Source organism: Schistocerca piceifrons, chromosome 6 (assembly GCF_021461385.2).
Source record: "Schistocerca piceifrons isolate TAMUIC-IGC-003096 chromosome 6, iqSchPice1.1, whole genome shotgun sequence".
Classification (NCBI taxonomy): domain Eukaryota; kingdom Metazoa; phylum Arthropoda; class Insecta; order Orthoptera; family Acrididae; genus Schistocerca; species Schistocerca piceifrons.
This window is the reverse complement of record NC_060143.1, coordinates 541,175,164-541,319,342: the sequence shown is the minus strand read 5'-3', so window position 1 is coordinate 541,319,342 and position 144,179 is coordinate 541,175,164. Positions and strand designations below refer to the sequence as shown.

Here is a 144,179-nt window from a genome sequence, read left to right as displayed (position 1 = left end):
ATGTCCACACCTGGGGGCAATTTGTCCAATTCAAAAGCTGAGTTCATAGGTTTGCCAAAAACTATCTCGTAAGGACTATAGCCTGTTGACTCATGGACACGGCTATTATAGGCTGAAGCGACTATATTGATATAATGATCCCAATCTGAATGCGTTCTGTTTACATAGTAACTTAACATTTTCTTAATTGTCCTGTGAACACGTTCCAGGCGGCCATTTGCCTTTGGATGAAAGGGGGTAGTTCTCCACTTTTTGATTCCTAGAAGCTTGCACACTTGAACAAATAAAGCCGACATAAAGTTCGTCCCTTGGTCTGTTAGAACAGTGTCAGGGCTGCCGAAAGGCAAAACGAAGTGATTGACAAAATCTCTAGCAACTGTCTCTGCTGTCATATCAGCGAGAGGTACGAAAACAAGGTACTGAGAAAAGTGGTCCATAATGGACAGGATATATTTATTGTTTTGATTGATTTGTGGAAAAGGACCGACGATATCCTGGGCAATATTCTGAAATGTTCTCGTCGCCTCTGGAAGGCTTTGTAAAGGTATTTTGGTCCTAGGAGGGGGTGCTCTTTGAGCGCAAGGTAAACAATTTTGAATATACTTTTGAACATCTTTCTTTCTGTTTTTCCACCAATACCGTGCAGCTATCCTTGCATTTGTTGCTCTTCGCCCATTATGGCATGCTTGCAAACTATCATGACATTGAGCTATTCTTCTGAACTGCAATTCCTTAGAAGTTACAACTCTATTACCACCCGGAGTCTTTCGGTATAAAATACCATCTTCAGTAATGGAATCTACACTGGTAACATACCTATGACATTCAACATCCCGGCTTTGCGCCTCTTTCAGTTCCTCAATCAAAACATCATTTGTTTGAACTACCCTTACTTTATGACCCAGGGAGTCAGCATTAGAATGCAGTCTACCAGGTTTATTATGCTTAACCTCGTAGTCATATTCGGCAAGTTTTAAAGCCCGTCTAGTTAAACGACTGCTAGGATCTTTCAGTTTGAACATCCAAGTTAATGCCGTGTGATCTGTTATTACGGTGAACATTCTACCACATAAATAACATTTAAAATAGTTTACCCCGAACATAAGTGCAAGCAATTCCTTTTCAGTAGTACTATAATTTATTTCAGCCTGATTCATCTGGCGGGAGGCATACCCAACAGGTCTTTCCTCTCCGTTATATTCTTGGCTAAGGACTGCACCCAGAGCAAAATCTGAGGCATGGCTTGCAAGAATAAAAGGTTTTTCAAAATCTGGATAGACTAACAGAGGTGAGCTTGTTAGTACTTCTTTAATCTTCTTTACAGCTACTTCACACTCTTCTGACCACTCGAAAACTGCACCTTTTGTCAACAACTTGGTTAACGGCTTAGCTATGGTGGCATAATCTTTCACAAACCAGCGAGAGTAATTATATAGGCCAAGCAGTGACCGTAACTGTTTTACATTGGTTGGGGTGGGAAAATCTCTCACAGCCTCAGTCAACCGAGGATCTGGTTTGACACTTTCAGCACTAATGACATGTCCCAAGTACTGGACTTGTGACTGTGCAAATGAACATTTTTCTATCTTCAAACTTAAATGGGCACTCTGCAAACGTGACAAAACACACCTCAACCTTTCTGCATGTTCTTCAATAGTTCTAGAAAATACAATAATATTGTCTAAATAAACTAAACATGTGGTGGGCTTTAAACCATGTAACAATAAATCAGCAAATCTTTGAAAGGTTGCAGGAGCATTCCTGAGACCAAATGGCATGCGTAAAAACTCATACAAACCCGAAGGCACAATAAAGGCGGTTTTAGGTCTGTCCTTGGGAGTTATAGGAATCTGATGATACCCTGATCGCATATCTAAAGTGGTGAAATACTTGCAGTTTCCTAATTGATCTAGGGTTTCGTCAATACGAGGCAAAGGATAAGTATCAGGTGTTGTTACTTCATTCATTGCTCTCATATCAACACAGAGCCTATAACTCTTCTCGCCACTGATTGATTTCTTACGAACCAGAACGGCGATGACCAGGGGCTGGCAGACGGTTGAATAATCCCTGCTGCTAGCTGCTGTTGAACTGTGTCTTCCACTATTGGTTGTAAATGATAAGGGATCCTATATGCCTTTTGAGATATAGGTCTAGCATCCCCGGTGGGAATCTCGTGCTGTGTGAGGTCAGTAGAAGGCAAATATTGCCTTTCCTCAAACAACCACGCAAATTCTATAATACAGGCCATATTAACCTCTGCTCTGCTTTACTCAAATGCTCTAACTTTTCATTAAATTGCTTTTGCAAAGAGGGTATCAGGGTACACACACTTCTAATAGGGAACTGCTTCCTATTTTGACTCTTATCTTCATTTATCACTGAAAAATCATCACCTCCTATTTCCTGACCACTTGCTAAAACTGTTCCACGTGGAATTTCTATCTTTCTCAAACCAAAACTATCGACATATACAGGTACACAAAACTTCTTCCCTTTTCTCTCTACAGCACATAAACTTCTCTTCATATGAACTTGTAACCTGTCCAACACATCATTTTGACGGAGCGGATCCACAAAAACGATTGAACTAGTAGGCAATGGAGCTTTGCTATCAATCCATAGGACCTTGCCTGTCCCACTCTCCATGGTAACTGGGCGTAACGATTTAATCGGCCATGTATGCGGTTCTGTTGGATCCTGTGAGAGCGGCCGTCCCTCGCAGTTGCCTCGCACGCTTTCAGTCTCAACGCCACCGAAAAAGTGAGTTTCCTCTCCAAATCGGACGGTGTGCGTCCTATAATCGATTACCTCATGGTACCCCATGGTACTCTTTCAAATTCTAAAGGTGGCAGGGGTAAAATACAGGGAGCGAAAGGCTATTTACAATTTGTACAGAAACCAGATGGCAGTTATAAGAGTCGAGGGACATGAAAGGGAAGCAGTGGTCGGGAAGGGAGTAAGACAAGGTTGTAGCCTCTCCCCGATGCTATTCAATCTGTATATTGAGCAAGCAGTAAAGGAAACAAAAGAAAAATTAGGAGTAGGTATTAAAATTCATGGAGAAGAAATAAAAACTTTGAGGTTCGCCGATGACATTGTAATTCTGTCAGAGACAGCAAAGGACTTGGAAGAGCAGTCGAATGGAATGGACAGTGTCTTGAAAGGAGGATATAAGATGAACATCAACAAAAGCAAAACAAGGATAATGGAATGTAGTCTAATTAAGTCGGGTGATGCTGAGGGAATTAGATTAGGAAATGAGGCACTTAATGTAGTAAAGGAGTTTTGCTATTTGGGGAGCAAAATAACTGATGATGGTCGAAGTAGAGAGGATATAAAATGTAGGCTGGCAATGGCAAGGAAAGCGTTTCTGAAGAAGAGAAATTTGTTAACATCCAGTATTGATTTAAGTGTCAGGAAGTCGTTTCTGAAAGTATTTGTATGGAGTGTAGCCATGTATGGAAGTGAAACATGGACGATAAATAGTTTGGACAAGAAGAGAATAGAAGCTTTCGAAATGTGGTGCTACAGAAGAATGCTGAAGATTAGATGGGTAGATCACATAACTAATGAGGAAGTATTGAATAGGATTGGGGAGAAGAGAAGTTTGTGGCACAACTTGACCAGAAGAAGGGATCGGTTGGTAGGACGTGTTCTGAGGCATCAAGGGATCACCAATTTAGTACTGGAGGGCAGCGTGGAGGGTAAAAATCGTAGAGGGAGACCAAGAGATGAATACACTAAGCAGATTCAGAAGGATGTAGGTTGCAGTAGGTACTGGGAGATGAAAAAGCTTGCACAGGATAGAGTAGCATGGAGAGCTGCATCAAACCAGTCTCAGGACTGAAGACCACAACAACAACAACAACATGGTACTCATTGAGGAAATCATTGCCTATAACGATATCAAAGTCCCTCCTACGTTTCTGTACAACCTCCATATTAAAACCATATGTTTTTTAACTTAACTGAAAACTAACGAAAGATGACCCAGCAGGAATGATCAGTCCCTCACCCAATCCAGCAATGTGATAGCAGGGCGGTTTCAACCTCCGCTTATCGTGATAGGGGACAAACAGCACGCTAATTTGTGCTCCCATATCTACTAACACTCTAATTGTTCTACTCCTCAGTTTACTCTCTAGCAAAACTTTTGCCACCTCATCTTTCTGCTGTTTTTTATACACCAGTTTCATTACTTTTATCGGGGCGAGGGTAGATGGCTGAGCCTGCCCCCCAACCATTTCCCTCTTGTTAACTACCCTGTTGCCTGTTTATCTATGGAACATTTTGCTGCCTTTGTCTGGTTACATTGTTTTGGGGGCATGTGGCATTAGTATGCCCGATCTTGTGGCATCTGCCACAACACGGTGCGTGGCAGTATGATTAAACTTCCCGCAGCGCTGACATTTTGCATCATTAAGAAACACGCGCCGCGACTCGTTACTTCACGATGGGTTAGAAACAAATCTCTCTGCTTCCTCACGTAGCAGTGCAATTCGCACAGCTTCGCGCAATGTAGTAGGGGAAGCCATTTCCACTTCTGTCCTGGTTTGCGGGTTAATCCCTTGAATGAACACATCTACAGCCCTTGCTTCTGCTTCTTCTATTAAAACTTCGTTATGGGCCTGGCAGTTGCTAAGCACATAAGTGTGACACGATACCATGCGGATTCGATTAGCAAATACTTCTGAATCTTCACTGGTTTTCTGTCGTAAGGTAGACAGGAAATCCCGATATAACTGACACTTCTCTTATCGGAATAGCGCTGTGCTAACCCTTTAGCCAAGGCTTCAAAAGTGATAGCATCTCGCAGAGCGTCGACTGTCTCGACATATGTTCGAGCGTCTCCCTCTGGTTTCAGCTTCAGCACACTCAAAAGGAAACTATCAGGCCAGCCACAAGTACTACCTACATCTTTGACACACTGGAAAAATGTCGTTACATTTTCGTTAGTTTTACCCACAAAATTCGGCATGAAATTTACGGCAGGGAAACTGCCAACAAGAGTGGACATAGGCGGAACTGTGCTAACTGCAGAGGTGTGACTAGTGCTTGTTCAACTGTAACTTTTTTGTTGCTTTGCATTGCACTGCTCTTCCAATTCCATCTTTTGCACAGTTAACTGTCTTATCTCTTCTTCAAACATAGTGACAGGGTCTGCGCCAGGAATTTCAGCAGCAGCTCTTGCTTGCTTATTTGAACAGGTGTCAGGCATGTTTACAAAATGACTTCACAAACAACTCAAGGAATTACTACAGAGATAGCGAGGCCAGGCTACTGCAACTGCTCGTGACATACACTACTTCATTATGCTGGAGGCAGCAACGATGGCAGCGGCGGCGAAGGCAGCCAGGCGTTGACTGCAGGCTGAACAGCCATGCTACAGCGGCGGTGAGAAGTGCTGCCCCGGCAGCATCTGACACAGTGGCATCTGGCTGACTGCGGCTCGGCTGACGGCATGATGGTCACTGCGCGGCGATGTCGCTGTATCGCGTGCATTAATGCTGAAATAAAACGGGCCACCCGGGGCGATGCGACGGCAACAGGGACAGCTGCATGTAATAATGCAGTATCGTATCGGTACTTCCAGCACCACAAGAAATTAATTTACTGCATGGCCCCCAGGTCAAACACAATGTCCCGGCATCTAGACGTAATTTCAATACTTGTTAGACCGCACGGTGGGTCAGATCCCACTACTGACACCAGTTGTGCATGTCAGGATGTGGCTGAGGTGGAAGTGGGGTCTAAAAAAGATCAAGTGTTAATTTTTCAACTCCAGTCGGCATACTGCCTCCCATTTATTGAGAAAACATTTACTGATTGACGTAGCCAGTGTACATTATGTGAGTTTAGCGGCCCTAAGGCGCGAACAGATTGAGCCGGGGCTCGAAAAGTGCACGGAGGCAACCGGCCAATGCGTCTGATCTCATCCAGGGCCTGTCAGCAAAGAGAGAGCTATCCACACGCCTCGTTCGCGCAGCTCGGAGCGGTGGGCGCTCACACGTGATCTCCTGGACCTTCTGACTGGCTGCTGTAGGAGCTCTGCCTAGGCAAGCGACGCTTCCCTAAGCGTCACCCCGTCAGCAGAAAGGTTGTTTGTTCGTCGAGCACGTGAACAAGATGTGGGATAGCGACACATACTGGAAAAATCTGACGTGTCGCCAACCCAGGGCCCGTGCACGGCTTTGTGAAGATCCATTGCCATCCATAGCTCACGCAGTTAAAAAAAAAAAATTCCCTTTTCCTTTATTGAAAGTAGAGGACTCCCATACTCAGTCTGTACATCTCCTTCCCCTTCGGCAGGAGCGAGGTTTTATGGTGAAAATTAGTTGTTGCTCATTGATAAAAAAACAATTTGCTCCCTTGGTCGGGTGTGCTAATATCTGCAAAAATGGGAGTGGGGTGAATCTAAGTTTTACAAAAACATCGATGTATATTGGAGTGGTTTTACAACAACATAAAAAGAAAGTCCCCTAAAAAAAAAAAAAAAAAAAAAAAAAAAAAAAAAAATTATACAGGAAGATTGTTGTGAGTTTGGTGATCAAAATCATAAAACATTTAGAGACATTGGTCTTATCACACATAATTTAATACGATAATTTCCCATCATCATTACTGTATCAGAATACAAATCTTAGCACAAAAAGTTAAAAGTATGTCAAAAGTTTCATAACATTGGAATGAAGTATTACAGATTCTGTTATTCATATATATTTGCAACGCTAAAATCGGTGTAGCAGAAGCGTAGATGCTGGCCGAACTGAATCAGCACTGATCTTTTGAAGGTTACAGGCGCCTCTAGAAATGTGTAATTGTTTGTGTTGTTTGGCAAACGTTAAACTCATTGCTACATAGTGGAATCAGTTTCAGAATATAAACTAAAATAGGAAGGTAGTAATTGTAACAAATTAGTTAATTCCACAAAATAAAAGTAATCAATCGACAAACATAGTTAACATAAACAGAATATGAAGATAGTAAATAATTAGATAAAACATTGAAATTCTCAAACTGAGAGGTAGTTTCTATGGTCAATAGCTCCAAAATAATGATTAAAGACTTATTGAAACACTAACAACCTAAAAAATTTCTTCATATACAGATAATAGAAAGTTAAAACATGTTCATTATGTAACATAAAAGGCATTTGCTTCTGTGTAGGGACACTGACTGCAGTTGGTTAAAAACAATAGAGTTAAAGTTCTAACTGTTGATGGTATATCTTCCACATATAATATAGACAATCATTGAAAAATAAACAGAGTGAGAATCTTTGGGTCAGATGGGGCACTGTAATGGGGTGGCCCATGTGCCACTGATGGAGAACAAGGCAGCACAGGGCGCCGTGCAGCGTTAGATGCACTGTCGTTCCCTCAGGTGGGGACGGCGGGAAGGAGGGACATGGTGGCAGCTGCTTATTGTGTAGGCAGGTACTGAAACACTCCCCCAGGGATTGTATCAGTAAAGTTTGCAGGGGTGGGCTTCAGTGGCAAATTAACTAAGGTTTCCTACATTCAGTGGTCATCTCTAGTATCTTTACCCAAAATATCAGACACCAAAAGATAATTACACTACTCCCTGATAACAGTGCTAGAACAGTAGCTATCTTTCCCAGTAGTTTACATGATTAGATACACTGATACACTGATACATGATAACAATAATAGTAAATGAACATTAGACAATACAAACTTTATTCCAGTTAAAGAGTGTACCTCCTGGATGTCTTGTTGCAAGTTGGAGATTGCACACCAGATAGACGGAGTGTTGTAGCAGTAGCTATCTTTCCCAATAGTTTACATGATTAGATACACTGATACACTGATACATGATAACAATAATAGTAAATGAACATTAGACAATACAAACTTTATTCCAGTTAAAGAGTGTACCTCCTGGATGTCTTGTTGCAGGTTGAAGATTGCACACCAGATAGACGGAGTGTTGTAGTAGGTCGTCTTCTGTGTGTGACACCAGTTGAGCCGAAGATAGTCGCCGACTACCTGTGCATCTATCACACGCGCGATGCCGTCTTTTACCGCCACCACGTCAGGCTTGTGTAGTCCCTCAGGTGTTCAGAGGTGGGGTTCCACGGAGACGTTGAAGCCACTGCACAAGCCCACGAGTGACATACCGCACGATTGTGTCATGTCGCTTGACTCGGGACCCGTGCATCCTGTGGCAAGCCTGTAGGATGTGGTTGGTGGTCTCAACAGCATGGCAGCCCGCACGACATCTGGTGTCCGCCTCACGCCCCCGACTATGCCGTGCCCTCGTTGGGAAGGTGTTGATGTGGGTGCGGAGGGCGTCGATGTAATTACGCCCAGATAGTAGTCAACTGGTGTCAGCGACCCATTGGTGCTACCCTCGGACTGCAGTAGATGACAACAGCACTGTACCATCGATGGCGATGTGCAGGCGCGCAGCCCACATCTCTCCAACCTGCGTTGACGATTTGAGGAGGTGACCCTCCCACGTCAGGTGCCGCTACAGCACCTCGATCTCACGCAGCACCTATCTTCTTCAGCGCCAGGAGACGGGAACGACGGAGGACTGGCCCCTTCCAGCGGCACGATGGAATGCCGAGGCCCCCCTAGGCAACAGGAGCATGGAAGAAGCCCAGGGGAGTACCCGCCGGGAGGCGGAACCATCTCTTGACGGCGGCCCTGATAGTGATGTCCGCTGACTTCAGGGCACCCAGCCGGGTGCGGCTGAGGGCCAGCCCAGGGTACAGCACAGGGAGAAGCACATTGACGAGAGTGTAGGGTCGCTGTTGCGGCTTCAGCGGAGCTCGGGAGATGACATCCAGCTGTTCCCCCAGGTGGCGTCGGGGTTGAAGATGCAGCGACCCGAAGTGGAGAACTGCAGCCCCAGGTACCGGAAGGTCTCACCCACGCGCAGGGCAGGCACGGTGGTGTTGCATGCCTTGAAGGTGACGTAGCCGTCCACCTTCACCTTCTTTTCGTGCCCTGACGTGACCAAGGTGAGGGTGAAACATTTCTGGGCGTTGATCTGCAGCCCCAGGTGTGCGAGGGCTTGCGACAGCTGCATCTATGAGGGACTGCAGGCCCCTCGGAGTCGACGCAAACATCAGGATGTCATCTGCAAAGGCCGCAGCATTGACTCTGCGACCAAGAATCTGAGCTCCGATGTGGGAGGGGAGTTGACCTAAAACATAGTCCACCATAAAGCTGAACAGGAGGGGGGAGAGGGGATCTCCCTAACGGGTACCCCATGACGGCTAGACAGACACGCCCACACCAGTGTAGCCTGCTATCACCGTCGCACTGCCTTTGTAGCACCACTCGATGTATTCAATAAAGCAGTCCAACAGGCCATGCGCCTTCAGCTCGGGGCGGAGGGTGGCATGAGCCACTGAGTCGAATGCCTTAAAAACATCGATCGACACCACAAAGACAGAGCAACAGGAGCGGACTGCGTTGGTGAGAGCTGTGTTCAGGATGAAGGTGTTCTCCAACATCCCATCCCAAGGAATGAATGCCCACTGATGTTCGTCCACAGCACACACATGCATCAGGCACAATGCGAGAACCTTGTTGAAGGTCTGCGCCATCACTGAGCAGACCATAATGGGGCGAAAGTCAGTGGGGGATGTTGGTGCAGCCGTTTTGGAGAGAAGTTGTGTGCGCGCGCAAAGCAGACCCTCGGGAAGGGCTTTGGCCAGAAGGAAGAGGTTCATAAGCTTCTGCTGTCCAGTGGGTCACATCTATAACACTTTCCAGCATCTTACCACTACGTTTCACCTCTGAATCCACCCATCCCTCCTCACACATTCCTCCCATAAGAGATTGACATCTTTCCTACTTCTTTCCCATGTGTGACTGTAACTTACACGTGATTAAATATTCTTATGCCAAAACACATCCTATTGCTCCCAGCAGAATTTGTTCCATCCTTTTCATTCTGCAAACTCATATTATATTATACAGTTCTCCTTATAACCACCTAAAGCTTTCACTCACCCATTTATTTCCTGCACCTTTCCATCTTTCCCCATTTACTATCATCATCCCTCCCCTCCCCCCCCCCCCCCCTTGCAATAGCACAAACATGAAAATATCCTTCTCTCGATCCCACCTCTCCTTTTACAATGACCTTCACCTTGTCAGATACTTCCAGTCCCTATCCCTCAGAAGCCTGGCACTGAAAAAAAATGTACTGTTTATGTACCATCTTCATTACATACACATCATCTCCGAAATAGTAGAAACCTTTGCACTCCCACATCTGGAGGAGCATTCCAGACCAGACACCACCTCCATAAACTGCCCAACCTATTGATATCCTATTCGAGCCTTTGGGGCAAAACTGTCCATCAACATCCATCTTACTCACAGTGAACCCTTTGTCAACCCTTCATACCACCCTTTCCCAGTCAAGCTGACCTCTTCAATTTACCACACCCTCCAAACCACCACCCCCCCCCCCCCTCTTTCCCCAACACCCCACAAAATCCAGAACCCAGCAAACATAAAACACTGTTGTTAATCTCTCCAACCAAAAACCTCAGTTCCACATGAGTTTCAGTCCTAACCAAATGCCCAACCTTCAGCCAACACCCAGTTTTTACCATGTGGACTTGTTGAAGACCTACTCTACTCCCGATCTCTGAAATGATGGAAACACTTCTTTTCCACCAATTCCTCCAAGCAAAGCCAACCTAATCCCAACATCGAACCCTACCTATCCCAGTTCATGCTACCATCCAACTGCAATTCCCTCCTCCGAAACTCCTAGTCACCTTCCAGGAATTGCTTAACTCCAACTTGGCCTCACCATCCTCCCCTCAAGTCCCTTCCAAAGAAAACCAGCATTTCAGCAGAAGGACGGACAGCCATACATAGCCTCAAAATGGATCCTGTCTTAATCACCCTACCTGCTGACAAAGGTTCCATCACTGTCATTATGAATTACAGTGACTAGCGGAGAGCTTCTGCCAAGTGCCTGACTCCTCCATCTACAAAGTCTGTAACAGTCATCCCATCCCAAAAACGCAACATAACCTCCAATTTGTGCTTAAAACTTTGGGCCCTTTCCAGAACCATTCCCCTGAATCCATTTCTCTCCTCACCCCCATAAGACCCCTCACACCCACCTTCTACATGCTCGCCAAAACCCACACACCCAACAATCCCAGACACCTCACTGTAGTTGGTTATTGTGCCACCACTGATAGAATTTCAGCCCTCATTGACCAAAAGCTCCAACCAATTACCTGTAATCTAGCCTTGCTCGTCAAAGGTACCAACCAATTCCTTCACTGACTGTCCACCATCCCCATCTCTTTACCTCCTGGATCCTTACTTGTCATTGTTGACACCACTTCCCCATAGATTAACATTCCTCACGCCCATGGGATTGCTGCTCTGAACACTGCCTCTCTCAATGTTCTTCAGGGTCCAAACACACTGCCTCATTCCCAAACCTACAACTTCATTCCTCAAACACCTTACTAACCTTGTCCTAACACACAATAAACAGATTCTTTCAGGAGAAGGTATACAAATGAATCAACAACACAGTCATGGACACCACCATGGCACCCTCCAATGCCAAACTGTTTATGGGACATCTAGAGGAAACCCTCCTATCCTCCCAAAACCCAAACCCCCTGCCTGGTTCAGATTCACAGATGATGTCTTCATGATCTGCACTCAGGACCAATGCACCCTACCCAAGTTCCTTAAACCTCAACACCTTTCTCCCACCTGCTTCACCTCATTCTCCTCCACCCAATGTGCCAGCTTCCTGCATGTTGTCCTCCACCTGTCCACATGTCTGTCCTCATTAAACCCACTAACCATTGACATTACCTGCATTTCAGCAGCTGCCATCTCTTCCACACCAAAAAATCCCTCTCATACAGACTAGCCATCTATGGACAGTGTATCTGCAGTGACAAAAACTCCCTTGCCCATTATGTTGAAGACAAAGACCTTCATAAACGAGCAACGTCGAATTTTTGTCATGAACAAAGTTGACTTCCCTCCAAGCCACTAGCCACAAGCTTCCCGTCCCTCTGCCTGCCTCCCTCTCCGTCTTTCCTCTCCACCCAAGACTACCCTCACTACCGGCAGTCCACCTGCTGATAAACAACATTGGCACTATTAGTTCAGCTGGCACTGTGTGTGTGTGTGTGTGTGTGTGTGTGTTACTCCGAATCATGAAAGCGTAACTCCAAAAGCTAGCAAGTTTTACTACTTTTGTGTGTACCTATCAATAACTCAACAATTCTGCCTTTCAGGGAGTGGTGTCCTATAATCCGAAAGTATTTACAGTGTGTGTTATTGAAAGCAGAAGAACAATGTGTGCAGAAATATCATCAGTTTTACCTGAACTTATATGAATGGTTGCGAGTTTATGAATTAGCTACTGATGTGAGCAAGTAGTAAGGCACCAGTATTAAGTGAAGTGGGTCATGCCAACATCTGAAGTAGGAAAGATCAAACAATGGAAACTCCAGGCAGGAATATCAAGTAGGACTAGATAGATTGCTACTTACCATAAAGAAGACACATTAAGTTGCATCAGCAAAATTTAAAAACGCTTGCTGTACATAAAGCTTGTGGTCATAGCCTTCATCCACAAAAGAGAAACACACACCTTTCATACACAAACACTAGCACATTTAATGAATAAATAACCGCTAATGCCAGCATCTTGGATTCCAGCCGGAGATTCTGGAGTTGGCAGTCGTGTGGTTGTATGTGTGTATGAATGGCATTTCTCTTTTGCGGATTAAGGCTGTGGCCAAAAGATTTATGTAAGGGTCTTATAATAGTGCCTGTCTGTAGCTTAACGGGTCTTCTTTACGGTAAGCAGCAGTATATCTTTTGCTACATTGGTGAATTAAGAAAGATATGTTTGTAAATATACAATGCTGAAACAAGTAGCAATAACATCCAGTGAGTGGCAGAAAGTGACTTTAGTACTATTTAAATGAATTTGTCCTGGTGCTTTAGAAATTGTATGTAAGGGTTAGTGGTTTTATTATGTAAACCTTTATTTTAATGAAGTTTATTGAAAAGAACTTGTGATTGATGTTTATTTTTTGTGCTTTTTCTGACAGATGCAATAAAAGCATCCCAAATGGTCTTATTCTTATTTTACAATAGTGTTACACCACTGCCTAGGTCAAAGTAGGATTGTTGATAAAATATCGATGTTATTTTCTCTGATATATCGATATCAATATGGCAATATTGAGTGCTTATGTTTTTTTATTTCATATTATATTTTTTTCGCAATTTTTGGTAAATACTGAAAACTGTTCTTTCAAAATTTTAGTAGAACATAATTTTACTTTCACTGTGTGAAGAAGTCTTACTGCTTTTTCAGCTCTCATCACGTTCAGTCTTTCTCTTTGATTGTGTGTAAACCAAGTATAGATGGCACAAAGCAGAAGTCCGGTAGCATGGGGCGGCAGCGGTGTGAATGGAATAATGATACATCCAATGTGAAGAAATAGCACACCAGTTGTGTTAAAGAACAATTTGTTCACATCAGCATTCTTCAAAAACAGTTGGTGAAACTGATGAACAAAAATGTAAATGACAAGATTGGTCTTTGAGGTGGGCGAGGGGAAATGCTGACTTAATCGGTGCTCAGCACTACCAACAGAAACTGCAACGTTTAACTTCACCACACAATTTTGACACTAGAACTGTTAGTTCGCTGGCGTTTGCAGAAATGAAAACAACAGGGAAACCAGCACCAAGTGTTCCAGACATATCTGATGTGTGACGAAACCGACCGACTGATCCATCGGACACCTTTTATGGTGCCACTTACATGCAGTTACCATTGTCCCCAAAGTTATTATTGCCAAGCGTAGATGTACATCATTTTCCTTTCAGTTCTCGGTCTAAGGGGGAGAAGCAGGCTACTAGCATATTGACAAAAAAAAAAATCAGTACCTACATACGCAGCTCTAAAACTGGCAGTATATTTACAATGTGCAGCTGACATTTATTTTGGCCAGTACCTCAATATTTTTCCCGTCAATAGAATGATAATTCTTTTCACTATATCAAGGCACCATAATGATACTTTTTTTTTGTTTTTTTTTTAAAAAAAAATATCAGTATATCAGATTCCCGATATTTTTAAAAATATCAACAGTCCTAATTTAAAGACCTGCAGCCTGTGCATCAGATGAAGGGATAGAATTTATGGAAAATACAAGTTAAATGGTCCTTCACTGACACCGTTTTTAAATTGCTGGAGAGTTGGTCGGAGAGCACTTGTGACTCACAGCAACACATCCTGTAACCCATGACAAGGCTTACCACCCAGCATACATTACTGTAGTGCCAGGTGTACTCATGGGTGAAGAGGTAACCATATAAACTGTCCACTTAGAAGGTTGAATCTATCAAAAGAAAAATCCACTTGAGAAAAATATCAGACAGAATTGCTGGTCACTACTTACGGTACTTCCAGTAGGCAAGACTTGAGTTATTTATTAACTTGTTTATTTAGTGTACAGTGAAACAAGTTATATTATTATACAAGTATAAAACAAAAGGTACTGATGAAAAGTAGATAAAAAGAGTGCAAGTATCTCACTACTATGCTGCAATAGTTTATTATATCACATTTCATTTCTCAATCCACTCAACAGCGTCTAGGTTCTGTGTCAGGAAGTCATTTGCACTGTCTGTCTGTGATGTTTCAGTACGCTTTGGATTAATGTGTAGGATGGTCTATGGTAACGAAATAAATCTCGGGTGAACAGCGTGGTACGAGTGGCATAGGACACAATATTTTGGTAGTCGACAACGTTGCCATCATCAGGTGCGCTGATGTACTGACCGGAGGTGGGACGGCACCATGTATATATAGGGCAATACCCCTCCTGCTCCTCCCTCAGGCACTTCCTATGAGCCGGTGTGGTCTGCGCCCCGCGTGCAGTCCAGGTACAGCGTCGCTGCTCCCGCCGTCTGGGCGCTGCGTCCTAGGTCTTCTCGTTCAGGTGGGTCTGCCGACACTGCTCTCGTTATTCTTCCCTCCTCCCCCGAAATCGGTACACTCTGGGAAATATCCTTTTTCTTTTTAATCCGAGTGATCGCAGGTTCCCACACCTTGTTAAGGATGTAACCGCTGTCACGATTTAGTTGTGGTTCCCTTACTCTGATCTCTATGGCTTCTTTGATGACATAGTCCCAGTATTTGGAAGTCTGTGTCAGGACTTTGGTTTGGTCATAATCCATGCTGTGGAGTTCCGACGGGCAATGCTCAGTGATTGCTGACTTACTGGGCTGTTGCAGTCTAGTGTGCCGTTGATGTTCTCGGCATCGATCCTCAATGGTACGAATGGTCTGCCCTATGTATACACTACCGCATTGGCAAGGTATCTGATAAATCCCTGATTTACGTAGACCAAGGTTGTCCTTGACACTACCAAGAAGGTTCTTGGTTTTGCTTGGAGAACGGAAGATGGTTTTCACTTGGTGTTTAAGTAAAATGTGTCCAATTTTTTCCAGATAAGGCCCAACAAAACGGAATAATAGCCAAGGCCGCCTCCTCCTGAAGTTCATCCTCAGTTTCCGCTGGTGCTGCAGATGGGGAATGTAGAGCCTTCCGAATTTGCCCTTGCTTCAAACCGTTCCTCCGAAACATGGTCATCTTGTTGGAGGCTGTCCGTGTCGGAGATTGTGTGAGCTCTGCGTACAAGAATTTTGAGCATGCCATTCTTTTGTGCCAGGTGGTGGCAGCTATCCACATGTATGTACAAATCGGTGTGTGTCTTCTTCTTATGCACGCTGTGGCCCAAAGTGCTGTCAGCTCATCTTCTATCCGTTTCGATCTCCATGGTGAACTTAATATTCTCGTGTCTGAAGTTGAGAAGTGTGAGGAAGTCTGCCAGTTTATCTCTTCCATGTGGCCAGATAACGAAGGTATCATCCACATATCTAAAGAAACATGTGCTGATTGAAGAGCTTCCTCCTCGGAATGTTCCATGTACATATTTGCGACAACGGGTGAGAGTGGACTCCCCATGGCTCCTCCTCCTGTCTGCTCGTAGTATTCATCGTCAAATAAGAAGTAAGTTGATGTCAGAACATGTCTGAAAAGGTTGGTGGCCTCTTCATCAAATTTCTGGCTGATGAGTTCCAAGGATTCTTGTAACGGAGCTTAAGTGAATAGAGATACCACATCGAAGCTCACCAGTATGTCAGATTCCATAAGCGCAAGGTTGTTGATGCATCCCAGGAAATCCATTGAGTTACGGATATGGTGTGTACATCTCCCAGCGTAAGGGCTAAGCAGTTGTTTGAGGTGCTTGGCTTGGTCTATGGTGTCTTGCTGCAACTGCAAGATGATCAGGCACTTTTTTTTTTCCACTTGAAAAGAAAGCCCTTGCATATTCATGTTTCGTGAGTAGTCTATCTGCTGTCTGCCATATGTATCAGGGTAAATCACAGCCTACTGGCTCAGTGCAGGTGTTTTGGTAGGTCTGTACTCATGGTGATGCTTGCTGGTATACATAAGTGAGTTTTTTTCGTTCCAGCCTCCTTCAATAAGGCTCGCCACCACCATTGCTTCCGTGAAGTCACCTTACCACCATCTCGAAAGTCTGCCACACATTCTACTTCGATATGGAGTTCATTGCCATATTTTTATACTCATGTAACAAAGCTTTTGGCCTTTTGAGACCAGTTGGAGAGAGATATAGCTAAATGTCTGGAGTCTTCAAGTTGGTGTAGTTTTCAGGCAGCCTAGAATTGTGTGCACTGTACTGGGCTGGGTGTCAAGCTTGCTGGTACAATTACTGTTTAGACAGAAATGAACACAATATTGTGCTGTGCTTTTCATTAACCCCAATGCAGAGTAGTTGAGCACTGCAGACATTGATCCGTAAGTGGTACCACACTAATGTGAACATTGGTGATAAATAGGTCTAGGATCTGTCAAGTGTGGCAACATATTTTACAGATTTCCATTACAATCGATTTGAATTCAATGACAGACCAGTCTGTTATTTGTTGAAAGCATGAGCATTCTGTTTTTCTTGGCCTGGCTGTGAGTCATTACTTACAACTGTACTGCCACAAAACCGAGATCATCCTGTCAATGCGCTCTAACTTTCCTCTACGAGTTTCTGTGCATGCGAGTGGGTAGGTGTCTTAGTAACCAAATTTTCTGCTGTCAGCATGAGGAACATCTACAGTTTATGGTGTTGATTGTAGTTTGTCTTTGACAGCTGTCTTTTAAAGCTGGATAACAACCTCAATGCCATGAGCCCTGCTACTGAGCGTGAGTAGCTTGCTTGTGTTCCCCAGGTTTTTCCAGTCAGTTTTCTAATAATGTTTTTACTGATTTTAATTTTCTGTCTTGTTATTACAAGATGATTCTTAAATGTCAAAAGCAAACAAGCAGGATGCCAGAAACACTTAAGATGCAAGTTGTGATTTAACTATGCTTAGCAAAAGTTGCTATTACATTTTATGTCGGTGAGCTTGTTACTTAGGTGAAATCTGCACCCCCTTTATTTTCCTAGGGTTGGGACAGCATGTCCATTGTTTGTAACAGGGACAATCAAAAACTCTGCAAGCATGTGGAACTCTCACATATACGTATGTGGGTGTCTCTCACCCGACTGTTCCAAGAAAAGCAAAGAAGGACCTAGAAAAGGAAAAGGTGGTGGAGATGAGTGTTTTAAAGTCCCATCGACAATGAGGTCATTAGAGAGAGAGTAGAAGCTCAGATTAGGGAAAGATGGTAAATGAAAATGTCCGGGCACTTTTGAAGGAGCCATCCTGGCATTTGCCTTACATGATTTAGCACAATCACGAAAAACTTGAACTGGGATAGCCAGACGCAGGTCTGAACCATCGTCCTCCCAAATGTGAGTCCAGACCTAAAAAAGCTAAAATATACTGAATAGTGTTAAGACAGACAGAGTCGCAGACTACACGCATGCAGCACACTGTGCACGTTGAAGTTTTGGCAACAATTTTTGATATGATAATGACTTGTTTGTTGTGTATAACTTCAACAAAATGGGAACCAACACTAATCTATGTGGCAGTCCATTATTTTTCTTATACAGTCTACGCGGAGATTTTTTTACAGTTGTTTGAACAAACGAGTTTCAAATATTCCCTCCAGTAATTCAATGAACTTAGAAATGGGAATGGAGTGTCCCAGCTTAAACAGTAGTCTGTTATGGGTTTGGACTGTCCCAGCTTAAACAGTAGTCTGTTTAGCATACAGTGGTGTTATGTAAAGGACAGATTGTTGCTCACCGTACAGAGGTGATGTTTGTTCACAGACATGCCCCACAGAAAGACTGGTATATGTTTAAGCTTTCGGCCAAAAGGCCGTCTTCTAAAGTAGAAAACATGTAAACATTCACACAAGCACAACTCACACACACAAGACCACTGTCTCTGGTCACTAAGGCGATTTTTTTTTGTGTGTGTGTGTGTGTGTGTGTGTGTGTGTGTGTGTGTGTGTGTGTGTGTGTGTGTGTGTGTGTGTGTGTGTTTTGTGCTCGTGTGAATGTGCATGCTTTTAATTTCAGAAGGCCTTTTGGCCAAATTCTTACATGTACTGCAGTTCTTTGTTGTACCTGTGTGTATGTCTCATCTCCTCTGTATCGTGAATAACAATTTATCATTTACATAGCATTCTTGCTATTCCATCCTGGAATTTACATTGTTTGATCTAACCATCCAGAAGTATAGGCTGCAGTTAAATCAACGAAAGTGACAAATTTTCTGGCCTTTTTGGAATGCTACCTCAATCAATGAAGTTAGTGCTAAGACCAACTCACAACAAATGCAGTTTGATCTAAATAAAGCTTTCTCTGGGTACTATGCTGTCAATAATAGTATATATTCTGTTGTAACTTAATTTTTTAATAGTCTACAGCATAAAATGAGTAATGCAGTGGGACACGCTCCTAGGTGTAATACATCTGTTCCAGCCTGGCAAAATTTGGGAAGCTATGAACACTGTATTGATAAACAGCGCTATTGTTATCCATTGTTTGGCTGGATGATGATAAAGGGAAAAAATGAGATATTTTGGGACAACAGAAAGGGTAGATATTCATAATTCTGGCCCTAATGAATCAAAATTTTCATGTGCTAACAATTTACACTTTTTGTCATTCTTGATTTACAGTTTTGGCGAAGCCATACCTCCTAACAGTTGCCCAAACCACATACTTCCATACATTTTCCAATCAAAAAGCGAATGAAACTTTTGTGGCACAATCTTGCGCTTAAATATGATGTAGTATTGATTTTTAAATATGCCTTGCTTCCAACACTACTTAATACTGTACTGAAATGTTTCCAAGAAAATACACACCAGTTACAGTGATAAGATCAATACCACTGACAATAAGTACTTTCTAATATCATTTTCTCCACTTCTAATGACATTATCCACCATAAACACTAAGAGGTATGTATATACACCACTCTAATAATACTTAATATATGACTTACCAAACAGGACGATCTCTTGCAGCAAATAAAATAAGCCTACAATGGGTAGACATATTAAATGATAGATATTGGGAGAAGAGAGAATATTGCAAAAGGTGGTGTAAATTACATACATTAGCAGAGATGTTCCAGGAAGAAGAAGAAGAAGAAGAAGAAGAAGAAGAAGAAGAGGAAGAGCACTCCTTAACCTCTTAGCTTACAATGTCGTGTGAGAGAAGCAGCGTGCCGACCTGGCCAAACATCATCTAGATGTATCAGAGACGTCTTACGTTTACCGCCCCGAACAAGCGCAAGTCGTGTGACAGATATTGTCGGTCAGCCGCGCCAAATGTAAACAGAACATCTCTGACATGTTGCGGAGCTGATCCGAGTGCACGCGGCATACACGAAGTGTTCTTTGCCGCATTCGGACCTGCCGACATTACAAAAATACTTTCACAATGTTCCCGACATGTAGCAAACGTGTTCACAAGGAAAGGGAGACAACAATGATTTTGCAGGATATTTTGACAGCGGCAGTGACAGTGGTAGCAACGTTTTACCTCCTGTATGAAAACAGTGTAAGCGGCTGGTGATTGAAGATGATACTAATGAAGAAGAGCAAACCTAACAGCAACAATCAGAGTCGTGGATGTGGCAAAAGGAAGACAATGAACCAACAAACTTGACTTATATGGAAATTCCCAGAATAAAGGAAGCAGCTTTACAGCACGTGAGTACAAGCATAAGAGAATTAGACATTTTCTATGTGATATTTAATAGTACATTTTGGGAAAACATCATAACTGAGACGAATAGATATCCACAAGACATACTCAACAATGAACAGAAGAGACAAAAAATAGATTAAAAGTGGTCTCCTATCGGCTGTAATGAAATAAAAATGTACATTGTGCTATGTATAATCATGGCTGAAGTAAGGAAAACGTCGATTCAGATGTATTTGTCTAGGAGGGCTGTAATAGAAACACCAATATTTAGGAAGACTATGCCATTCAGGAGATTTCTGCACATCAGTAGACTTCTGCATCTAGCGAATAACACTTTAGCCAACAACACAGATAAGCTGTACAAACTAAGGCCAGTCATAGATATGTTACATCAAAAATTTAAGGAAGTGTACACAATGCAAGATAATATTGCCATTGATGAATCATTAATGAAATTTAAGGGGCACTTTATCCTACAAACAATTTAACCCATCAAAAAGAGCGAGGTTTGGTATTAAAATTTATAGATTGTGTGAGTCAAGTTCAGAATACTGCTATGATTTTAAGATATACATGGGTAGAGACAAATGTGATGCTAGTGGTAGTGCCTTTGAAAGTGTATTTCTAGAATTATCATGGTCGGTATTACACAAAAGGCATAATCGATATTTAGGTAACTGGTTTTCTTCACCGAAACTTTTCAAGACTCTCCTCACCAATAAAACTAATGTGACTGGAACAGTGCGCTCAGACAGAAAAAATATGCCCACAGACGTCCTGAAGGCAAAATTAAAGAAGGAAGAATATACAGTGAGGAGTTGTAATAGAATATTGGCACTAAAATGGAAAGATAAACGAGAGGTTTACAAGCTTTCCACAAAACATTCAACAGCAGAAATGATTGCCACAGACACACCTCTCCGCAATACGTCGTGGAAACCAAAATGTGTCATCGAATACAATAGAGGCATGATTGGAACTGATCACCAAGATCGGATGCTCGCATGCTTCCCTCTGATTAGAAAATGTATGAAAGGATACCGCAAGATATTCTTTTACCTATTTGATGTTGCTTTATTTAACACGTACATTTTGTATTACAAAATACATTGTAGCAAAGGACAAAGCTACGCAGAATATAGGATTCACATTGCAGAATCATTGCTGAAAACTACACCTTTACTGGAATATAATCGGAAGGGACAATTAGCATCTGGCAATATATCACAAAGACTGCATGCGCAACATTGGGCACATTTTCCCAAACATATTGATCCAACACCATTAAAAGTAAATCCTGCAAGCACTTGTGTAGTGTGCAAAAAGTGTAAACGACGCAGCAAAACAACGTGGGAATGCAAAAAGTGCAGGGTTCCATTACATGTGCCAGATTGTTTTGAACGATATCATACAATCGAAGACTATTAAATTCGTGTACATGTCATTGTGAAGACGTTGCGTTTGAAAATATGTTTGCCAATGTACTAACGTAACAGGTCCCAGAATGTTTTGAACAAAATATTATAGTCTTAGATCATTACATTGTTGTGAAGATTATTATTAAGATGTATTTCATCAATGTATAAAGTGAAATAAAACGTTTGTGAATATATCGTTGTGTTTGAGACAATGAATGTTTTGTTTACAAAGGGCAACTAATCGTCATTATTTATGATACCTGTAGAAATGTCACGTTAGTAATATCTCACACACGTACTTACAAATCCCGAGGGCGTCTGCATGACTTTGGACACTGCCAGGTGTAGTGCACTGCAACCTTAGCGTGTGTAAGTGCCGGGAATCGTAAGGTGCATCTGTACCTTGCAGCCACTTACGGCTCACGCTAATGGAACTTAAATCACAAGGCAAAGGGTTAATACAAAAGGGATACTGTAAAGAAGGATGATGTGGCAGAATCAGTTACATGACAGTGAGGGGTCTTGCAACAAACTGATAAAAGTGAAGCCTGCCATCAACTAGTTCACTCTGAATGCCACTGTGATTTAGTAGAACTTGTCCTAAAGGAGACAGCATGCCTTGGTCATATTTTAGCCTGGGAACCAGTTTTCACACCCATTTATAGACAGACTTACACTTGGAATAAAAGCCACCATGTACCTTGATATCTTTCACAAATACAAGGGATGGAACTTTAATAGTGGCAACTATTTATTCGCAACCAATACAAAAGAGTTACATGTTTGCACCTGTTACTGTCCTTCAAAGTAGTCACCAGCGTTCTGTAGAACCGTTGCCAGCAATGTGGAAGGCGTAGTATACCGTTAGCAGAGCCTGTTTTGTTGATGGTGCGAATGGAACGGTCTAAAGTATGGTGATTCTCGTATATGACTGTGATGGTGTTATCCTAATGCATTACGTTCCTCCACGGCAGACCATCAGTGCACAGTATTACTGTTCGTTTTTGGAGCATCACCTATGACCAGCTTTGCTAAAGAAGCGGCGACACTTTCTGCGCAACCCACCCATCATTTTGCACGACAATGCACGAGCACATACAGCGCAAGCTGTGGCTGCTCTGTTGGTCGATGGGACTGGGAAGTACTGTGCCATCCACCATACTCCCCAGACTTAAGTCCTTGTGACTTTGATTTGATTCCAAAGATGAAGGAACCACTTTGTGGCATTCACTTCAGAAATGTTCCAAAGATTCGACAGGCAGTAGGCAGCTCCATTCGCACCATCAACAGAACAAGCTCTGCCAACGGTATAATACGCCTTCCACATCACTGGCAAAGGGTTCTACACAATACTGGTGACTACTTTGAAGGACAGTAACAGGTGCAAACATATAACTCTTTTGTATTGGTTGTGAATAAATAGTTGCCACTCTTTAAGTTCCAACCCTCATACAAAGAACTGAAACTGATGAGAAGTCATGCTAAAGTTAGAATAAATTCTAGAACCAAAACGGAACTTAACCCAGAAATTTTTAATTTGTAATTTTAACCCTACCCACAGGGCCAAACGCAACTCATCAGGTTTACACTGGATTTCAAGAGCCAGAGTAGTGGAATTACAATACTAGAAATCCTGTAAAGTTTGTGCTACAATCTAACATAGTTAGTGGCCAAAATAAATAAAACAGAAGCTACAAACAGGCTACTGGTTCTTTGCTTCAGATCTCACTGAACTGCAAGTGAATCAAGGAGTACCTGACACTGGTGTCTGGTATACCAGACAAGAGTATCATACAAAATGAACACTTACTTGGACAACATTGTCATCTGTTTTTAGATAATAATGTTAGGAACAGAATACCTACCTAAGAGAGCAAATAACTGAAAACTAAATTGGTTTTAAATAAGAGAAGAAATTAATTTCCAGTAAATGTCAAGTTTTGAGTCTCCTTTCATTTCCCTCAGCCTTCATTGCCGACAGTAGCAAGAACTGAAAATGCCATATAACAATACACACTTCAAACCATTTCATCAGATCAGAAATTTACAGGACAGTAAACTACCAGTTTCTTAATATTTTACATTTATTTTTCATTCAATCCATTATCAAAGATTATAAAAACTACTACATTTATTTTACACAGGACAGATTTAGCACTGAATGACATCATGAGTAAATATGAATAGGCGAGTCAATTAATAAAACAAAACAGTGCTCTATACACCGTAAAGAAAAATATCACAGACATGAAAACTACGAACCTCAGGTAGTGATCATCTTTACATTCAATAAATATACACACACATATATTTACAAGGGAACTGTACAGCAGAAATTTGGTTTACTTATTCCTGCATTACCCTATATGTCCGATCTTAACAGACAACCAATGCTGGAAAATTTATTGACAAGCAATGCAACAAATTATACATTTTAATAAATGTCTAGCATGCCTTAGGATGATATGCGCGTAAAAAATCTTGGGAGGAACTGCAAACCACCCAATTTTGGAATACAATAAAATGGACCTTTTTGGCAGTGGCCTGCTAGTATTGGAATGTGTGTCAGCAACACACCAAACCTTGGCCTGAGAGACCTTTAACCAAAGCTGAAATAAAGTTACTATTTATGCAGAGTGTCAACCCCAAGCCTGACTTTTGCAGTAATGTATGACTAACTTTCCATCAATTCCATAACATTCATAAAGATTTCCCACTGTATTATCAGGTGCAGGTGCAAAAGCTTGGTTGACATACAGGAACTGTAAAGAAAGAAATGAAATTAATATAACACAAATAGTAAAACACTAAATTTTAATGTTCTAAAAAGAATCTGAACCATATTTTGAAAAACAGCAATAACTAAAGAATTTCAACAAACAAGGTCACACAAGACAAGTTACTATATGACAAATTTTATTAAGATCAATCTCAAATGTAAATTCTGATGTTCAGACTTACTAAAGATTCCGACTTCTCAAGTCTCAAATGCTTTTTAAAAAACTCTGTTATCCATCCAATTTTTTTATCTGGTTCAACAGCCCATCTCTTCCGTTTCAGAATTGGGGCATTTCCAGTTGCCTTCATCAGAATATCAACTATAACAAAAAGTAAATGAACTGTTACAACTTGGGAAGAAATGTTTGTAGCAAGTTCACAAATATCAATCAAGGATGTCGGGCATTTTAATGAGTTTCAATATGTTTAACCTAATACAGAAAATCATCATAAAAATATCAAGAGAAAATTACATTACTTATGGATAACACACACATTTTGATCTAGCAATGTAGGAACAGATAAGACTGCTACTTACAGTAAAGATAACATGCTAAGTAGCAGACAGGTGCAATTAAAAGAACTTAAACATAAGCCTTAGGCCACAGCCTTCACCAGAAAAAGAGAAACAAACACCATTCATTCACACAAGCAAGCATACCTCACACACACGACCACCAACTCCGGCAGCATATTTTGATCTGACACAATAAATATCATACATAGCACAACTCAAAATTACAAAGAAACATCCATATCTTCATTTACTCTTTTTATCTTGTTATTCTTCTTTGAAAATACAGTTCGATATATAATAAATCTACTCAGCAAGCAACAGCACGAGAAGGCATATTAATGGAAAAGTGTAAACTTTCAGAGCCAGTGGTTTGCTCTTCTGGCAGAAGGTTTAAACGGAAAGTAAGAGAGATGAGGGAAAAGGACTGGCAAGGTTTAGGAAATGGTGAGAATTACAGTAAAACCGTCAGAACACAGGTCTACGAAAACTTACAGCACAGGATGAGAAGGAACAAGTGACTACTGGGGACTGCATCAGACAAGATTTGAAAACCCAAGAGCTTAAATATGGAAGACTGGGAAGTAAGCAAGACACAGATTATTTACAAAGCATCGTGCAAGAGTTAATAAGAGCAGTAAGTGCATTATATGTGGCAGACAGGTGTAAAAGCCTTAAATGCACTATATGTGGCAGACAGGTGTGGTTGGGATGGGAAAAAATAGACTGGTCAGAAAATAAAACATACAGAAAACCAAAAGGGAGAGAAGAAAAGGAATAGTTGCTGGAAAGAAATGCTGAAATCAAAGCAAAATTGATAACTTGGTGGAAGTCATAACAATGTAGAAGTCTGAACAATGTTTACCTAATGGCAGGTACATGGCATGGTCATTTCACAGGTAGCTCTCCCTTTTGTAGTAGATTTTTTTGCCAATTACAGGGCTGGTATAGATGGTGGTAGGAGGGTGCATAGGGCAAGTCTTACATCAGGGATGGTCACAAGGGTAGGAGCCATAGGATATGGAAATGGGCGCAAAAAGAGCATAGTACCCGATCAGGATATTGCAGTGATTTGGGGGGGGGGGGGGGGGGGGGGGGGGAGCTGATGAAAAGCAATTTAAGTGTGGCGGGCAAAATTTCAGACAGAGTGAACCACATTTCAGGGCATGATTTTAAGAAGTCATAGTCCTGTTGAAGCAGCTGATAACACATTCAAGACCACGACAGTACTTAGTTGTTGTTTGGAGGGATCAGTAGTAACAGCATTGGATGTGATGGCCCAGGAAATCTGCTTTTGAACTAGGTTCTCAGGTTTTCAAGTCCCATCTGGTGCAGTCACAAACAGTTAGGCTCCCCTTACCTGGAGTTCTAGATGTCCCAGTTTTTATTTTTTTTATTTTTTATTTTTTTTGAGGGGGGGGGGGGGGTTAAAGGGACCAAGCTGCAAGGTCATTAGTCCTTTCATTCTATATACGTATCAAACCAGAAACAATCCTCAGAGGAAGGATACAAAAGGCAAATCTCTTAAGCCCAACTGAAATCAAGATACAATAAGACAGAGATAAAAAGCAAGGAGAAGTAGGAGAGGAGTAAGAGGGAGTAAGGTGGGAAGTTACTCTGCCCAGAATGTGGTTGGAGGACCGTAAGACATGGTATGGAGTGGAAGCCATACCCTCTGCATCTGACCAGCACCACCTCCGCACCCTCTGTTACCCCCAGAAAATGAGCAGCACAGAGAAGACGGTAAAATTTTAGGAATGACAAAACATTAAAAACAGAAACTATAAGGAGCATAAAAAGTTGGGAAGGGTAAGAGCCAGTCCAGACCACTGAGCAATGGCCACTGTAGGTCACCTGGGCCAGAGCAGATGGTCAATGAGGCCAACCTCACAGAGACAAGTGGAAATTGCCAACCTCACAGAGACAAGTGGAAATTGCCAACCTCACAGAGACAAGTAGAAATTGCCTTCACAAGTAAAAAATAAAACCACGTCAGGCACATCATCCGCTAGCACCAGAGAGAGCATGTTAGGAAGTTTATGGGGACTTGTAAGTGAATAATTGAAAAAAAAATCTATTTCTTTAATTTTTGTATTAAAAATTTCTCTGTAGTTTTCTGAATGAGACAAAGTTTACTTCCAGGAAAATGGACCACAGAAAGTTAGAGGAATTTAAAAGTGGCTGCACACACCACGACATCCCCAAGGCACACAGCCAGTTCTGTTAAAAATAAAGTTTTGCTCCCATTTGTTTCTTTTTTTTTTTTTTTACTGTTTAGTCCCTTAAGTTGGCTAATCTGCAAAATCTTTATAGTTTCTTATCTTTTGTTTATACAGAGAGTTTAGTTTTTGTTTGCTGTTGTTTTGGTGTGAATATTTTGTTTACATCATCAAAGTAATTGTGTGCCTGAGTTTCTTATTCCACTTGAAAACAATGGGAAGAACTAAGAAGTTTGGTTTTAAACAAAGTAAATTTTATGGAAGTTGGTTCACCAAATGGATTAACTCTGCTAATTCTGAAATACAACATGATAGAACACTAATCAACTTCAACTACTGTGCTCTCATGGACTTACCTCCCCTGCTAAGGTTTGACAGGTACAATAAAATTATTCTACAGACTCTAGAAGAAGTAACAAATGATAGCATGAAAAATGCTGCTCAGGAAACTATAGACATGAATGACAGCAATACATGTATGTCTGCAGCCCTGTATGCATCCTGGCAATGAAGAGGCCATAGTTCCCTAAATGGTGTAGTGACATCTACTTCCTTGGACAATAGTAAAGTCATTGATGTGGACTGTATTACCAAGTACTGTCATAGCTGTACTAGTGAAACTGAAAATCATAAATATTTGATTAATTTTAGTGGTTATGGTGGAGGGATGGAATCTGAAGGTATTGTGAAGACATTTCACACGTCAGTGGAGAAATATGGTGTGATGTATACATCTTACCCAGAAGATGGAGACTCAAAAGAGTACCAAAAAGTTTGTGAATCCGAACCTTGTGCAGACACAAAAACTAAAAAAAATGGAATGTGTTGGGCATGTCCAAAAAAGGTTAGGTACAGGATTGAGGAACTTTATGAGGAATTTTATGGGAAAGAAATTAGGCGATGGTAAGTGCATTAGTGGACGTGATTGGTTTACAGACAAAGAAATGACAGGTTGCAGTATTATTATGGAAAAGCGATACGACAAAATTAAAATGACCTTGAGAGAATGAAAAATGCAGTATGGGCTACCTTTTTTCATAAATCTTCCACAGATGACAACTCATGTCATGCACTCTGCCCACCTGGCAGTGATTCATGGTGTGGCTACCTGAGAGCTGTTATTCAAGGTGAGACCTACAACCATAAATATTCTTTGCCACTTGCTATAAAACCTATGTATAGGGATCTTAGTGACACAATATTATTAGAGAAATGTTTGCATGGCAGGACTCAAAATTCAAATGAAAGAGTCACCAACTATATATGGGAATGGATACCAAAAACTGCTCTAGAAGGACTAGATACTTTGAAAATAGGTGTGCTGGTCTATGTTTCAACGAGGGTGCAGTGCCAAGGCTTAATGTTATGGAACTGATGGGAGTGCATGGTGGACTAAATATGCATAGAACTCTAATAGCCATTGACTGTAGGAAACTCTTCAAAGCAGAAGAAACAGTGTTAAAAGCCACCAAAGAAGCAAGCATAAGAAATAGTCTCAAACAAGTTGAATATGGACTGGGATGCATGATTGCCTTGCAAGTTTTAATAGGAAAAGCAAGTTTTAACTTTAATTTCCCGAAAGTTAAATTATTCCATGTTCTGGTACACTTTGGCTAAACACTATTAAAGATAGAGAGCTGCAATTTTGTACACTGTCTTAAAACATGCTTAACTAAAAAGTGGACTACTCTTGTGACTTAACTATGAAAATAAAATGTTTTATTGAAGAAAAACCCTGAATTCATTTCCAAAATTTTTGATAATCATATTTAAAACATTTTTGTAACACAATTTATGACAGAACTATCTTTTAAATAGTCTGCTTTAAAGATAATAATGTAAAGAACTTGCAAGAAAGAATAAACTTTCTACTTTGTTTGTATCTTGAGTAATGTGTAAGTATGCTGCATATAAATAATTAGCATGATTTATTTCACTTGCAACATAAAAATACAATTAAAAAAGTGTGAGAGCTAAAGCTGTGGTTCATGCATAAACATGTTCCCAAAAAGGTGTCTTAAAAGATGGTAAGCATTATATGGGGTTACATATCTTATTCTTTGAGTAACACTGTTTAGAAAACTGACAATTTTTTTCAAGGTTTCCCCTGGTATTCACAGACCAGTTACCTTAAGACATCATCCCACAGCAACCAACTCTGGACAGTCTAGTAAGACATGGGCCACTGCCAGCCAGGCACCACACTGGCAGAAAGATGGGTCTTCACAATGGAGAATGTGGCCATAGGCAGTCAAATATGGCCAATGTGTTGACGACACAGGACTGTGGACTCCCTGTGAGAAGTGCGAAAAGAAAATTGCCACATGGTTGCGGTCTCACTTATTGCCCTCAGCTTGTTTGGGTGTCCAGAGCAGACCATTCTGAGTTCCAGACTTCCAACAGTTGGCAGCACAGAGTAAATTGAAAGTCCAGTTCTGGGATGCCCATTTCCAAAATCAGCATCTCGGTAGCCAACTTTGCTAAATGGTCAGTATGTTTGTTCCCCCAGATCAAGACATGACTAGAGGTTCAAACAAAAGACGACTGGCCATCCAGCTTTATGGAGGTCAGGAAGAAGACCCAGGATAGTCGTGGCTAATGGGTGATGAGGATAGCACTGCACTGGTCTATAGCCCGAAGGCTGCGCAGAGAAATGCTGCAGGTTAGAGGGATTTGCTAGTGCAATACAGAGCATGGCTAGGAACTTGTTTAATGGCCACCAATTCATCAGTGAAGACACAGCAGCTATTCAGCAGGGAGCATAGTTCATTGCGCCTTGCACATGTGTATGCAAAGCCAGGTCAGCCAATGGCTATTAAGCTGCCAATGAATGCCAGTTCTGAACTCAGAAACCCATCAAGGACAGCCAGCAAGCAACAAGCAGCAAAAATATAGGCGGTCAACAGAATCTGTTGGTTCAAAGGCATCCAAGGTCACACCACACACCATACAGATGTACACTATGGTTCCCTGACAAGAGGTGACAATGGGGGAAGTTGGAGTTCAGAGCAGAGACACTGTTGTCAACCTACAATTGTGACCTCATTTCTGGGTCCCTGTTGTGGTGGGGGCAGCTCTCAGTATTGGGAAAAAGAACACAGTAGTGTGGATGCTCCGGAAATCTGCAAACATGTGTAACATAATTGAGTAACTGTTGTTGATGTCTGATCCACAATGAAGGGACCCCTGTCACCACGAGTAGGCTGCTCATGGAGCTAGTTCAATAGGCTCCTGTTGCAAATCAAATCCCACAGTGGTGTATTGGGTCCAGTGACCGCTATGTTGAGGCCAATACCGAACCACATGCCAGACTCCCATAATCAAGACGGCACAGGATATGGGCTTTGTATAACCACATAAGGGTCCAGCTGGTGTCACTGTGGGAATGAAGTGTATTAAAGTGGAGCCAGCACATTTACTTAAATTTGCAAAAGTGGGGAAGACACATCATCTGGGCATTGAAGACCAGTCCCAAGAAGCACTAAGTCTCCACCAGATTGACTAATTGGTCGTCAACATAAAGTTCTGCTTTTGGAGGAACAGTTCAACATAAACAGAAGTGGATGACACGAGTCTTGGCAGCGGAAAACTGAATACAGCGGGTGAGGGCCTATAACTGTTCCTTTTGAATGGTATCCTGCAGTCACTGTTCAGCAACAGCCACACTACAGACAGCAATAGCAAAAGCAAAAATAATAAGCATACAAGGAGGGTGATACGGAGGACCTGACAACTGCTTTTATACCACTGATGGGTACTAGAAAGAGAGGGACAGTCAATAACAAGCCCTAATAGACCACATTTTCTTCGATATGGGGGGATACTATGGAAGGCACCAACTCTAACCCAGAAAGTACAGTGCACAAGAAGTTCTGGGCAAAAATACGAAGTGGGCCCCAGAGACCCCACTCATGTAAGGTATCAAGCATGTGGTGTTGTAAGCCTTTTGTAGGCTGGTGAAGACAGCAATAACCTGTTGACATCGGGCAAAAGCTGTCCAGATGGCTCAATCCAGGCAAACCAAGTTATCAGCAGTGAAACAGCCTTGGTGAAAACCAGCCTGGGATGGAGGCAGAAGGTCCTAAGAGTTAAGAAAGCCAACACAGCCGTCAGCTCACCAGCGTTCTAGCAACTTACAGAAAACATTGGTGAGACTTGGTTGGTTGGTTTGTGGGATTTAAGGGACCAGACTGCTTCGGTCATCGGTCCCTTTTTCCAAAACTTAAAAACATCCACACAGAATAAAAACGAAAAATGGAAAAGATGACAGACGATACAGGACAAGAAAGACACAAGACACAGATCAAACAAAACGATTTAGGATCACACAGAGTGTGACAGTGGTTGGCCAACCATAGAGATAAAAAAGGAAAAGCCAACCACCGATAACACATTAAAAACTCAGTCTAAAATCGTAGGTCAAATGCCAGAATCAAAACAAAAAGGACATAAAAAACACTCAGATTAAATGATAAAAAAACCCTGCCAGAATAAAACGCAAAACTAAGTCCACCATGGCAGAGTCATCTGTTAAAAGGGCAGTGAGCATGTCAGGCAGTGCGAATGTCTGCCTGAGCACAGCTAAAAGTGGACACTCCAACAAAATGTGGACCACTGCCAAAACGGAGCCGCAGCGACATAAAGGTGGGTCCTCACGTCGCAATAGGTGGCCATGCGTCATCCATGTGTGCCCAATGCGCAGCCGACAGAGGACAACAGACTCCTTGCGATAGACCCGCAAGGAGGAGCACCACACACCGGTAGCCTCCTTGATGGCCCGAAGTTTGTTTCGTGAAGGCAGGGCGCGCCATTCAGTGTCCCAAAGTACCAAAATTTTGCGGCGTAAGATCACTTGCAAATCAGTCTCCGGGAGGCCAATGTCCAGAGATGGTTCACTGGTCGCCTCTTTCGCCAGGCGGTCTACATGTTCATTGCCAGGTATCCCAACATGGCCTGGGGTCCACACAAATACCACAGAGGGGCCGCAATGGGCAAGAGTATACAGGGACTCCTGGACAGCCATCACCAGACGAGAACGAGGGAAGCACTGGCCGACAGCTTGTAAACTGCTCAGGGAGTTGCTACAGATAACGAAGGACTGACCTGAGCAGGTGCAGATATACTCTAGGGCACAAAAGATAGCGACCATCTCAGGAGTGAAAAAGCTGCAGCCAGCCGGCAAGGATTGTTGTTCGTAATGGTCCCCTACAGTTAGAGCATAACTGACCCGATCAGCAACCATCGAACCGTCAGTGTATACAATGCTAGAGCCCTGATACGTGGCTACGATGGAATAAAAGCGGCGGCGGAAGGCCTCCCGAGGGACTGAGTCCTTCGGGCCCTGTGCCAATTTGAGCCGAAGGCAAGGGCGAGGCACACACCACAGGGGTGTAGGCAGAGGGGCCCGGAAAGAAGGCGCAGCAGGGTAAACCCCAAGCCCGGAGAGAAGCTCTCTGACGCGGACAGCGATTGTACAACCTGACCAGGGCCGATGTTCTGGGAGATGGACGACTGACTGCAGGAACAGGAGACGATAATTTGAATGCCAGGGGAAGCTACAAACATGGGCAGCATAAGCGGCCAGTAAATGTTGGCGCCTTAACCGCAGTGGAGGGACACCTGCCTCCACAAGTATGCTGTCAACTGGGCTGGTCCGGAAGGCAGCAGTGGCAAGTCGTATTCCGCTGTGTAGGATTGGGTCCAGCACCCGCAACGCAGATAGGGATGCTGAGCCATAAGCCAGGCTCCCATAACCCAGACGAGACTGGATTAACGCCTGGTAGAGCCGTAAGAGGGTAGATCGGTCGGCACCCCAGCTGGTGTGGCTCAAGCATCACAGAGCATTTAGATGCCGCCAACACATCTGTTTAAGCTGCCGAATACGAGGCAGCCACGTCAACCGGGCATCAAAAACCACACCCAAAAACCTATGTGACTCCACCACAGCAAGAAGTTTGCCATCAAGGTAAAGCCACGGCTCAGGATGAACAGTGTGTCACCGGCAGAAATGCATAACGCAGGTCTTGGCTGCCGAAAACTGAAAGCCATGCGCTACAGCCCAAGACTGCGCCTTGCGGATAGCGCCCTGCAACTGACGTTCAGCAGCTACAATGCCGTTAGAGCTACAGTAAAGGCAGAAGTCGTCAGCATACAAAGACGCTGAGACAGACGTTCCCACTGGCGCAGCGAGCCCGTTAATTGCTATTAAAAACAGGCAGACACTTAAAACAGATCCCTGTGGCACCCCGTTCTCCTGAACTCTGAAGGAACTATGAGAGGCCTCAACTTGCACATGGAAGATATGATGTGCCAGAAAATTGTGTATGAAAATCAGCAGCGGACCCCAAGACCCCAATCATGAAGTGTAGAGAGGATGTGATGGCGCCACGTAGTATCGTACGCCTCCCGCATGTCGAAAAAGACAGCGACCAGGTGCTGACGGCGGGCAAAGGCCGTACGGATGGCTGACTACAGGCTCACTAGATTGTTGGCGGCAGAACGGCCTTTACGGAACCCACCCTGAGACGGAGCCAGGAGGCCCCGTGACTCGAGTACCAAACTCAATCACCGGCTCACAATCAGTTCGAGCAACTTGCAAAGAATGTCGGTGAGGCTAATTGAGTGGTAGCTGTCCACCTCCAAAGGGTTCTTGCCAGGTTTCAAAACGGGGATAACAATGCTTTCCCGCCATTGCGACGGAAACTCACCCTCAACCCAGAGACGGTTGTAAAGGTCGAGGAGCCACGCTGGCAGTCCACTGAAAGGTGTTTCAGCATCTGACAGTGGATGCGATCTGGCCCAGGAGCGGTATCAGGGCAAGCGGCTAGGGCACTGTGAAATTCCCACTCACTGAATGGAACATTGTAAGATTCAGGATGGTGGGTGCGAAATAAAAGGCTCCGACATTCCATCCGCTCTTTAATGGAGCGGAAGGCCAGTGGGTAATTCGCAGAAGCGGAACTCAGAGCAAAATGCTCTGCCAAGCGGTTGGCAATTACGTCAGAGTCAGTACAAACTGCTCCATTCAGTGAGAGCGCAGGGACGCTGACAGGGGTCCGATAGCCATAGAGGCGTTGAATCTTGGCCCAGACCTGCGATGGAGTGACATGGAGGCCAATGGTGGACACATACCGCTCCCAGCACACCTGCTTGCGTTGGCGGATAAGGCGGCGGGCTCACGCACGCAGCAGTTTGAAGGCGATGAGGTGTTCTATGGAGGGACGTCGCTTGTGACGCTGGAGCGCCCGCCGGCAATCTTTAATCGCTTCAGCGATCTCAGGCAATCACCAAAGCACAGTCATCCGCCGAGGGGACCCAGAAGAACAGGGAATGGCAGATTCTGCAGCAGTAACGATGCCAATGGTGACCGAGTGAGCCACCGCATCAATGTAATCATTCGAGAGAGGCTCAATAGCGGCAGTGGAGGAGAACAAGTCCCAGTCATCCTTATTCATAGCCCACCTGCAAGGGCGCCCAGAAGACTGACGCTGTGGCAGTGACAGAAAGATCGGAAAGTGGTCACTACCACACAGGTCGTCATGCACACTCCATTGGACAGACGGTAAGAGGCTAGGGCTGCAGATCGAAAGGTCAATGGCGGAGTATGTGCCATGCGCCACAATGAAGTGGTTGAAGGCACCATCATTTAAAATCGAAAGATCGAGCTGCACCAATAAATGCTCAATGGTGGTGCCTCGACCTGTTGCCACTGACCCACCTCACAGAGGGTTATGGGCATTGAAGTCGCCCAGTAACAAGAAAGGTGGCGGCAATTGGGCTATCAGTGCAGACAGGACATGCTGCGCGACATCACCATCTGGTGGAAGGTAAAGACTGCAGACGGTAACAGCCTGTGGCGTCCACACCCGAACAGCGACAGCCTCTAAAGGTGTTTGTAGAGGGACAGACTCGCTGTGAAGTGAGTGAAGGACATAGATGCAGACGCCAACAGACACCCTTTCATAAGCTGCCCGGTTCTTACAATAACCCCGATAGCCACGGAGGGCGGGGGTTCGCATCGCTGGAAACCAAGTTTCCTGAAGAACAATGCAGAAGAAAGGGTGAAGGCTGATAAGTCGTCAGAACTCAGCTAGATGGTGGAAGAAACCACTGGAGTTCCACTGGAGGATGATATTTTCCATGGCTCAGAAAGGTGTGAAGGGACTGGAGAGGCAGATTACGCCGCTGGGTCACCTGCTGCCTCCGATGGAGCACCTGCACAAGTGCTATCCATTGCGTCTGAGGGACCGGCGAGATCGAGGTCCTCAGCAGACGCAAGAAATCTCCACCTCATCCTCAGACGCGGAGCCTGTAGGTAGTGGTGGAGTAGGTGCCACCGCAGGTGCCTTGGTCTTACGGGTCATCAATTTTGCTTTCTCTCACTGTTCCTTAGGTTGCCGTTGCTTGGAGGGCTTAGTGGAGTCAGTCTCCGGGACCGAAGATGAGCGCGAAGCTCGACGACCAGCGACCTGTGCCTTCTTCAGCCACTGGTGGGTGTCTGCTGTGCCGCTGGTAGGAACCTGGGAAAGGAGTGACGCAAGGGATCCCTTCCGAGCGAGAGCGGGTAGTAGAAGTAATCCATCGAACTACAGACCTATATCACTGACGTCGGTTAGCAGTAGGGTTTTGGAGCGTATACTGTATTCAAACATTATGAATCACCTCGAGGGGAACGATCAATTGATACGTAATCAGCATGGTTTCAGAAAACATCGTTCTTGTGCAATGCAGCTAGCTCTTTACTCGCACGAAGTAATGGCCGCTATCGACATGGGATCTCAAGTTGATTCCGTATTTCTACATTTCCAGAAAGCTTTTGACACCGTTCCTCACAAGCGACTTCTAATCAAGCTGCGGGCCTATGGGGTATCGTCTCAGTTGTGCAACTGGATTCGTGATTTCCTGTCAGGAAGGTCGCAGTTCGTAGTAATAGACGGCAAATCATCGAGTAAAACTGAAGTGATATCAGGTGTTCCCCAGGGAAGCGTCCTGGGACCTCTGCTGTTCCTGATCTATATAAATGACCTGGGTGACAATCTGAGCAATTCTCTTAGGTTGTTCGCAGATGATGCTGTAATTTATCGTCTAGTAAGGTCATCCGAAGACCAGTATCAGTTGCAAAGCGATTTAGAAAAGATTGCTGTACGGTGTGGCAGGTGGCAGTTGACGCTAAATAACGATAAGTGTGAGGTGACCCACATGAGTTTCAAAAGAAATCCGTTGGAATTCGATTACTCGATAAATAGTACAATTCTCAAGGCTCTCAATTCAACTAAGTACCTGGGTGTAAAAATTACAAACAACTTCAGTTGGAAAGACCACATAGATAATATTGTGGGGAAGGCGAGCCAAAGGTTGCGTTTCATTGGCAGGACACTTAGAAGATGCAACAAGTCCACTAAAGAGACAGCTTACACTACATTCGTTCGTCCTCTGTTAGAATATTGCTGCGCGGTGTGAGATCCTTACCAGGTGGGATTGACCGAGGACATCGAAAGGGTGCAAAAAAGGGCAGCTCGTTTTGTATTATCGCGTAATAAGGGAGAGAGAATGGCAGATATGATACGCGAGTTGGGATGGAAGTCATTAAAGCAAAGACTACTTCGCCGCGGCGAGATCTATTTACGAAATTTCAGTCACCAACTTTCTCTTCCGAATGCGAAAATATTTTGTTGAGCCCAACCTACATAGGTAGGAATGATCATCAAAATAAAATAAGAGAAATCAGAGCTCAAACAGAAAGGTTTAGGTGTTCATTTTTCCCCCGCACTGTTCGGGAGTGGAATGGTAGGGAGATAGTATGATTGTGGTTCGATGAACCCTCTGCCAAGCACTTAAATGTGAATTGCAGAGTAATCATGTAGATGTAGAAGCTGAAGTAGACGGACACTTCTCCGGCTTAAAAGTGGGGACTGGCGTCCCCGATGGTTGGGGGGGTTGCTCCTGAAGGAGATGGAGCAAGAGCAACAGGGAGTGAAGTGCCCCCCACAATCAAGGGGGCCGGTGGATGCTGACCGATCTTAGAGCCAGCCGTATGTGATGATGGGAGAACCGTTGTTGCAGCAGCAGCGTAGGTCGACGTCATTGGCACAGGATGGAGCCTCTCGTATTTCCGCTTAGCCTCGGAGTAGGCCAGGCGGTCCAGGGGGAATGGTGTTCTCCACACTTAACACAGATGGAAGACGGAGCACATGGAGTATTGGGATGCGAAGGACGTCCACAATCTCGACATGTGATGCCAGAAGTACAGCGGGATGACATGTGCCCGAACTTCCAGCATTTAAAATACCGCATTGGAGGAGGGATATACGGTTTCACATAACAGCAGTAAACCATCACCTTGACCTTTTCGGGTAAGACGTCGCCCTCGAAGGCCAAGATGAAGGCACCGGTGGCTACCTGTGTATCCCTCGGACCCCGATGGACGCGCCGGACGAAGTGAACACCTCGTCGTTCTAGGTTGGCGCGTAGTTCATCGTCCGACTGCAGAAGAAGATCCCTGTGGAATATAATACCCTGGACCATGTTTAAACTCTTATGGGGCGTGTTGGTGACAGAAACATCGCCCAACTTGTCGCAAGTGAGCAACCTCCGTGACTGGGCAGAGGATGCTGTTTTGATGAGAACTGACCCCAGAGCGCATTTTGGACAAGCCCTCCACCTCCCCGAACTTGTCCTCTAAATGCTTCACAAAAAACTGGGGCTTGGTCGACATAAATGATTCCCCATCAACTCGCGTACACACGAGGTACCAGGGTGAATAATCTCCACTGCCTTCTTTAGCCATACGTTCCTCCCATGGAGTGGCCAGGGAGGGAAATGATCTAGGATCAAATTTCTTCCCATTGAGGTTAGACCTCGATCGCTTAGAGACTGCTGGTGGAGGCCCACCAGCGAGAGATGATGTACCACGCTTCATTGCGGGTCATCCGCCCTGATGCCACCCACTCCAACCAGGGGCTCTCCCCACGGGCACCACCCAGCCACAGCAAAGACCACCTGGCAGGATAGCCTTTGCCGGGAGTCCCGATGCCCCAGAGGGATAGGCATCTACTCCTCGGCATATGTAGGGAGGTAGCAGCTCAGGCATCAGCAGTGTGATCCCTGTGTAGTCAGAGGGCTACCACCAAGAGGGTACATGACGACCCCACCACAACAGACTGGCTACCATGCTGGTTGTCGGGTGTCGAATAACCATTAATAAAGGGAGCAAAGATGGAAGTGCACTATGGATGGAATGTAGGCTACCCGGAACACACTATAACTGATGTGGCCGGAAGCTCAGTGTAAGTCCAACTCCATGACAATAACGAATATGCCAGATCTTGGGGCAAGATGGATATAGAATGCACCACGTAAGGCATCCTTCCCCAAATGGTACGTACTAACGGAAAATTTGGAAAGGTAGTAGTCAAACCCCATAGGGGACCATCACATTATAGGCTGAACAGTTGAGACTCCTCTTAGTCACCTCTTACGAGAGGCAGGAATACCGCGGGCCTATTCTTACCACCGACCCGCAGGGGGGTTGGTGAGACTAACTGGGTTATAGCTGCCCATCTCTAGAGGGTACTTAATCGGTTTCAGTACCAAGATGACAATGCTTTCTCACTATTGAGGCATGAACTCAGCCTCACTCCAGATACGGCTAATGATGGTAAGGAGATGCTGCTGACAGTCCACCCACAGGTGTTTGAGCATTTGGTTGTGGATGCAGTCAGGTGCTGGGGCTTTATCAGGGTAAAGGGATAGGGCACTGAAGAATTCCCACTCATGGAATGGAGCATTATGTGGCTCTAGGTGGCGAGTAGTGACGGATAAGTGCACTCACCCCATCTACGGTTTGTGGACACAAAAGGTTTATTAATAGTTCTCAAATGCAGAGTAAAATACTCGGTGTGACAGCATCAGAGCCAGTGAAGACAGCACCATTCAATGAAACGCCAGGTACACCTGCAGGGGACTGGTACCTGTAACAGTGATCTTCGCCCAAACCTGCGAAGGAGGGATACGTGGTCCAATGGTTGAAATGTACCATTACCAACATTCTTGCTTGTGTCGTTTTATTAGGTGAAGCCATCATGGACAGTAAAATCCTGAGATGCTCTTACTCAAAACAACTGCAGCCTCCAAAGTTGTATCAAGAGGCACATGTTCGCTACATAAAACAGAGTCCTGAACAAAAGTGCAAACGCCAGCTAACATCCTATCATAGTCGGCGTGATTCTTAAAATATCCCTACTAGCCAGCCAAGAAAGGCAGGGGTACATGTTGCTGGAAAGCAAGTTTCCTGAACGGCAGTGCAGAAAACAGGAGAATTGTTTAACAAATGTCATAGTTCAGCCAGGTGGTGGGAAAAACCGCAACAGTTCCACTGGGGAGAATCATGCTGCTGGTATACTTTGAGGGTGAGAAGAGACCAAGGAGGTAGGTTTTGCCCCATGGTCACCATCTGCTACCAGTTGAGAGGTTCTGGTATCAACACACACAGGTTCCGTATCAACACACACAGGTTCCGAGACACATTATGCTGTGCGACCGGTAGCCTCAGAGGCCAGGGGACCTTCGCCTCAACCACAGAAACTTAACACATGGGATTTGGTAGTGTCAGGACCATTGGAGCGGAGTGAAGGCATTACTGTTGCCAAGATAGACTTGATGCCCAAGCCCACTACAGTATTTCATGTTTATATGCCAACTAGCCCTAAAGGTAACAAAGAGTTTGATAAAATACACAATGAGATAAAAGAAATTATTCTGATAGTTAAGGAAGATGAAAAGTTATTTAATAGGAGATTGGAATTAGATAGTAGAAGAATAAACAGAAGGAAACATAGGTGATTACGGACTGGGGCAAAGGAATTATGTACAGAGCACAATTTAATCATCGCTACCACTTGGTTTAAGAATCATGAAAGAAAGTTGTACACATGGAAGAGACCTGGAGACACTGGAAGGTTTCAGACTGATTATGGAATGGTATGACAGAGCTTCTGGAACCAGAATTTAAACTGTAAGATATTTCCAGGAGCAGATAGGGGCTCTGATCACAATTCACTGGTTATGAACTGCAGAGTAAAATAAAGAAAGTGTAAAAAGTTAGGAAATTAAGGGTGTAGGACCTAGATACATGGAAAGAACCAGAGGTGGTTGAAGGGTCCCAGAGGCGGCATTGACAAGGACAGTGCAAAGAAATACAGTAGAAGACAAAAGGGTAGTTTTGAGAGCAGAAATAGTGAAGGCAGAAGAGGATCAAAGAGATAAAAAGAGATGGGCTAGTAGGAATCCTTGGATAACGCAGGAGATATTGAACTTAATTGATGAAAAGAGAAAATATAGAAATGTAGTAAATGAAACAGGCAAAAGAGAAAAGAAGCGTCTAAAAACTGAGATTGACAAGAAGTGCAAAACGGCTAAACAGCAATGGCTACAGGACAAATCTAAGGACTTTGAAGCATATATCACTAGAAGGAAAGGTAGATGCTGCCTACAGGAAAGTTAGAGAGACCTTTGGAGAAAAGAGAAGCAACTGTATGAATATCAAGAGTATTTGTATGCATTGTAGGCATGTATGGAAGTGAAAATGCCACACAGCAATACTCTCTGATGTGCCGCATTGTACTAGGTATTGCGAGGAGGCCCTAGCAAAGTGAAGACAGGTCGGGCCTTGATCCACTCGCTGCCAGCATACACTGCATGCGTGAAGTTTGGCGCACCATGGCCGGCCCTGATCTAGACCAACAAGATAAAATATTTGTGAGAATAGGCGGAGAATGTAAAAGAAAAACAAATAGGGTCAATGCAAGTGCTCACAATGGTGATATGACAACGGAAAAGCGAAGGATATGAACCAATTGTTGGTTGGTTGGTTGACTGATTGGATGAGGAAGGGACCGAACTAGGCCTATTACGTCATCAGTCGTTTATTCCTCGAACACACAGGACTACATGACTGTAGATCAGGGATGACCTACAGTGCAAAACCCAGGGGAAAAAAAAGACCCCAAGGTCAATGAAGGCTAGATACGGGGGAAAAAAAGAAGAAAAAAAATGAAAATAAGAAGAAAGGCACAAACCCCAGAAAGCAAAGTGCAATGAAGGGACTTATAAACATCGTATCAACCCCCATCACCACTTACCAGATGTAACCCATTCAGAAATTGCCTAGGAAAGACTAGCAATAAGACTGTCACAATCAGACACAGTATTTGCAAATGCTGAGGGTGATGCTGAACCGTATGCCAGACTCCCATAATCAGGGTGGGATTGTATCAGGGCTTTGTAAAGCTGCAGAAGAGTAGCACAATCTGCACTCCAGCTGGTGTTACAGTGGCAGCTAAGTACATTCAGGTACAGCAAGGACGATAATGTTATACGCATGGTAGAAGAGTTTTAAATATTGAATTTTCTTGTTTATATTTGAATTTGTTTACGAAACAGTTCTTTGAAGAATTTTTATGTCTGCATACATAAAAAAAATATTAATGTCTCTCATTATTGCTTGCATCTTTTCTTTTATTTCACTGAAGCTGCCTTTTCAATTTACAGTAACAGAATACGGATGTAACAACATTTGTGCACACAAACTGTCCTTGTCATTCTTTACACTGAAAAGACATTTAACAGTGATGTACAACATATGAATTAAGAAAATGATTGGTAACTCTTTTCAGTTCTCAATTGTTTACAGTTCTGACCTACAGGTCAACCAAAATATTTTCGTAAGATTTTTCACAGATAGATGTTGGTTTTTATTTCACAATTCTCTACAGTGTTGAATGTGGAAGGTATGCCTAAGTGTCATTTTCATTTTATTCTTTTTCTGTAAATAAAATGAGTTAGGATAATTTTCTTTGCACCTAAGATTGCTTCCTGGTATGCTCCAGGTATTTGAACATTTTAGTAACAGGAAGTTGAGAGACTCTACTGTCTATGTATAATTCTTGCTCCCCTCCCCCAAGTCACTTGGGACCTATGGAAGGTACATTAGCGTGTTTGCTTTTCATTGTAATAGTTATTTTGTAGTTTTATTTTGAAATGCTCTACACCCAGGAGGATCTCCTCATTATGCATTAATTGGAACGAAAAGTATGCTACATCTAATTTAAGTGGACAGGTAAGTTACCCAGTAAGTTACTTGAATCAAAAAGTTTATTGTACATACGATAACTGCATCGCCAAATTACCCTTCTTTGACATCTAATTCCCACCAAAAATATGCAAGGCGTAAAGTTTTGTTACAGACATCACTCAATACCACACCTCACGACAGTTGTTACATTTGAACACTTTTAACTTCAAGCTTCCGAACTAGCCTACTGAAATTTTGAAAGAGAAGTTACTCACAATTTTGTTCTATATGCTTGCAATTATTGTGGGGAAATAAAATTCTAATTTAATTGCAATTATTATAACCACTGCATTTTTAATTCATTTATTAACAAAGTGCCTTCCGTGTATTTGATGCGGAAGACATTTTACTTCTAAAGAACAATTACATACCAGTTGTACAAAATAGGGAAGCCAAGAAATCTGATGTTGATTTTTTCTCTTTTGTTGGATTTGCTGCTAAGTTAAGTTTGACGGTAGGGCCTACTGTTAAGCAAAGTAAACTCTGGCTTCGAAGGAATAACTGATAAAACGAGAAAGTGCGTCATACTGTGTATCAATCTAAATAACTTTTGACTTTTATACGTGTTTCTGTTTGTACAGAATGTTTTATTTTCTAAATTCAGTTAAACAAATGAGCCAAGGCAGAAATTTTCGACTTTTCAAGTAGGGGCATGCCCACTGTATGCAGACAGTCATACAATGAAAACTGACATGTTTCATCACTGTTTGATTGCCTCGGTAGTTTAGCATCGAATATGACAAGCACTACGACGAAACTTACAAAACCTAGGTACTGAAAAGACTTTCCCCGCAATGCTGAAAAACAACTAATAAACAAACGGAATTTGATAGCATTGCAGAATATATGAACACACTTCTTTGTTTGCATGCTCAAATTGGTCACATCGTTGCAGAGCAGTTATCTGAGCTCATTTGTATCAATTATTAGAAGTCTCTTAGCACTGCCTACCGTAGGCTCTACACAATTATGTGTTACAGTCCCGCTGCACGTTGTTATATGGATGTATTTCAGCGCTCAAAAAAGTTCTGATTTATGCTATATTAAGAACACACAATTGTAGGAAATGCAATTTACCGGGTCCAATGACATTTTGAACTCACTTTTATGTTTACTTGTTGGCTGCTGAGATGCTTCTGCAGTTGCATCTGTATGTGATTCCAATGACGTTTCAGATGCAACGCTGAGAGGTCTGCTCCCTTCAGGTTGTTCACTTTTGGCCACCTCTTGATTTTCCGACATTTTGCTTGCTACAACGTCTGCATCTTATGAATCAAACACATACTGCTACACAATAACAACTGTATCGTTCCCGATAATATTCGCCATTACTGACGAAGTCGCAACGGAGCTGGAATTAAATTTAACTTCTGGTAACAAGTGTTTCATTTACCATTTAAATTCCACAAAAAACAGTAAATAGCATTATTTAACGTGTAAGAAGCATTGTAATACTGAATGTGATCCAAAGTAGTTCTTCGTAAAATATATATTGACTTCCGGTTTGAAAAACGCTGACAAGTAAATTTGAGCAACTATGCTATTGTAAGCAAACCGTGAGCTCGAGAAGAAGATTTGCTGCATCCGAGTAAAATATTGTTGAAGGAAGAATACTTCACTTTTGTGTAAGTGGTAATCTCGCAAAAAGACATCTCGCTGTGGCTTGTTATTGGAAACGTGTGCATTGTTAAGCTAGTGATAAGTTCTACTGTCTTGGTTTTGCTTTGCAGTAAACTACCGACTGAATTTTGAGAATGGCAGACGAAATTGCTACAGATGCTGGGCGTGTTGTGAAAATGGAAGTTGACTGTACAGGGGTGTGTGATGAAAAGATTCCAGAATGTGAGAAATTAGCCAAGGAGGGGAAACTAAGCGAAGCGTTAGAGGCACTGCTAGCTCTCGAGAAGCAAACAAGAACGGTAAACTACTGAATTGACCACTTCCTAGTGATTACACATTAAATTGTACAATAAAACCTATTCTAACAGTGGTTTAATGTTTCAGAGTTCAGATATGGTTTCAACTGGTCGAGTCCTAGTTGCCATTGTAAGACTGTGTTTTGAAGCAGGTCAGTGGAATACACTGAATGAACATATAGCTCTTCTTGCTAAACGCCGAAGTCAGCTCAAACAAGCAGTGACAAAAATGGTGCAAGAATGCTGCGAGTACGTTGAGAAAACGCCGAACAAGGAAATAAAGACGAAACTTATTGATACTTTAAGAAGTGTTACAGAAGGAAAGGTCCTGAAAATATTTGCGTTGCTCTGTTTACTTAAGATTGTTTTTCTGTAAGATTTATTTAAAATAATTGTTGTTAATTACACCTGTTTTAGATATACGTGGAAGTTGAGCGCGCTAGGTTAACACATAAACTGGCGAAAATGAAAGAGGAGGAGGGTAACATAGTTGAAGCTGCAAACATAATACAGGAACTCCAAGTTGAGACTTATGGTTCTATGGAAAAAAGGGAGAAGGTAAAGTACTGTTTCTTTCAAATATTAATGTACTATTTTATTTCGTCAACCAGTCCATCTTTGGGTTGTGTATTGATAGCTCCCATACCATGCAGTAGGCCCATCAATGCCATATGTCAATATTTTTACTACTGTGAATCTGACATTGCTAAAGTGTCACACAGAAGGAACAAAAAAGTATTTCCCGGATGTTACAATTATACATTTGAACTCACATTTTGCTTTATAGATCCAGTTTGAAGGAATGTCTTCTGAAAAGAAGCATCAGTGTACAGTTTATCCAAAACAATTGGGATAACTGATTTTTCAGATTAGTGAACACATCTGAAAACATATTGTCCAGTGTTCTTATGAGTATGGTACGAAAAAACACGGAATTAAACACAGCCCTGTAAATAGCCTATATATATTTTGTATCACATGTCTTAGCAAACAACATTGGGAATGGCCTAGTTTCAGAAGTCAAAATGGCATTCAACTAGGCTTGCAGTTTAGGAAAAGGAGCCCTTTTTTATTTTATATATTTATTTATTTATCTAAAAACAAAGATGATGTGACTTACCAAATGAAAGTGCTGGCAGGTCGACAGACACACACAAACACAAACATACACACAAAATTCAAGCTTTCGCAACAAACTGTTGCCTCATCAGGAAAGAGGGAAGGAGAGGGAAAGACGAAAGGATGTGGGTTTTAAGGGAGAGGGTAAGGAGTCATTCCAATCCCGGGAGCGGAAAGACTTACCTTAGGGGGAAAAAAGGACGGGTATACACTTGCGCGCACACACACACACACACATATCCATCCACACATATACAGACACAAGCAGACATATTTAAAGACAAATAGTTTGGGATTTGTTTTTAGATATATTTTTCCTACGTGTAATGTTTCCCTCTGTTATAACCATATTTATTTATTTATTTATTTTTTCTGACCTGAGACCCATTTTCGGTCGCAAAAGGTTTTGAAGACAGTAACAGCACACGATCATATTCTTATTCCTCTAACCACTTCATAGCGACTTCAGGGTTGTGAAAATTTTCTCACTGAATAGCGCATTTTCAGCATTGTCGTTGTTGCTAGGTTCTTCCTTTTCATTGCAAGGGTCTTAGGTGGTCAATACCATTTGCAGTTATTTCACCATCTGTCTACTTGATATCCAGGGTCACTGACATCACATTCAATCCAGTCTTGCGTATTTTCATGCTCGCATTCTTCATTTCCTGAGAATTCTTTTTAGGTGCCCGGTATCATTGCATTGTCGACTCCATATATCTGAACTGACCTTCATCGATTAGTACTTTACTTAGGCCTATCTATTATTTTGTCAGAAAAAAAAACCCCAAGAACAATGTTTTTATATTTAGTTGCTGTTGCAACAGGCACACTGACAGCAATCTCTACCACAAGTGAAGTTTGTGGTGTCAACACAGAACAGCAACCACATGGTTGGCAGATAGGGGGAAACCGCAGAACTGACCAGCCCAGTCCCAACAGGACTTCTACTTTTTGTGCTCACTAATTTCAATTTTCTAACTAGAACACTTCCAAATAATACTCTACTGTACTTACTAACTGTTATCAGTCACTAACGAAAGTTACAAAATGTGATGTTAATCAACACATTCATTTTATTCACTTTGTTTTTGGAAATGTTGTGGAGGAATATTATAGCTCGAAAAGAACTTTAGAATGGATTCTGTTGCTTTTTAGCTATTAAGTATTGGTCTAGTCTTGTACACATTGAACCTTTTGGTTTCAAATGTGAATGTTATTTTGTCTAAAATTCCTTGTAGCTTACAAGATTGTTACTTTTCCTACCTGAGCATATCAGAACTAGGCCTAAATGAAGTTCTGTGTATAGGACGTAGAATATTATACTACCCCTCAGCTTCAAGCAGTGCCACTATCAACAAAGCAGCCACTCATCAGCAATACATTATGTAGGGCCTGAGCTATGTGTTGAATACAAGATACAATCGTCAATATTTTGTTGGGATCAACAAGAATATTCTTTACTAGTTGTAGGCTTTGGCCAGTGGCGTAATGTTAATGGCTGCTGTGATATTGCCTCCAGTGCAAGTTTTCACAGTTTCATTAGTTTGCGGAGGCAACAAATCTTAAAGCAAAAAAAACTTGTTGTGGTGATAGATCCGTAGCTTAGCCCGAGGTGTAGGTTATGTTGGAAGTGACAGTTCGGTTGAGAGTTGGCAGAGCCAGTAAATGTGAAATTCGGAAACCTGATTGTGGTTACAGACTGAGCTGTAGTGTAACACATTTCAAAAAATTTCAGTTGATATTACGTTATACTCTCCATATTGTTTACATTTGTCAGATGTTTCCTATGTCATTAGCTAAAGCTGACAACTAGTATCAAATATTTCTCTCTATAATTTCAAAGAGCATGTTATTATCATGCCAATCTAGTCTAGACCTTTTACTATACTTGAGACTAATCTCTTATTTTTGTTAGCTCTATCAACAAGAGATCACTGTACCACTTTCTAATCAAACATTAAACTTAGACTCACCACAAGGAAGAATTTCATTTTACAGGTCCGTCTTGATCTCACAAACTTTTGCACTGCACTATTACTGGTTTCAGCTTCTGCCATCTTCAGATCTTGTGCTACTATTGCTGTTCTCCAGAATATCCAGCAGCTCAAGATCTGAACTGGTAATAGTGAAGGGCAAAAGTTTGCATGATCAAGATGGATCTATAAAATGAAGTGCCAGAATATGATCATGGACTCATGTTCAGATGTCATGGCTTCAATTGACAAGGAAGTATGTCTGTAGCATTCATAAACAAATATAAATATAATAATACCAAGTTAGCAGGGACAGCTCTGGCATGTCTCACGTGGCCAGATTTTAAAGTGGATGCGCCAGATCTAGAGTTCATGTGGATAAATATGAAGAACAAAATGTAGTTTAAAATACCATATTAATTTGTTGACATTACACAATTCCACCATTAAATTCATTATAAAAATGCCAAATTTTGTTTGTAATACAGATTAAATTTATGTACAGTTATTCTGTGCATTTATCATCTGCAGGAACAAGATAAAATTTTATAAAGTAGCTATACATCCATGATATTTGCAGCGCATTGAACTTGTGTGTGCCAATTTTTCTTTAGTTAAGGGCATCACCTTGTTTGTCACAACCCCTTGAGAATTCTATCTCATTATCTTTTTTTTTTGGGGGGGGGGGGGGGAGCAAACAATGTTGATTTTTGTTTTCAGTGTCAGCAACATTTTATTAAAAATATGGATAACTTTTCTGAAACAGTGGAAAATCCAGGATGGAATGTGACAATACTAGAGAAGGAAAGTTGCTACTCACCATGTAACAGAGATGCTGAGTCGCGATAGGCATAACAAAAAGATACACACAATTATAGCTTTCAGCCATAAAGGCCTTTGTCAGCAGTACGTAACTTGCACACACATCTGCAGTCTCAGAGAGTTGAAACTACACTGCGAGCAGCAGCACCAGTGCATGATGGAAGTGGCGACTGGGTGGGGGTAAGGAGGAGGCTGGGGTGGGGAGGGGGAGGGATAATATGGTGGGAGTGGCAGACAGTGGAGTGTTGCAGTTTAGACGGAGGGCAGGAGAGAAGGTGCGGAGAGGGGAGGGGGTAAGTAGCGGAAAGGAGAGAAATAAAAGAATTTAAGAGACTAGATGTGTCGGTGAGATGACAGCTGTGTAGTGCTGGAATGGGAACAGGGAGGGGACTGGATGAGTGAGGACAGTGACGAACGAAGGTTGAGGCCAGGAGGGTTACGGGAATGTAGGATGTACTGCAGGGAAAGTTCCCACCTGCACAATTCAGAAAATCTGGTGTTGGTGGGAAGGATCCATATAGCACAGGCTGTGAAGCATTCATTGAGGTCAGGTATATCATGTTTGGCAGTGTGTTCAGCAGCAGGGTGGTCCACTTGTTTTTTGGCCACAGTTTGCCGGTGGCTGTTCATGCAGACAGACAGCTTGTTGGTTGTCATGCCTACATAGAATGCAGCACTGTGGTTGCAGCTTAGCTTATAAATCACATGACTGGTTTCACACGTAGCCCTGCCTTTGATGGGATAGGTGATGTTAGTGACCGGACTGGAGTAGGTAGTGGTAGGAGGATGTATGTGACAGGTCTTGCATCTAGGTCTATTACAGGGGTATGAGGCATGAGGTAAGAGATTGGGAGCAGGGGTTGTGTAAGGATGGACGAGTGTGTTGTGTAGGTTCGGTCGACGGCGGAATACCACAGTAGGAGGGGTGGGAAGGATAGTGGGCAGGACACAGAGGAGCATTCCCCTCCTAACTCAGTACTTCCGGGACTGGAACAACTGAATTACATTCTCAGCCAGGGTTTCGATTACCTCTCGTCGTGCCCTGAAATGAGAAATATCATGCCTAAGTCGAAACAAGGCCCCGGGAGTAGACAAAATTCTAGCCAGTCCTGACAAAACTCTACCATCTGGTGAGCAAGATGTATGAGACAAGCAAAATACCCTCAGACTTCAAGAACAAGGTAATAATTCCAATCCCAAAGAAAGCAGTTGTTGACAGGTGTGAAAATTGCCAAACTATCAGTTTAATAAGTCATGGCTCCAAAATACCAACACATATTCATTACAGACAAATGTAAAAACTGGTAGAAGTCAACCTCGCGGAAGATCAGTTTGGATTCCGTAGAAATGTTGGAACATGTGAGGCAATACTGACCCTTTGACTTATCTTCTAAGATAGATTAGGCAAAGGCAAACCTACATTTCTAGCATTTGTATACTTAGAGAAATCTTTTGACAATGTAGACTGGAATACTCTCTTTCAAATTGTGAAGGTAGCAGGGGTAAAATACAGGGAGCCAAAGGTTATTTACAGTTTGTACAGGAACCAGATGCCAGTAATGAGTTGAGGGGCGTGAAAGGGAAGCAGTGGTTGGAAGGGAGTGAGACAGGGCTGTAGCCATTGCCAATGTTATTCGATCTGTATATTGAGCAAGCAGTAAAGGAAACCAAAGAAAAATTTGGAGTAGGAATTAAAATCCATGGAGATGAAATAAAACCTTTGATGTTCGCCGATGACATTGTAATTCTGTCGGACAGCGAAGGACCTGGAAGAGCAGTTGAAGGGAATGGACAATGTCTTGAAAGGGGGATGTAAAATGAACGAAAGCAAAACGAGGATAATGGAATGTAGTCTAATTAAATCAAGTGATGCTGAGGGAATTAGATTAGAAAATGAGACACTTAAAGTGGTAGACAAGCTTTGCTATTTGGAAAGCAAAATAACATGATGGTCGAAGTAGAGCGGACATAAAATGTAGCATGGCAGTGACAAGAAAAGTGTTTCTGAAGAAGAGAAATTTGTTAACAGTGAGTATAGATTTAAGTATCAGGAAGTCTTCTCTGAGTATTTGTATGGATGTGAAACATGGACAATAAATAGTTTAGACAAGAAGAGAATAGAAGCCTTCGAAATTTGGTGCTATAGAAGAATGCTGAAGATTATATGGGTAGTTCATGTAACTAATGAGGAGGTACTGAATAGAATTGGAGAGAAGAGGAATTTGTGGCACAACTTGACTATGAGAAGAGATCGGTTGGTAGGACATGTTCTGAGGCTTCAAGGGTCACCAATTTAGTATTGGAGGGCAGCGTGGAGGGTAAAAATCGTAGAGGGAGTCTGAGAGATGAATACACTAAGCGGATTCAGAAGGAAGTAGGGTGCAGTAGTTACTGGGAGATGAAGCAGCTTGCACAGGATACAGTAGCATGGAGAGCTGCATCAAACTTGTCTCTGTCTGAAGACCTCAACAACAGCAACTACAACAGGACATTTGCCATGCTACTATGTTCACATTCAACATCATGTACAATTCACCATGAAAATCAAAGTTGTTCAGCATGTACCAGTCAGTGGATGGATCATATTAACTTCGTCATCCATTTCAGAGATATTTGTTTTATTTTACAGGTTTCATATGAGACAATACAAAAGTGTGTAAAAAATTTACAGAGTGCCTATAAATGTATACAAGTCACTTTAGTTGTATAAAATAAAGTTCGACTTTGTACTTTGATTCTAAAATATCAACGTCTTATGTGGGTGGGACAAGAAAATTTTGGTTGGACCTGCACCAGCCTTTTGCACAACCACTGTGAGGGTGTGGGGAGACTTGTGGTCACACTAGACAGAAGTTTTCTGTATTATAGGGGGTGGGGGCATGCTATATTTAGGACAGATAGGGGAGTGAACTCCATTTATATCAACCAGAATTTCCCTAAGAGTCTATCAGACATCTTTTCTGTGATGGTTTGAAGGGATCTGGAATTTTGTTTTTGTGGCATATGGTTGAAGGCAGCTCAGACATAGATTGCTCAGGTCATGGTGTTCCGCTTGCCACCCTTGCCGGTAAAGGTACTTTAGTTTTTTAAGTTCTTATGAAACCAGGTTTTCAAATCATTTTTTATTTTGACATAATGGTGAGTTTGGATTAAATGACCTTATGATTGTTGTAAAGACAGTGTGTGCTGCTGAAACACTCCATAATTGAGCTATCTTCAGACATGCCCCCCCCCCCCTTTCCCACCCTTACACACACACACACACACACACACACACACACACACACCAGAAAAAATGAAATAGAAAATATCTTCAGAAACACCAGGTGGGTTTTAGTGGGCGCACCACTACGTGTGTGTGTGTGGAGGGGGATTTACAATAATACAATGATTCTGTTTTTAGTCTTTACATAATGATATTTTTTTTGTAAAACACATTTAATTGTACCCATTAAGTGAAAATTTTGTTTGGATGGAAAAAAGAAAGAAAAGGAAAAAACACACTATAATACAGAACATAATACACAGACTGTAATTCGCAGACTATAATATAGACTATATAGTATACTGCTATTGTAGCAAAAGAGTGAAGAACACGTTACATAAATCAGAACTGCTGATCTCAAAAAAAAAATTTTTTGTTGTATTTCTGATAGGTAATTGATATTCTGTTTACGTAAGTTGTGATCGATATTCTCCTGGAGACAGTGTTCTCTTACCTGGTTTCTGTCTTGTGAAAGGTATTAATTGAATGCTCTTGTTTCCTTGATTATGTGACCTGTTCTTAATCTACTGATAACTTCATCCATTTTTGATGTCTTTCAGCATCCCACATCTTCTGCTTCTCTCATTCTTCCACGTAGTATTTCCTTAGATGACTGTACTTTCCAGGCAATTTCTTCACAGTAAATGTCCCAGTCAAGATGTTCTCTTGAGTCTTATCATTTACACTAACTTTCTTTCCCCTCCTTTTGTTAGAAGTACTTCTTCATTATTCTTTCAGTCCATTTCACTTTTAAGTATTTTTTCTCCACACCGCATCATCAAAGTATTTTTTTCTCCTTTTTGAGTATCGATGATTTGCTGTCATATAACAACACAATCCAATTACAACACTAACTGAATCTCTTTCTTAGTTCTGTTGGACTCTCTTTGCTCTCAACAAATTTATTTTTTTTCCCACCATGGACCATTTTAATAACAGTATGACACACATCAAGAAGTGCCTTATAAAAAATATAAAACAATAGAAAATCCAGGATACAATGTAACAATATTATGAAAAGGATAGTTGCTATTCACCATGTTGCAGATAGGCATAACAAAAAGACTGTCAGAAAGTGAGTTTTCGGCCAAAACACACACACACACACACACACACACACACACACACACACAGAGACCTCAGTCTCTGGCTGTTGAAACAAGGGGTCATGGTTTGTGTGTGTGTGTGTGTGTGTGTGTGTGTGTGTGTGTGTGTGTGTGTATTTTTGATGAAGGCTTTGTTGGCTGAAACCTCACTTTCTGACGTCATTTTGTTATGCCTATTTGCAACTCAGCATCTCAGCGATATGGTGAGTAGCAACTATCCTTTTCATAATATTGTTACAGAAAATATAATTTCATGAAAGCCTGCTGCTCACACAGACGTTTATTGAATTTAATGTTGTGGCAAGTATGGCTATCATTGTATTTTAAATAAAGGGAAATTAAGCATGAGACCACAGTACATGTTTATTAAAGTGTCTTTATTTAAAATGCTGAACATTTTCCTCATAGGAAATATGTTAGAGCTTATTTTGGAGCAGGTGTTATCCATATGATTTTTACAAAGTCCTGTGACTGTGCACTACTATATCCTGTAATTTGTAACTGTTTGCCTCATTGAGGTCTGAGTTTACAAAACTAAGGTGAACGTCATCAGTATCCATTTATACACAGAACTGTGGAGAGGCCCAGAGTTTCCCAGGTATTTATTTATGGCACTGAAACCATACCCATATTACGCAGTGTCTGGCCTTGTTCTTAATTATTTATTACTGAACTGTGCGCCGTACAACATAATTTTGCACTAACATTCAGTGGCATATGTGCATACTGTCTGTAAAATGTGTCGTGAATAGAGTTAGTTGTAAAGAAGTAATAAATTATAACATCACACTTTTGGTACTTTTACAGCGTGAACAGAAGTAAGTTATAAAATTTCTTCCTTACGTCATTTTGTAGGTGTTTTCAACGAGAAAAAAATTGTAAAGGTCTGAAATGACGTTTAAATTTTGTTGCAAGTCAGTAAGTGCTCTCATTATGACAATAAGGTATATGTGTAGCAAGTTTGGTTGAAATCGATCCAGCGGTTTAGAAGGAGATGTATAAAACACACACACACACACACACACACACACACACACACACACACACACACACACACAAATTCATTTTTATAATGTGTCTGGATCGGTGCGGTTGAAAAATTTGTTTGCTCTTTCAATACTCACAATCAATTTTGAAATTAATCAGCTATGTCACAGCAAGTAATCAGATAAGTGTCTTCAGCATACACAATGACTTCGTCTCCTTCAGTAAATTTGTCCTTTATGTAAAGAATGAAAGATAACTGTCAAAGTACTTGATGCTGAAATACTTTGTATTTTACTTCACGCAACCTTGAGAACAAGAACAATGTTATCCACTGTTTGTTTTATCTCAGCACTCTGTTACAAAATATTAAAAGTTAGTAGACTTTCCTCCATAAAGATGAGGTTACTGCAGTAATGTCTCATGACATACACAATCAAAATCTTTAGAGGGGTCAAGAAATAAACCACGATTTTTTTTCCATGTAACACCTCTGCCTTAGTTGACCAATGTTTCCTAAAACCATGCTATGCCTCACTTTTGTTTTCTCTCTTCATTAACTTAACTGTCCTTTATTACTGTTTCCAATATTTTCAACTAGTCGGAAATAATGGTTATTGATGTCTAATTTAATGGGTCTAGTTTCTTGCCGCCCTTAAATGGGGTGTGATCAAAACTGTTTTTCCATTAAAAAAATCTTCATTTATTCATCAATATGAACGTTGTACACTTGAAAGTAATCCCCGTGAGATATAATTCTCATGTGCCACCGCTTTTTCCATTCATGGAAGCACTTCTGGAACTCTCTTTTCATTATGGTGTTCAGTTCCTTGAGCAGTTCTGTTTTTTATCCAAAATAATGTCCTTTCATGGTTAGAAAGAAGTCTCGGGGGGCTATGTCCGCCAAATACAGTAGCTGAGGCCAAACAGTCATGAACAGGCATTGAGTTGTGAGTGGGAGCGTTAACATGACGCAATTTCCATGAATGATTATGCCACAATTCTGGTTATTTTCTGCAGATTGCTTCACACAAATGGCGCATAATTTCCAGTAGTGTTCCCTATTGACCGTATGTCCATTAGGCAGGAACTTATGATGCACTACCCCATTGAGACAGTGAGAACTTGTCAAATTTTTTTCAATCTTGTCTCTTCAGGCAGTTTCAGTTGGATGATTGGGCCTTGGTGTCAATGTCATATCCATATACCCATGTTTCTTCACCAGTTATAAACTTCGTTAAAGAGGTTATGGCTCATTGTTAACTTCATTCATCGGTTCCTGAGCGATGTCTATGTGATGTCATTTTTGGTCGGAATTCATCAATTTTGGAGCAGACTTTGCTACTACACATTTCATGCCCAAAACATCCGAGAAAATTGCTTGGCATGAGCCGAAGTATATGCTGACATCAGCAGCAACTTCTCTGATGGTGATCTGGTGATTTTCCAGAACCATTTTCAGTACTACTCGCACATTGTCATCAGTAACTGATGTGTCGGAGTGTCCAAGGCACTTGTCGTCTTATTGTTGTCTTACGACCCTCTTTCAAATATTGATACCACTCGTAAACTCTTGTCTTGATTTACTAAAAACCACAGTCAATATTTTGAATGTGGCACTGCACTTTATTCGATTTCTCAAGCAATATTTAATGCAAATTCATAGTCACCTTTTTCAAAAGTAAAAATTGAAAACAAGTGTATTGGAATTAGTTACTCTCTTTTGGGCATTCAGGTAAATACATTCTTTGAAAATTAGGTTTAGCAAAAGAATGAGTGTTCCTGTTATATATTGAGTATAATGTTTTTAACTATCCTAGATGATGTACCACCTAGCCCTCCTGTGCTCTTAGTTTTTAAAATTTATTATATTTGCTACTTCATACACTTTTGTTGGGAAAAGAAACAGATTTTGATATTTCAGTAGTCTTAACTTTTACCTTTGCTATATCCTGTCAGTTGCCTATTGTGTCTGCATAGTGCTGTTTGAAAATGGAGCTAACGTCCTGAGGGTCCGAAGAATCATTGTCACCCTTTCTTAGAGTTAAATTTCCATGCCTGATGCTAGATGAGCCTTTCCTTTTGGAATTTATGTAAGTCCAAGCAATTTTTGTGGTATTATCAGATGTTACAAAAGATTCATACAAGTTTTCATCTCTGTTTTTCTGCCATTTTTTCTGCAGTTACAAATTACAAGTTGCATAGGTTAAATACTGTCTTTTGGAACTGTAGTGAAATCCCTATTAAGGCCATGTGCCTTTTGCTTTATTCTAAATCATATTTAGTGGTCGTTGTAACAACATGGTTTTTTTTCTCTTAAAAGGTTCTTTGCAAGGATCATGAACAGTTCACATGCTTTATGTACTACTGTAAACAGTGTTATTTCTTCAGAATTGATTTTTCATTCTGCAGCAGAGTATGCAACGATATGAAACTTTCCTGTCAGATTAAAACTGTGTGCTGGACCGAGACTCGAACTCAGGACATTTGCCTTTCGCGGGCAAGTGCCCTACCGACTGAGCTACCCAAGTACGACTCAAAACCCTACTCACAGTGCAACTTCTACCAGTATCCTACCTTCTGCCTTCCATACTTCGCAGGAGGGAAAGGTTCCAAGTTCGAGTCTCAGTCTGGCATATAGTTTTAATCTGTCAAAAAAGTTTCATATTAGTGCAGACTGTAACGTCTAGAGAAACAAAAACAATATATTATGTAGTAATTAGAGAATTAGATGTATCATATTGTGTCATTGTATAAAATTATGTATTTTTTTTAATTATTTATTTCTGAAAACGTCTGCGTCGGCGAGTAATAAAACCAACACAGAAGATAAATGTTAAACAGAGATTAAAAAAGGAACTAGTATATAATACGTGTTGAATATGAATGTCTTGGTCGTCTTAATTTGGAAGTTGTGCGAGTAAGATCTCCTGTTGTTGTCGTAGAGAACGCCAATGTAGCATTCCTTTGTCGAGACTAAGCAATGTACGCCATTACGTGTGAATTCACAAAGGTCTGTAATCCCTGAGATATTTAAAGGTTTTAATAGAGTTGTTTAAATGAAAACTTGTATTATTTATTGTTAAGCTTGCTTGCATATTATCCCATCCTGTTGAGACATTTTTCAGTTATATAAATATTATCTGTGGTGCTGAGCTGCGTGGAGAACGAAGAGCCGCTGCCGCGGCGTATTTAAACGACTTACAATATAGTCGAGCATACCGCAAGGAAGCGGTAAATTAATAGTAAAATAATATTATTTCTTTTAGCTCCCAGACTGGCAGTGAAGATCAGCAGATTTTATGATGTGTTGCAGATTGACGCGGGCTGCTGATAGGATATAATTTACAGTGCAAATAATTTAATGTACCTTCAGAATCTGATAGGAATCTTGCTGTGCTCCGTTCTGATCTGGCAAACTTTATAGTGACAACGTATTTTTTAATGAGAGTCTCATGTTCTTGGGCTAGTCGTGGTATGAAATAGCATTTTAACGAGAAATAAAATCCACTGCGAACTTGTGTTTTTGAACGATCACACGAACTGTAACATCAGTGTTCATAACAAAGTAATTTCAACTTTTAATCACTATGAAGTAGGGAAGATATATTGATTCTTAGCATGAGTTGCAGTTACGAAAAATCGTTCCTTAAATTGTAGGCCAGATACAGAACAATAAGACTTCCATATATACATTTTATTCCGCTAAAAGGTAATGATGATAAAGAAAAGCAAAGCACAGCATTGCTAAAAGTATTTCACGTAACTCTTTTCATAAATGTGTTGTTACAAAGAGAATAAATAAACCAAAGAGCAACAATTTTACAATCCGCGAGATAGTTGTACGTGAAAAGACTCTGCTGCAAAGTGAAAAAATTCTTTCTGAAACATCCCCCAGGCTGTGGTTAAACCATGTGTCCACAATATCCTTTCCTCCAGGAGTGCAAGTTTGACAGGAGAACTTCTGTGAACATTAGAAGGTAGGAGATGACATACTGGCAGATGTAGAGCTGTGAGGATGGGTTATGAGTCATGAATGTGTAGGTCAGTTAGTAGAGCATTTGGCCATGAAAGTCAAAGTTCCCGAATTCGAGTCTCGGTCTGACACACAGTTTTAATCTGCCAATAAAGTTTCAGTGTAATTCCTATTTGTTACTTAAGATTTTTTTATTTATTTATTTTTTACATCATTCTTCCTGCCTTTCGCATGTATGTGTTAGATTTCAGCACACAGCACTTTCACTGTGCTAAATATATTGTTTCAGTGTATTAAAGAACCACTGTCATGTCACCATTTCATGTGTTTAGTTTTGTTAATGGGGGATGTATTCATCTTTTGTTTGTTTTGGTAGTGGTGGGACACAAGAGTCAAGCTGGTACACAGTTACGTATGGAAGCGCACACGCAGAATTGGGAACATCCTCAAGAAACAGGGAATAAAAATAGCATACTAGAGCAGGAACTCTATACAGAAATGTTTAATAAAGCAAGGTCACCCTAACATGTACAAAAAATTTACCAATTCCAGTGGAAAAGTTGTGATGCTGTACACTTAGAACAGATGGGCAGAACTTTTGAGAAAGGTATAAGGGACACAATACAGCCTAGAAATATGGCACCAACCATTCAGCATTTGCAGAATACCTCTAGCAAGAAGACCACGCCCTACCACAATACAAAAGGACATGCAAAATATTCAGGTTCAGCAACAAGAAACATCTCCTAACCTACAAGAGAACTTCTAAATTCAAAAAGCAATAATAGAGAAGAAACACACAACAAACAACCAGACAGAGATCAGCAACCAGACATTATTTAAAATAATAAAACATAGTCTATAGACATAGTCCTAGAACCACAAAATAATATCGCAATCTAGGCACTATCCTCACCCTACATCATCCACAACTGTACCATAGTAAAGCAATAATTTATACACACAGTAGTAAACGCATGTTAGCTACACACACACACACACACACACACACACACACACAACTTAGCGGGGGGGGGGGGGGGGAAGTGTGCGCCCCCCCTTCCACCCCATTCCACCCCACCAATCCAGTAATAGCTGATGCTCCCACCACTACCAAAACAAACAAAAGATGAACATTTATCAATATAATGAAAAGGATAGTTGCTAATCACCATATAGTGGAGGTGCTGAGTCACAGAAAGGCACAACAAAAAAACTGTCACACAATTAGCTTTTGCTCAACAAGGCCTTTGTCAAAATTAGACAGCCCCCCACCCCACCCCACACACACACACACACACACACACACACACACACACACACACACACACACACACACACACACACGCGACCACAGTCACTGGCAGCTGGAGGCATACTGCATGCAGCAGGGCATTATGGTAGAGGCAACCAGGTGGGGTAAGGAGGAGGCTGGGGGGGGGGGACGGTAAAGTGCTGCTGGGAGTGTGTACGGACAATGTGGAGAGTGGGGCAGTTAGGTGCAGTCGGGAGGTTACAGAGGGCAGGGAAGAGGGATTGGGGGGGGGGGGGTTGCGGGAGAGGGGAGAAGTAAAAAGACTGGGTGCTTTCGTGGAATAGAGGACTTGTGTAGTGCTGGAATGGGAACAGGGAAGCAGCTAGATGGGTAAGGACAATGACTAATGAAGGTTGAGACCAGATGACTTATGGAAATATGGGGCATATTGAAGGGAGAGTCCCCACCTGCACAATTCAGAAAAGCTGATGTTAGTGGGAAAGATCTAGATGGCTCAGGTTGTGAAGCAGTAATTGAAATGAAGGATGTAATAATGGGTGGTGTGCTCGTCAACAGTGTGGTCCACTTGTTTCTTGGCCACAATGTGCTGCTGGCCATTCATGTACATGGACAGCTTGTTGGTTGTCATGCGCACAAAGAATGTGGCACAGTGGTTGCAGCTTAGCTTGTAGCCGGACCTTTGATGGGGTAGGTGATGTTTGTGACAGGACAGGAATAGTTGGTGGTGGGAGGATGTATGGGACAGGTCTTGCATCTAGATCTATTACGGGGAATTGAGACATGAGGCAAGGGGTTGGGAGCAGCGGTTGTGTAGGGGATGGACGAGGATATTGTAAAAGTTCTGTGGGTGGCAGAATACCACTGTCGGAGGACTAAGAAGGATAGTGGGCAGCACATGTCTCATTTCAGGCACGACGAGAGGTAGTCAAAACCCTGGCTGAGAATGTAATTCAGTTGCTCCAGTCCTGGGTGGTACTGAGTCACAAGGAGAATACTTCTCTGTGGCCAGACAGTGAGGCTCTGAGAGGTATCGGGTGCTGGAAAGATAAGGTATGGGATATCTGTTTTTGTACAAGGTTGGGAGGGTAATTGCAATCTGTACCGGCCTCAGTTAGACCCACAGTATATTTTGAGTGGGAAAGCTCGTTGCTACATATGCTGTATGGAATGGACTTCTTTGTATGGAATGGGTGGCAGCTGTCGATTTGGAGGTATTGCTGATGGTTGGTAAGTTTGACATGGCTAGAGGTACTGATATAGTCATCTTTGAGGTAGAGGTCAACATTGAGGAGGGTGACTGTGGGCGGTTGAGTAGAACCAAGTGAAACGAAAGGGTGAGAAGGTGTTGAGGTTCTGGAGGTATGTGATTAGGGTGTCCTCACCCTTGATCCAGATCGTGAAGATGTCATCAGTGAATCTGAACCAGATGAGGAGTTTGGGATTCTGGGTGATTAGGAAGGATTCCCTAGATGCTCCGTGAATAGGCTGGCATGGGATTGTGTCATGTGGGTGCCCTTAGCTGCACTCTGGATTTGTTTGTAGGTAATGCCTTTAAAGGAGAATTAATTGTGGGTGAAGATTGAACATGTCCTGCAGTAGCTAAACAAAACACACAAAATGACATTATGACAGTGGTTTTTTGCGCCACAGAAACTTGAATAGATTTAGTACAGGGAAAATGCTGTCTGCTAAAATTTGACACATACATGTGGAACAACAGGAAGAATGATGTAAACAACCAACAAACTGTAACTAATGATAAGAATTAACACTGTTTACAGTAGTAAGTAAAGCTTGTGAACTGTTTGTGATACTAGCAAACAAAATTGTAAAAGGAAATAACAATAATGTCACAGTGACCACTGAAGATGCTTTAGAATAAAGCGAAAAACATTTTAAGTTCCAAAAAGTGGTTTTTTACATATACAACATGTACAAGTGTGTTATTGAAATACCTAAATTCTGAATCTCTTAATAATCCTTATAGATCTTTTTCTTAATAATATGCAACATCTTTTTGAGTAAATTTTATTTTATTTTATATCAACAATAAACCAGAGTTGGTTCCTCTCTGACACTCCTAATTCTGGAGTAATCCAGTGTTCTCTTGCTTTTTTCCTATTTATTGTGGGACTGGAATACTTTCTTTGAAATTCTAAAGATTGTGGGGGTAAAATAGAGAGAGCAAAAGGCTATTGCAACTTTTACCGAACCAGACAACAATCACAAGAGTTGAAAGGCAAGCAGTGGTTGAGAAGGGAGTGAGGCAGTGTTGTAGCCCATCGCCAATGTTATTCAATCTGTATATTGAGCAAGCAGTAAACTAAACCAAAGAAAAATTTGGATTGGGAATTAAAGTTGAGGTAGAAAAAATAAAACCTTTGAGGTTCATCATTGGCATTTTGTTTCTGTCAGAGACAGCGAAGGACTTGGAATAGCAGTTTAATGGAAGGGCAATGTCTTCAAAGGAGGATATAAGATGAACATCAACAAAAGCAAAACGAGGATAATGGAATGTAGTCGAATTAAATCAGATGATGCTGAGGGAATTAGATTAGGAAATGAGACACTTAAAGTAGTAGATGAGTTTTGCTGTTTGGGCAGCAAAATAACTGATGATGGACAGAATAGAGAGGATATACAGGGTGTTTCAAAAATGACCGGTATATTTGAAACGGCAATAAAAACTAAACGAGCGGCGATAGAAATACACCGTTTGTTGCAATATGCTTGGGACAACAGTACATTTTCAGGCAGACAAACTTTCGAAATTACAGTAGTTACAATTTTCAACAACAGATGGCGCTGCGGTCTGGGAAACTCTATAGTACAATATTTTCCACATATCCACCATGCGTAGCAATAATATGGCGTAGTCTCTGAATGAAATTACCCGAAGCCTTTGACAACGTGTCTGGCGGAATGGCTTCACATGCAGATGAGATGTACTGCTTCAGCTGTTCAATTGTTTCTGGATTCTGGCGGTACACCTGGTCTTTCAAGTGTCACCACAGAAAGAAATCACAGGGGTTCATGTCTGGCGAATAGGGAGGCCAATCCACGCCGCCTCCTGTATGTTTCGGATAGCCCAAAGCAATCACACGATCATCGAAATATTCATTCAGGAAATTAAAGACGTCGGCTGTGCGATGTGGCCGGGCACCATCTTGCATAAACCACAAGGTGTTCGCAGTGTCGTCTAAGGCAGTTTGTACCGCCACAAATTCACGAAGAATGTCCAGATAGTGTGATGCAGTAATCGTTTCGGATCTGAAAAATGGGCCAATGATTCCTTTGGAAGAAATGGCGGCCCAGACCAGTACTTTTTGAGGATGCAGGGACGATGGGACTGCAACATGGGGCTTTTCGGTTCCCCATATGCGCCAGTTCTGTTTATTGATGAAGCCGTCCAGGTAAAAATAAGTTTCGTCAGTAAACCAAATGCTGCCCACATGCATATTGCCGTCATCAATCCTGTGCACTATATCGTTAGCGAATGTCTCTCGTGCAGCAATGGTAGCGGCGCTGAGGGGTTGCCGCGTTTGAATTTTGTATGGATAGAGGTGTAAACTCTGGCGCATGAGACGATACGTGGACGTTGGCGTCATTTGGACCGCAGCTGCAACACGGCGAACGGAAACCCGAGGCCGCTGTTGGATCACCTGCTGCACTAGCTGCGCGTTGCCCTCTGTGGTTGCTGTACGCGGTCGCCCTACCTTTCCAGCACGTTCATCCGTCACGTTCCCAGTCCGTTGAAATTTTTCAAACAGATCCTTTATTGTATCGCTTTTCGGTCCTTTGGTTACATTAAACCTCCGTTGAAAACTTCGTCTTGTTGCAACAACACTGTGTTCTAGGCGGTGGAATTCCAACACCAGAAAAATCCTCTGTTCTAAGGAATAAACCATGTTGTCTACAGCACACTTGCACGTTGTGAACAGCACACGCTTACAGCAGAAAGACGACGTACAGAATGGCGCACCCACAGACTGCGTTGTCTTCTATATCTTTCACATCACTTGCAGTGCCATCTGTTGTTGAAAATTGTAACTACTGTAATTTTGAAAGTTTGTCCGCCTGAAAATGTACTGTTGTCCCAAGCATATTGCAACAAACGCTGCTCGTTTAGTTTTTATTGCCGTTTCAAATATACCGGTCATTTTTGAAACACCCTGTAAAATGGAGACTGGAAATGGCAAGAAAAGCATTTTTGAAGGAAAGAAATTTGTTAAAATCACGCACAGATTTAAGTGTCGGGAAGTCTTTCCGGAAAGTATTTCTATGGTGTGTAGCCATGTCTGGAAGTGAAACATGGATGATAATTTGCGTCCCATCTCTGTGCTGAGAAACAAGAAGTGTAAATGTCTGACCAGATTTATGTTTCAAGCATTTTATTTAGCAAATTCATATTTGATATATTTTTCAATCTTAGTTCCACAAAAATATCATAACCCTGCCCTGTAGTGCAATTATCTATTAGTAGTCTGTACTGGTCTGGCATTGCAGTGTCTGTAACTTGTGCATAAATCATGTTCTTTGATATGTTTGTAATAACATGTTCTATCAATGACTTGCAAGTATCATTATCAAATAGGGCAATTTACTTTTAGTTTTGAATTGAGAGTGCTGTGTACATCACAGAAGTGCCTAAGTATAAGAATTTACTTTGATGTGTTAATATTTGTATCTCCTACCATTATAATGTATTGGAAATCCCTCACCACATTTACAAGAAAGGCATCTATCTCTCTGGGAAAACTATCGACAGAGCTGCCTGAAGATGTAACTTAGCCTACAATACAAAAAAACATCTCTGTACTCTTCGCAACCACCCTGGAAAGTTATCCCGTATCTCATTTTTAATGAATATAGCAACCTCACCTCCTTTTATGTTTCATTTTATTGAAAGATTCAATTCCTTGAAAACCAATTACATTGTAAGCTCTTAATCTGTTGTGTGTCAGACCATGCTCTGTGATAATTAAAACATTGTGTGCCTCAAAACCAGTAAGCACTTATCTCTCTTCTGCTTTCCTCACAGCATACTGAATAGTTTGATGTGAGATTCAGAAACATGTACCTTTGTATTCGTACATACCGTTTCGCCTTTTTCCTGATTATATGTGTAAAAAATCCTGTTACATAGGCATCTTGTATCTTGTGCTTTTGCACTGTATCTCCTCCTCTGTTGTTAGCCAGCCTTGTACACGTGATTCTGACTCAGTTCCTGATGATTCTGGGTGCTGGTTGGTCTAAGAAATGTCAGTCACTTCCAGCTGATGCAGATAGTTCTGCTCCCAGTGAAGTAGGCAGCGTCGAGTTCTGACTGATCTCAATAGATATTTGAACTTATTTTGTGCTGTGACCTCAGTCCCTGCTGCTGGTGGTACTGTCTTAGCAGGCAATCCCAGCCATTCCTCTGTCCTCACAATAAACAATAGGTGGTGCAGGCTCAGACCCTCTGATCTTGACTATATTCTGTAAATGCCTGCACAGCTTCTATTTTCCTTGTTTCCTTGCATAAATAGGTGAATGCCGTGCCTGGTGTAGTCATTCTTGTTTTTCACTCTGAAAATATAATAGGAAAGTTGTGGTAGAATGTAAATAATTTAATAGTAAAAGAGACCACTCACTGAATAGCAGCCACGGCCCCCTCCCTCCCACCCCTAAACACACACACACACGCACACACACACACACACACACACACACACACACACACACACACACACACTCGCTCGCTCCTACTTTTGCCCCTAACCCCTACATTATACTGGCTGGGGGGGGGGGGGGGGGAGGCATGCACTCACTGTCCCTAGCACCACAAAGAATAATTTTTTATTCTGAAAGCTAGCAAGTTGTGTGTCTGTCAATGACTGAACACTTAGCTGCTATTTGGTAAGTGATCTCCTATACCCTCAGTTATGTACTATTTTAGCCATAGATAGTCTGCTTTTTATTTTCCTCAAACAGCATGCATTTTCTGTCACCTGACTTCTAAGTACCCAAAAGATTTTGCGTGATCCAAGGTCTTTCCTTCCAATGATGTTTTGATGGAAACTTCATGTTTATTGATTCTCATATCTTTGGTTGTTCTTATTTTTATCCTCACTCCCTACTCTTCTGGTATTATTCCTCTTCTGTCATTTCTGTCACTTCTTGTACTGCTTTGGCCGTATGTTTCTTACCATGAATGTTGAAAAGTGTTGATGGCCAATACCCTTTTCTTAACACCTCTTCCAGGGCCCATCTCATTTGTTTCCTCATTGTCAATACTTACTACCACTTCATGTCTTGTGTTCAGTTCCTTTATTAGCTTTCTGCCCTTTCATTATACATGAATGTCTTTCAAACTCTTCAGGAGATTAGTCCAGTCAAATCTGTCCAAAGCTTTTTCTCAGCCTGTCAAACAGATGAATATGAATATGTTCCTAATTACTTCAGCATCATGTGCCATTCATAGCATCTGATGTTCCTTTCTTGAATCTGAATGGATTGTCCACCATGTTTTCCTTAATTTTTCTATGAAAACTTCTGACTACAAGCACATACACTGCCTTTTAATTGTTCACGTGTAATTAATTGTCCTATAATCTTTATTCTTTGGCATTGTTTTTCTAGGGTAAAAGTATGTGAATGGCTTCAACTAAATCTTGAAGTCAATTGCCCTTGTCACATATCGTTTGGATAAAATTTGTCAGTCTACTTAAATACTGCTCCATTTCCCAAGGCCTTTAGAGTTTCAACTGGTACTTCACTGTCCGCCTGCTTAGCTGAATGGTAACATGCTTGCCTCCCATGCAATGGACGTGGGTTCAATTCCTGGCTGGCTTGGAGATTTTCTCCATTCGTGGACTGGGTGGGTGTTGTGTTGTGTTGTCATCATCATTTCATCCTTATCACTGGCACACAAGTCACCCAATGTGGTGTCGACTGAAATAAGACTTGCACTTGGCGGCCGAACTCCCCCAGGTGGGGCCTCCAGGCTAACAGTGCCATACGATCATTTCATTTTTTTGGTACTTCACCACAGTTCATTGTATTCCTCTACTTTAACAGTTTCTGAATGGCTTTTGCCATTCCCATCGTGTTATGTCAGCCACTATTTGTTTCCTTACATTGCAATTCCTGCTCAGTGGTGGTGTATGATATGCTTTCGTTGCATATAATTCTTCAACATATACCTTCAGTACTCACTTGTTCTCTTGTACACAAGCTTCAGCCTTGCATTTTTTGTTGAGTAAGTTCTCTTTGCTGACTTTTCTTGAAGCCTTGTTTGTTAGGTACTCAACTATTGTATACATTTCCATTAATTTTCCACTTCTTCAGTGTCCTTGCACAAAGTCCTCATTCATTCCTTGCTGGTCTGATCAGTTAATCTTATTACTTTCTTTTTCAGCCTCTATACTTTTCTCTTTTTATTAATTTTATAGAACGTACTTCATGTTGTCCATTCTTTCCTATTCTTTTCCTCCTTTACTTCTCTGGTCTCTTCTTCTAGAATTTTCTTCTGACACATTTATGCTGAATTTTCCAGTTTTTCTGGAGTTTGAGAGTAGCGTTTGCTTCTTTTAATGTACTTCAGCTTTGTTGTATGTGCCTGCATCATTAAATTTTGCTCTGAGTCCACATCTGTTCTCAGGAACATTTTTCCTGTTTTGATACTATTTTTGAATATGTGGTTGATTATAACAAAATATATCTGGTATCGTGTTATCACTGTGAGGTTTCCATATATACATTCTTCAGTGATGGTTCATATACCAAGAATTAGAAATCCGGAGGTCAAATTGCTCATAGAAGGCTGTTAGTTTTCACCGATTTTGTTTCTTTTCTTGCATTTACCAACTAAATTCCTTATCTTTCCCTACTATGCTATTCAAGTTTCCTACGTTTATAGTTTGTTCTTGTCCATTTCCATTTTATGTATGTAGATTTACACGTTTTTGTTCATATATTTAATCTATTTCCTTTTCGTCTGTACTGGATATTGGTATGTGAACTTGGACAATCTGCTTATGCTGGGGTGCTCAGTGTCATCATTCCTAACACTCTTTCATTCAGTGACACAACTTACTCAGATTTTTACCATCCATATCATGTATCTGGTGTGCCATTGACCTCAGTAGAAGCATCCACCTTTAGGAATGGTTTCTAGTTCTAGGAGCATGAGTGTGTCCACCATCCTCTCACTACTAAGTCCTCTGAAAGCCTGTTGGCCATTTGGATGGAAGAAGTCTCCTTTTCTGTGGGATACTCAGACCTTGCATTGTTGGACATTTGTAGAATATCTGTGCAGGCATTGCCTACTCACTTCCAGAGGGGGGTGGTATCAGGGTTCTCTCTTCCATCTGTCTAGGACAAAAATCATGTTTCTTAAAGTCTTCAGCACTTCTGATATCTTGTTGCATTATAAAAAAAAAGTTAGAAAATGTGGTGTAAACTTTTGTTGTAAGGGTCATCATGATCTGAGTTGAATTTATATTGCTTCTAAAAATAAGCACTTTTAAAGCAATTAATTAGTTTCTTACGGTTTTTACCTGTAGGTAGAACTTATTCTGGAGCAGATGCGTTTATGCCTGGCCAAAAAGGATTATATAAGAACACAGATTATATCAAAGAAAATTAACACAAAATTCTTTGATGATGAAGGCACACAAGATTTGAAACTGAAGTACTATAGGTAAGCTTTTATCTCATTACAGAAAATTTAAATCTGGAGTGCTTTTAACATAAACAAGTAAGGTTCCCATAGCAAAGGTTATACTTTTGCTTTATTTCATAATTTGCTAAAGATTAACAAATAATTCTGTAAACTAAACTAGACCAAAACTTTATTTTTTGTTTAATGCTTGTAACATTTTTATGCAGCAATTTTATTTTTTTGAGATTGTCAACACAATACTCAAGAAGTTTTGTACTATTGTAATTTTTTACACATTAGCAGACATTACCACTTCATAAAAGTGACTTCTTGGTGATTACACATTTGAGTTATAGGAAGGCAATCATGACCTGTAATTAGTCATAGTATTACCACTGTATCATTCAGTAGATATTTTGGAATAATGTTTGTGTTACGTGACACCTTCGCACATACCGGGTGATCAAAAAGTCAGTATAAATTCAAAAACTTAATAAACCATGGTATAATGTAGATAGAGAGGTAAAAATTGACACACATGCTTGGAATGACATGGGGTTTTATTAGAACAAAAAAAAAAAAGCCTCATATTGCTAGATGCATGAAAGATCTCTTGCACGCGTCGTTTGGTGATGATCGTGAGCTCAGCTGCCACTTTCGTCATGCTTGGCCTCCCAGGTCCCCAGACCTCAGTCCGTGCAATTATTGGCTTTGGGGTTACCTGAAGTCGCAAGTGTATCGTGATCGACAGACATCTCTAGGGATGCTGAAAGACAACATCCGACGCCAATGCCTCACCATAACTCCGGACATGCTTTACAGTGCTGTTCACAACATTATTCCTCGACTACAGCTATTGTTGAGGAATAATGGTGGACATATTGAGCATTTCCTGTAAAGAACATCATCTTTGCTTTCTCTTACTTTGTTATGCTAATTATTGCTATTCTGATCAGATGAAGCACCATCTGTCGAACATTTTTTGAACGTTTGTATTTTTTTGGTTCTAATAAAACCCCATGTCATTCCAAGCATGTGTGTCAATTTGTACCTCTCTATCTACATTATTCCGTGATTTATTCAGTTTTCAAATTTATACTGACTTTTTGATCACCCGGTATTTTATACAGCCTGCTCAAAAATCCCATTTATTGAAAAATTACATCCCACCCCTCTTTTAAAAATGAACGTACACTAGATTTAATTTTGACCATGGCTAACATTTTTTATGTTTTTCTTGTTCTGTATGATGAGCTGAATCGTATTGCTCAGTATTAATACTACTGAAAATCATTTGTATGAACAGAGTTAGTAGAGTGGAACATTTTTGTAATGTGTTATTAGAAAAATTGAAAGTTGTGTTGTGCTGTAAGGCAATAACAACAGCATGGCCGCAGTGGACCAAAGTTTATTCCTCTTGATTTACTGGTGAACAACTGTTGAGAACATAGGCAAAAACATAGAAACAATCCAGGTTCTGATACAAGCAGTTGCTGACAATAAGTACGAATGCAATATAAGGGCGAGTGCCTGCTGCACTGTGCTTATAAAGGGAAAGGTTCCATTAGACTGCAAGTCACATGCCATGCTGTGTACACAAGTTGTGTGGCCCACTGCAGGCGACCTCTTGTGGCCAAACTGAGCAAAAGGCTTTGGTGCAATGTTCAAAGTGTAGCACGTGGGCCGCCTGATGCCGCGGTGCATATCCAAGCATTGTATGCGGGGTTATAGAATCCCTTTCCTCTCATGGGAAGGGTGCTCTGCTGATGCAGTATTCCCCTGCAAATTACCATAAGAGAGGACAAGTGAAAAAGGCACTGGTAGCATCTCGACATTAGATTCCTCGACATAGTGGAGTTACACCGACGGTCAAGACACTGGTTGCTTCTTTGTGGGGGGGGGGGGGGGGGGGCCACTGGGTACACAGATGTCGAAGGCCCGAGGGCACTGGCGTAGCCAACAGCAGAATCACCAGTTGCAGTGATGCACTGCAACTGGTGCTGGCTACACCAGGGCCCTTTACGCTTAGTGCGTCTTCCCTTGCAGCAGGGATGTCCATAGAAGCTGGGACAGGTGCTGTGGGAGGAGGCGACAGCTACGGACCCAAGACTCTCCCTGTTGCGTGAGGGTGCAGCTGGTCATGGTGCCGTGCCACCACTCCTTCACTGGTGTGTACCATACAGAGACAGCATCTGTGGCAGCTGTGGACCATGGAGGGAATCCACTTCAGTTGGTGGCCAAACACTTGAGCACAGACAGCAGAGCCAGGAACAAACCAAGATGAGGACCCTGCCTACAGACATCAGTGGAATGGCATGAGCAGATGCAGGAGAGTGCGAGGTTGGCGACTGTGGAGTATCTCAGCCAGACTCCAGTCTGTCATTGGCATAAACGCATAGGAACTCGAGAAGCATGTCAAGGTGTCATCCGTGAAGGAGTCCACAACGTACTTCTACATTTGAATCTTGAACATGTGTATGAAATGTCTGCCTCACCGTTAGATTGTGGGTGAAAAGGAGAAGCAGTCACATGGCAAATGCCTTTGAGTACATGGGGGGAAGGCGTGAAATACAAACTGTGTACCATTATCTGTCACAAGCGTGCAAGGCAATCCTTCAATAGACAAACTTTTCAGGGGGTCCTGAACCATAACCACGGCTGACATCGAAGGAGTGGCTAACACATGGAAATTTCTATAGTGTGTTGACAACCAGCAGCCAAGCAGAATTTAGGAAGGATCCCACAGAATCAGCATGGATGCTTTTCCATGGACTCTGCAGTCTGGTCCACGGAAAAGTGTAGCCTGCTGTGCTGCCTGTTGGGTGGCATACTAAGAACAGGCCGTGACAGCATGCGCAGTGTCACCATGAATGCTGGGCCAAAACACAAGTCGACGGGCCAGTAACTCGGTACACGAGGACTCGCCCTCCTCAATTTTCCTGATGTAGCAGCTGAAGCACATCCCACTGGAGGCTGTATGGGATCACAACCCTGAATAACTTCCAGTCCATAGCTAAGAGATCACCACCGTCAGATACTGAAATGCGTTGCAGAGGGCAAAATAGTTAAATAAAAGATTAAAAACCCTGCCCAGAGGCCTGTCTGGCCAACATTGCTGAATTGCATAATAACTTAATGCAAAACCATATTTGCAGTGACTTAAGCTGCGATTTGAGAGTATCCTTCCACTGCACATTGCACCTCAGCATCTAAATGAAAACAAAGGAGTTCATTCCAATCAAATGTAGAGTCCTGCCCAGTGAGAAGGTGGGACAGCACATTGGCATTGGTATATTACACAGTAGTCCAAAAATGTATTTCATAGTTGTAGCAAGGCAGAAAGAAAACCCAACAATGGAGGCGGTGTGCTGCTTTGGTGGGCAACGAAGCAGGAGGATTAAACAGTTAAACTAATGGCTTGTGGCCACTAATGAGGTGGGACTGATGCCTGTACAAGAACACATGAAACTTTTGAGAGCATAGTCAATAGCAAATACTTCCTTTTCAACTTGTGAATAGTGCTGCTGAGTGGAGTTCAGCAATTTTGGTGCACAAGCTGTCGGACATTCTGAACCATCAACATATTGATGTGCGGAACAGTCCTGAGTGCATCCTGAGAAACATCCATAGCCAAAACCAGGTGGCAGCCGGGATGGAAAGCAGCTAAACAGAGCAGAACGTAATTTAGCTATCAATGGCGTGAACGCATGTTTGCAGGCCAGCGTCCACTGAAAGAGAATGTTCTTATGGAGCAAACCGTGGAAGGGATTGGTCAATGCAGCCGCACTCAGGATAAATTTTTAATAGTAAGCAATTTGACCTATAAAAACTTGGAGTTCCTTTACGTTTGTAGGGCAAGGCAGAGCTGTGACTGCAACAACATAATGGCGTGAAGGCTGAACACCATCCCAAGAAATATCAACATCCACAAGAAGTGTGATTTGGCCAAGTTGCATTTCAACCCTGCAGTATATAAGACTGAACAAGGCGCTTAAGTTACGTAAATGCTCTTCTGTGGACACACCTGCTAGAAGGATGACAGAGAGATAGTTGACGCATCCCAGAACAAGCCGAAGGACATATTAATTACAAGGAGCCGTTTACAATCCTCATTCAATGGATCCTCTAAATAGGCTTCATACAAAACCTGGCCCCCAGTGAATTTAGCCAATAACTCGTTTGGACAGGGTAAAGGGTAGATACCAGTGGTAGACTTAGCATTAACAGAAACTTTAAAGTCAATGTAGAGGGAAGGCTGACCAGTAGTTTTTTAACAATCACGAGGTGGCATCAGTGACACTAAAAGTGAGGAAGTGTTGCCAAAGACAGTTCTTCGTATATCTCCCGTCTTTGGCCAGGTCGTCATAAGGGGGAAAGGCAGCAGGTACATCAGCAGTTTGGAAGACTGCATAAGCAATGTGGCAGAGAAGTTTGTGGTAGCAATTGTAAGAGCCTGTTCCGCTCAAGGAGAGATGGGAGCACTACCTCCAGGGTCAGAAGAACTGAAGGAGCAAAGAAGTAAACTGAGCACACGAAAGTGAAAACCACACTCAATGCCATTTGCAACGTATTGTAAGACACAACCACTAGCATGGCCACTATGAAAAAAACTTTACCTTTCTTCCATCCACAAGCGAACAGCAGTTGAGAACATAGACATAAACATAGAACCAATCCAGGTACTTATACAAGCAGCTGCTGACAGTAAATATGAACTTATTATGAGGGCGAGTGCCTGCTGTACTGCGCCTGTAAGGAGGAGTGCTCAAGTAGACAGGACAGCGCAGCAGATGCTCAGCCGTGAGCACACGTTGTGTGACCCACTGCAGGCAGCCTGTGGTGGCTGGCCTGTGCAGTTGCTGTTGGCAGACTAGTCAAAGTGTGGCGTGCTGGTGGCTTGAGGCTGCGGAACATGTCCAAGTATTACATATGGTGCTATGGCATAAGTTGATATGGATACGGAAAGAAGGCAACCAAGGAGAATAAGATATATAATGCTTATAAACAATGGATAATCAAGGATGGAATAACGATGTGAATTAGGCTAGGCTCATTGCATAGGGGAGGCATTAGGTGGCAATCTGCATTATTTCAAATTGGTGGGTATTCAGGTTTATTTCAAAGTAGAGAGGGTATTCAGGTATCGGACAAATGCCTTCATCAGAGAAGGACACGTACACTCCTTTTCGTACACATATAACTGGCACTCATGAGGCTACTGTTCCCTCTGGATACTCTGACTAGTTTTAAATGAAGCAGTCTGTAGTTAGTTGCTGCTGCCTCTTTGTGGTCGGTACAAATCTGATCTGTCGTACCGTATTTACTCGAATCTAAGCCGCACTTTTTTCCGGTTTTTGTAATCCAAAAAATTGTGTACGGCTTAGAATCGAGTGCAAAGTAAGCGGAAGTTCTGAAAAATGTTTGTTGGTGCCGCCACAGCTAACTTTTACCGTCGAATATATGTAGCGCTACACAGGCATGCTTTGGAGGCACAAAGATAAATACTGGCACCAAACCCTCTGCATCAGTAAATAAATTTTAAAAAAAGGTGGAAGACTAGCTTTTTTCTCCCCCTCGAATTTCGACCACTGCATTTTCATACATTATCCAACGAAGTAAATACAAATACCGTATTGTCCATCTTCGAATGTAGCAGCATTTCAATGTACTACAAAAATCCGACTGGCAAGACTGTTTAGGATGCTTGTCAATATGGCCAACTCTACGTTCTGAATTTTTTCCTACCTGTGAGAAGAGATGGTTCCTTATAGGAACTTTTATGAATTGTGAATCACATGCAGTAATCTCTTCAGCATAAGAATAATATGAATATAAACATTTCGCCATGTATTCTTTCGTGTTTGCTGCTAACTCATTTAAGTCCTGTCTGCCTAATAAACTGTGAAACTAGAGTGAGACAACAGCAAACGCGGAAGAATATACATATCATGTCATGTTTATATTCGTATTATTCTTATGCCTAATAGTGATACAGTCAGAAATGAAGCACGGCAATTGACTAGATTTTTAAATCTAAGATGAGTCTTTAATTTCAGTGCAGAATGTAATGTTCTAAAGAGGCGTCCGCAAAGATTTTCAAATGGAGAAAATTTTTCGCTAAACTCTCGTTCAGAACATCTTCTATCATACGCTGTCTATTATTTGGTTCTTGTTGATCAGTATCAAAGAAAGCAGCAGTGTAAGTAACAACAAATAGCAGTCTCTTGCCAGTGTTTCGCTAATGATAAGATTCCTCTCTCTTTTTTTAATTGTAAGCGGCGGTAGCATGCACAAAAGCAAGCCATGCAGCGGGCGGCGACAGGTCGTAAACACTCATTATCAGAATGTGACAAACAATGCATGACACAGTAGTGCGACAAACAATGCATGACACAGTACAGTAATGCATTTTCAGCTTAGAGTGACGTAAACACCTATAACAAAGAGAACATCACTTATCAGATCAAAGAAAAATAAGCAATCAATTCAAACCAGACAAAGTATGCAAAAAAGGAAGGGTACCCGTATAAATACGGACGGAGCACCTGACGCATAGCAATGGCTACCTTGTAAAGCTTAACTGCTAAGCTAACGACTCGAACCAAACTACTGTAGCTGTATCATCATTCATTCGACCTAAATTGTCTCTCATATTACAATGGACCAACTTTGTTTCGGTTTGGAGGTGCGGCCTAAAACTTTTCTCTCCCCTTGAATTTCGAGTCTCAAATTTCAGGTGCGGCTTAGATTCGGGAAATTGTTTTTTCCTTGATTTCGAGTCTCATTTTTTCAGGTGTGTCTTAGATTCGAGTGCGGCTTAGATTTGAGTAAATTCGGTAATTCAGATTGTTATGATGAATACTAAAGACTAAAAACAGAAAGGTGGCAGTCATTGGGGAAAAGATAGTAAAATCCAAGAAAGAGAATAATTTGAATTGTGGCAATTTAGGCTACATAAAGAAGAGTACAAAATGTGAAAATTCTCTACAGTACATGCTGAAAGTCATGTTTGTAGCGTCGATTTTAAAACAGGTAAGGGAAATGTGTATGAAGACATTATATATAAAAGTGCTTGATGTTACTACATTGTAACTAAAATTAATTCAGAAGACTGTTTTCACCAGTACCAAAATAAAAATCTGATCTCTCTTTGCATCACTTGGTCATAAACTATCCAGATTTGCTCATCAACAGGAGCATGATATCTAAATTTCTACCAAAATGCCTGTCAAAACTTTAACCATACTGTCTTTTTGCACATTTTTGCAAATAAGCTGCTGAAATGTATTGGTAATATAGTGGTGTTCTCCAACATTATCATAATAATCAAAGCAGACGAAGTGAATTAAAATTTGTGTTGCAGCCGGGACTCAAACCCGTGTCTTCATGCTTGCTAGGCAGAAATGCTAACCATTACACCACTGCAGTACGATGATCAACATTGCTGCATGAACTACCTAACTGAGTGCCCTCCCCAATGCAAACTTCAATTCATTTTTCCCTTACATATTGTCACTACTGCCAGGGCTCTCCGATATTGGCAAGCACCCCAGCATTGGACGTAATGGCATGTGCTTGTACCATTGGTGATCTTATGATCTTATAATTAAATGTGGTGATGTAATGGTTAACATTTCTGCCTAGCAAGCAGAAGACCCAGGTTTGAGTCCTGGCCGCAGCACAAATTTTAATTCATTTTGTCTGCTTCGATCATTATCGTAGATAATAATAAGAGACTTAAATGTCTCTGGGAAACGTTTAATTATATTATCATAATACATTTTTTACATTGCATATGTGTAATCAAAGGCCAGTGGCAAATATTCCGGCATCCTTCAGCTGAGTTTATGGTTCTTCACCAAAACTAGGTCCACTATCCTATTGGGTGTAGGAGTTCCTGTTTCCCATCTGTTTTCCCTTTTTTTCCCCCACCCTACTGCTTTAATTAGTAATTCCTTAATATTATTTGTTGTCTCACACTGTAAGGATTCATTTAGCTTGGACCATTCTATATATTTCAATTTATGTTCTCCCTCTACTGGCCAGTCAACTACATCTGTAGGTGATACTGTAGTAACTAAGTGGGGCATTTCGATCAAAATTTTTGGGAAGTTCCCCACCAAATCGTTCCACTTAGAATGCTGAGTTGTGCAATATATGCGACATAACCTATTTAATTCGCACATAGTTCTTGTCGCCGTATTTGCATATGTTTGGTGTTTTGGGAATAACATATGATCTACCATATCCCAGGCCAGAAATTCTTTACATTGCCTATCTGTGATTTGGGTACCATTGCCTAATAGCAAATTCTTCGATTTCCCTACAAGTGTAAATTAATTATTGTTCAACTTTGACACAACATGATTGGTCATGGCTCTATTCAGAGGCTACAGTTTAACTAACTTTTACCAACATTCAACCACAACGAAGATGTACACCATTCCTTCCCATTGTCAAGCTAGTGGACAGAAGTCCATGGCCACAAAATCTCATAATGCTTCTGCTGTTATGGGGTACCATATATATGGCGTGCATCTTCGAGGTCTGTACTTTAACTTCTAACACATACTACAAGACTTCAGTCGTGTCTAAACATGTTTCTAAAGTAATAATACTTTCTCACGTGCATTGCACACTTCTTTAGCCCAAAATGAGGGTGCCCTAAGTGTATATACCATGTTAATAGAGCTACTGTACTGATTTCATACTTAGTAACCAATTATTAATAATTATTAATATTTTTATATTTATGGAAGCATAGTCCTTTATGAATCTTCCAATCCTTACTGTTGTGATTTGGATTTTGTTCAAAGTAATGAGCATAGTTACACAACACATCATCATTTTGTTGTTCCATTTTTAAACTTTTATAAAGTAGTGTAATACATCGTTCTATCTGTTCACTTTTAGTAAGTAAATTGCAGCGTTACCCTCTCTCCTTCATGTCTACATTAGGCTTTAATCTTACTCATGATGTTGATGGTTCTTCTCGCATGGCATTGTTAGCATCCTGTGTATAATACTTTGAAAATTTAAACTCTTGAAGGAATAACACCTAACGAGTGAACTGTCTATGCAAATTATTACTTTTAAGTAAAAAGCTCTGTATGCTGTGATCACTGTGCACTAACCTTTCATAGCCTACCAATAAGTATTTGAATTTTTTAATGACCAAACTACTGTTAGTGCCTCCTTGATGGTTCCATATTTCCCCTCATGAGTTGTGTTAACCCACTAGTGAACCCAGTTGGACAGTGTTTTGTTCCATTTCCAGTACATATTTCTTGATAGGGGTGAAATGCCAATGCCATACTCTGATGCAACAATAGTCATATGAAAATTTTCTTCAAAGTTTCGATGTACTAGTATTAATCTCTGACCTATACTCTTGTATCCACCACAAGGGTATTCAATGCCTCCTGTGGTAGAAACTTCCTGTAATAACCTATCATTCCAAGCTATAATTTGTTTCTTGTTAGATGGCTCTGGACATTTGCTTATACAGGGTGTATATACCCAGGGCAACTGTAAAATACCAGAAAACCCCAAGAATATTTTTTATTCTGTAAAAACCTGGTAATTTTTTAGAAGCCTGGGAATTTTTCATTGTTTCAGTTAGCAGTGAATTTTTTTAAAAAAAATTTTGCTGGTGAGAACTGAAACTCTAACAAAGAATTTTACTTTAGCCCACTGCTGAAGAATTATACTGCTGCAATTGAACTTAAACAGGAGAATAACACAAAAATAAAACGTAAGTTTCAAAGAAAATGTGCCATTTACAACAACAGAACACTGCAATACTTTGTAACAACAGTCTGTGTTTGATGCATTTTTCTTGTAGACGTCATTTTGATGAGCATGACATCAAAACTGTTTACATTTCTAACAGGTCATGGGAAAACAGTGTGGATGGTGGTTTGAAAAGCATTAGTTTCAAAGTAAATTTCCTTTTATGCAAGATGAATTAAGTTTCGTGTGACTGTGCAATGAATTTCTTAAATTGTGAAGACCAGCCATTTATGCCACCATTTAAAATTTTCCTGGCAAATTTGTGTTTGATATACCTTAAATTGTAACACGTGCTAAAAAAGATAAAGTTCCAAGATTAGCTCTTAATATTTATTGTAGTTCTTTCATCAATTACAAATTATGCAGTAGCAATGGAAGATTAGGTTAAATTCAGTTTTCATTCCACAGACCCAAGAAATGAGATGATTCTTGTGGGTGTGGAACATGTCAGAAAGCATAAAAATATAAAACATTTGAATATTATACTACCCTGATCATTTGGCAGTAGAATACTGTTCGGTAAAATGGAATAGCTAATATTTTCAGAATTAACATGCTGCCAGAATGAAACATTGTTATTCACTATTAATAAGTTTATCATATGTTGTTGTTGTTGTTGTTGTGGTCTTCAGTCCTGAGACTGGTTTGAGGCAGCTCTCCGTGCTACTCTATCCTGTGCAAGCTTCATCATCTCCCAGTACCTACTGCGGCCTACATCCTTCTGAATCTGCTTAGTGTATTCATCTCTTGGTCTCCCTCTACGATTTTTACCCTCCATGCTGCCCAAAATACCAAATCTTGACTGTTGTCACCAAGTGCTGTCAAAACTGAAATCTAACAGACATTTTTACTTAAGCTGGCTTAACCGTCTCTGTTAAGATATTCATCTATAGAGTAGGAGGAGTTGCCTATCAAAAAATCTCAAACTCTGTTTAAACCATGCTTTATCTGAAACTAAGTTTTTAATGGTTGCTGGCAATTTATTGAAATTTTGTGTTCCTGAGTATTGGACCCCTTTTTGCACCAAGGTAAGTGATTTAGGTCTTTATGTGGATTGTTTTTATTCATAGTATTGATACTATGTTTTGAGCTGTTGGTTGGAAATAGAGATATTACTTGCAACAAATTTCATTAAGGAATAAATATACTGAGAAGCAGTGGTTAGAATACAAAGTTCCTTGAACAGGTTTCTACATGATGGTCTTGAATTTACACCACAAATGATTCTTATCAGACACCTTTGCACCCTAAAAACTTTTGCTCAGTTTGATGAATTACCCCAGATAATGATCCCGTATGACATAGTAGAATGAAAGTAAGCAAAGTAGAAAAGTTTTTTTATATTTATATGTCCTACATCTGACATCATTCTCACCGCAAGTACAGACTTCTTTAGGCGCTTAAGCAATTGTGTGCTATGGCCTTCCCAACTGAATTTATTATCAAGTTGTAATCCCAGAAATTTAACAATGTCAGCCTCGTCGATCTGCATGTCTTTGTATGTTATACATATGCTGGAAGGAAACCTCGTACAGGTTCTGAACTGCATATAGCGGGTCTACTCAAAGTTTAATGACATTGAATTGGCGTTGAACTGTTTGTTAATGTCCTTGAAAATTTCTACATCTGTACTTGACATGCTACTTATTACAATGTTTGTATTATCTGCAAACAAAACAAACTTAGCATCTGGCAGTCTAACAGATGAGAGGTCATTAATGTGTACAAGAAAAAGTGATGGAACCATGAGGAACACCACATGTAATTAATTCCCAATCAGATGAAGACGACTGCTTACTGCACAGGTATTTTGCAACGACACCCTTTGTTTCCTGTTAGACTGATAAGACTCAAACCATTTTGCAGCATTGTCAGTGACACCATAATATTCTAATTTACTTAAGAGAATGCTGTGGTTCACACAGTCAAAGGCTTTTGACATCTCACAGAAAATGCAAGTAGCCTCTAATTTATTACCTAATAAATTGAGTACATTCTCACTGTAAGTGTAAATATCTTTCTCTATAGCAGAAACCTTAAGAAATCCAAATTGTAGAAAATATAATTACCCTTGAGAGAGAGAGAGAGAGAGAGAGAGAGAGAGAGAGAGAGAGAGAGAGTGCATGGCAATGAAAGTTATAATTATACTTCTCAGAAATAATCAGCTGCTGCAATGTAAGCTGTGCTCTTAGGATCCTAGCTAACAACACCATTGAGGAAAGAAAGAAAAAAAATTGATAAACAATATTACATGCAAAAGCTTAGCTTTTCTTGTAGCTACATTGCATGTATACTAATTTAAAAATTTACTTTATCTATTTACTGTTACAGTGATATTGCTATTGGCTTACTACATAGTGTGTCCTATGCTCCAAATATCTGCTGTCATTGGCTGGTGGGATCATGTGACATGAGCTGTGATTGGCTGACAAAAGCACCTAGCAATCTCAGCACTGAAGTGCTTCACAAGCAACTATTCTGTATTTGCTAGACTTCCTGTTTATACTTTCTTAATACGAAAATGTACAGCATAAATGTTGCTGCGCATCAGAGATCTTTTCCAAACCGCAGTGCTTTTTATAGTGTCTGATTTCCTAAAGTGCTGGAATACTCTATGCCGCTGTATAAAACCTTCACCATTCAGAGGGTTGACATGTTTTATAGCTGTGAGGGAAAGTATATTGTCACTTACCAGGGAAAAAATGTACTTTCGTCAGGGATATAGCGTATTTTCAAGCATGAAAAAGTGAGTTTTTAACCAGGAAATTTTTTCCCCCACCCTTTGTCTGTGTATACCCCCTGTTATACTGTCTAATCTACATGGATCTAATTTTATACATTCTGTATTTACAGTGTGACTTAAAAACTTACCTTCACTACAACTGAATTGCGTTTTTGAAAGCTTAATAGTTGTTGCATATGCATATAATCTTGTAATAAGTTATCTTACATTTGAAGATGTTCAATCCAGGTTTTGTAAATGATTACCATGTCATCCACATAGACTAAGACATTTTCATGTTGTTCTTCACCAGTTTTTTATACAGTAATAAATACAGATACTGAGATATTGAGCCTGAATGGTAGTACTTTCAAGTGGTAGGCTTGTCCTTTGAAAGGAATGCTGTGTATTTCCTAGACTGCATTTAACTTAAACTGCCAATACCCAGAAGTTAATCCCGCATCTGGCCATCCTGATTTGGGTTTTCTGTGATTTCCCTAAATCGCTCCAGGCAAATGCCGGGATGGTTCCTTTGAAAGGGCACTGCCAACTTCCTTCCTTAATCCATCCAATAAGACTAAATAAGACTAATGACCTAGCTGTCTGGTCTCCTTCCCCAAACAACCCCCCCCCCCCCCCCCCCCCCCAGAAGTTAAGTCCATTGTGCTTCTATAATTCGCTCCTGTATATTTTGACGGTAGCTTGTTAATGACGTGAAGCCTATCCTGTTTTGGTTCTGTGATTTTGTTCATTGCTCTGACAACCACACTGATCCATCTTCTTTTCTGAGAACTACTAATGAATTGTAACAATTATTTGATGATTCTGTTATGTCCCATGAGACTATTGTACTCATTTCTTCTTTTGCTGCTATAAGTATGAGATAGAATTTTGCAAAAAACATTTCATGTGGGTTTATTTTAAGTACTCACTATGTCTTTAATCATCCCAGATTTTAAATAAAAAATGTCTTTATGTTTAATCAATAATAATATTAGGTCTGACTTCTCATGTAGTGACATTCTTGGAGCTTTGTTAACTACATTTCATTATATCTTCGTCCTTAACTTTCATAATACAATCATATATAGAATTCTCTGTACTACTCTACATAATTGTTTCAATAATTTTTTTTCCATTATGCAGGGCCGTTGCATCAAAATGTAATGTCATCCTTGTCTTATTTTACCCATAAGGAAATATTAGTAAACACTCATTAAAATCCAACATAACTTTATATTCTGATAACCAGTGAACTTCTATAATTATTAGTACATTTCACCATAGTATTAACAACATTGGGTATTCAAAGGCATATTCCTGTAGACTAAATTTCACCAACAACTCAGTATGGATTTCCTTACCAGTCGTCCATGTAATCCTTAATATTTTTACCCCATTTACAGGTCATCTAAGGAACGGGTACAACATGTTTTCTGTTCTAATAAGTGTTGATATACTGCATGGGTTTCACTACCAGAATCCACAATAATGATCACTGGGATGGTGCTCACAGCTCCATTCAGTTTCAGTTGTATATATATGTCAAGGCTTTGTTCCTTTTCAGGCAATATACTTTTCCCCATATCTTATCCTATTAAATTAGAATACATTATCTGTTTCTTGTTTTCCAACTGGTTGTGGGGACCGAACTCCTACCCAGACACTTTGTAGTTTTCCCCTTCTGTATTATTATTATTATTATTATTATTATTATTATTATTATTGATGCTGCTGGATTCTGTAGATTGGAATTCCCAATTATCATTGATGTTATTATTGGTCATGGTATTACCTCTCCACTGCTGTATTACTACGTATTCCTCTGTTCATTATTTTCTGCCCAAACATTTCTTGATTATTGCCTGCTGTAGTTATTCCACTTATCATTATTAGATTTGGATATGTTACCGTTAGAATGCAACTGCTCTGATTATTTTTCTGTAGCATCTAATGGTTAAAAGACAATATTATGAAAAGAATAGATTGCTACTCACAATGTAATGGTGAGTAGCAATCTATCTGTCTCATAATATTGTCATTACTCCATCCGGATTTTTCATTCTTTGGTCTAATCATTCAAGGTAGTCTAAGAGACAATTCATCTTTCCTTAATCTCTATCCAAGAGCTTATCTCTTAATCACCAAGGTAATCGGCTTATAATTACTTCCAGCAAATGTTTCCTGTAAATGTGTCATTGAGATACTTTGCTTTATTTAATTGGTGCTCCACACAGTCTCGGTAGCCTTTCCAGTTACTAGTATTGTACTGTTAATATCCCAATAATTCCAAACATAATTTCTTTTGATGAGCTCCATCGCTCTAATATGTTGATTTAAATTCGCACTCAGTCACTGTAGGTCCTAAATTCATCCAATGTATGAGTAAGAGTGCCCCATTGTGCTATGTTTTCTATTAAATGAGTGATGAAAATTATATTTTATTATGTCCACTCCATGTACTGGGTAACATTCCTTTGAAAGCTTTCAAGAAAATTACTGGATGTATGTTACCAGTTGTGGAAAACTTCAGAAATTTATGGTTTAATCTCCTGCTCAACACAGTGGAAAAATCGTCTGTGTTAGCATTTGACTTACCTGTAATTATATCAATGTCTTGGTTCTTTCTTTCCTCTTTATGTTAATAGTCTGAACTCAGTATGCCATTGCTTGTGTTATTTCTGTGTGTGTTACTGTTTGTCTCTGCTGAGATCATATGAATTCTCATTGGTAACAAATTAAAGGGTGGATCTGCTGAAGTTTTTTATCATATCCACAGATTGAATATACATACTATTAATCAAAACTTTCTTTTACATTCTGTCTTTTGTATTATGGGTTCTAAATCATTAATCAACAACATAATTGAATCTGTGTGTTTAATTGTTATGTTCTGTGCAATAGTTTTTCCTTGAACAAGTTCCTTCTCTGAAGTTTCTATCCACTTAAGTAAATTGGCCCACGTGTCGTCTTTGGATGTGCATAGCTCAAATTACTGTCTATATTATCTTCTACTATCTCCAATCCCCCCCCCATGAACCATGGACTTGCCGTTGGTGGGGAGGCTTGCGTGCCTCAGCGATACAGATAGCCGTACCGTAGGTGCAACCATAATGGAGGGGTATCTGTTGAGAGGCCAGACAAACGTGTGGTTCCTGAAGAGGGGCAGCAGCCTTTTCAGTAGTTGCAAGGGCAACAGTCTGGATGATTGACTGATCTGGCCTTGTAACAATAACCAAAACGGCCTTGCTGTGCTGGTACTGCGAACGGCTGAAAGCAAGGGGAAACTACAGCCGTAATTTTTCCCGAGGGCATGCAGCTTTACTGTATGATTACATGATGATGGCGTCCTCTTGGGTAAAATATTCCGGAGGTAAAATAGTCCCCCATTCGGATCTCCGGGCGGGGACTACTCAAGAGGATGTCGTTATCAGGAGAAAGAAAACTGGCGTTCTACGGATCGGAGCGTGGAATGTCAGATCCCTTAATCGGGCAGGTAGGTTAGAGAATTTAAAAAGGGAAATGGATAGGTTGAAGTTAGATATAGTGGGAATTAGTGAAGTTCGGTGGCAGGAGGAACAAGACTTCTGGTCAGGTGACTACAGGGTTATAAACACAAAATCAAATAGGGGTAATGCAGGAGTAGGTTTAATAATGAATAGGAAAATAGGAATGCGGGTAAGCTACTACAAACAGCATAGTGAACGCATTATTGTGGCCAAGATAGATACGAAGCCCACACCTACTACAGTGGTACAAGTTTATATGCCAACTAGCTCTGCAGATGACGAAGAAATTGAAGAAATGTATGATGAAATAAAAGAAATTATTCAGATTGTGAAGGGAGATGAAAATTTAATAGTCATGGGTGACTGGAATTAGAGTGTAGGAAAAGGGAGAGAAGGAAACACAGTAGGTGAATATGGATTGGGGGACAGAAATGAAAGAGGAAGCCGCCTGGTAGAATTTTGCACAGAGCACAACATAATCATAACTAACACTTGGTTTAAGAATCATGAAAGAAGGTTGTATACATGGAAGAACCCTGGAGATACTAAAAGGTATCAGATAGATTATATAATGGTAAGACAGAGATTTAGGAACCAGGTTTTAAATTGTAAGACATTTCCAGGGGCAGATGTGGACTCTGACCACAATCTATTGGTTATGACCTGTAGATTAAAACTGAAGAAACTGCAAAAAGGTGGGAATTTAAGGAGATGGGACCTGGATAAACTAAAAGAACCGGAGGTTGTACAGAGATTCAGGGAGAGCATAAGGGAGCAATTGACAGGAATGGGGGAAATAAATACAGTAGAAGAAGAATGGGTAGCTTTGAGGGATGAAGTAGTGAAGGCAGCAGAGGATCAAGTAGGTAAAAAGACGAAGGCTAGTAGAAATCCTTGGGTAACAGAAGAAATATTGAATTTAATTGATGAAAGGAGAAAATATAAAAATGCAGTAAGTGAAACAGGCAAAAAGGAATACAAACGTCTCAAAAATGAGATCGACAGGAAGTGCAAAATGGCTAAGCAGGGATGGCTAGAGGACAAATGTAAGGATGTAGAGGCCTATCTCAGTAGGGATAAGATAGATACCGCCTACAGGAAAATTAAAGAGACCTTTGGAGATAAGAGAACGACTTGTATGAATATCAAGAGCCCAGATGGAAACCCAGTTCTAAGCAAAGAAGGGAAAGCAGAAAGGTGGAAGGAGTATATAGAGGGTCTATACAAGGGCGATGTACTTGAGGACAATATTATGGAAATGGAAGAGGATGTAGATGAAGATGAAATGGGAGATATGATACTGCGTGAAGAGTTTGACAGAGCACTGAAAGACCTGAGTCGAAACTAGGCCCCCGGAGTAGACAATATTCCATTGGAACTACTGTCGGCCGTGGGAGAGCCAGTCCTGACAAAACTCTACCATCTGGTGAGCAAGATGTATGAAACAGGCGAAATAACCTCACACTTCAAGAAGAATATAATAATTCCAATCCCAAAGAAAGCAGGTGTTGACAGATGTGAAAATTACCGAACTATCAGCTTAATAAGTCACAGCTGCAAAATACTAACACGAATTCTTTACAGACGAATGGAAAAACTAGTAGAAGCCAACCTCGTGGAAGATCAGTTTGGATTCCGTAGAAACACTGGAACACGTGAGGCAATACTGACCTTACGACTTATCTTAGAAGAAAGATTAAGGAAAGGCAAACCTACGTTTCTAGCATTTGTAGACTTAGAGAAAGCTTTTGACAATGTTGACTGGAATACTCTCTTTCAAATTATGAAGGTGGCAGGGGTAAAATACAGGGAGCGAAAGGCTATTTACAATTTGTACAGAAACCAGATGGCAGTTATAAGAGTCGAGGGACATGAAAGGGAAGCAGTGGTTGGGAAGGGAGTAAGACAGGGTTGTAGCCTCTCCCCGATGTTGTTCAATGTGTATATTGAGCAAGCAGTAAAGGAAACAAAAGAAAAATTCGGAGTAGGTATTAAAATTCATGGAGAAGAAATAAAAACTTTGAGGTTCGCCGATGACATTGTAATTCTTTCAGAGACAGCCAAGGACTTGGAAGAGCAGTTGAATGGAATGGACAGTGTCTTGAAAGGAGGATATAAGATGAACATCAACAAAAGCAAAACAAGGATAATGGAATGTAGTCTAATTAAGTCGGGTGATGCTGAGGGAATTAGATTAGGAAATGAGGCACTTAAAGTAGTAAAGGAGTTTTGCTATTTGGGGAGCAAAATAACTGATGATGGTCGAAGTAGAGAGGATATAAAATGTAGACTGGCAATGGCAAGGAAAGTGTTTCTGAAGAACAGAAATTTGTTAACATCGAGTATTGATTTAAGCGTCAGGAAGTCATTTCTGAAAGTATTCGTATGGAGTGTACCCATGTATGGAAGTGAAACATGGACGATAAATAGTTTGGACAAGAAGAGAATAGAAGCTTTCGAAATGTGGTGCTACAGAAGAATGCTGAAGATTAGATGGGTAGATCACATAACTAATGAGGAAGTATTGAATAGGATTGGGGAGAAGAGAAGTTTGTGGCACAACTTGACCAGAAGAAGGGATCGGTTGGTAGGACATGTTCTGAGGCATCAAGGGATCACCAATTTAGTATTGGAGGGCAGTGTGGAGGGTAAAAATCGTAGAGGGAGACCAAGAGATGAATACACTAAGCAGATTCAGAAGGATGTAGGTTGCAGTAGGTACTGGGAGATGAAAAAGCTTGCACGATAGAGTAGCATGGAGAGCTGCATCAAACCTGTCTCAGGACTGAAGACCACAACAACAACAACAACAACAACAACAACAACAATCTCCAATCATTAATCTATCTCTGCTGCGTGATTGAATCCCATATCTAACCTCCATTCTAAGTAATCCATCCTCTCATTTATTTGCAGTATAAAATCAGACATCTTCTTTTCCATAGTTAAAAATATATCATTCAAAATATATCATTCATTTGCTCTTCAGAGTTGTGTCTTTGTTATCTATGTGTATGAATTTATTTTCAAATAATGTAAACTGTTCATCATTTTATGTTCAAGTTGCATAGACCTATTATTTGTCTCTGAAAATTGTTCAGATACTGCCTGCATAAATCCCTCCATCTTCATACTTTCCTCTGTAGATGACATGATTGTCTCTTAGTTTGCTGTCACTGTGGAACTGTCGATGTAACATAAATTACAGTATGTACTTGATGATAGGAAATACACATTCTTTACCCTAGGCCTTATGGTTGTTGTTGTTGAATTCACAGCAAACAATAATTGAAACTACAAAAAAGTTCATAAACAACATGACTGACCCACTGGATAGTTGTTAATTACTGCTGATGTGCAGTAGTAGGGGGAGAGGACAGCTGCTTGGAGTCCCAAAGTGCTGTACTGCCATTATTCAGACACTGCTAACTGCCGTTGATGCATTCACTGACTGCGCTGATGGATGAACGTAGCCACAGACACTGGGTTGTAGTGCCAGTTACTCTTGTTGTGAAGATGTTGACGACTCACTCAGCCAATGCCAATAGGGCATAACTAGCACACACGTATCGGAATCTGAGCACTCAACATCAGTTAATTAAAGATACATTGACATGACAGCTGATTGATTTTTGTTGATCCATGTGGCAACCCGTTATTGACTAGTGTTGCCACGTATAAATAGCTCATGTTTTATAAAAAGTAATCTCCATGTCTACAATAATATTTTTTTAAAATCTTCTGAATTTACTGTACAGATGTCTGTCTTCATCTGCTGCATCTACCGTGAATTCTGTGCAACTTTGTCTGGTTCTGCATCCTGACCTTTGGTAGTACTGCACAACAAGCGCATCACTCCAGAAAATTTCATTGTAATCGATTCAAATTCTTGATCTTGTTTGCGTCTAGCAAATTTCGTATAAACGTAGTGAGGGCCGCATGCTGGGCTGATTTCAAACCATTTATCATCTTCTTCCCACTGTAATTTAAGTTCCGAAATCACTCCTTTTATGATATCGTAATTTGACTCTTCACTAAGATTGTGTGGCTGGGTTGCCACTTGGAAGGGTTCGTGCCAATGAAGTGCAACGTCTTGCAGCTAGGCCCCAGCACTGGTTTGGACAAAAGCTCTGCAAAATCTCAAAAATCTTCTTGTGAAGGTTACCTCAGTACTGATAGAAAATGTGTGTCCTAGTGAGAGACTTGGTTTATTAGCCATGCATTAAATCATAAAAAATCTGAATATTCATTTGATAACTTTTTTTCCTAGGCTGATTAGCGTCAAATCTGAACTGACTAAATGCTTTACTCTGTATTTCTGATATCTGTTTCAATTTTTGAGAAGTCCATGGCATAGAATGTCTCCAGGAAGGACTCCATGGTATGGTACATGGCATTGCAGACTAAAAGGAGGCAGTGTATGATGACATAAGCACATTGTAAGGAGGAGGAAGAGGAGGCGGCATTGTATGATGACATAAGCACATCATAAGGAGACCTCCCATCACCACACAACACTCCAGGAGTACCTCAGATATAAATTTACTGCCATACAGAAACAGCAACACACTAATATTTTAACTAAAGAGTAACAGCTATATTTGGGCTGAACCCAGTTGAAAATATCTGACTTGCCCAATTATACACGACCATGGAGGGTGTAAGTGGTATTGAAATGCTGATATATATTTCAAAAAAGGAACCTGTACCTTCACAATAGTCTAAGTCATTGGTAAAGCAGGTGGAAGGCTTCAGTTCATTTGTAGTGTGCTAGAAAAATGCAATTAATCCACAAAGTAGACTAGCTGATTGCATGCCAAACACTCATGTGATCCATTGTAGAGTACTGCTAAAGTGTGTGGGATCCATACAAATAGGACTAACAGGCGATGTTGAATGTATGCAAAGAAATGCAGCTTGAATGATTACAGGATTATTTTAGTCATGGGTGTCACAGAAATGCTGAAAAAGCTGAACGAATAGGTGCTTGATGGTAAAAGCCAACTACTCTACCAACAAAGTTTCAAAAAACAGCTTTAAGTGGGGAATCTAAGAATATAATAAACACCCTTCATATCACTTCTGTGGTGGTAACCCGCAAATGAAATGACAGTGTTCCAAAAGACTTTGCCGGCTCATAGTGTTCGCAAAGGCAAGTTAGACTAATTACATCAAGCACAGAGAGATTTAAACAAACATTCTTCCTGCACTCCCAACTTGAATGGAGTGAGAAGAAGACCCAGTAACTAGTACTGTGTTAACTATCGTCTACCATACACTTCACTGTGGTTTATAGAGTATGGATGTAGTTGTGGATTAATAACGCATTGATTTAGTTTTATATTAATGTTACGATTGGAATTGCAGCTACCCAATTGCCACCAAAAAATCTGTTAACCATAACAGCAACAACATGTATGAAAGCCTTTTCATTTGGATATATTGTTGGGAAAATAATTCCAACAGGAAACGGTGCTCCATACCATGCCAGGAAATGCATGTTAAGAGATTCAGTAATTATTTTATATCTCATAATAGGTTGATTTCAGTTCCATGCAAATAATTTGCTTGGCTGAACATTTGTGGCAGAATAAGACCATGTGTCATGTGAAGGAAGATCTGAATACAGTGATATTCCATTTCAGATTATGCTGACCAAATATCTTTAACATTCTGTTTGCAGTTACTTCTATTCTGGCTATCAATATGATAGCCATGCTCTCAGGTATCATTTAGGAAGGCAGTCTCCATAAAAGGAAAGGTTTCCACATTCTGATCCCAGTCAATTATACTGTTTTGATGTATCATTAATGTTAATAAATATTGGAAGTGAAAATTTGTGTGCAAAAGAATATTTCTGTTTTTGCTTACAGGCTCATGATTGAACTGGACCAGCATGAGGGTTCTTACTTAGCAACGTGCAAGCACTACAGAGCTGTTTTGAATACACCGTCAGTGCAGGAAGATGCAGACAAGAGACAAGAGGTGCTTAAGAATGTTGTACTATATCTTGTCCTGGCCCCATTTGATAATGAGCAAAGTGACCTGACACATCGTGTCTTGCAAGAAAAATTACTTGATGAAATTCCGACATACAAGTGAGTACTATGGCAATTGTTTTGAGAATTGCAGTAGCCAAAGTTTCACCCAGAGCTCCTCCTATAATTGCAAATACTGCTCCTATAGATAATACATGATGAAAGTGCGCTAAGGCACTTTCATTTATTTACTTGTATTTTGGAGATCGAAGTCCTGAAAGGTGACTTACTTTTCTTATTTTCATTTACTAATGTCCTGCATCATCATGTTCTTGTGTAACTCGTCGTTTAGTAAAGTGTTTGTTGCATGTAAGTGTGTAATAAAGATAAATTTGTGATCACTCTAGAATCTCTTTTAGACAACTCTTTAAAACAGTTGACATACTGGCGAGAACTTCAACGTACATTTTCTGCCTATGGAGTTTGCTGTCAACAATCATTTGCACTTTGAAAACAACTGTAATATTTGTAAATATAACACAAAAAGCACAAGTGATTTACACTAGGATCATTCCATGCCATGTGGTCTAAAGACTCTCACTTGACCGTCATGGATTTTGCTGAAATTTTTTGTGAATATTCGCTCATGTCACCATTGAACATTGTTCATACCACAACTCTCAAAAGTGCACCTTCAAGTTTGTGGCAGTTTTGAAATATCTCCAGCAGTATTTTCTTGAAACAAAGAAAGCTAGACCATCTTGTACAACTTTTTGCTCTCTCTTCTACATCTACATCTCTTTAGTGAAGTAATAAAAAAAGATGTTGTGAGCAATTTTCATATGAATAATTTGAAGTAAAAATCAAACAGTGGAAAATCCAGGATGGAATGTAACAATATTATGAGACGGAAAGTTGTCACTCACCATATAGTGGAGATGCTGAGTTGCACTGGGTGTAACGTGTGTGTGTGTGTGTGTGTTGTGTGTGTGTGTGTGTATTGTTGACAAAGGCCATTGGCTGAAAGCTTTAAGTGTGAAACTCTTTTTGTTGTGCCTATCTGTAACTCAGCATTTCCGCTATATGGTGAGTGGTAACTTTCCTTCTCATAATATAATTTGAAGCAAAGATGGCCGAAAAAATGTGTGTTTGAAATAAGTGTTAAGTTTGGCTTTTTATATTTCCAGAAGTAATTACAGGATAACTCTGAAACTTTGCACATAATAACTTAACAATACATGGTTTTAGAATGTAAAATTTCATTCTCCTACTGCTTTCCAGTAGTTTACTTATTGAGGGCAAAGTTGACAATTTTTGTAAAAACTCATAGAAAGGCTATTTTTAGCCCACTTTTACAAAAGAGTCCTCTGCTAACTCTTTTAAAATGTCTTCACTATAAAGACCATGTTCTAAACCAATTAAAAAGTTAGATTTGTTTTTGCAATGCAAGCTTATAAGGTCCTAAAAACAGTTACAAGGTGGAGGTGCATTCGAAAGATGCCCATATTCCACTGGTAATCAGGTTGAATCTGACATCTTTTGTTATGTTCAACAATATTGTATAATCTCTGGGGAAGGTAATATTAAAAGTTATTTATTTATTTTTATTTTATGTGTCCAGGACTTAGATATACAAACTGATTAAAATGGAACATGATAAATAAAAGTGTAGTTCAGTAATACAAGATGCTGGAAGTAATAACATAATGCAGCAAGACATACATGGTTTTCTATTAAATGGACTGCAAGCTCCAGAATTCCATGGTTTTGATGACCTTATGACTTGTTGCATAAAGATGTTCTGTGGTGCAAGGATCTGGCAGGTTTTTGCAGGCCAGATGTTGTGTGTCCTGTAGGTTACCACACTCACATAATTCCTCATCAGTGGTGTAGTCCTTTCAGTTAATGAATCTTGCTATAGCTCTGTTTGACGAGTTCCAGGTGCAGATGGAACTGCTGCTGATTTGTGCGTGAAGCTGCTCCTTGACATCAACCTAGGCCTTTGTGCTTTATGTCCGAACAGGGGATACATGACGTCAGTTTCCTGCATCTTTTTCTCCATTTATGTGGCTGTTCTTCTGCGGATGTTAGGTGGTGCTATACCTACAATTTGAAAGATTTTGGTGACAGGAGTTGGTCGTAAGGAACCAGTCACAATGCGTCCAGTCTCATTCAGTGACATGTCCACCTGTTAAGCATGTGTGGAGTTGTGCCAGACTGGTGGTGCATATTCTACTGCAGAGAAGCACAATGCCTGGGTGGATGTACAGAGCGCATTAGGCTGCAATCCCCAAGTGGTGCCAATAAGTTTATATCTGATGTTTTCCTGAGCAGATACTTCAGTCTTGTTTCTTGGCAGTGATCTTTGAATGTGAGACTATAACCCAACTGTACTCCCAGGTATTTTTTAGTATTGCCATGGCATAGCTGTTGCCCTCTCCAGGTAATACTTAACCTCCTCCTGGCTTCTCGGATTCTCATATGGAAGGCACAGATCTGTGTCTTTCTGGGATTTGGCTTTGAGTGGTTATCATCGTAATGCTTACTGAGATCCTCGGAGAGCTGGTGTCAGCTTCGTCTCCACTTCCTCAAAGGTTTTGCCTCGAGCTACAGTTGCTGTATCATCTGCATAAATGTTCTTGTTCCAGGGTTGATTGGCTGGTTGTTAGTGTAGTTGTACAGCAGGGGCGCCAATATGCTACCTTGAGGGAGACCATTCCTCAGGGTCCTCCACTGGCTCTTCCTGTTATGCAGAGTGACAAAAAATCTCCTGTTTTGTGGCAAACACTGGATGACCTGTATTAAGCGGTAGTCTTTCATAGCTAAATATACCTTTGTAATTAACTGTTGTGATTGACATTGTCATATGCTGCTGGAAGATCTTTAAGTGCCACTCCTATGTCTTGTGCTCTTTTGTATCCATCTCTATATACTGAGTCAAATTGAGGATTTGACCACAGCATGACCTTCCTGGGCAGAAACCCAACTGCTCATTTATAAGGTTTTTATCAACATCATGTGAGATGCAATTGAGGATTGGCCTATCCAGGACTTTGTACAGTTGGCAAAGAGAAACTGGTTGAAAGTTTTTAAGATCAGTTGGTTCCTTTCCAGGCTTCAGAAGTTATGCAACTTTGGCTTTGTGCCAGATCTTAGGAATCTGTAATTTTGAAATGCAGGTGTTCATTAAATTTAAGATCCATTGCTTTCTAACTGACCCAAACATTTTAATTTGCTCTGGTCTTAGATCATCTGGGCCTGCTACTTCATTGTTCTTCATGGATTGAAAAGTTGCTTTCAGTTCTTCCATGGTGAAGGGAGTATCAGTTTGGTCTTCCTCATCGATGTCTCTTTGAAGCTTCCTGTCCACAGTTCTTTTAGTTTTCCCATTCAATAGTGGTTGATGTTTGTTTAGGTGTTAAATTAAGTAGGATTGGGGGAGAACTTGTGGGGTCACTGTTAAGTTTCTTCAGCAGCTTCCACACCTTACGGCTGTTCTGTTTCTCATCTACTCAGGTCACTACACCACACCATTTCTCTCTTCTTGTTGCTGATATAACATCAGTAATTCCTCACATGTCTTAGTTGATTCCTCGTGGAATGGGTCAGCTTCAAATAGGTGTTTGTATTTCCGTAGGAGAGATCTTGAATCATTATCGAGTCCAGGGATGTAATCTGTTCTGCATCCTCTAGGAATGTATCTACGAGAGATGATTTTAAGTAATTTGATAAACTTATCATACATCTCTGGGTTTGGCTTAAGCTTTATGGCTTCTTTATTGACTCTGTGGTTGAACTACTCCCGCTGTACTCGTATAAAATTGAATAGTCTTTTAAATTGGGCAGTTTCTCACTACACCATTGCTGCCATAGAGAAGATCACTGGTTGGTGCTGAGTGTGAGGAAGAGACCCCAAAATTTCTTTCTTTGCCTTCTGGGCAATATGGTCACTAACAAATGCGTTGTCAGGGTTATATTGTCCGTGCCATGTCCCACTGTTAAAGAAGGATGGCAACTTCTGCTCATGTATTAACATCAACCCTCCATCTGTTTAGCCCAGTGTTCACAATATTGTCCACTCTGATTAGTCTCCGGAAACCCCAAGATGTGCTATGGCAGTTTAAGTCATCAGTGACTGGCTTTATTGCTGAGATTGAAAATTGGGGCATTCTATGAACTTGAACTCAGCATTTGGTGGTTTATAAACTGATGTCACCATGCATGACTGGATCTCAACAGCCCTGATGGTTAGGGAATGAGACAGTCAGAAGGGGGGGGGGGGGGGGGGGGGGGAAGGTTGTTTTGTCACAATTCATCATGCCATTTTTCAACCTGTTTTTCTGCCGTGATAACAACAGAATCCAACTAGTAATAAGCTTCAAAATTTGTCTGTGCTTTACCAAGGCTCTGGGTGTAATGGTAGTAAAATTATTTCATACTAGCTGCAACTCATATCTTATAAACTACCACATTGTTTAAGTTGTGGGTAAGTTCATACCAGTCTACCTGACATTTTTTGGTCAAGGATGTAGAGAATTTAGAGTATGTCTTTTTATTGTGCAATGCCTTTGACATGATAGTTTAATTACAGTTTAAAGTATAGCATAGTTTGCAGTTTATTTGAACTGATTAAGAATTGTCTAAATGTGTTGCAATGCTCCATTGTCGCTTAACCACAGCTTATTTGTTTTGAAGTGAGAAAGCTAGCATCCTCATTGCCATAGGGCCCATATTCGATAGCTGTGCAACGGCAGCTGCCAATTGATTTCTTTATCACAGGTTTCCAATCTTGATTAGGGTTTCTTGACATGGAATCCCAAGCGTGATAATACATTGCTTGAAGTGCCAGTGGACAAAGTTAGAAGAGGTCTCTCTTAGGATCCTAAGCTTATATTTCCTTCAACATAAGTGAATTTTATACAAGTTTCATTAATGTGCTGTTGAGTTTCATGAAGAAAATTATACAGCCAGCCGGATGACAGTACTGAGGGTGCTGGAATAACTGCAATAATGTGCTGTTTCAGAACACATCCCTTGTCACCCCTTGAGGGTCAATAAAATGAAGGTGCTGTGTCATGTGGATGCATAAGGCTTATTAAAGTATCCTTCTACTCAGTGGAAGTCTCCTAAAAGATACCTCTTATAGTTTTGTCCTCTGACACATCAAGAAATATATAATCAGGCTTAGAATTATGTGTAAAGAAACTCTTATCAGGCATGGGAATCTGTGGTAAAGAAACACACCATAGCTGCTGTTGCACAGCTATCGGGAGTGGCCCTTTGGTGATAGAAGTGCTGGCTTTCTCACTTGAAGACAAACCAGCAGCAGTTAAGCCATCATGGACCATTTCAGCACATTTACACATTTTTTTCTTTACTTGATCTCACATCCTAGCCATCAGGACTTTGGATATTAACTTCCCCAGAGAGTACTACATAATTGTAGAATGCAATAAAAGTTGTCATAGTTGAGTAGCAGTGGGATATGGACATATTTTAAATGCACCTCTACCTTGCCATTGTTCTTTAGGGCCTTATATGCTTGCATTGCAAAACCAAATCTAATTTTTTAATATGATGTGGGCCTTATATGCTCACACTGCAAAACTAAATCTAGGTTTTTAGATGATTTAGAACATGACCTTTCTTATGAAGACTTTAAAGAGTTTGCAGAAGACTTTCTTTTTCCCATTTTTGGCATTTTTTACAAATATCGTCAGCTTCGCCCTCAATTTGTAAGATATTGGAAAGCAGCTAGAAAATGAAATTTTATGCTCTAAAACTTTCTATTAGTAAGTTAATATGAGTAAAGTTTCAGATCTCTCCTGCAATAACTTCCAGAGATACAAAAAGTCATACTTCCTCAATTCAATGTTAAATTTAAAAATTCTGTTCTTTATGGGACGGTTGGGAAACTGACCCATAAAGAAATTTACAGAGGTACTCCTATTATTTGTTGACTGTGCCATGTTTTTTTTTTCCATTCTTTCTTATATTAACATTAGTAAATAATTCTTGTCCACTGTGAATGTATTAGAACACTGCAACTATTGAAACTGAAGATAATTTATAATGAATTGGCTGCAACCAGTTGCTTTTATAGACAACTGTTTTTGGTGATGACATTGAAGGTGCCTAACATCCCACCTTCAGATATTTACATTTATTTCAGGTAACGAACATTGTTTCTGTACTAATGGCATTGCAGAATTTTACAGTGGAAGTTCTTGAGACATCTGTTGTCAACCGTCATAAGTAAACAGTGTTCACAACATGTAATGAGTGTAGATATCTGAAGATGTGGTGAACACAAAATGAACATACTCTATAAAACATGCTTTTTGAAGCATAATTTGTTGTTGTAGCATGTCAGGGAAGGTGTGCCATTTATATCAGCGCATCACCCTATAAACATTATCATCTTGGACACTATGGTTTTGACTTAATGCGTTTTGAGCGCTGCTGTAGCATTATGTGGCGAGGCAGTCCCTGAGCTTAAAAAAGGATGTGAATCTGACTTGTGGGTCACTAAAGGTTTGTCATGCCTGCTCTACAATATGAGGATTGTAGAAGAAAGGAGCCATGGCACGGCAACTATCAAGAATTGGTTTCGATATAGTTGCAGGGGCAACAGTCTGGATGATTGACTGATCTGACCTTGTAACACTAACCAAAACGGCCTTGCTGTGATGGTACTGCGAACAGCTGAAAGCAAGGGGAAACTACAGCCGTAATTTTTCCCGAGGGCATGCGGCTTTACTATATGCTTAAATGATGATGACGTCCTCTTGGGTAAAATATTCCGGAGGTAAAATAGTCCCCCATTCGGATCTCCGGGCGGCGACTACTCAAGAGGATGTCATTTTCTCAGGAGAAAGAAAACTGGCATTCTACGGATCGGGGCGTGGAATGTCAGATCCTTTAATCGGGCAGGTAGGTTAGAAAATTTAAAAAGGGAAATGGATAGGTTAAAGTTATAGTGGGAATTAGTGAAGTTCGGTGGCAGGAGGGACAAGACTTTTGGTCAGGTGAATACAGGGTTATAAATACAAAATCAAATAGAGGTAATGCAGGAGTAGGTTTAATAATGAATAAAAAAAATAGGAGTGCGGGTAAGCTACTACAAACAGCATAGTGAACACATTATTGTGGCCAAGATAGACATGAAACCCATGCCTACTACAGTAGTACAAGTTTATATGCCAACTGGCTCTGCAGATGATGAAGAAATTGATGAAATGTATGATGAGATGTTGTTGTTGTTGTTGTTGTTTGTTGTTGTTGTCTTCAGTCCTGAGACTGGTTTGATGCAGCTCTCCATGCTACTCTATCCTGTGCAAGCTTCTTCATCTCCCATTACCTACTGCAGGATACGTCCTTCTGAATCTGCTAAGTGTGTACATCTCTTGGTCTCCCTCTACGATTCTTACCCTCCACACTGCCCTCCAGTACTAAATTGGTGATCCCTTGATGCCTCAGAACATGTCCCACCAACCGATCCCTTCTTCTAGTCAAGCTGTTCCACAAACTCCTCTTCTCCCCAATTCTATTCAATACCTCCTCATTAGTTATGTGATCTACCCATCTAATCTTCAGCATTCTTCTGTAGCACCACATTTCGAAAGATTCTATTCTCTTCTTATCCAAACTATTTATCGTCCATGTTTCACTTCCATACATGGCTACAGTCCATACAAATACTTTCAGAAACAACTTCCTGACACCTAAATCTATACTCGATGTTAACAAATTTCTCTTCTTCAGAAACGCTTTCCTTGCCATTGCCAGTCTATATTTTATGTCCTCTCTACTTCGACCATCATCAGTTATTTTGCTCCCCAAATAGCAAAACTCCTTTACTGCTTTAAGTGTCTCATTTCCTAATCTAATTCCCTCAGTATCACCCGACTTAATTCAACTACATTCCATTATCCTCGTTTTGCTTTTGTTGATGTTCATCTTATATCCTCCTTTCAAGACACTGTCCATTCCGTTCAATTGCTCTTCCAAGTCCTTTGCTGTCTCTGACAGAATTACAATGTCATTGGCAAACCTCAACGTTTTTATTTCTTCTCCATGGACTTTAATACCTACTCCGAATTTTTCTTTTGTTTCCTTCACTGCTTGTTCAATATACAGATTGAATAGCATCGGGGACAGGCTACAACCCTGTCTTACTTCCTTCCCAACCACTGCTTCCCTTTCATGCCCATCAACTCTTATAACTGCCATCTGGTTTCTGTACAAATTGTAAATAGCCTTTCGCTCCCTGTATTTTACCCCTGCCACCTTCAGAATTTGAAAGAGAGTATTCCAGTCAACATCGTCGAAAGCTTTCTCTAAGTCTACAAATGCTAGAAACGTAGGTTTGCCTTTCCTTAATCCTTCTTCTAAGATAAGTAGTAGAATCAGTATTGCCTCACGTGTTCCAATATTTCTATGGAATCCAAACTGATCTTCGCCAAGGTCGGCTTCTACCAGTTTTTCCATTCGTCTGTAAAGAATTCGTGTTAGTATTTTGCAGCTGTGACTTATCAAACTAATAGTTCGGTAATTTTCACATCTGTCAACACCTGCTGACTTTGGGATTGGAATTATTATATTTTTCTTGAAGTCTGAGGGTATTTCGCCTGTCTCATACATCTTGCTCAGCAGATGGTAGAGTTTTGTCAGGACTGGCTCTCCCAAGGCCGTCAGTAGTTCCAATGGAATGTTGTCTACTCCCGGGGCCTTGTTTCGACTCAGGTCTTTCAGTGCTCTGTCAAACTCTTCACGCAGTATCGTATCTCCCATTTCATCTTCATCTATATACTCTTCCATTTCCATAATATTGTCCTCAAGTACATCGCCCTTGTATAGACCCTCTATATACTCCTTCCACCTTTCTGCTTTCTCTTCTTTGCTTAGAACTGGGTTTCCATCTGAGCTCTTGATATTCATACAAGTGGCTCTCTTTTCTCCAAAGGTCTCTTTAATTTTCCTGTAGGCAGTATCTGTCTTACCCCTAATGAGATAAGCCTCTATATCCTTACATTTGTCCTCTAGCCATCCCTGCTTAGTCATTTTTGCACTTCCTGTCGATCTCATTTTTGAGACGTTTGTATTCCTTTTTGCCTGCTTCATTTACTGCATTTTTATATTTTCTCCTTTCATCAGTTAAATTCAATATTTCTTCTGTTACCCAAGGATTTCTACTAGCCCTCGTCTTTTTACCTACTTGATCCTATGCTGCCTTCACTACTTCATCCCTCAGAGCTACCCATTCTTCTTCTACCGTATTTCTATCCCCCATTCCTGTCAATTGTTCCCTTATGCTCTTCCTGAAACTCTGTACAACCTCTGGTTTAGTCAGTTTATCCAGGTCCCATCTCCTTAAATTCCCACCTTTTTGCAGTTTCTTCAGTTTTAATCTACAGTTCATAACCGATAGATTGTGGTCAGAGTCCACATCTGCCCCTGGAAATGTCTTACAATTTAAAACCTGGTTCCTAAATCTCTGTCTTACCATTATATAATCTATCTGATACCTTCTAGTATCTCCAGGATGATGAGATAAAAGAAATTATTCAGGTAGTGAAGGGAGATGAAAATTTAATAGTCATGGGTGACTGGAATTAGAGAGTAGGAAAAAAGATTGAAGGAAACATAGTGGGTGAATATGGATTGGGGGAGAGAAATGAAAGAGGAAGCCGTCTGGTAGAATTTTGCACAGAGCATAACTTAATCATAGCCAACACTTAGTTCAAGAATCGTAAAAGAAGGTTGTGTACATGGAAGAATCCTGGAGATACTAGAAGGTATCAGGTAGATTATATAATGGTAAGACAGAGATTTAGGAATCAGGTTTTAAATTGTAAGACATTTCCAGGGGCAGAGGTGGACTCTGACCACAATCTATTGGTTATGAACTGTAGATTAAAACTGAAGAAACTGTAAAAAGGTGGGAATTTAAGGAGATGGGACCTGGATAAACTGACTAAACCAGAGGTTGTACAGAGTTTCAGGGAGAGCATAAGGGAACAATTGACAGGAATGGGGGAAAGAAATACAGTAGAAGAAGAGTGGGTAGCTCTGAGGGGTGAAGTAGTGACGGCGGCAGAGGATCAAGTAGGTAAAAAGACAAGGGCTAGTAGAAATCCTTGGGTAGCAGAAGAAATATTGAATTTAATTGATTAAAGGAGAAAATATAAAAATTCAGTAAATGAAGAAGGCAAAAAGGAATACAAACGTTTCAAAAATGAGATTGACAGGAAGTGCAAAATGGGTAAGCAGGGATGGCTAGAGGACAAATGTAAGGATGTAGAGGCTTATCTCACTAGGGGTAAGATAGATACTGCCTACAGGAAAATTAAAGAGATCTTTGGAGAAAAGAGAACCACTTGTATGAATATCAAGAGCTCAGATGGAAACCCAGTTCTAAGCAAAGAAGCGAAAGCAGAAAGGTGGAAGGAGTATACAGGGTGTTACAAAAAGGTACGGCCAAAATTCCGGGAAACATTCCTCACACACAACTAAAGAAAAGATGTTATGTGGACATGTGTCTGGAAACGCTTAATTTCCATGTTAGAGCTCATTTTAGTTTCGTCCACCTACGCTCAATGGAACAAGTTATCATGATTTCATACGGGATACTCTACCTGTGCTGCTAGAACATGTGCCTTTACAAGTACGACACAACATGTGGTTCATGCGCGATGGAGTTCCTGCACATTTCAGTCGAAGTGTTCGTACGCTTCTCAACAACAGATTCGGTGACCGATGGATTGGTAGAGGCGGACCGATTCCATGGCCTCCACGCTCTCCTGACCTCAACCCTCTTGACTTTCATTTATGGGGGCATTTGAAAGCTCTAGTCTATGCAACCCCGGTACCAAATGTAGAGACTCTTCGTGCTCGTATTGTGGACGGCTGTGATGCAATACGCCATTCTCCAGGGCTGCATCAGCGATTCCATGCGCCGGAGGGTGGATGCGTGTATCCTCGCTAACGGAGGACATTTTGAACATTTCCTGTAACAAAGTGAAGTCACGCCGGTACGTTCTGTTGCTGTGTGTTTCCATTCCATGATTAATGTGATTTGAAGAGAAGTAATAAAATGAGCTCTAACATGGAAAGTAAGCGTTTACGGACACATGTCCACATAACATATTTTCTTTCTTTGTGTGTGAGGAATGTTTCCTGAAAGTTTGGCCATACCTTTTTGTATCACCCTGTATAGAGGGTCTATACAAGGGCGATTTACTTGAGGACAATATTATGGAAATGGAAGAGGATGTAGATGAAGATGAAATGGGAGAGATGATGCTGTCCCCGATGTTACTCAATCTGTATATTGAGCAAGCAGTGAAGGGAACAAAAGAAAAATTCGGAGTAGGTATTAAAATCCATGGAGAAGAAATTAAAATCTCGAGGTTTGCCGATGACATTGTAATTCTGTCAGAGACATAAAAGGACTTGGAAGAGCAGTTGAACGGAATGGACAGTGTCTTGAAAGGAGGATATAAGATGAACATCAACAAAAGCAAAATGAGGATAATGGAATGCAGTCGAATTAAGTAGGGTGATGCTGAGGGAATTAAATTAGGAAATGAGACACTTAAAGTAGTAAAGGAGTTTTGCTATTTGGGGAGCAAAATAACAGGTTGTGGTAGAAGTAGAGAGGATATAAAATGTAGACTGGCAATGGCAAGGAAAGCGTTTCTGAAGCAGAAAAATTTGTTAACATCGAGTATTGATTTAAGTGTCAGGAAGTCGTTTCTGAAAGTATTTGTATGGAATGTAGCCATGTATGGAAGTGAAGCATGGGCGATAAATAGTTTGGACATGAAGAGAATAGAATCTTTCGAAATGTGGTGCTACAGAAGAATTCTGAAGATTAGATGGGTAGATCGCGTAACTAATGAGGAGGTATTGAATAGAATTGGGGAGATGAGGAGTTTGTGTCACAACTTGACAAGAAGAAGGGTCCGTTTGGTAGGACATGTTCTGAGGCATCAAGGGATCACAAATTTAGCATTGGAGGGCAGCGTGGAGGGTAAAAATCGTAGAGGGAGACCAAGAGATGAATACACTAAGCAGATTCAGAAGGATGTAGGTTGCAGTAAGTACTGGGAGATGAAGAAGATTGCACAGGATAGAGTAGCATGGAGAGCTGCATCAAACCAGTCTCAGGACTGAAGACAGCAACAACAACAACATATGTTGAAAGATTATGTATTTATTTGTAATGATATTCACTCATTTCTGTCCACTACCACTACTTTTGATATTTTCATAGCCATACTGTTTACAGGTTAATTTAATGTGTTGTGACTTCATATTCAATTTCTATATGTTAAAATTAATGAGTCTGGTGCTGCCTCATTGACTGTGACACCGTCAACTCCCTCCATTCCTGTTCATGGAAAGAGAGCAGCGAGTCTTAGCCGAGCTTGCAAAATGATGATGAATGTTGTTAAATGCCGCAACTCGGACAAACAGCAGAACAAACTGCTACACCTGCTGCTGTGTACACTGGAAAAAATGTGTCCAGCTTAAAGAAACTCTTGAAGTTTACTAATACTCATTCTGGAGAACTCCAGGAACTCCAAGAAAGGGGAAGAGGAGGAGGAGGAGGAGGAGGAGACTTTCAGTAATTCTTTTATTTAGCAGTCCTAGTCAATGAGAGAAATAAGACTGGCGTTCCCGATTCCTTGTGGAAATGAAAGGGATTTGTGAAACAGGTAACAATATTTTTTACCTTCGTGAGACTTGGTTAGATAGTAACCTGATCCTACATTGCTTCAAAATTACTTGTATTTGCAAGTGTAGGTTTCAAAAATGGTTTTATCTGAGAAGCTTAGCGTCAGGTCTATAGTAAATCTGTCAAAGGAGACTACCAAAGCCCATTGAATTCCATGAACTTCGAGAAATGGTTTCAGGAATTATTTTTGCCAAACGTTCTTCCACAGTGGGTGACTGTCGCGGAGAGTGAGCTCTGTAACATCAGTCATCTTGACAAGGCACCAATAAAAAAGATTGTGATGGAGTGGCTACAGGAGAGGAGAATCAACTGTGATGGCAGTATGAAAAAAGGGGCTCTCTTCCCCCTGATTGAATTGCACCAACAAGTGGAGAAAATTTTCGTCATTGACGAAATTGGCTTAAAGTCTAGGCAATAAAGTTGTCTGCTTACCATTGTACAATTGTGATCTCAATGCAGTTGAACTTGCGTAGGCAAAAGTTTAAAGATATTTTAGAGAATGTAGTGTGACTGGGGACATATTCATTGAAATCCTACAAAAGCACACAGATGCTCCCTTCAGAAAAGTGTTACTGCTTAAGACTAGTGTGGGTACTGTAATAAGGTAACAAGATGAGAAACTGAGTACTGTATGAACAGTGCCATCATACAAGTTACCATTGGTGATGTAATAATTAACATGGCCACAACTCGCTCGAGTGATGATGAATTGGAACAATTCAGGATGATGACTGTGTTAGTTACCACGCAAATGAAATGGATAGCCTAGAGTAAATCTGTATGTAATGTTTAGGTGACTGGATGTAGATATTTTCTGCAAAATTAAAAATAAAGAAGTCATTGGTAATGTATTCAGTGTTAGTAAATTTTATGTCCATCACCCTAAGCTAGATTTGATTTTAATGTCATCTGCCCACAGTGTTTGAAGGTGCTTTAGATGTATTAATGACATTTGACATTCGTATTTGCAACTACTAATAAACGTGAAAGCAGATGACATTTCCAGGTGTAAGTGGAATCAGGCAAAAAATGCTACCACTCACAATGTTTAAATGAGTGAAACGAAACATCTGATCTAAAACTATAAGTATTTTTAGTAGTAATAAGTAGCTTTTAAGTACCTTTAATAACAAATTTCATTTGTGCAGTAACTGGTACATATTTTGTAGCAAAGAGTATTTTCAGTGGATATATCTGATTTTAACCAATTTCAAATACATATACAAGGGTCACTCCAAAAGAAATGCACACTATTTTATTTTAAATCCATCTTTTATTCGATATGTTTGAAAGTTTTACTGTGTGTAGATACATCCTTTAGGAATGATATTTTCCTTTCTCCACATAATTTCCATCCCTCTCAACTGCCTTACGCTATCTTGGAACCAGTGCCTGTACGCCAGCACTGTAAAATTCTGGACCAACCTGTTGGAGCCACTGTTTGGCAGCATGCACAAGGGAGTCACCATCTTCAAACCTTGTTCGACGAAGAGAGTCTTCCAGTTTCCCAAAGAGATGATAGTCACATGGAGCCAGGTCAGCACTGTTAAGGCGGGTGTTTCAGTGTTGTCCATCCGAATTTTGTGATCGCTTCCATGGTTCTTTGACTGACATGTGCCCGTGCATTGTCATGCAACAGCAAAACATCCTGCTTTTGTCGATGTGGTTGAACACGACTCAGTCGAGCTTGAAGTTTCTTCAGTGTCATCACGTATGCATCAAAATTTATAGTGGTTCCACTTGGCATGACGTCCACAAGCAAGAGTCCTTCGGAATCGAAAAACACCGTAGCCATAACTTTTCCAGCAGAAGGTGTTTTTTTTCCCTCTCTCTCTTGGGTGAATTTGTATGATGCCACTCCATTGATTGCCTCTTCGTCTCTGGTGAAAAATGATGGAGCCACGTTTCATCACCTGTCACAATTCTTCCAGGAAATTCATCGCCACCATTCTCGTACTGTTCCAAAAGTTCGCTGCATATTGTTTTCCTTGTTTCTTTGTGAGCCACTGTCTTCATCCTGGGAACCCAGCTGGCACAAACCTTTTTTAACGCCAACACTTCAAGTATTCTGCAAACACTTCCTTCCCCTATCCCAACGTAGCGTGACAGTTCATTCACTGTAATGCGTCTGTCAGCAGTCACCAATTCATTAATTCTCTGCACATTGTCTGGAGTGTGTGCAGTACGAGGCCTGCCGCTGCGAGGACAATCCTCAATATTGCCATGCCCGCTTTCATCACATAACCTGCTTGCCCACCGACTAACTGTATTGCGATCAACAGCAGCATCTCCATACACCTTTTTCAATCTTTGTGGATGTTTCCCACTGTCTCGTTTTCACAGCACAGGAATTCTATGACACCACGTTGCTTCTGACGAACATAAAGTGTAGCAGCCATCTTGAAGACATGCTGTGACGGCACCACTCACGGGAACAGGTTGAACTAAGTTTAAAAACAAGCGGGAAGGATGTATCTACACTCTGTAAAACTTTCACTAGTGCAGAATGAAAACTGTAGTTTTACAAAAATAGTGTGCATTTCTTTTGGAGTGTCCCTCGTATAATATTACTGTGATCTCGATCCCTATGTGTTAAAGTACATCTGCTGCTTTTTACGAGCACAAAGACTTGCTTAAACAGCTGTTGCTACCAACTGAGGCCATTGGACTCATGTCGAAACAGTGTGTATCAACAACACTGAAGAATGGCTCTTTGGAAAGTGAATATACAATATTTTATTTTGCAAGAAGTCTGGTTTACCATTACATTGAAAAACACACAGAATGAAATAGATTTTTAAGTAATCCTCAAAGCATCAGCTATCACTTGGGGAAATAAAAATAATGCAGTTTTTATTACTTTGTTATTATTTGTTTTTCTAACAAATAATAGCATTCCCCCCCCCCTCCTTGAGAATCTAAAATAAATTTTTGAAACTCCAAGTGCTCCAAATAATATACTTTTGACCTAACAGAAATTCTAAGCAATTAAATTTATAAAAGAAACAGGCTCAATCAACAGTATTTTTTAAAAATTTCAGGTTAATAGAATTTTTAAACATTGTTACATACAGTAGACAGAATTTCCAAAGGTAATATTTTTTTTCTGCATAGAGTAGATCGACTCCTCTGAAAATTGGCAAATTTTTGCGGTTGAGGTCTTTGAACATTTAACTACAGCAAGCATGTGAGGACTGGGAACAGGGTAAATATATTCTGATTTTGGCCTATGGAATAATGGCAAAGGTCCTGAAGGATACGTAAATTGTAGAGTAACGTCATGTTTTGTTGTGTTTAGGACAATGATTGTCCCAGAGTACAACAAACTAGAATATTTAGAAGTTACATTTGATGGAATAAAAGTTTCTTCTCTCACAAAGTTTGCCAATTTATTCCTTAACTTACATTTCAAAGTAGCCTTCACATCACTGCTCATCCTCCTCCCATCAAAGTTCTCAAAACAATCTGATGACTTAAAGTTATGGAAATTTATGGTTCCAGGAAATGTTTGATGTTCTACAAAGTGTTCTGCATGCTCAGAATGTGTCTGATTTACAGACTCCTTAGAAGTAAATTAAAATAAAACTTAACTTCGGTGGAGTTAACGCTACAGAACTGAAACGATCCGTCAAATGTCATCAAACATAACACAAAGATTCTTAACTAATCCTTCACCTTCAGTTATTTTTTGGGTAAATTATAATAGGATATATGATGCAAACATGTCTGATTTGAACCATTTCTTGCCACAAACCTTAGTAAGAAATTAAATTTGCATTTACATTTTCATCAAATTGACATCAAACAACAGAGCAAGGTCTCATGATCATTGTTCATGTTTCTGTTGATATACAGGGAGCTACTTCGCCTGTTCACAAATCCAGAGTTGATCAAATGGTCTGGCCTTTGCGAGATCTATGAAAAGGAGTTGAGGCAAGGCTCGCCACAAAGTAAGCCCACGTCTGTGTTCACTGCTGACTCGGAACAAGGACAGAAGAGGTGGCAAGATTTGAAGAGCCGTGTTGTTGAGCATGTAAGATAATAAACTGTCTTGTCTAGTTGTCATTTACATCTGTATTTTACCAGTTTACTTTGGATAAACAGATTCTATATTCCATATTCTGCTTATAAAGGAAAAGTATGTTCTATAATATTAACTAATTTAGGTAAGTTGTTCCCAGCTTAGAATGCCATCACCAGACTATAACAAATTCTGTTTTTTTATTTTAAACACATCTCTAGCTTGATTACATTTTAAAGCTGGGGGTCGGAGGAGATGTAGATATACCAATATCCTCCCCCCCCCCCCTCCCTTCCCCCCCCCCTCTCCCTACCACCCTCATTCCCTCAATTTTTTCATTGTCCTTCCCTCACTTTGATGATACCCAGCCTCTGTTGTTGACTATAGTTCTTATCTGCTGTGACATGACTGAATTGAATTAAAAGTTTGAAATGAAATTAAATAATAATATTGTTTAAAAAATCTACGTTTTTTTTCTTTCCTTATTTTGCAGAATATCAGAGTAATGGCAAAGTATTACACTAGGATAAGTCTGAAAAGAATGGCAGAATTGCTGGATTTGCCCATTGAGGTATGTACAGTGTACTTACAGTGTGAAAAACTTTGATCACATTTTCATATAGTGCACCGCAGATCTACTAATAAAGAATTGACACTCTCTCTCTCTCTCTCTGTGTGTGTGTGTGTGTGTGTGTGTGTGTGTGTGTGTGTGTGTGTGTGTGTGTGTCGGCGCAGGTGCGCCGCTCATTTGTGTGGTTGAGGGGAGGGCTTAGTCAACTTGTGCACAAGTGCACACTCAAGTTATCATAGAGCAAACTGAGTTTCATAAATTTGGAAAAAAATCACATAAACAGTTACTAAAAGGTTAAATGGAGGAACTGACAAGATTGCTCAATATATTGAAAAAAAGACAGGTATGGCAGCAAACTTGGTCAAAAGTTGTCATGTTATTTGCTCCACTAACTATGTTGGAGGGCCACTGGAGGCAACTCAAACAAAAACAATTTTTATCCTCCATACTTTTCTCCATAATAAAATTCACTATTCCTTGATAACTCAGGGTATGTTCTATCAACTAACCCCTACTTTTGGCCAAATTGTCCCATAAATTACTTTTATCAGCAATTTCATTTAGTTATCTTCATGAGTTATTCAATCTACCCGCCTAATCTTCATTCTTATGCAACACCATATTTCAAAACCTTCTACTCTCTTCTTTCCTAAAGTGTTTATCATCCACATTTCATTTCTGTATAAGGTTACATTCCAGACGAAAAGCTTTATAACATTGTCAGCTATTTTATTCCCCAAATTGCAAAAGTCAACAGTTAATTTCAGTGTGCAATTCTCGCAGCATTATCTGATTTGATTTGACCACATTCCATTCAGTCTTTTTTTTACTCTTCTTGGTGTTGATGTTATGATCTCACTTCAAGACACTAGCCATTCAACTCAACAAATCTCGATAGGCAAGTTACATAAAGCTATTGTGTATATTTTCTCATTGTTTTCTCTTGTATAATCCAGTCTAGTATTTTATAACAAAACTAGAACCTGCCTTCTCCTGCAGTCTTGCTGCATTTTTTATATATTAAGGTACAGTCACTGTTAAACATGGGACTCGCAGAAACTTCTCACATTCCTGTACTTTATCTCCCAGCAGTTCAGCTGCTTTTATAATTGCAATAAAGTCGTAATGTTCATGGCACAAAACTTCTAGGATGTTCTGAAATTGTAAAGAAAGGGCTGTTCTCAGAAAGATGTTTTGAACAATGAAAATTGGTGGCAAGGTGCTTGAAGTAATTATTATTTTGTGAAGGCATGTGAATTGACAAGGCATTGGTCTCTTCATCTAAAATTAGAATGAAATAAAATAGTAGAAATAACTGAAATATTGGAAATTTGCCTCTAATAAAGTTTTGCAATGTTAGTGCATTATTTCTTAATTGTGAAAAGTATGAAATTAAAAGGTGTCACAGTGGCTGGCTGGTATATCCATGTAAGAGGGAAAATTTCCAAGTACTGCTCACAAAACACACACAAGTACAGAAAGCTATTTTTTGGAACTTTTAGTTCCTTCCTCAAGTAGGGAAGAGGGATCATGCTATGTGGAGGGGTAAACATTTCTGAAAGTAGTAGTATGTTGTCAGCCCATAGTGTTGCATAAATTCATGATGACATGAGGCATCAGTGGTAACTGTATCACGTTCATAACTGCGTGTCGGGGTTTCATACAGCACAAACAGAAAACACAATAATATAACAAATTATCACCTACCAGAATAGGCAACAACATCCAGTGTCTTAGGAAGATCATACAAGCCAATATCTTGCCTTCTGCCATTGCAGCCCAGCAGTGAAAGATGGACAGTTATTTGTTTTTCACAGCACAGTATGTTTTGCCTGCTCACCATTTCTGTAGGCGGGAAGCGAGTAGTGTGAGGTGTTTCGCAGGGTAACTGCTTCATCAATGTTGTCCAAACGTTAGGAAGTTACCATCCACTTAAAAGTTTAAACACTGAAAGAGCACTATTCAGATGAGGCTACATATGTAAGAATTGGTAGTTAAGTGGATTATAGATGTTGACATGTGTAAGGCTACACAAAAAGGGTTACAGAAGGAAGAGATGGCAGTGTTTCTACTGATTTAAGAAATATTACTGACACAGTACTTAAATCAAACAATGGAAAATCCAGGATGGAATGTAACGGTACCACAGAAGGAAAGTTGCTACTCACCATATAATGGAGATGCTGAGTCGCAATAGGCACAATAAAAAGATTCACACAATTAAAGCTTTCGGCCGTTCAGGCCTTTGCCAGCAGTAGACACACGCACACACGCACACGCACACAACTTGCACACACATCTGCAGTCTTAGAGAGCTGAGACCACACTGTGAACAGCAGCACCAGTGCATGATGGGAGTGGCGACTGGGTGGGGGCAAGGAGGAGGCTGGGGCGGGGAGGGGGAGGGATAGTATGGTGGGAGTGGGAGACAGTGAAGTGTTGCAGCTTAGACAGAGGGCAGGCGTGAAGGTGTGGAGGGGGGAGGGGGTAAGTCGCGGAAAGGAGAGAAATAAAAAGAAATTAAAAAGACTGGGTGTGGCGGTGAAATGATGGCTGTGTAGTACTGGAATGGGAACAGGGAGGGGGCTGGATGGGTGAGGACAGTGACTAACGAAGGCTGAGGCCAGGAGGGTTACGGGAACGTAGGATGTATTGCAGGGAAAGTTCCCACTTGTGCAATTCAGAAAAGCTGGTGCTGGTGGGAAGGATCCATATGGCACAGGCTGTGAAGCAGTCATTGAGATCAGGGATATCATGTTTGGCAGTGTGTTCAGCAACAGGGTGGTCCACTTGTTTTTTGGCCACAGTTTGTCAGTGGCCGTTCATGGAGACAGATAGCTTGTTGATTGTCATGCCTACATAGAATGCAGCACAGTGGTTGCAGCTTAGCTTGTAAATCACATGACTGGTTTCACACGAAGCCCTGCCTTTAATGGGATAGGTGATGTTAGTGATCGGACTGGAGTAGGTGGTGGTGGTGGGACAGGTCTTGCACCTATGTCTATTACAGGGGTATGAGCCATGACGTAAGGGATTGGGAGCAGGGGTTGTGTAAAGATGGATGAGTATATTGTGTAGGTTCGGTGGACAGCGGAATACCACAGTAGGAGGGGTGAGAAGGATAGTGGGCAGGACATTTCTCATTTCAGGGCATGATGAGAGGTAATCGAAACCCTGGCGGAGAATGTAATTCAGTTGCTCCAGTCCTGGATGGTACTGAGTTACGAGGGGGGTGCTCCTCTGTAGCCGGACTGTGGGACTTTGGGAGGTGGTGGGAGACCGGAAAGATAAGGCACGAGAGATTTGTTTTTGTACAAGGATAGGAGGATAATTACGGTCATTGAAGGCTTCAGTGAGACCCTCGGTATATTTTGAGAGGGACTGCTCGTCACTGCAGATGCGACGACCATGGGTGGATAGGCTGTACGGAAGGGACTTCTTGGTATGGAAAGGGTGGCAGCTGTCGATGTGGAGGTACTGCTGGTGGTTAGTAGGTTTGATATGGACGGAGGTACTGATGTAGCCATCTCTGAGGTGAAGGTCAACATCTAGAAAGGTGGCTTGTTGGGTTGAGTAGGACCAGGAGAAGCAAATGCGGGAGAAGTTGCTGAGGTTCTGGAGGAATGTGAATAAGGTGTCCTCACCTTCAATCCAGATAGCAAAGATGTCCTCCTTACCCCCACCCAGTCGCCACTCCCGTCATGCACTGGTGCTGCTGTTTGCAGTGTGGTCTCAGCTCTCTGAGACTGCAGATGTGTGTGCAAGTTGCGTTTGTGTGTGTGCGTGTGTGTGTACTGCTTACAAAGGCCTTAATGGCCGAAAGCTTTAATTGTGTGAATCTCTTTATTGTGTCTATCGCGACTCAGCATCTCCGCTATATGGTGAGTAGCAACTTTCCTTCTCTGGTATTGTGACACAGTACTTAATAACAGCTGAGCAAGGACTGCCCCAGAGCAGGCCCAGGTATTAATTGTACCCCAAATAAGTTCTTATGCGATCTGGATGGGACCACATGTTGCCAAGATTGTTTAGCATACGCTGCAGAAGCTTCACTTGAAAGACTTAGCATATCCTCCATACATACTTAATCTCTCCCCATGCAATTTCCTGCCCTGAAGAAATATATTCATAGCAATTGATTTGCTGTGGATGAAAAGGTGCACACGTGGGTACAGTCGTGCTTCTGTAAGCAGCTGCAAACATTTTTCAATGAAGGCATTGACTGTCTTGTTCAAGAGTGTAATAAATGCATTAGTGGTTATGGTGATTACTTTTGAAATAATAAACAGTTTACTTACTTTTTTCCTTCTGCCTCATTTTCATTTGACTGCCTCTCATAAAATAAATTGTAGGGACTGCAAGAAGTTTTATATTGGCCAAATGGGGAGAAGTTTTGATGAGCATGTCAGATAGAATGAGAATAACTCATCCACATATGTCATGTATCTAAGAGGAATCAGCCATTCCTCATTATACAAGAACGATTTGATAAATCTAGTAAATTTCCATGAAAGGATGGAATATTTTTTTTATGCTTCATGGTTGATTAACTTGATTATTCCAAGGATCATATAAAGAGTTTCAACAATATGCAGTGTACAGTTCATTGTTGACAGCCATCTGAATTGGTCAGTGTGTAGTCTGTGATTGAAAATGAAGAAAACAGTTTCATACTGTTATTAAACATTTTCATTTGAAGGCTTGGACTGCCGCACAGATCAAAACAGAATTGGATGAAGTTCCTGGACTGTGCACCATCGTTGATGACCATTTACTTTTGGATTAATGAATTTAAACATGGTTGGACAAGCACCGAAGACGAAGTGCGCTCCTGCCATCCTATTGAGGTTACGACAAATGTACCATTGACAGAATCGATGCTGTGGTTAAAGAATGACCACTGAATAAAAATCATGACATTGCAGAGATTGTAAGCATATGAGTTAGGTCATAATATCGTACACAGAGAGATGACAATGAATAAGCTGTGTGCAAGGTGGGTGCCGCTATTGCTCACAGTCAACTGGAAGGGCATCAAGCACAACATTTCAGCACAGTGTCTGGTGACCTTCAATTGTAATCTGCAAGACATTTTGCACCGATTTGTGACAATAGATGAAACATGGTTCTCCCATTACACATCAGAGTTAAAATGGCAGTCAAGTGCTTTGAATTGGTTCCCCATCCACACTGTTGACCAGACTTACCCCCGGTGACTTCTTGCTGTTCCCTAACTTGAAACTTCGGCTTGCTAGAATGAAATTTTCGTCAAATGAGGAAGTGGTAGCAGTCAATGAGTGTCCTGCAGTTTGACAGAACCTATTCTTCCAGTGTATGAAAAATCTGGAGGATTTATGGACCAAGTGTATAACCCTGAAAGGAGATGAAGTCAAGAAGTAATGTAAGTTGTTTATGAAACAAACATTTTTTGTTGAGTTTTTACCAGACTTGTAAAACCACCACTGTATATAAACAAAAAATTATAAAATTTACATAATACTGTTGAGGGAGAAACCAGGAATATTTTGGAGGAAATGAAAATATAAAGCATCTGAAAAAGCAGCTATCACAAATACTAAATGAGCAGACAAATTTGCGGGGGAGGGGGAGGAGGGACCAGGAGGTTTTTGGACAACTTTAGTTACATTTTAAGTTCCATATGAACCAATGAATGTGAAAGTCTACTTTTAATGTCATGGCATCTGGTATTGTTGCAGAGCCACAGTGTTTTTAATGTGGTAGTGTCTGTTATATTATATTAGTGATGTTAATGTGTATTTTAAACTACCATAAGTACCACAAGTTTTGGAAGTATCACTTCAGCATCCTTGTCTGCATCAAGATGATCGAAAAGGCATCAGAAGGTGTTACCAGAAGAACTCTCCCTTCTGTTTGGAAGAAACTTTGGCCAGAGGAACTGCTTTTTACTGTAATGGCATATGAAAATTTTACAAACTCTTTGTTTCTTGTAATAATGACCATTATAGTTCATTATAGTGGTGACATTATTGTGAATACAGTGGAACCTCGCATAGCAAACGTAATTTGTTCCAGATTCTTGCAGTGCAAAACACTCATTAAGTGAAACAATTTATCCCATGTAAATTAATGTAAAATATGATAATGCATTCCACACAGAAAAAGTACTAAAAGTTTTATCTTATTCATGTAATTTATTCAAAGAAAATTATACATACAGTGTATTATGTGCTTTATTATTCATGATGCATAACTAATTCCTTTTTACTAGGAAGCTACCTGTAGTCATTTATTTCTGCCAATACTTCAACACTTGGTGAAAATTCAACACAGCATTATCATGAAATAAATTAGAAGCGAGCATAGCCACTTCTTCATTGGATGATGATTTTCAAAGTACACTACAACCAATTCCCTCGCTTTTAAAATTTCTCTTATTGCGCCAGAAGAAGACCGCTTTGCTGTTACCACCTCGACCTCCGAAGAATGCCTCTCCACAATTTCCTGCTGCAAAATACATTGCAACTCCATAAGCTCTTTGATGGTCATTTCTTGGCTGTGATCTTCCACAAACCCATCAATATCGTTGTTATCCACTTCTAGTCCCATGCTCTTGACTAAAGACACAATCTCATTGACTGTAGGCTCCACAGGTACTGACTCAAAACGCCTCAGAGTCACATTCGACAACACACTCTTACCAAAACTTCTTCCAAACAGAAGGGAGGGTTCTCCCCTTCCGACACTTTTTTGATCATCTTGACATGGACACTTCGGTACCTTTTTCCAGAATAGACACATCTTTTCACAATTAAAAATCAGCTGCTGATGATGTTCTCCACTGCCTTTGTGTCAGAGCTGGCTGCTTTGCCATGCCTCGCAACGCTGTGGATGCTGGTTCTTCTCTTAAACTTCTCAAACCACTGAAGGCTTCCCTTAAAAACTTCTTCAGCTGCTGATCATCCTGGCATCTTCTTAATGAGGTCGGTGAGAATTGTTTTTGCCTTATCACAAATGATGTTCTCGTTAATAGTGTTGCCTTGCAATTGCTTTTCATTTATCCATATAAGGAACAACCTTTCGACGTGGTCCAGAATTCAAAACCATTGTTTAGATATTCTTGTCACTCCCTTTGTAGCATCTATCTCCTTAATCTTGCCCTTTCCTTGATGGTAGTGAAAATAGTTTATGTAGACCAATTGTATGTGTGTGCTAAATCACCAACACTCTCACCACGTTTGTGTTTTTCAATGATTCCACATTTAATTTCTAAGATCATTGTATACTCTTTTGGTTGTCTTGTTGCAGCTTCTTTACGGACATTTCTACGAAGGTTATTAAAATTTGCACTCACAAAAAACACTGTGTGGACACAAGTTTAGAAAAATGCATGATCACAAGCTGCACTGTGATGCTAGCAGAAAGGTTGCTAAACCCAGACTGCAGTATGTACTAAATACATTGTTCATATGCTGCTGCCGACAATGAAAGGCGTTCATATTGTTGACTGTTTCCTCACCATGTGTGAATGGCTGGTGATGTCACACTAAATGTACTAACATTATTATAAACAATTTTAGCTTCCACTATGTAAGATTTCTAATTAAGAATAATGACAAGCACATAATGCATGCAATACTGTGGTCAGACAACTAGTGGTCTGCTGGTATACATTGACCCCTTTGGAAAATGTCACTGTCTGAGCATACTCCTTGAACTTTACCTGTTCCCATTTTTTTATTTTTATAACAATTGTTCAATTGTTAAACAATTGTGTTTATGTCAGTGGAAGTGAAAGGACATGCTGTGCTGCTATGGTAAATATGTGAGCCAAGGACTTAGAAGCAATTTGTCAACAGCATTTTAATTACATGCCATTTTACAAATTGTGTTCCTTCATGCATAACTATATGTAGATATTTTCAGTGAGTGCGTGCACGTGTGTTTTAGGGGGACAAGTGTCTAGTGTGTGTGTGTGTGTGTGTGTGTGTGTGTGTGTTGGGTGGACAAGTATCTAGTAATTATAATACACAAAGTGTAGTGATGTTAATTTAGTGATTTACCTTTTATTTCTTGGTTTTGTTATTACAGACATCCGAAAATGGCAATAGGCCGGAACTGGCCATTAATGCAACGTAATACATGATAAAATAAATGTCACCTTGTATGAAGAATTTGAAAACCTACAGTGAATGTGTGAAATAGTTTTATCATTCAGAAATTATATTGAGGCCGTGGGCCCAAACATGAAGAAACTAATTACGTAAGATAGTTTACTGTGTGCCAGTTCAGTTCATTCAGCACCTCCTTGGCACTCTCCCAAGGGGCAAACAAGAATGTGACCATTCATTACTGTGTGCCAGTTCAGTTCTTTCAGCGTCTCCTTGGCACTCTCCCAAGGGGCAAACAAGAATGTGACCATTCATGCTGCCCTTCTCTGTTGTTGTTGTTGTTGTTGTTGTTGTTGTGGTCTTCACTCCTGAGACTGGTTTGATGCAGCTCTCCATGCTACTCTATCCTGTGCAAGCTTCTTCATCTCCCAGTACCTACTGCAACCCACATCCTTCTCAATCTGCTTAGTGTACTCATCTCTTGGTCTCCCTCTACGATTTTTACCCTCCACGCTGCCCTCCAATACTAAATTGGTGATCCCTCGATGTCTCAGAACATGTCCTACCAACCGATCCCTTCTTCTAGTCAAGTTGTGCCACAAACTTCTGTCCTCCCCAATCCTATCAACACCTCCTCATTAGTTATGTGATCTACCAATCTAATCTTCAGCATTATTCTGTAGCGCCACATTTCGAAAGCTTCTATTCTCTTCTTGTCTAAACTATTTATCGTCCACGTTTCACTTCCATACATGGCTACACTCCATACAAATACTTTGAGAAAAGACTTTGTGACGCTTAAATCAATACTCGATGTTAACAAATTTCTCTTCTTCAGAAACGCTTTCCTTGCCATTGCCAGTCTACATTTTATATCCTCTCTACTTCGACCATCATCAGTTATTTTGCTCCCCAATAGCAAAACTCCTTTACTACTTTAAGTGTCTCATTTCCTAATCTAATTCCCTCAGCATCACCCGACTTAATTCGACTACATTCCATTATCCTCGTTTTGCTTTTGTTGATGTTCATCTTACACCCTCCTTTCAAGACACTGTCCATTCGATTCAAGTGCTCTTCCAAGTCCTTTGCTGTCTCTGACAGAATTACAATGTCATCGGCGAACCTCAAAGTTTTTATTTCTTCTCCATGGATTTTAATACCTACTCCGAACTTTTCTTTTGTTTACTTTATTGTTTGCTCAATATACAGATTGAATAACATCGGGGATAGGCTACAACCCTGTCTCACTCCCTTCCCAACCACTGCTTCCCTTTCATACCCCTCTACTCTTATAACTGCCATCTGCTTTCTGTACAAATTGTAAATAGCCTTTCGATCTCTGTATTTTACCCCTGCCACCTTAAGAATTTGAAAGAGAGTATTCCAATCAACATTGTCAAAAGCTTTCTCTAAGTCTACAAATGCTAGAAACGTAGGTTTGCCTTTCCTTAATCTTTCTTCTAAGATAAGTCGTAGGGTCAGTATTGCCTCACGTGTTCCAATATTTCTACGGAATCCAAACTGATCTTCCCCCAGGTCGGCTTCTATCAGTTTTTCCATTTGTCTGTAAAGAATTCCCGTTAGTATTTTGCAGCTGTGACTTATTAAACTGATAGTTCGGTAATTTTCACATCTGTCAACACCTGCTTTTTTTGGGATTGGGATTATTATATTCTTCTTGAAGTCTGAGGGTATGTCGCCTGTCTCATACATCTGGCTCACCAGATGGTAGAGTTTCGTCAGGACTGGCTCTCCCAAGGTTGTCAGTAGTTCTAATGGAATGTTGTCTACTCCGGGTGCCTTGTTTCGACTCAGGTCTTTCAGTGCTCTGTCAAACTCTTCACGCAATATCATATCTCCCATTTCATCTTCATCTACATCCTCTTCCATTTCCATAATATTGTCCTCAAGTACATCGCCCTTGTATAGACCCTCTACATACTCCTTCCACCTTTCTGCTTTCCCTTCTTTGCTTAGAACTGGGTTTCCATGTGGGCTCTTGATATTCATGCAAGTGGTTCTCCTTTCTCCTAAGGTCTCTTTAATTTTCCTGTAGGCAGTATCAATCTTACCCCTAGTGAGATAAGCCTCTACATCCTTACATTTGTGCTCTAGCCATCCCTGCTTAGCCATTTTGCACTTCCTGTCGATATCATTTTTGAGACGTTTGTGTTCCTTTATGCCTGCTTCATTTACTGTGTTTTTATATTTTCTCCTTTCATCAATTAAATTCAATATTTCTTCTGTTACCCAAGGGTTTCTACTAGCCCTCGTCTTTTTACCTATTTGATCCTCTGCTGCCTTCACTATTTCATCCCTCATAGCTCCCATTCTTCTTCTACTGTATTTCTTTCCCCCATTCCTGTCAATTGTTCCCTTATGCTCTCCCTGAAACTCTGTACAACCTCTGGTTTAGTCAGTTTATCCAGGTCCCATCTCCTTCAATTCCCACCTTTCTGCAGTTTCTTCAGTTTTAATCTACAGTTCATAACCAATAGATTGTGGTCAGAGTCCACCTCTGCCCCTGGAAATGTCTTACAATTTAAAACCTGGTTCTTAAATCTCTGTCTTACCATTATATAATCTACCTGATACCTTGTAGTATCTCCAGGATTCTTCCATGTGTACAACCTTCTTTTATGATTCTTGAACTAAGTGTTAGCTATGATTAAGTTATGGTCTGTGCAAAATTCTACCAGACGGTCTCCTCTTTCATTTCTCTCCCCCAATCCATATTCACCCACTATGTTTCCTTCAATCTTTTTTCCTACTCTCAAATTCCAGTCACCCATGACTATTAATTTTTCGTCTCCCTTCACTACCTGAATAATTTCTTTTATCTCATCATACATTTCATCAATTTCTTCATCATCTGCAGAGCCAGTTGGCATATAAACTTGTACTACTGTAGTAGGCATGGGCTTCATGTCTATCTTGGCCACAATAATGTGTTCACTATGCTGTTTGTAGTAGCTTACCCGCACTCCTATTTTTTTATTCATTATTAAACCTACTCCTGCATTACCTCTATTTGATTTTGTATTTATAACCCTGTATTCACCTGACCAAAAGTCTTGTCCCTCCTGCCACTGAACTTCACTAATTCCCACTATATCTAACTTTAACCTATCCATTTCCCTTTTTAAATTTTCTAACCTACCTGCCCGATTAAGGGATCTGACATTCCACGCTCCGATCCGTAGAACGCCAGTTTTCTTTCTCCTGATAACGACGTCCTCCTGAGTAGTCCCCGCCCGGAGATCCAAATGGGGGACTATTTTACCTCCAGAATATTTTACCCAAGAGGACGCCATCATCATTTAATCATACAGTAAAGCTGCATGCCCTCAGGAAAAATTACGGCTGTAGTTTCCCCTTGCTTTCAGCTGTTCGCAGTACCATCACAGCAAGGCCATTTTGGTTAGTGTTACAAGGCCAGATCAGTCAATCATCCAGACTGTTGCCCCTGGCCTCTCAACAGATACCCCTCCGTTGTGGTTGCACCTACGGTACGGCTATCTGTATCGTTGAGGCACGCAAGCCTCCCCACCAACGGCAAGGTCCATGGTTCATGGGGGGAGGCCTTCTCTGTTATATACTCCATATTTCCTGTTAGTTGTATTTGGTGTGGGTCTCACATGTTTGAACAAATTCCTAGGATGGGTTTCACAGGTGTATCATAAGCAGTTTGCTTTTTAGACTAACTCCATTTTCTCAGTATCCTATCAGTGAACCATAGTCTCCAACCTGCTTTACCCATGACTGAACCAGTGCTCTTGTCTCATTTCGTTTCCATACAAATTGTTACACCCAAGCATTTATATGAGTTTATACCTACTGTGACTCATGGATATTGCAGTCACAGAAGATTGTGGTTCTTTAGTTTTTCAACGTGCAAAATTTTACATTTCTAAACAGTTACAGCAAGTAGCCAATTGTTACACAGTTTTGCGCAAATATTCAGTCAGACCTTGATAAAATTTCAGCTTTTTTTCAGGCAGTACACCCATGACTTTTTAGGACATCATTTTTGAACAGTAATTCTGTGTATCACTTCTGCAGCTCTTCTTGTTGATGAGTGTAACATGTTTTTCCCAACCACTAGACATGGTTTTTTGTTTGACGGATCTGTAGTATATTGTGGGTCAAAGAGAGAATAAATCGGCTACATTTCTGTATAGAATCTGATAGGGATTCTGTTGAGGCCTAGAACTTCAGTGTTTCTCAACACTATTAACACTAAGATCTAATTCACTCATCTTGACAGTTGCATGAGATTTAAATTGAGGCAATATTCCTGGATTTTTATATATAAAGGAACATGAGAAAATGTTGCTCTTCATTTCTGATTTTGGTTTTATTACCTTCAGGTTTGTTCACTGTTTCAACTTTTTGTTTTTCTACCCTCAATTTCAGTACCTGTCTTGTCTGTGAGAGTCTGGATGCTAACTTTGGGTGCCGCTAACAAGTCTAACATACAACCTGAATATCTTCATCTTTTGTAACAGAGTTTTTGATAATATTCAGCTGTGGTAGTCATTGAAGGCTCTCTTGATAGCTAAATGTGTTTAATTCATGAACACTCTTGTCTGTACCACGATGCTTTGTGTTACACCTATGTTTTTATAGGAATGCCTTATCAGTGACTGTATATCATGGAAGGACCCTCCCATTGTGAACTGTTCCACCAGGTACATATCAATCTAGAGCACGGTGAACTATTCTTTTAAATTTGAGCCACAGTTCTGCTACATGCTCCTAACCCGATCCAGATATTTTAAGTTCCTCATGGAGATACAGCACTACTGCCTCTTTACTTAGTTGACTGGACATCCATATCTTTCTACGTGTTTTAGTTGCCCTTTGTACTTCGGTAATCAGTGTTGCTACAATTGCCTTCATGATCACTGATGCCAATTACAATGTGGACTTCCTAAAAAGAAGTCAGGTCGCTTCATTGCATAGAATGGATAAAACCTCTTTCTAATGTGTAGCTGCTTATTAAAGTGTAAAAAATTATTACACTTGCCCATACATTTCCTATATCGTAAGTTTATGAAATACAGAGGGGGGATACCTGCTTTCTTTGATAATGGTCAACAAGAACCAAATAATAGACTGCGTATGATAGAATATGTTCTGAACAAGAGTTTAGCGAAAATTTTCCTCCGTTTGAAAGTCTTTGCAGGCGCCTCTTTAGTACATTACATTCTGCGCAGAAATTATAGTAAATTACATTCTGCGCAGAAATTAGTCATCTTAGATTTAAAAATCTAGTCAGTTGCCGTGCTTCATTTCTGACTGTATCACTATTCAGCATAGGAATAATACGAATATAAACATGACATGATACGTATATTCTTCCGCGTTTGCTGTTGTCTCACTCTAGTTTCGTAGTTTATTAGGCAGACATGATTTAAATGAGATAGCAGCAGACACGAAAGAATACATGGCATAATGTTTACATTCATATTATTCTTATGGTGAAGAGAATACTGCATGTGATTCACAATTCATAAAACTTCCTATTAGCAACCATCTCTTGTCACAAGTAGGAAAAATTTCAGAATGTAGAGTTGCCCATATTGACATACATCCCAAACAGTCTTTCCAGTCGTTCAAATGTAGAGTATGTTGTTGTTGTTGTTGTTGTTGTTGTTTTCAGTCCGTAGACTGGTTTGATGCAGCTCTCCACGCATTTCTATCCTGTGAAATGGAGAGTAGCAACACTTAAAATAACTTAGAAATTAAACGCTAAAATTTAATAAAAAATTTTATTAGGTTTGTAATACATCTTATACGAATTGTTTAAAATATCAGTCATGATTGGGATTAGGCGTGTGTGGAATCGTCGTCTTGGCTCAGTGCTTGGTTTACGCAGTGGTCGAAATTCGGGGCGGAGGAATAAGCTCATCTTCCACCTTTATTTTTAGTTATATACTGACACACAGGTTTTGGCGCCAGTATTTATCTTTGTGCCTGCAAAGCATGCCTGTGTAGCGCTGCATATATTCGACGGCAGAAGTTAGTTGTGGCAACACCTACCGACATTTTTCAGAACTTCCGCTTACTTTGCACTCGATTCTAAGCCACAGGCAGTTTTTTGGATTACAACCGGAAAAAAAGTGTGGCTTACATTCAAGTAAATACGGTATACTCACGGGGAAACACTGAACTGTGCTCCTTGCCACATGACTGTAGTGCTTTTGCCGCAGAGTTGGTAGGCATCTTTCATGCTCTTGAGCATATCTGTCCCTGCACTGGTGAGTCCTTTCTCATCTGCAATGTCTCTTTAAGCAGTTTGCAAGCTCTTGACCAGCGTTAAACACCGCCATCCATAGGTCATGATGACTATCCAGAATTCCCTGTATGCCAGTGAACAATGTGGATGCCCAGTGACGTTCTTCTGGTCCCAAGGCCATATTGGTATCCTAAGGAATGAACTCACTGATTGCCTGACTAAACTGGCTGCCAATAAGCTGACTCTTGAGATCAGTATTCCGGAAACAGACCTCCAGTCACTATTATGCCGTCAAGTTTTAGGGCTCTATACTGCAGTATGGCTCAATCTGATTTCACCTAACAAACTATGGGTGGTAAAGGAGACTATGGGAGTGGAGTCCTCCATGGAGGTCTCTTGCAAGGACACTGCCACCCCTTGTCAGCTCAGCATCGGCCATACTTGGCTGGCTTGTGCTCTTCGCTTCTGTTGTGAGGACACACTCCACTGTCGTTGTGGTTCCCATTTGACCAACATAGCCGCCCTGTGGCAGACGCTTAATCTCCCTGACTCCCTACCCCTGGTATTAAAAGGTGATGCCACAGTGGCTGACTTAGTTTTACTTTGTATCCGTGAAAGTGGAATTTACCACTCACTTTGAGGGAGAGCTACTTAACCATATTGATCCGTTAAGGGATTGGCAGAACACACTGTTGCCGCCTCTGCCCATAACAGACTGTGGAAATCTCCCTCCCTCCCCCCCTCCCCCCTGAAATTGGTAATATTGAACAATGCCCCAGGAGTTCCTGTCAGATTATATACTGAATTTGTGACTGAGTTAGCCCCTCTTCTAACTATAATCTATTGTAGATCCCTCAAACAAAAAATTATGCTCAATAGTTAGAAGAAAGCACCAGTCACATATGTTTAGAAGGGTAGCAGAAGTGATCCCCAAAACAACTGTCCAATATCCTTGACATCAATTTGTTGTAGAATCTCAGAACATATAATGAGCTCAAACACAATGAGGTATTTCAAACAGAATGACCTTCTCTTTGCTGACCAGCATATGTTCTGAAAACATCAATGGTGTGATATCCATCTTGCAGTTTTTTCACATGATATACTGAAAGCATTGGATCAAGGTAGTCAGGTAGAAGCAGTAATTCTTTATTTCCAAAAAGCATTTGACTCTGTACCACATCTAAGCTTTCTGTCAAACTTATGTTCATATGAAGTATCAAGCGAAATTTTTGACTGGAATTGAGGATTTTTTGGTAGAGAGGACACATCATCTTATCTTGGATGGTGAGTCTTTGTCAGATGTAGAAGTAACGTCAGGTGTGTCCCAGGGAAATGTGCTTGGACTAGTGGTGTAAAATGCCTGGGCATTTATAAGTTGGGGCAAATGCCCACAATAAATGCCTGGGCAAATGTCCAAAATTCATAATTGGCTAGGCATGTACACATTTTAAAGATTGATTAATAAAAAAATTTAAGTTAATATTTCGTATTGGAAAAGGTGTTTTGCAACACTGCTTCTTTATTGGTTGAGTAATCAAGTTGAAAAAGTGGCTTCAGAGTTTTGGAGGAGTTATTAGGGGAAAACAAATAGTATTGTAAACCTAACTTTTTGCATCTTTAATGAGGTTAATTCTTGGGGTAGTGCATAATTAAAAAAAGAAAGCAACACTCAATTTTGAAAGTAATTTTTGAAATAAAGTAAAATTTATAATAAATGATACTACCGCAAAAAAAATAAATAAATAAATAAAAAACACCCCTCTTGGTCATTTTCTCAATCTTCGTAAGTTGAGAATAATCACGAAGTTCCAATTCTGCTTCAGAGTCCCCTGAATATGATTAGAATTAGAGGAAAAATGTTTAGCCATAATGATTTTAATTAGGGATGTGTCGTATCAACTCTAATAATCGCCAATTCTCTAGAAATCGACAGTATTGAAATCAAATGATTCCAGAATCTTTATTTGTTATTAAATCTTATTTATGTATGTGTTCTCATTTTATCTTCACAGCAATGCAAAAATATGAAAGAAGATAAAGAAAGAAGTGGAATAGAAAAATATAGTCTGTCTCAAATGTCACCACATCTGAAAATAAAGCTTCTCTCTCTCTCTCTCTCTTTCTTTCTTTCTTTCTTTCTTTCTTTCCCCCACTGAAGACATTATCACATTTAAGAATACATTTATCATCAAGAAACACATTCCAGGTGTTTGATAGATTCACTAGTAATTTTGCTATCAATTATTGTCCTAAAATAATATTTAGAGATTTGACAAAGATTATAAAGTGTCGTACATTACAAAATGATGAGAGTGAGAGAGAGAGAGAGAGAGAGAGAGAGAGAGAGAGAGAGAGAGAGAGAGAGTGTACACGCATCCATCTTTGTTAAAGCAAATTGGGGGGGGGGGGGGGGAAGGGGGGGCATGCTTCTCTCTTCTTTTCTTTCATTCTTACTAATAAATGCAATGAATGATATACATTAGTTTAAGTTTAAACATTTACTGACTTTTAATAGCGTGAGTATTGTCCCATACATTATTTTAATTAGTAAAAATATACATTCTAGCCATAAAAGGTTTAAAAAGTGCTTTTTTATGAATGCCCAGATTTTGAGTATTTAAAACTGATGTGGGCAAATTCCCATGTATAAATGTCCTGTCCTCTTGGCATTTGCCCAGCCCCCGTCCCTAGCTAGGGTCCTTGCTGTTTGTGTTACATATCATTGACCTTGCAGCGAATGTTAATGGTAACCTCAGGCTTTTTGCAGATGACTCAGTTATCTATTTTGAGGTACTATCCGAAAGAAGCTGCATAAATAATCAGTCAGATCATTGTAAGATTTCAAAGTGGTGCAAAGACTGGCAATGAGCTTTAAATGATCAGAAATGTTAAATTGTGCCTTTCACAAAATGATAAAACATGGTATCATATGACTATAATATAACTATAATATCTGCCAACTCATAAAAATATGTTGGTGTAACATTTTGTAGGGAAATAAAATGGAATGATCTCATAGGCATAGTCATGGGTAAAGTAGGTGGTAGATTTTGGTTTATTAGCAGAATACTAGGAAATTGCAGTCTTTCTTTAAAGGAGATGGCTTAGAAATCACTCGTGCAACCCACTGTGGATTATTACTCAAATGTGTGTGACCTGTACCAATTGGGACTAACATGGGATGTTGAGCGTGTACCGAGAAGGGCCGCATAAATGTTTACAGATTTGTTTGACCTGTTGGAGAGTGTCACAGAGATGCTGAAGAGACTGCATTGGCAGGCTCTTGAAAGTTGAATGTAAACTCTCCCAAAATAGCCTATTTTCAAGTACCAGGTTTAAATAATGACTCTAGGAATATACTACACCCCCCAACTTATCACTCACATACTGATTTTGAGGACAAGGTTAGATTAATTACAGCAAATGCAGAGGCATTTAAACAATCATTTTTCCCGTGCTCCATACATGAATAGAATGAGAAGAAACCCTAGTAATTGGTACAGTGGGATGTACTACCTGCCGTGCAGTTCACTGATGTTTGCAGAGTACAAATGCAGATGTAGAAGTATCCAAACCAGTTTTATCTAGAACTCTTGACTATAAATCATTCTTATAGGTTAACTTCATTATTAAGTATTTGTTCCTAACACCAGACATGGCAAAGAAAATGTATTGGTATTGTGGAAGTGAACAAAGATACACCGAGGTGACAGAAGTCATGGGATACCTCATAATATTGTGTGAGACCTCCTTTTGCCATCTGTAGTGCAGGAGCTAGATGCGACATGGACTCAACAAGTTGTTGGATATCCCCTGCAGAAATTTTGAGCCATGCTGCCTTTTATAGACGTCCCCAATCATGAAAGTGTTACTGGTGCAGGATTTTTAGCAAGAACTGACATCTTGATTATGTCCCATAAATGTTGGCGGGATTCACATCAGGCAGTGAACATGGCCAAATCATTTGCTAGAATTGTCCAGAATTTTCTTCGAAACAATTGCGAAATGTTGTGGACCAGTGACATGGCACATTGTCATCCTTAAAAAGTCATTGTTGTTTGGGAACACAAAATCCATGATCAGCTGCAAAGAGTCTCTAACTAGCCCAACATTACCATATGCAATCAGTGATTGCTTCATTTGGACCAGGGGACCCAGTCCATTCCATGTCAACGCAATCTGTACCATTATGGAGTCGCTATAGGCTTGCACAGTGCCTTGTTGACAACTTAGGTCCATGGTTTCATGGGGTCTGCACTACGCTTGAACCTTACCATCAGCTCTTACCAACTGAAAATGGGACTCATCCGGCCAGGCCACAGTTTTCCAGTTGTCTAGGGTCCATTCGATATGGTCTTGAGGCCAGGAGAGGCACTGCAGACGATTTGCTGTTAGGAAAGGTACTCGTGTCACTCATCTGCTGCCATAGCCTATAAATGCCAAATTTTGCCACACTGTTCTAATGGATATGTTTGTTGTATGTCCCACGTTGATATCTGCAGTTACTTCAGGCAATGTTTCTTAACTGTTAGTAGTGACAATTCAACACAAATGCCACAGCTCTTGGTAGTTATTTGAAGGCCATTGGCTACTGCGTTATCTGTGGTAGGAAGTAACACCTGAAATTCGTTTTTTTTACTGAATCCGCCAACAGTTTCCAAAATGGGGTGTCTTATTTGCTTAGCTCAAACTACTATTTCACATTCAAGGTATGTAGTTATATGTCTGCCATGCAGCACTATTCGGTCCCTGAATGACAACAGCCTGCAATCCATATTGTGCATACTGGTGAGATTCACTTTTGGACTATAAATTGCTTTGTTTTGTATGCCTTTCATTTTATTCCACATCTTGAATATATGTTGTCAAAGATGAGTCAAGTTCTTACCTCTTTTTTTATTTGTGTGTGTGTGTGTGTGTGTGTGTGTGTGTGTGTGTGTGTGTGTGTGTGTGCGTGCGTGTGTGTGTGTACGCTAGTCAAAATTAAATATATATATGTTCAGCAATATAACTGTGATGGTTTATAAATACTTGTTTTGTTTGGGGAACAGGAAACTGAAGACTTCCTCTCAAACCTTGTGGTAAACAAGACTGTGCTTGCCAAGACAGACAGACCAGCAGGGGTAGTCTGCTTTACACAAAGCAAAGATCCCAATGATGTGCTGAATGAGTGGTCTAATCATCTAAGCGCTCTCATGCAACTTGTTAACAAGACGACACATCTTATCAACAAGGAGCAGATGGTGCATAAACATCTACAAGTTGTGAGAGAATAGCATTATCTGCGCCTGGAGAATGGTAAACTAGTACGTCTAGTTTGCAAACTTTGATGTGTTCTGACTACAATTTGCACATCAGTTTCTTTATCTTCAGTTTCAAAGTGATGTGTTTTTATATATTTATTTTCCTTTGTGCTGAAATTCAGTTTTGTTTAGGCATTAATACTAAAATGTTTCATAATTTGTGATGGACATGAAACTAATATGAGATATTAAATTCTGTTCACTGTTATAATGTGTTTCAAGTATATTATAATTTTGTTTAGAACATGAAAAGTGAAGAAATTGAAAACAGATGATTAATTGTCTTAATATTGAACATTATAAATTGAAAATATCTGTCCATAATATCACACATTGAAAATTGTACAGCTAACTTACTAGAAAGTTCCATTTCTGCATCATTGTTGCTGTTGTTGTATGTGAAGTGTGGCAGTTGGAAAGTGCACATGTAGAATGTGTTTTTTAAACTCACTGTAGTTAATGAATGTGTGTAACTATTCATTTTTTAGTTTATTGTCAATTGTTACATCCATGTTTTAACAGAGATGTGTGGTAGTGCTGATAAACACAAACTCTTTAACTTTGTGGGACTAATTATGAATGGTAGTATAAGAATATAGTGAATTTGTGGTTCTGTGCCACTATCAAGACTGTGTATAAGTTTTGAACAGAAGAAATATATTTCCTGAATAGTGAAAAAAGGAGTCTTACTGCGAAGTTAACTGATAGTGAGGTACAGTTTTTCTCAGAACGAAAATATATAATTATAAATGTAAATGGTATCATGCTTAACAGAATTTTGTGTCACTACATCAAAAATGTGTTACTTTTGTCAGAACACAGTTGCTTTTCTTTCTGTCTCACTCCGTTCATTTTTGCTTGATCCACCTCCCGCCAAGTTCAAATAAGATGACAGAATCAGTTATTTTGATGGGTTGAGATAGTTGACTGATGTGAAGAATTTCGTGTGAAATAACAAAGACTATGTTTATTTATGATCGTAACAGGTATAAAAATATGTACAGTAATAACTGACTATGCTGTTAAAATTGACGTTATCAACATTTGTTGTTGAAGAAAAATTGCTGTAAACAAAAATCATTCAAACACAACTTAAACACATACTGATTAAAGTAAAATTGTTTTTTGTAACTTCTGTGTCCATCAGCAATGCTCTACTACCCTTTTTCAGCAGCATTTTTTGTGGAATATCCTCTGCTCAGATAGTCCAAAATAAAACTAAAAAAGATACCATACAAGATAGCAACGAAGAAGACAAGCAAGAATGCTAATTTCCAGAACCTAAGTTTCATGTATTTGATCAGAGAATAGAGGGATGGAGGAGAGGGAACTATTAGGATACCATCTAGGAAAGTTACCCAGAACAATATGTCTAGAGAGACAGATCAGAGCCGGCTGGAAGATAATCAAACATAAGCAGGCAAAGGAGGAAGGCACATCTTATACATTTATTATCTCACACCTGTTGTCAGTAGTATTCATGAGTAGAAAATAAAAAGTTCATTATCTACAGTAGTTAAGTGCATTATCTTATAAAAACATCAAACCAGATCTCATAATATTCACAGATATTGTGGAGCAGAAGGCAAGTCAAGCAGCTCGTAGCGGCTCCGTGCTGCTACAGGACCAAGTGACGTGACATTGCATGAATGGCCGGTGCTACGTTTGAAACTGCTGCTCCCGCATTCTTACAAGCATCAAGCGTATGTCTTCACTTTTGCTCAGTGTTCAAAGCCTGCCCCCATTTGTACCTCTGGTCTCTGTTAAAATTGTTGCAGTTTATTCTGATTTGGGTCACTTCTTTGATAACAGAATCCCAGTATTATGATGATTGAGCCTAAACTCTTGTTTGTTCAAATTGTACTTCATACACATTTTCTAGGCAATGTTCAGCCAAGGCCGACTTTCAGATTCCCTTTTGAAACTTAGTGAAAGTAAAGAGTAGGGCTTGACACTTGTAGGGATATGGGAGTGACAGTTTCAAACGCGGTGCCAGCTGCTCGCGCAATGTGACGACACTCAGTCTTGCGACAGGACTTGGCCTCTAGGAGCTGCCGAACATGCCTTCCATTCATGCGCCTCTTCAGCCCTCTCTGGAACGTTACAGACATTATCATGACATCTGTATAAGCATAACACTGTACCAGACACGGCAGTCAGTGATTTCAACTCCTGATGACGATGGCGAAGACGGCTGTCAGAAACTTGAGTATTTTATTAAAAATGATGCAGCTTGTAAGCCTAGAAGATTGTATTGATTACATGATGGTGATGCGCATAATAAACTGTGGCAAAAGTATGTGCCAACATACACTGTGATAAGACACTAGACTCATTCAGGAGAACAGTGGTTCAAATGCTAGTCCTCCGCTGCAGGTTTGTTTTCCATTCTCTCTCTAAATTTTTTATAACAAGGCCACTGTGTATGTGTTGGGATCTTGGGTATAGTGTTTCTGGCATAAGGCACCCAGTAATTGCTTTGAAAGATTCAGAATGGCAAGGCAAACACAGCTGGGAGACATTATGTAAGACTGGATAATTGTAAACCTAACAACAGTCTCTTCATGACACATCTGCTGTCAGACTGTATCATTGGCCTCAACAGGCTGGGCTGTATTCTTGGTAACCTGTCAAATGTCCCTTCATATAAACACTTCACATGGCTCAGGAAATATGGTGCCTTACACAATGCGAATGAACTCAGGATCATTGGAGTAATGTCCTACTCACAAATGGAACAAAGTGTGGCATTAGGACCCAGTCTTATAGTTGAACTGTTGAATGCCAAAGGACATTTTACAACCCTGCTAATAGTGTGGAAAGGTGCTAATGTGGCAATACCATAGCTCTCATCCACAGTGGTCTGTAGAAATGACGTGTTGCAACAAAAGTACGTGCACCATTTTAGTGATAGCGTAAGGACCTTCATCCATTCCCAACAATGTCACCACAGGCCATTGCCAACTACCCTGGGGCATTTGTCCACTAGCGAGTTCCGATTAGTGGGATTGCCAGTATGTGATTTTGTAGTGCATCCTATATTTAAATCCAAGGAGATCAGACCCTATATTGGCCTTCTGAGTGGTGTGAGTTGGTCATGTTTTAACTAATCTGATGATGTGAAGTAACAAGTAATTGGTAAAGTGATGACAGGATTCTTCATTGGCTGTAATTCACCTTTTATTTTTCTCCTGCTTGGCTTGAACAGTCTGACTCAGGTTACAAATTTTGCCCTTTCATTTAACACGTCTATGGCCACACACACTGTGATGGATGTTTCACCACTAGGCCAGGTCACAGTCTCAAATGCGAGGCTCTGCTGTTGTTGTCAGTGAGAACATGGTGTCAGGTGAAGGCTCTGCGTGGCCATCACCAGTCTCATGGTGGCCAGGATTTTAACAAAATTAACTTTATAACTTGGTTTTGTATGCCACGGGAAATTGGGGGAAAAACCCGAGAATATTTTTTACTGGTAGAAAACTGGGAAAAACCCAGGGATTATTATTATTATAATTTTTAAGAATTCTTGGGATTTTGCATTGTTTTAGTTTTGAGTTCAGTTTTTGTAATTTTGACTGATAAGAAGTGATACTTTAACAAAGAAATTTACTTTAGCCCGCTACTGCAGAATAATACTGCAGCAATAAAACATATACAAAGAAAAACCAATAAAACTTAAGTTGCAAAGAAAATGTGCTGTTTACAACAACATAACACAATGCGCACACAAGTGTCAGCCGACTGCAAAGTGTGTCAAAAGCTTTAGGACTAAGACTATGCAATACACCATAACAACAAACTACTTTCAATGAGTGTGGCATCACAACTGTTTAAAATAGGTTTGTTTGAGCAGTAACCAGTGGGCTCATAAGCACGTGCACTGCTGAAGTCGCGGATGAGCAGCCCCTTTCCATCACTTCTTGCTATATGAAGTTTGGCTGTTATCTGTATAAGCAGTCGCTGCAAGCAGCCAGATGTGAACCGGAAAAATTTTCCTGGCGTGCCCAAACTGCCAGATTTGTGCTTGCACAGAGAAATTGGAGTTGTAGTGGGGAGCTGTCGCCACATGACCAACATTTATGTTTTGGGATTTTCTTGTTTTCTCTTCATTTACAGCTTTCACGTCAAATGAAAGCAGACTGGATTTCTGTGATTGGGAGCTACCAAATAAAATATGTGCACATAATTACAGAAACCTAAAATATGTTGTTAGTTTCTGATTTTATTCTATTTCCACATTATTTATTTGAGACACAGTGTTTCATTCCACAATATTAGATAGTTTGAACCGTTCGCTGAATTTCGAGTGCACATTTTTATCTTCTGGCATATGTGGCATTATGCCATAATAAAAAATGAAATATGACATAATACAGGTACCTAGCCCAAGAAAATTGGCTTCCTGAAAACTGCACTGAAAAGCTTTAGCAGAATTTTACATATCTGCCTTCTGTGAAACACGATGATTTTCGATCACAAGACTTGTTTCAACACTTTTCTGGAACCTACTCTATGCCTGATGTTATTTCTTAATTTGCATCTAAAATTTTCAGAACACCATTCTTCAGTAAATTATACACTGGCAGCACACCGTGTTTTATCAGTCTAACTTCCCACATGGCTTTGTTTACTCCTGGAGTGAAATATAAGCTACCAATTATACAGTTCTTGGCTTCACAAGTGAACTTGTTTTTTTTATACAGTTTGAAAGAGTTATAAAAACCACTATCTCAGTTCTGGTGCATACAAACAACTGGTTTTGTTATTTTGCAAGAAATTTGAATTCCTCCTTACTAGCTTTTTGCAGAGCTGTGTGGATGTAAACTTGATTTGAAATGCTACACAACAGTATTAAAAATCACCGCATAGTGGAATATTAGAGTTGTTTCAGTTTTAGAGTTTGGTTTTGAAATGAATATTGTGCCAAGGACTGCTTTCTAATTTTGCATTCCTATCTGAGTAAGGTATGATAAAGCAATTTCCGAAGTACAGTAACTCTGTGTGTCCCCTCTGAACAATTTGCTGCACATTGCCACGTCATGCACCACAACACTCAAAATTCCACACAGGAATGTGATGAAAAGTGTATGAACAGAGCAAACACCAGGCGTGTACTTCTTACGTCATCTTAGCTGCGTGCGCACAGTAACATCTGTCTTCTGGTGCGCTCTGGCAGCTGTTCTAACAAACTTATTTCTAACAGGCCATGGGACAAGATTCCAAATGGTGGTTTGATAAACATTACTTTCAAAAAATAAATTTGCTTTTACACAAGGTGAATTATGTTACGTGTGACGATGTACGAGAAATTTCCTAAGTTGCAGAGCATTTGACTCTCATTCAAAACTTCTTTGAGGACCAGTCACCCAGAAAAATTTTGGGTCTAGAAGACCAGACATTTATGTCTTCATTTAAAATTTTAGTGGCACATTTGTGTTTGATATATCTTAAAGAGTAACATGCAAAAACGACCAGTATCAAACAATCGCAACTTGAGATAGGAATATCAACAATGTAAAAAAAGACATATTACTACTTACCGTAAAGGAGACATGACGGGTTGAATAAAGGTAAAATTAAAAGATATGTACATAGAGGTTTTGGCCCCAGCTTTCATCAGTAAAAGAGACACACACAATGCAATGAGGTTCAAATGGCTCTGAGCATTATGGGACTTAACATCTGACATCATCAGTCCCCTAGAGAACTACTTGAACCTAACTAACCTCGGGACATCACACACATCCATGCGTGAGGCAGGATTCAAACCTGTGACCGTAGCGGACGCGTGGTTCCAGACTGAAGCGCCTAGAACTGCTCGGCCACACTGGCCAGCAGCCACTGAGTTGCAGTCTGGCCTGAGATACAGGAGTCGGCAGTTGTGCATGTATGAGGAGAGTGTGTGTGTGTGTGTGTGTGTGTGTGTGTGTGTGTGGTCAGCGGATGTCAATCCTAAGGGTCTGGGTTCGATTCCCAGCTGGGTAGGAGATTTTCTTCACCCAGGAACTGGGTGTTGTGTTGTCCTAATCATCATCATTTCATCCCCATCGACTCGCAAGTCACCGAAGTGGCGTCAAATCGAAAGACTTGCACCCAGCGAACAGTCTACCCGACGGGAGGCCCTAGTCACACGACATTTACATTTATTTTAATTTAAACCATGAACTTTTCCTACTTGTGTGTTCACACTATTTAACTGTTTGTTTGCTATTGGCTCACTACATTGTGTGTTCTATGCTCTGAATACCTGCCATCATTTGCTGGTGTGATAATGTGAAATGAACTGTGACTGGCTGACGAAGGTGCATTGCGATCTTGATTTCAATGTTTTGGAAACTAAAGTGCTGTGTTTGGTGGATTTCTTATTTATACTTTCGTAATACGAAAATTTTCGGCTTACATGTTGCTGCGCATCAAAGATCTTTTCAAAATGCATTATTTTTCTGCTAGGTTTTGATTCCTAAAGTGCTGAGAAGTTCTATGTCTGCGTATAAAACCTTTGTCATTCAAAATTTTGATAAGTTTTACAGTTCTGAGGGAAATGATTTTTGTCACTTGATAAGGAGAAAGTGTATTTTTAACTGGAAAATTTGGGAATTTTTTTTCGTTGCCTGGGTCTGCACCTCAAGAGAAAAAAGAGAGATATTAGATATAGCCATGTAGGGACGCCAATATTAAATTTTAATTCATGACCGGGTATTGTATCCACCAAATAGAAATCAAACTTCCGTGTAAAGTTCCAAACATATTAGATTGTGTCCTTTTAAGATCTCTACCAACTGCTGTGATGAAAATAGTGAAAGTGTGGATGAAATTTAAGAAAATTCTCAGTTCAGTTCTTAAAAAATTTTGGACCTCCAAATTCAAATAGTACACATTATCCTGTGTGTATATTTCCTAAGGGCGCTTGACTCATAAACATGGCTTGCGTGCCATGTAGCAGAATTACAAACCACTATGAAGTGCATGGCAGAGGGCACATCTCCCATTGTACCAGTTATTAGGGTTTCGTTCGGTTCCATTCAAGTATGGAGCATGAGAAGAGTCGTTGTTTGAATGCCTCTATGCATGCAGTAATTATTCTAATCTTAACCTCACAGACCCTATGTGAGCGATACGTAGAGGGTTGTAGTATATTCCTAGAGTCCTCCTTTAAAGCCGATTCTTGGCAGTTTGTTAATATGTTTTCTTGGAATAGCTTACCTCTGTCTTCAAGAGTCTTCCAGTTCAGGTACTTCAGTGACACTCTCCCACAGATCAAATAACCCTGTGACCATTCATGCCGCCCTCCTCTGTATATGTTCAGTATCCCCTGTTAGTCCTATTTGGTACAAGTACCTCGCACTTGAACAGTATTTTAGAACAGATCGCACAAGTGATTTGCAAGCAGTGTCTTTTGTAGACTCATGGCAGTTCCTCCCGTATTCTGTCAATAAAGCAAAGCGATTCCACATCCTTACAAAGTGTTACACACAGGTATTTGTACAAGTTGACCGATTCTAACAGCGAGTCATCGATATTGTAGTCATACGACGCTACATTTTTTTTTCATTTTGTGAACCGCACTAAAGAACTCCTTAATTCATTCAAATGGGAAATTTTCCCTCATCCACCCTACAGCCCCGATCTTGCACCAAGCAACTTCCACTTGCTTCCCAAGATGAAGAAATGGCTTGCAATGCAGCCCTTTGATGATGACGCGGAACTCCAGGTGGGCATGACTCGCTGGCTGCATTTAAAGCAAGGTTCCAATCTTTACACCATTTTTAAACCTTATCAAGATCTGACTTAATATGAGGGCTGTTCAGAAAGTAGGGAACGTTTCCATCTGACACCTCTAGGTGCGCACCAATCACATATATTCTGGTATGTGCGTACTCAGCAGCTCAGTTGGCCATCCATCCGTGACAGCGGGAACGTCTCTGCATGTCTGGGTTTTTTTATATTAGAATTTGAAATGTGCGCTGTAATCAAAAATCCTGCCAGCTGTGGGGTGCAGTCAGTGATATGGTTTTTGTTGGCAAAAAACCTAAAAACCTACAGAAATTTATCATGAACTGTGCGAAGTGTACGAAAACAATATAATGAGTGAATGTTCCGTCTGGAAATGGTGCATTCGGTTTAAAAATGGCCGGACCAACGTTCATGATGAAGAGAAGAATGGACGCCCGAGCATTGTCACAGACAATCTTGTCACTAAAGTTGATGAAACGATTCATGATAACCATTGCTTTACAATAACAAAGCTTTCGCTTTCTTTTCTACAAGTTTCACCGAGTGTGTTGTTTGAAACTTTTACTCAAAAGCTAGGCTACCACAAATTTTATGCATGATGAGTGCTCAAAATGCTTACAGAGCACCATAAAGAACAGCAAATGGGGGCAACGTTGACATTTCTGGAGGCCTTCCACAAACACGGTGATTCATTACTGGATCAAATCATAGCTGGTGACGAGACGTGGGTGGAACACATCAGTTGCGAGACAAAATTACAGTCCACGGAGTGGAGGCACACAAGGCCTCCCCAAAAACCAAGAAAATTTGTGCAAACCTTGTCAGCAAGGAAGTTGATGGCGACAGTGTTTTGGGATAGGCTTCTTACTGATTTTCTCGAACGTGGAGCAACCATAAATTCTGCCTGGTACTGTCAAATTTTGCACAGCCTCAGAAGAGGAGTTCAAAACAAACGTCAAGGAAGCTGACATCTAAAATTTTGTTTTTGCATGAGAATGACCGACCTCACGTGGCAAACTGCACTAAAGAACTCCTTAATTCATTCAAATGGGAAATTTTCCCTCATCCATCCTACAGCCCCGATCTTGCACCAAGCAACTTCCACTTGTTTCCCAAGATGAAGAAATGGCTTGCAACGCAGCGCTTTGATGACGACGCCGAACTCCAGGTGGGCGTGACTCGCTGGCTGAAGTCTCAGGCGGCAGAATTTTACGACAAAGGTCTTTCAAAGCTTGTCGACCACTATGATAAGTGCCTCAATGTGTTTGGTGACTATTTGGAAAAGTAGTACGTCAGTCGCTCTTTCAGATGTATATAATAAAATGTATTTCTTGTACTGAGTTTAAAAAAAAAATGCCAAAATGTTCCTTACTTTCTGAATAGCCCTCACATGTATGCAGCTTCTTTCAGACAGTACTTCATTATAGATGACTACATCATCTACAAAAAGTCTGAGGTTACTATTAATATTGTCTGCTAGGCCATTAATATACAACATGAGCAGTAAGGGTTCCAACACACTCCTCCGAAGTTACTTCTACATCTGACTATGACTCTCCATCCAAGATGCTGCATCCTCTCTACCAGAAAGCCCTCAATCCAGTCACAAATTTTGCTTGATAACCGAGCGAGGTGGCGCAGTGGTTAGCACACTGGACTCGCATTCGGGAGGACGACGGTTCAATCCCGTCTCCGGCCATCCTGATTTAGGTTTTCCGTGATTTCCCTAAATCGTTTCAGGCGAATGCCGAGATGGTTCCTTTGAAAGGGCACGGCCGATTTCTTTCCCAATCCTTCCCTAACCCGAGCTTGCGCTCCGTCTCTAATCACCTCGTTGTCGACGGGACGTTAAACACTAACCACCACCACCTTTGCTTGATACCCCATATGATCGAACTTTTGACAATAAGGGTATATGTGATACAGAGTCAAATGCTTTTTGGAAATCAAGAAACATTGCATCTACGTGACTGCCTTGATCCAAAGGTTTCAGTAAGTCATGTGAAAAAAGTGCAAGTTGGGTTTCACATGATCAATGTTTTCAGGATCCATACTGGTTGGCACTGAAGAGATCTTTCTGTTCAAGATACCTCATTATGTGTGAGCTCAGTATATGTTCTAAGATTCTACAACAAATCGATGTCACGTATATTGGATGGTAGTTTCTTGGATCACTTCTGCTACCCTTCTTGTAGATAAGCGTGACCTGTGATTTTTTTCGAAGAACTTGGTGTAGTTTTTTGTTCAAGGGGGTTATGATAGATTATAGATAGAAGAGGGGCTAACTCGGTCACAAACTCAATATAGAATATGACGAGGATTCGATCGGCCCTGGATCTTTGTTAAATTTCAATGATTTCAGCTGTTTCTCAACACCAGTGACACTAAAACTTATTTCATTCATCATTTTAGTGGTATGAGGATTGAATTGGGGCAATTCGCATGTGCATTTTCCTTTGTACAGGAACAGCATTTGCTTTTCTACTCTCAATTTCAGTTCCTGTTTCATTCTCTAGGGCTAAAGCCTAACTTTGGTGCCACTAACAGTCTTCACATATGACCAGAATTTCTTGGGAATTTGTGAAATATCATTTGACTGTATTCTGCTGAGGGCATCATGCGTTGCTTCGTTGCCAGCCAAACACGTTTCATTCAGCATCTCTCTATCTGTAGCCCTATGCTTTGTTTTTCATGTATTATGCCGTAATCTCTGCTTCTTTAGAAGTTCTTTACAGTGACTGTCCCCACGGGGAGCTTGCCACTCTTTGGCGGGTTGGTGCTTGGCTACCATGGGGTCCAGCCTTTGCAGCATCTTTCCCCTTCCGTGCTGCTTGTCTATTCTCTTGCTACTCTTTTCCCCCCTCCCATGTTTGGAGAGTTTTTGGAATTGTTCTGCATTGTCTGTAGCTGACATAAGAACAGTCTCACCAATGTTTTTCGTTCACTTTTCCTTTCTTTGTTCATCTTCTCCTGTCCTTCCTTCACTTTGGCATTTGAGGCTCCTGTTTCTTCTTCCTCCCTGTGCACTCCTGAAGGCCGGCCCATGTGTCTGATCTGTAATAGGTGACTGGCTAATGCATAATTCCCAGCCCTGGGTCATCAGTTATACCCCCTGGTATAGGCAAGGCCCAGGGAGGGGTGATTTCCTGAGCTGCTACCTTCCTAACTTGCTGATTGGTCCCTCTGTCAGGTGTTCGGGAGGTGTGGCCTGGGGTGTGAACAATCAGCTAAGGCGTGTGTGGCCCCTTGTGAAGGGTGCCCCCAGGTGGAAGGAGCTCACCATCGGAGACAATGGCAACTGTGGGGGATTTTCTCACAATGAGCCAATCATCTTCACAATTAACGTCTACGAAATGTAAACGGAATGAGGCTAATGATTCATAGATCCTTCCAGCTGCACCACGTTTCTCCATGGTTTCACATACTGAAGATGGTCAGTCCTTTGCGACGGTAAATCTGTTAATTATTCAGAAAGGTCTTGATGTAGTTTCCAGCCCTGTGAAATCCTGCTTTTGTTTATGGAATGGCACTTTGGTTTTGGAGACTACTACTGATTCTCAAGCACAACTGCTTGCCACTTCACTTCTCCGTTGCTATCCTTTTCATGTCGAGGCCCATAGAACTCTGAAGTCTTCCTGCGGTGTTCTTTAAGCTAGGCTGCTCGACGATCTGACCAAGGCCGAAATACAAACATACCTCTTGGATCTGAGTATCATTGCAGTCCATTGGGTGATGAAAAAGTTAGATGCCTCCTTCGTGCCCACACGCGCTCTTTTTTCTCACCTTTGATAGAGCGGTGCTTCCGACCAAGTTCAAAGCAGGCTATGAAGTTATCACAATCCAACTGTACATTCCGAACTCGATGCACTGCTACCAGTGTCATCGTTTCAACCCCACTCGAATGTCTTGTTGACACCATGCCGAACGTGTAACCTGTGGTAGGGATTGTCCGTGTCCTCCCCGTTGTGTCAACTGCAATGGCAACCATGCCGCTGCCTCTCGAGATTGTCGCGTGTATCTCGATGGCCGGGCTGTCTCAAGAGACCTGGGTAAAGGAAAAAAATTCCTTTGCCTGTCGCTTGCAAGTTATTGGCTAGTCACAAACCATGTGTTCTACTGTATTATAGTACTGTTCTTGTTACATCTCGCTCGATGAAGGACATGACCACACAGACATGCAACTTCAAATTCAGCCCTGAGGTTGTGAAATTGCCAAGTGTCACGGTAGCATCACTGTCCCCTTGTCCACAGGGTTGCCCCAAGTTCTGGAAATCGGAGAACTTCAAACTTGTCAGGGAAATTTGAAAAAAACACTGGAAAAATCTTAGATGAAATGGTTTGTTGACTGCGATGTCATGCGTCGTCACTGGCTGGACACAGCTGAGTATGTGCACCACTTCCCTACTCCCTCATTCTGACTGCTTCTCCCCTTCCTTCCACTCCCCTCAGCTTGCAGTCAGTGCTGCCACCACTTCTTGCTAGTAGCCTAGCAGCTGCCGACAAGAAGCTGGCAAGTGGGAGGAGTGGTTTGTTTGAATCTGATTCTCAGAGATTGTTGACGCAGCGGCCAGAGATGGCAGTCATCTATGCACAAGTTGTGTCTAAGTGACTCTGTGAATGTGTGTAAACTCTTGTTTTCTGACAAAGGCTGTTTCCAAAAATTTAGTTTGTGAGGGTGTGATTACTTTCTACGTGCCTGTCTGCGATTCAGCAATCACCTTTACGGTGAGCTGATACCTATCCTCATTAGTATTGATTCTCAGAGTATTTGCGCCAGTTATCTGTTGCACCGACTGATCAACATGGTCTCATTCCATCAACATGGTGCCTTTGTCAAGTGAATAGCTGACCACATGAGTGGACTTCACAATGGGTCAAAACTGCAGGCCTTTTCTGTGGGTATCTGTAACAGATTGGGCCTGCCGATCTGAAGGCCATCATTTCCCACTAATGTGCTAGCCCTGTCCACCAGATCTAGTCTCACCGATCTGCCTCCAGTACAGGTCTGTTTGTGTGTGGCATAACGCAGTGGATTTTCATGGTTTATCCAAGGACCCAGGACTGCAGTGATCCTCAGCAGGGCAGAGGTCTCAGGCAATGGATTTCAGGAATTGCAACTGTCTCATCGCAAGTACATTGTACAGTGCTGCATTTTAAAAACATTTTATTTATTCTAGTACATTTTGGCACTTGGAAAATAGTAGAAACAACATTTTATTGGTAGTCACCTATAGTGTTGGTTTACACAACTCCTCCCTGCCTTACACACTTCTTTAAAGAGGCCTACTTTTTTCTGAGATCAGTGAAGATATTTTAAATCTAGCTTCCCACTCCAAGGAAACACGTATTTTTGTCACAAATGTGTTTCATTTTATTGAAATAAAATAACAGCAGTGGTCTTAATGAAACACATATACTATGTGGCTTGCTTTCTCCATCTAAAAACAGTTCATTACAAAAGATGTTGATGTTAGTACTTAAGATTTTTTCTCACACAGGGTTGAAATCTACCATAGAGCCCCAGCCTTTGCAGCATCTTTTCCCTTCCATGCTGCACATCTATCCTCTTGCTATTTTTTTCCCATTCCTTGGGGAACATGACTGGGGTGTTTTTGGGAATGTTCCACATGTCTGTAGCTGACATAACAACAATCTAACAACTGTATTTCATTCCTTTTCCCTTTCTTTGCCCACCTCCTCCTATCCTTCCTCCGCTCCGGCATTTGAGGCTCCTCTTTTTCTTTCTTCTCCCTGTGTGCTCCTGAAGGCCGGCCGACACATCTGACGTGTATCAGGTGACTAGGTAATGCAAAATTCTCAGCTCTGGGTCTACAGGAAGGGTTTGCACGTACCCCCTGGTACAGGCCAGGCCCAGGAAGGGGTGACTGCCTGAGCTGCTACTTTCCCAAATTGCCAATTTGTCCTTCTGCCAGGTGTTCGGGAAGTGTGACCTGAGGTGTGAAGGATCACCTAAGGCGGGTGCGCCCCCTTATGAAGGGGTCATCCAGTTGGAAGGAGCGTGCCATCAGAGACTTGCAATCATGGGGGATTTTCTCGCAATGAGCCAGTCATCTTCACAATCAACATCTACAAAACATAAACAAAATGAGGCTAGCGATTCAAAGACCCTCCAAGCTGCACCATCGTTCCTCGTGGATTTACGTACTGAAGACAGCCAGTCATTCACAACGGTAAATCCATTTATTACTCAGAAAGGTGTTGACGCAGTTGCCGGCCCTGTGAAATCCTGCTCTCGTTTAAGGAATGGCACTTTGCTTTTGGGGACTACTACTGATTCTCAAGCACAGCAACTGCTTGCTGCTTTGCATCTCCACAGCTTTCCTGTTCATGTTGAGACCCATAGAACTCTAAACTCTTCTCGTGGTGTTATTTACACTAGGCTGCTCGACAGTCTGAGGCCGAAATCCAAACATACCTCTCTGATCAAGGTGTCACTGCCGTACATTGGGCGATGAAAAACGTAATTGCCTCCTTCGTGCCAACACACCCTCTTTTTTTCTCGCCTTTGATAGAGAGCTGCTGCTGTCCGAGATCAATGCAAGCTAAGAGGTTCTCACAGTCTGACCATACATTCTGAACCCAATACGCTGCTATCAATGTCATTGTTTCAACCACACTCAAATGTCTCGTCAAACCCGGCCAATTGTGCAACCTGTGGTAGGGATACGCACGAGGGCAATTGTCCACCTGCTTCTCCCTGCTGTATCAAATGCAGTGGTGACCATGCCACCTCCACTCGAGATTGTCCTGTAAGTTCCTTACCCAGTTGCTTGAAAGTTTTGGCTATTCACATACCCTGTGTTTTACTGTCTGGCACTTATAGTACTGTTCTTGTTACATCTCACTCCATGAAGGACATGGCCAAGCAGTCATGTAACCTCAAATTCAGCTCTGAGGTTGTGAAATCACTCAATGTGATGTTAGCACCATAGTCCTCTTGTCCAGCTCTGCAACAAGCCATCAGATTCTCATCTCATGGGGTGAAGTCACCAGCTACTGTACCGGCAGGTCAGAAAGGACAAAAGGAGTACTCCGGTGAAGACCTCCTACGTCCCTCCAGCCAGCCAACATCTGAGACTTCCTCTGCTAATCAGAAAGGGTCGAAAAAGTCCAACAAAGACAAACATTCTCCTCCTTCACGGACTCAAAGATCCTCTTCGATTGTGCCGTCATGTGATACATTAACCTGGTCGGCCTCCGTGTCAGTGGTGCAAACCACCAACTGTTTTTCTGCATTGGATTCTGCAGGCCGACAACACAAGATAGCTGACACTTCTGTTGACCTCATGGAGTATGATCCTCCTACCTCTGTGCCCTGTAGCAGCGAGTCTTGACAGACTGGCACTTGGCAGCTGCCGAGATGACACCCCTTCATTTTTTCCTCTGCGTGACTCTTCTCCAATGGAACGTTCATAGCTTCAATCCAATGAAAAGAATTTATGTCTGCTTTTAGAAACGGAGTATCCACTTGTACTCACGAATACTTTCACATTTCTTCCTGGTCCATTTTGACCTTCTGCCTGAGATCGGCATTCCATCTCATGGGGGAGTTATGCTGCTCATATAGGATGACATCACTGACTACCCATATTCAAACTGTTGCAGTTCGCCTTTTCCTTCCTCACTTGAGCTTCTCCCTTTGTACCATTTACATCCCTCTGTCATTCGATGTCACCAGGGCCGGCTTCCTCCAGCTTACTGGGCAGCTACCTTTCCCATTTCTGCTTCTTAGTGACTTTAATGCTCACTATCCCATTTGGGGTTCTCCCAGAACCTGTCCATGAGGTGTCATCTTGGCTGACTTTGTTAATCAACTTACCCTTTTATGCCTTAACACAAGAGCACCCATGTTCCTTTCTGACTCCTCACACACCTATTCCCATTTGTACCTATCCTTCTGCACTGGACATCTTGACCATCGTCTCGAGTGGTCTGTTATTTCTGACACCTACTCGAGCGACCATTTCCCATGTGCTATCCATGACTCCTACCCCACCTCCGTGCACATCCAAATGGTAGTTTACTAAGGCCAACTGTAGGCTTTACTCCTCCCTGGCGACCTTTGACAAACACAATTTCCCCAGTTGTGATGACCAGGTGCAATACCTTACAAACATTGTCCCAGTCCCTTGATGGACTGAGAAGTGCTGCGACACAATTCACACATATAGATGTGCTCTCCACATCCTGTGAATGGCAAATTGCATTCATTATAAACAGATGCATTCACAGTGTCGTTGCATTCTTTGGGATAACAAAAAAGGTTGCTGGATTTCATTCACTAGTTCTTCTAACAATTCCACCCCCTCTTCCTCTCCGACGGCTCTCTGGGACCAAGGTCCAGTCCCTAATTTCCAGCCTGACAGTAGCAGACGATGCCATCATGGACCCTATTGCTATCTCCAGTACCTTGGGCCGCTATTCTGCGTAAATTTCGAGCTCTTCCCACTGTTACCCTGCCTTCCTCCACTGGGAACGAATGGAGAAGTCTTGGGTGATAGCCTTCTCTTCTCATAATCATGAGTGTTACAATGCCGCCTTTACTATGAGGAAACTAGGTCATACTCTCACCTCATACAGATCGTCCACACCAGGGCCAGATGCTGTCCACATTCAAATGTTGCAGTACCTTTCTCTTGCAGGCAGCACTTTCTGCTTAATATGTACAACCACATCTGGGCAGAGGGCACGTTTCCCAGATACTGCCATGAGGCCAGTGTCATACCCATACCTAAGCCCAGTAAAGACCAACACCTTCCTTCTAGCTACTGCTCCATCTCTCTCACCAGCTGTGTTTGCAAGGTTATGGAACATATGTCTCATGCCCAGCTGGTAGCTGGTCGAGTCTCGTAATTTAGTAACCACTGTACAGTGCAGATTTTGAGCCTGTCATTCTGCGGTTGGCCATTTATCATCACTTTGTCCACCCATGTCATGAATGGTTTTCTGTGGAAATCTCAGACTGTGGCCATGTTTTTTGATTTGTAGGAAGCCTACGAACCCTGCTGGAGGGCTGGTTATCCCCCGTACTCTCTACACATTGTGCTTCCGTGGCTACCTGCCCCATTTCCTTGAGGAATTTTTAAAAGACTGAGTTTTCAAGGTATGTATGGTTTCTGCCTTGCCGGACACCTTTATCCAGGAAGACGGTGTACCTCAGGATTTCTTCATGAGTGTTGTCCTCCTTGCTATTGCCATTAATCCTATAATGGCTTCTCTCCCACAGGTCATCTCTGGCTCCCTTTTTGTTGACGATTTAGCCATCTATTGCAGTTCATTGACCTGTCTCATTGAGCAGTGTCTTCAGTGATGTCCTGATTGTCTTACTTATGGAACATCGACAGTGGCTTTCTTTTTTCCACTGAGAAAACTTTGTATGAATTTCTGGTGGTGCAATTGGTTTCTCCCAACATCTTTATATCTTGGGCCTGTTGCTGTTCCATTCACTGAAAGTACGAAATTCCTGGGGCTCCTGCTTGATAGGAAACTCCCTTGTTCCTCCCACATGTCTTGCCTGACAGTCCCTCAGTGTCCTGTGTGCCCTTAATGGTACTTCGTGGAGTGCAGATTGAACCACCCTTCTCCATTTGTATCAGTCACTTGTCTGTTCAAAAATAGACCATGGGCACTTTATGCATCTGCACATCTCAGTACCATCAACCATCGTGGCCTCTGTTTGGCTACTGATGCCTTTTACACTAGCCAGATTGAGAGTCTGTATGCAGAAACTGCCGAACTACTGCTGCCCTACTGCCATGACTTTCTCCTCAGTAGGTATGCATGCCATTTGTCTGCCATGCATGGCAGCCCATCCTGTGCATATTTCTCTGATGACTCCTTTGATCACCAGTGCAGGGCGCATCCCTCTTCTCTGTTACTTCCTGGAGTTTGCTTTCAGCTCTTGCTCCAGCAGATTACCTTCACGTTCCCTGCGTCTTTCCCGGTGGGCGTGAACTCTTCTCCACCTTGGCTTCATGCAGCCACCCATGTTCATCTTGGCCTTCACTCTCTTCCTAAGGACTCTACACCAGCCCTGTTCTATCACCTTCAGTTTCACGACCTACGCACGGAATTTTGCGATAGTACCTTTGTGTACACTGATAGCT

At 40.9% G+C, this 144,179-nt stretch overlaps 2 protein-coding genes across 2 annotated transcripts; one reads left to right on the top strand and one right to left on the bottom strand.

The window, feature by feature from the left end:
* Positions 1-23,687: 23,687 nt before the first annotated feature.
* LOC124802593 (autophagy protein 12-like) lies at positions 23,688-43,610 on the bottom strand. Its single transcript, XM_047263471.1, has 3 exons — positions 43,366-43,610; positions 24,583-24,719; positions 23,688-24,383 (listed from the first exon to the last, which is right to left on the bottom strand). The coding sequence occupies exons 1-3, from the start codon at positions 43,502-43,504 to the stop codon at positions 24,261-24,263; spliced, it is 399 nt and encodes a 132-aa protein (XP_047119427.1). The 5' UTR covers positions 43,505-43,610; the 3' UTR covers positions 23,688-24,260.
* Positions 43,611-43,745: 135 nt separating this feature from the next.
* LOC124802592 (26S proteasome non-ATPase regulatory subunit 12) lies at positions 43,746-127,449 on the top strand. The gene is made up of 9 exons (XM_047263470.1): positions 43,746-43,887; positions 43,993-44,181; positions 44,267-44,503; positions 44,596-44,736; positions 67,246-67,382; positions 89,240-89,464; positions 105,942-106,119; positions 106,601-106,678; positions 126,067-127,449. Exons 2-9 carry the CDS (start codon positions 44,017-44,019, stop codon positions 126,289-126,291), a joined length of 1,386 nt encoding a protein of 461 aa, XP_047119426.1. The 5' UTR covers positions 43,746-43,887; positions 43,993-44,016; the 3' UTR covers positions 126,292-127,449.
* The last annotated feature ends 16,730 nt before the right edge of the window (positions 127,450-144,179 follow it).

Excerpts from the sequence above, each read along its gene's own strand:
- LOC124802593 (XM_047263471.1), bottom strand. The coding sequence starts at position 43,504 with ATGTCGGAAAATCAAGAGGTGGCCAAAAGTGAACAACCTGAAGGGAGC. Across the intron at positions 24,720-43,365 it reads GCCAACAAGTAAACATAAAA|TTGATATTCTGATGAAGGCA; the intron begins GTGAGTTCAAAA and ends TTTTTGTTATAG. Across the intron at positions 24,384-24,582 it reads TTGAGAAGTCGGAATCTTTA|TTCCTGTATGTCAACCAAGC; the intron begins GTAAGTCTGAAC and ends CTTTCTTTACAG.
- LOC124802592 (XM_047263470.1), top strand. The coding sequence starts at position 44,017 with ATGGCAGACGAAATTGCTACAGATGCTGGGCGTGTTGTGAAAATGGAA. Across the intron at positions 44,737-67,245 it reads CTATGGAAAAAAGGGAGAAG|GTAGAACTTATTCTGGAGCA; the intron begins GTAAAGTACTGT and ends TTTTACCTGTAG. Across the intron at positions 67,383-89,239 it reads TTGAAACTGAAGTACTATAG|GCTCATGATTGAACTGGACC; the intron begins GTAAGCTTTTAT and ends TTTTGCTTACAG.